Source organism: Hemitrygon akajei, chromosome 26 (assembly GCF_048418815.1).
Source record: "Hemitrygon akajei chromosome 26, sHemAka1.3, whole genome shotgun sequence".
NCBI classification, from domain to species: Eukaryota; Metazoa; Chordata; class Chondrichthyes; order Myliobatiformes; family Dasyatidae; genus Hemitrygon; species Hemitrygon akajei.
Window position 1 is genome coordinate 24,362,788 of NC_133149.1, and position 144,179 is coordinate 24,506,966.

At 40.4% G+C, this 144,179-nt stretch overlaps 1 protein-coding gene across 2 annotated transcripts; it reads left to right on the plus strand.

Annotated features, from left to right (window-relative positions):
• Window positions 1–6,721: 6,721 nt before the first annotated feature.
• Window positions 6,722–59,034, plus strand: LOC140716819 (uncharacterized). Of its 2 annotated transcripts, none has more exons than XM_073029740.1 (9): window positions 6,722–7,401; window positions 9,052–9,122; window positions 25,859–25,948; window positions 27,499–27,579; window positions 35,252–35,770; window positions 36,825–37,035; window positions 38,004–38,248; window positions 44,845–44,948; window positions 57,613–59,034. In XM_073029740.1, the coding sequence occupies exons 1-9, from the start codon at window positions 7,248–7,250 to the stop codon at window positions 58,172–58,174; spliced, it is 2,037 nt and encodes a 678-aa protein (XP_072885841.1). In that variant the 5' UTR covers window positions 6,722–7,247; the 3' UTR covers window positions 58,175–59,034. The 2 variants fall into 2 exon arrangements, with proteins under 2 accessions (XP_072885841.1, XP_072885842.1); XM_073029741.1 differs by having other exon boundaries at window positions 38,007–38,248.
• Window positions 59,035–144,179: the final 85,145 nt, after the last annotated feature.

Below are 144,179 nucleotides of genomic sequence, written 5' to 3' on the forward strand. Positions count from 1 at the left end.
TTTTCCATAGATGTTGCCTAGCCTGCTGAGTTCCTCCAGCAACCTGTGTGTAATGATTTCCAGACCCTTCATCAGGACTGGAGAAAAAAGATGAGAAATCAGTGCAAGAAGGTGGGGGAGGAGGGGAGAAAGAAGCACAAGGTGGTAGGTGAAACTGGGAGATGGGGAGTGGTGTAATAAAGAGATGGGAAGTTGATTGGTGAAAGAGATAAAGAGCTGGAGAGAAAGGAAAGGGGGAGGAGCACAGAGGGAGGTGATGGGCAGGTAAGGAGATAAGGTGAGAGAGGGAATGGGAAAATGGTGAAAGATCACTTGGAGTATTGTGAGCAGTTTTGGGCCCCTTATCAAAGAAAGAATATGCTGACCTTGGAGAAGGTTTGAAGGAGGTTCACAAAAATGATTTCAGGAATGAAAGGCTTATCATACGAGGAGCTTTTGATGGCTTTAGCCTGTACTCACTTGAAGTTAGAAGAATGAGAGGGGATCTCATTAAAACCTATCAAATGTTAAAAACCTTGATAGAGTAGATGTGGAGAGGATGTTTCCTATAGTGGGGCAGTCTAGGACCAGAGGGCAATACTTCAGAATAGAGGGATGTCCGTTTAGAACAGAGATGAGGAGGAATTTCTTTAGCCAGATGGTGGTGAATCTGTGGAATTTGTTGCCACAGGGAGCTGTGAAGGCCAGGTCATTGGGTATATTTAAGATGGTGCTTCATAGATTCATGATAAATTGGGGGAAAATACAGGAGAATGGGGTCGTGAAAGAAATGAATCAGCCATAATCAAATTGCAGAGCAGACTTGTTGGGCTGAATGACCTAATTCTGCTCATATGTCTTGTGGTCTAATGGTCCTACTCACACTTCCCAGTCAGACGATGGGTTAGGTGAGTTTATCAGCTGCCAATTTGCAGAGCAGGATTAAGAACCTGGCTCAAATGAGAGGTAACATGAGAAATTTATAGCTTAATGCTGACAGTACAATCTAGAGTGACAGTGCAGTGGATACAGACAGCTCACTCCACATGAACATTGACTGTCACTGACCCACAATGCACTGGCACTAAGAAAGACAATTTAGCAACAGTCTATTCAACAGAGTGTGAAGTCTGAGCTGAAAGAAAACCCTAGTGATTAAGTGCAGAATCCTCCTGAGAAGAAGCTTGGCTGAAGCGAGCAGGTGTTGAATTCTGAAGAAAAGTCATGTTGCATTGAGGCAAGAAATACAGTGAAGCAGCACTGCAGTGAATGTGGGTGAGGGGCTCCAATGAGAGGGGTTAATATTAATGAAAGGTATTGCTTCAGAGACGTAAATCACATGCTTAAGGTACTCTTCCACTGTGATGGAATTGTAATGATTTAACTTTCTCTTACCTGTTCTATCCAATAATATGATACACAATCCCTTCCAAAAGCCCTTGGTTTGAATAGTAGAAAATAAAGACTGTGTATATTTATCTTCTGTGTCTCTTTCATGGCTAATCAACATGTGAAGTTAATTTTGTGCCATGAAGACAGTGAAATTCTTGGGCAGAAATTTTGACTCCAGAAAATGCTTCTAGAAATACGCATGAGAGGAAAGGAAAAAAAACAAACAAGTTAATAAGCTTGTCAAAGGATTGGAACAAGGTGATGTATCTTACAGGAAAACTGCTCAGTGTTTCCAGCCATTGAAGGAAAATACATCATGAAAGTCCAAATCAAAGGCATCATTTCAACAATAGCTCGGCAATTTCGAATAATGGGCAATTCACAATCTTGAGGGAAGGCAGTTCACAGGAGGAGGCTATAATCTGTTTGAACACCATGAGATCACTTCACAACATTCTTAAAACACATTTAAAACTCACAGCGGATTTCTACCTTATAAAAGATTTCCAAATTACAAACCATTTGTAAAGCAAAGGATTTCCAAAGCATAGGTATAACTTTTATAAGTTAAAAAGGCATACCAACAATGCAGACAAACCAGGTGTCTGTTGCAGAAATGGAAGGGAGAGGAATGGATTCCAGTTCACCCCGTGTTTCTATCATGCTTCTTGATGCTTCTGGATCATTCCAAATAATCCCGGACTGCTCTCTACTTTTATATTATTTTATACTATTTGCCACCTGGGTGACTTCGCACATATGTGATTTTTTTCAGATACCTTTCAACACAAGAGGTCTAAAAGCTTCTGGAGACAGATCCCAGATATCCACAGCTAATGCTGTGAAGCTGACTCTTGAAAACACAAGCAATCCAACTATTAGCAGATCAGCTATTAATATGCTAAATGCTAATATCGATGTGGTCTGCTGCAAGCTTCCTTGAACTAAACAACTTAGCCAGCATTGTCTAGTTTGATACAAGCCCAATGAACATACCCATTTCCTTATGCTGCACCTGTTGAGCAGTTAGCCTAGGTGCTGTGGGACCAGCAAGTCTGTAGTATAGACAGTGCTTGTTTGCAAAGCTTTTTTTTAAACTTCAGACTGATTGTTGTTTGCCATTTACATTAAGAACTAAAGACTGGCTCCTGTTTATGACAAGAAGCTAAATAAAGAATACTGGTTGAAAGTTTAACTTACTCTAAAACAACACTTCAATCATTGCCAGTGTCAGCCGCTGAGTTTGGAAAGCTAAGCTTGCCATAATGGGGGCATTGTGAGTGGACCCAAATGCAAGGCACAGACACTATACTACCAGGAACAGGACTAGGCACAAGAAGGAAGCAGGGGAGGTGAGGAAGAAAGGACGCTGGACATGACACGGGCCCTGGATGAGACAAGGACTCTGGGCCTGGGCTAGGACCTGACTAGGATAAGGAACCAGGACATGGAACTGGGAACTAGGAGCCTGGGCTTGGACTCTGAGCCAGAGACTGGACAAGGACCCAGAACCTGGGTCTTGACTCGGCTTGGACTCCAGAACCAGGTGAGGACGAGGCTACAGGACGAGGAGAGGCACAGGACGGGACAAAGGAACCTCAGCACAGGACGAGGGAATCCCAGCACCAGGCTGGGCAAGGTACTCCTGTGCTGGGCGAGGCACATGGACATGACGAGAACCCAGAGCCTTGGTCGAGGGAGAGACAACAGGACTGGACATGAGACTCCTGGACAAGGGAACCCCAGCACAGGACAAGGGAATCCCAGCACTGGCTGGGCAAGGTACTTCTGTGCTGGGCGAGGCACAGATGAGAACCCAGAGCCTTGGTCGAGGAAGAGAGAGGAACATGGAACACTGAGCCGGGACCCCTCCTTGGGTACAGGACGTAGGGCTGGGACTCATAACACAGAGCAGGGACCCCTCCTTGGGTACAGGACATAGGGCCGGGACTCATTACACAGAACGCTGAACACGACGAGACAGTTCCCAATGCTAGGTAGTGGCAAAATGGCCAGACCTATCTAACATGGAGAGACACTTCCAAACAGGGGGAGGGGAAAGGGGTTAGGACAGGAACAATCCAGCAGCTGGAGGCTGAATCCTGAAGCTATTTATGAAGCCAGACCAAACAAGAATCAGCTGCCTCAACAGAAACTGGGGAAACCCAGAAAACCTGGAATGAGGAACTGGACTGGACCGCGAACCAGAATGCAGATTTCATGGACCGGACCATGACAAAGCTTGGCAAAAAAGAAAAGAGACCTCCCAGCCCAGGACAGTGAATATCCATTATAAAACATCCGTGTCACTGCAAGATTTCAGAAGCACAGTCACTGTATGATTCTATTCAGTTTGAGCTGCTGCAGTAAGTAATATTGATTGGATCTTGATACAAGTGGAGAAGCTGAAACTGCCTGAGTTCTGGGGAAGAACTCAGTGTACACAAAGGCAAGAGATTCTAAAGATGCTGGAAATCTGGAGCAACTCACACAAAACACTAGAAGAACTCAGCAAGTTAGGCAGATGAAGGTCTCAGCCAGGAATGTTAACTGTTCATTTCCCTTCGTTGATGCTGCCTAACTCACTGAGTTCTTCCAGCATATTGCGGGAGTTGCTTTCAGAACTGCCTAAAGAATAGAATCAAGGGTGGAGTGAGTTGAACGCTTTAGGGGTGACTGTATTGTGATACCAAGACAGTTCCAAAGTTCTTACTAATGGAAAATCAATACAGTGTAGTCAGGGTACTATTGAACAAACTGAGAACAGACACATTGGGTTGAAAACTAGAAAGGTACAGTTAGAGGAGACTACTTTGTTTCTTCAAATGTGACAGCAGAGAGGAGAAAAGGTTTGGTGTCTTCAGTAAATCCGTAATGACGAAGAGGCTACCTGAAGAGTTAACTCGGTTTCTTCACAGAAGCTGCTTGACCTGTTGAATGTTCTCAAATTTCCCCCTTTTATTTTGGATTTTCACTTTCAAATACCGCATTGATTGATCCTTGATGCATTATTAGTCAAATGAGATGGCATTGTTTGGTATTCTCCACCCAAGTTATCATATGCAAAACGGGTAATGATAGAACTACCAAGCAGATCAGACAGTCTCTGTGGAGAGCTAAACAGGATAAACATTCCTGTTCCTAGGATTGAACATAACCAATAGCTTGTCCAGGCCAAGAAAGCTTATCAGTACCTGTACTTCCTCAGGAGCTCTGCACGTGACCGAGAAACTGCAGAGAGTTGTGGATACAGCTCAGAAAAAGCCTTCTCTCCATCGATTCTATCTATGCTTTTGGCTGCCTCAGTAAAGCAGTCAGCATAATCAAAGACCCCCCCCCCCCCCCCCCCCGACGCACTCTCTCTCCTCTCCTACTGGGCAGAAGGGCAGAAGATATAAAAACCTGAAAGTACACATCACCAGGCTCAAGGGCATCCATCCAGCTGTTATAAGACTGTTAAATCATGCCCCAGCGTAATAAGATGCCTCACAATCTTGGTAAAGGAATTAAAGAGAATCCACAATTGTCATGATATGATGCCTCACAATCAACAGCGTTATGATCTTGCACCTTATTGTTTAACTGCACTGCACTTTTTCTGTAGTTGTTACATATTAGAAACATAGAAAACCTACAGCACAATACAGGCCCTTCGGCCCACAAAGCTGTGCTGAACGTGTCCTTACCTAAGAAATTACCTAGGGTTACCCATAGCCCTCTATTTTTCTGAGCTCCATGTACCTGTCCAGGATTCTCTTAAAAGACTCTATCATATCCGCCTCCACCACCATTGCTGGCAGCCCATTCCATGCACTCACCACTCTCTGCGTAAAAAACTTACTCCTGACATCTCCTCAAAACCTACTTTCAAGCACCTTAAAACTGTGTCCTCTCGTGTTAGCCATTTCAGCCCTGGGAAAAAGCCTCTGACTATCCACACGATCAATGCCTCTCATCATCTTGTACACCTCTATCAGTTCATCTCTCATCCTCCGTCGCTCCAAGGAAAAAAGGCCGAGTTCACTCATCCTGTTCTCATAAGGCATGCTCCCAAATCCAGGCAACATCCTTGTAAGTCGCCTCTGCACCCTTTCTATGAACATTGTTATTTTTTTCACCTTGTATGACCTCAATGCACTAAATAATGATTTAATCTGAATGAACAGTGTACAAGACAAACTTTCCTCTGTTTTTAGTGTCATAGAGTCATAGTCATAGAACACCTTAGCACAGAAGGAGGCCCTTTGGCTCATCTAGTCTGCCTAGTCCCATCGACTTGCTCCCAGATCATACCCCTCCATACCCCTCCAATCCATATACCTATCCATGTTTCTTTTATATGTTGAAATTGACCCTGCATCCACCACCACAGAAAGGTGACAGTAACTTAAGTAACTACTTGTTACAACAGTGGTGTGCAGAAGAGTATCTTGGAACATACAACACATCGAACTTTGAAGTCAATGGGCTATAGCAGCAGTAGACCTCAAGCATACACTCAGTGACCATTTTATTAGGTACAGAAGGTAACTAATAATGTGGCCACTGAGTGTATATAGCACGTGAGTAATTCTTAAGGTACACTACTTTCTCTTATTTCCAACATCACATCATGACAATTGTGGATTCTCTTTAATTCCTTTACCAAAAGAAGGAGTCCAGGAAATTAAGATAGCATGGTATCACAGCAGCTATACAAGCCAATTAATGTGGGGGTAGGTAGTGGATGAATGGAGGTGGGTGGGAATGGATGCCTATGAGCATGTGATAGAAGATTACAAGGAAGTAATTCAGGTAGTAAGACTGTTGATGATGCTCTGAGAGCTTGTATTGACTCATGGTCTGAATATTCTTCTGCATTATAAGAAATAAGATAACAATTGTCACAAATTTCCTCTTATCTCTCCAAAATATGTATTGAGTTTTAAATAATGGCATTCCATTTAAGCTATCACCTATTTCTTCTTTCCTCTCATGGAAGTTAGAAAAAAAGTATTTACAGCACAGGTTAGAACACTTTGTATAATTACTTTCCACATGTGCGAAGTTTACATGTCGGCTTAGTCTAGAGTTCTAGTTGCCTACCTAACTAAAGAAATTCTATTGATTACAAATCTATGCTTAAATTGCACGGTTATGTTGATGACATTTAAGAACCTCTTATATTTAATGTGACGATCGCGGTAATATTCCGACAGGATTCGATAAGTTTCGGCATAACTGTGGTGGAGACCTGTGTTGTGTTCTTATTACCACGTTGCTTCTATTTTGACCTCTGCGCTTTCCGTAGGTCAGTTTATTTACGAAGGGATGTTTCCAGGCAACAGTTCCAAAAATTTGGTAACTGAGCAACCTAACCAAGGAATAGGTGGACGGTGGCGAACTAAACAGCAAGGAGCCTGCTCCGAGATTAGGCGGAGGAAGAGGGAGAGACTGGGATCGGGAGAAATCTGAGACGAGGATAATAACTTTGAGGTATATTGGAGAAACTAAGGACAGGGAAAAGAAAACTCCTGGAAGTGCGAGTGGAGATTCGTACGACGAGAAGCGGGAGAACCTGAGATGGGGAGAGGAAACATCTGAGCCTGAGGGAGAAGACCTGGGATAGAGAGGGGAAGGTTTGGGAGAGAGATAGAAAGAGTAAGACAGAAATAGAGAGAACGAGAGACAGATAGAGAAAGAAGAAAGAAAGTAAGATCTGGTGTATCAGAGGGAGAGGAATCTGTGAATGGAATAAGGATCAAACCTGTTGAAAGAGATAACAGAAAAGGCCGGAAGGGGTTGTGTGGGATAAGGAACACAGGAAAGAGAGAGTCAAAGTTCCTAATTAGCAGAAGGTGGGAAATCATATATTAATCTCAGGAGGTGGTAACAGCATGTCAGTGCCATTTTCCAACACCACCCTCCGAATTCCCCGTGGCTTTGGGACTTTGTTGGAGGGGCTGTCCAGAGAAGTGCTGAGAGAACAGCCACGAGACATCATAGAGTTTGCTGCCGAATACTTTGAGGATCTGCTGAAAATCAGGACGGGTAACTCCATTTATTGCCATGCTTAAACTGTCTACCGTACATTGCCCTCCAATCTCTTAATGCCTCCAATTCAAACATCTTTGCTTTTGCATTATAATACCACAATGTCTCTAGCTCTATAGTTTGCTAGGATTGCTGTCTGCTCCAACTTTAGCCTCTTGTATATTCTTTACTGCTGCTGACTTCAACTATTCTCACCCCTAAATTCTGGGATTTGCTCCTTCTCAACATTAAAAAATGAATATGAGACGACTACCTACCTGTTGAAGTGCAGCAAGGTGTTGGAGTTAAAAACAAGGCAGCGAAGCATGTATCTCTTTGGAAGGGAGGGAGAGCAGATAGTTAAATTAAAAATAGGCAAAGAGTTGAATGTTCTGGACTGAATGTTAACTTTAATATGGCTGGTTGCATTAATGCTTTCTAAGCTTTTTAAATGAGTGTCTGGAGTTTTATGTTGATAAGGCAAAGCAATAGATAAAAAGTGTTTCATGCCTTTCCCATAAAGTCTCACAGCACGTCAAGGAAGACTCCCTTGGCTGATGAATCATAAGATATAGGTGGAGAATAAGGCCATTTGGCCTGCTGAGTCTTCTCCACCATTCAATCATGGCTGAATGGATGCCTTCCCATGTTGAAAACACATTCAAGAGGATTGAGGGTGGAAAGACCATAGCCTATGTTCTGGATGACAGACTTAAATGTGTACAGCAAAGACTGACACCAACACCGATCAATTTATTGAGCCCCGTACATAGCTATCAGATTGGGTCTATGGCAAGTGGTGAATGCAATAAACTCACTTGACCTAATCCTCATCAGTCTTATCTGTTGCAGATACATCTTCCATGACAGTGTTAGTGGATTTTCCTACAGAGACATTTTCCATTACAAGTTCACAGAATATGAACATCACCAACAGTTTATTCCTACAAGTACATTCCGACTTGTCTCTGACCTGAATCAACCACATTGTTGAATCTGGAGGCACACGTAGATCAGATTAGGTAAAGATGGCAGATTTCTTAGTGAATCATAGGGATTTTTTTTATATGACAGCCTATTAATTTCCTGTTCCTCATTTCCCCCAAGTGTATCAGATCAATGCTACCTTACCCCATCACATCCATTTGTGAATCCCTGACTGAATGAACTGTTCATGGATAAATGTGCAAGAACAAGGCTTTGATTTGAAGATGGAGGGAGAAGTTCCAAAAATATCTCCATCTCCATCAGACAACATACTGGTCACAATTCCAAAGACATACTGCAGAATTAACAGTGCCTTTAACTAATCTACTGTATACTAGTACGGTGTAACAGTGCTGGCATCTACCCAACAAATGCAGTAGTTAGTCACAACGTGCAACTTGCATATTACAACATGATACATAAATATTCATATATACATTGTAAAGGTTAACTAAATATTAATCTTACATTTGCAATTACACACTTTGTACTAAAACTTGTGAAATGAAAAGGTTGCATGATTAAAAAGTAAAATTTTTGTCAGCACCAAAAATACTGAAAAGGTTAAATTTGCCATACTAGTTTCAAATGAATTCACTGCATAACACTTATTTCCATATTTATTATTGGAACATGTTTCTATTTTCTCTCCTCTCTTCTACTGCCTGCTGTTCAATTCAGATTCTGGTATAGACCCTGCAGATTGGGCAGCACAGTTAGAGGATCGATTCTACAACAACCATGTGTTCAAGGTAAGTGTTTGCAATTAGTGACAATTTATTCCTTAAGTTCCCAAATATGTGAAATTCAATTTAAGATATTAGAGATTCATATATGATGCACTTACTTTTAAAGTGGTTTAGTAACTCCTGCCAGACAGTTGAACATTATGGGAAAATGGCAATACAATGCTTCAGAATCAGAATCAGGTTTATTATCACCGGCATTTAACATGAAATTTGTTAACTGAGCAACAGCAGTTCAATGCAATACATAATATAAAAGGAAAAAATAATAATAAATAAATAAGTAAATCAATTACAGTATACGTATATTGAATAGATTAAAAATCGTGCAAAAATAGAATTACTGTATATTTTAAAAAGTGAGGTTGTTCAAGGGTTCAATGTCCATTTAGGAATTGGGTGGCAGAGGGGAAGAAGCTGTTCCAAATCGCTGACTGTGTGCCTTCAGGCTTCAGTACCTCCTACCTGATGGTAACAGTGAGAAAAGGGCATGCCCTGGGTGCTGGAGGTCGTTAATAATGGATGCTGCCTTTCTGAGACACTGTTCCCTGAAGATGTCCTGGGTACTTTGTAGGCCAGTACTCAAGATGGAGCTGACTAGATTTACAACCCTTTGCAGCTTATTTTGGTCCTGTGCAGTAGCCCCTCTAGACCAGTCAGCGATGCAGCCTGTCAGAATGCTCTCCATGTTCCATCTATAGAAGTTTTTGAGTGTATATGTTGACATGCCAAACCTCTTCAAACTCCTAATAAAGTATAGCTGCTGTTTTGCCTTCTTTATAACTGCATCGATATGTTGGGAATGTTGGGACATTCCTGAGGTGCACCAGTGTTGATCGTCAGTGAGGAGGAGATGTTATCACCAATCCGCACAGATTGTGGTCTTCTTGTTAGGAAGTCAAGAATCCAATTGCAGAGGGAGGTACAGAGGCCCAGGTTCTGCAACTTCTCAATCAGGATTGTGGGAATGATGGTATTAAATGCTGAGCTATAATTGATGAACAGCATCCTGAGTGTTTGTGTTGTCCAGGTGGTCGAAAGCCTTGTGAAGAGCCATTGAGATTGCATCTGCCATTGACCTATTGTGGCGATAGGCAAACTGCAGTGGGTCCAGGTCCTTGCTGAGGCAGGAGTTGTGTCTAGTCATGACCAACCTCTCAAAGCATTTCATCACTGTAGATGCAAGTGCCATTGGGCGATGGTCATTATTAAGGAAGCTAAGGTTTTGATCTTAGGCACTGGTATAATTGTTGCCTTTTTGAAGCAAGAGGGAACTTCCACCCATAGCAGTGAGAGGTTGAAATGTCCATGAATACTCCCGCTAGTTAGTTGGCACAGGTTTTCAGAGCCTTACCCGATACTCCATCTGGACCTTCAGCCTTGCGAGGGTTCTCTCTCTTTAAAGACAGCCTAACATCAGCCTCTGAGACATTGATCACAGCGTCTTCAGGTGCAGGAGGGATCTTCACAGCTGTAGTTGTGTTCTCCTTTTCAAAGCAGGCATAGAAGGCGTAGAGTTCATCTGGTAGTGAAGCATCCCTGCCATTCATGCTACTGTATTGGGTTTCGCTTTGTAGAAAGTAATGTCTTGCAAACCCTGCCAGGGTTGTCATACATCCGATGTCGTCTCCAACCTAATTCAAAATTGTCTCTTCGCCCTTGAAAAAGCCCTCCGCAACTCATACCTGCTTTTCTGGTATAGGCCTGGGTTGCCCGACTTGAATGCCACAGATCTAGCCTTCAGCAGACGACATACCCCCTGGTTCATCCACAGCTTTTGGTTTGGGAATGTACAGCAAGTCTTTGTAGGCACACACTCATCCACACAGTTTTAATGAAGTCGGTAACAACTGCAGCATACTTATTCAGATTTGAAGATGAATCCCTGAATATAGTCCAGTCCACTGATTCAAAGCAGTCCTGTAGGCGCTCCTGTCCTTCCCCTGTCCTTGGTCCTCACTACTGGTGCTGCAGTCTTCAGTCTCTGCCTATACTCAGGGAGTAGAAGTACAGTCAGGTGATCAGACTTCCCGAAGTGATGGCATGGAATAGCATGGTAGGCATTCTTGATGGTGGTGTAGCAATGGTTCGGTGTGTTGTTTCCTCTATAATTGCAAGTGATCTGTTGATAGTAGTTGCTTAGTAATTTTTTCAGACTGGCCTGGTTCAATCCAAAGACTTAATCATTGTCTGTAAAATTATTGTGGGTTCATCAAAACAGAGAAAATACCTTTCTTGCAGGAGAATCAAAGACTAAGGTCTTCAAAGGCCTTTTTAGAGCCCTTGCTATTTTTTTTGTCTGCTAGTTTACTCAAAGCCACCTGCAAATTTATTTAATTATCTAATAACAGTTCTAATACCACAAATATTATATCCATGTATTCATATATGTTGGGCTGCATGGTTGTAAGTCAGACTGAAGTGGATAATCAGGTAATTGATTAGACTACCTGGTTCCTGAACTGACAAACTATCAACTTTGTTGTAGCCTTTCTTAATTTCCATTTTGGGATGGCAGCCTGCTTGAACAGTTCCAGAGAGTTGACCCACCACAACAGTTCTCCATAACTGGCTAGTTGACCTTGTATCATATTGAGCACCTGCTTGTTTTCAAGGTTTGTGTCTCTCAGTTTCCCATATTATCCTCATATATTTTCTTATGATAGAGAATCCTTTGAGCCCGTTCCATCAATGCCATTTCTCTCCTCTTTTCTTAGTCACCTATTCTTTCTCAACACACCAGTCCCATTGAGTGGCACATTGCTGCTCCAGCTAGTGCAGATGACTCACAGCTCCAGTGGCCTAGGTCTGATCCTGCTTGTGCCTTAAATGTGGAGTTTGCATGTGCACCCTGTGACTGTGTGGATTTTCTCTTAAGGCCTAGAATTCTGCCACATCCTGCTCTGCTACTAGTCTCAAGTTTCAATGTCGTAGAAAGTCAGATTCACCTCCTCCTTACTTCCTGATCATTTCAAACTTCCAAGTGTGGGCATGCATGCACTGAAGTCCAAGAGGAGCTAAGCTTGAGAGGCTGACAGACATTTGAACATAGCCCAGTGCTTATTTATGTGCCGATGTAAGGACTATAGGCAGCAATACTATTTGAAGGAACAGCTCTTCCTGTATCAGCTCAGTGAGCCTCATAACTTCTGTGACCCAGTGTTCCATTCTGACCTCTGGTGCTGTCTAAGTGGAGACTGTTCAGATATTGCTTCACTTAGATGTGGGCATCTTCATTATCCGAAGAATCATGAATAGTGATGAATATTGTGCAATCATCTAGGCACATCCCTACTTTTGACCACATGCCTGTAGGTAGATCATTGATGAAGCATCTGAAGATGGTTGGGCCTAGCACAGTACCCTTCAGAGTTGTTCCTTTTGGCTGAGATGACTGAATTCCAACCATCACAACCAACTTACTTTGTACTTTGCATACAGCAGCGGATTTCCCCCCCGATTCTAATTGACTCCAATTTAGCCAGAGCTCCTTGATGTCATTCTCAATCGAATGCTGTCAAGGATAGTTTCTCTCACTTCACCTCCGGAGTTCAGCTCTTTTGTCTATGTTTGTACTAAGGATGTAATGAGGTGAGCAGTTGGCTGATTTTGGCAGAACCCAAATTGAGCTTCAGTGAGTAGATTACTGCTAAGTAAGTGCAGCTTAATAGCAGTATCATTTATTCCCTCCATCATTTTGATGATAATTGAGAGTAGACTCATTGGCAGCGTTGGATTTGAACTGCTTGTTTTGGACAGGTAGTTTCCCAGATTTTTGGACGGATATCAGTGTACTACAATACCTTAGCCAAGGGTGCAGCAAGTTCTGGGCTCAGGGCTCAAGTCTAAAGCCCCTTGCCTGAATGTCATTGAGGTACAGTCTTTGCTGTATCCAAAAACTTTAGCTGTTTTGTTTTGTGGGGGGGTTTACATGGAGTGAAACAAATTAGTTGAAGACGAGCATCTCTAATGCCTGGACCACTGGAGGAGAAACTCTTCCTATTCCAACTCTGCATTGGAATGGAGTGTTTTAGTCCATAAGTCAATGCAAGGGTCCTAAATGTGCCCATGTGATGATACATTGAATGTTAATTTAGTTGAGACAGCATCCAATTTGAAAGAAATATGCTAATGGCAGCAAATCATAAAGCACAAAAGCTTCTGCAGATGCTGGAAATCCAGATTAACGTACACAAAATGCTGAAGGAACTCAGCAGTTCAGGCAGCATCCATGGAAAGAAAGCATCTATGAAAAGGCAGAAAGAGTCGATGTCTCAGCACAAAATGTCAACTATTTATTCCTTTGCATAGGTGCTACCTGACCTGCTGAGTTCCTCCAGTATTTTGTGTGCGCTAATACCAGACAAGGAGATAAATGATTTTGAGTTAAAAATAGCATGTGGTAATAAAGGTATTTGTATTTGAGAATGTTATTAACACCTTGTTGTATCTACCCAATTCTCCATTGCTAATTTTCTTGAATTTATCTCTTTTGTTGGTTTTATTAGTCTCTATTTTATGTAAACCACTGATGGTAACTTAAAAATCTAAAACTATATTTGTTATTTTTTATATTTTGTTGCTATTACTTCTCCACTGCATGTTTCATAATTTTTATAAGATTTGGTACAAAAAACTTCCCATTTTTGGATGCATTGCCAAGGATTCAGACCACTAGATAGTACAATGCAGGAAACTTCAAGAGCTGCCATATGACTTAAACAGAAGTAAAGAAAATTGAAGATTCTTTTTCTCTCAAGTGGAAGGGTTCAAACTGGCACAAGGGAACATTGCATGGATTGTGTCCTTGATGTTACATGCAATGAGACAAAAGAGACATTCAAGAGCATTCCAAATTCTCGCTCCCGCCCAAGGGAAGAGCCATCTACAGTGACTATTTTCTGTGAAACTAACGGAGCTCCATCCAAATGTGACTAAAAATAGAACGCGTGGTAAATTAGAATAAACTAGCTCTTTCTAGCATTTTTCCCCAAAGATTTTCATCCAAATACACACGCCAAAAGTATATTCAAAGTTTTTGAAATGCTTATATTTACCCTGCCTCATAGAGATTGCAATATAGAATGGAATTTGAACCTTTAATCTGACTTAATTTGTAACATCCTCTTATCTGTAATGAGACATATTTCTGTAATGAGACCTATAATTGTGTGTTGGTTCATATCATCATTCATGATCAATTCACAAGTGACTCAATTCCTTGCAAAATAAGATGGCTTGTCACAGAAGGAAACACCAGCCTGGAGGAAGGGTCCAAAATAAGAACCAATTCATTCTTTTGAGGCAAATATTAACATCCTTACCCATGAGAGCGTCAGAGAGACTGGGGAGAATAAAACCATAAGCTTCCTCTATCTCCCTTTTTCGTTGCCTTTTCCTGTTACCATACGGTATTGTGCAGGTGCACATATACTTGTAATTACTTCACAAATTATGATACAACACAGTCAAAATTGGAAGGTGTTATGAGATTCCAAATTACAACACGTTTCTTTTTAAGCGTAGAAGAGCATCTTGAAAGTATTTCCTAAGCAAGTCAGCATCACACCACTCTGTCTTGTACTTACCAATGTACAGCACTGTGCAAATGTCTTAGGAGCATGTAAAACATCCTGTAAAGCAAAGGTGCTTTCAAAATTAATGAGATGAAAAAATTCTAAATAACAAAAAACGCTATAGAGAACAGTAATAATTAAAAAAAAACTAAATCAAGACAATAGTTGGTGTGACAACCCTTTGCCTTTAAAACTGCAAAAACTGCATCAGTTCTCTTGGGGACACTGTCATGCAGTTTTCTAAGAAAATTGGCTGGTGGGTTGTTCCAAGTATCTTCAAGAACTTACCACAGTTCTTCTGCAGACTTTGGCTGCCGTGCTTCCTTCTGTCTCTCCAAGTAATCCAGACAGCCTTGATGATGCTGGGGTCAGGGCTCTGTAGAGGCCGTACCATCCATTGCAGAACTCCTTGTTCTTTTTTTTCGCCGAAGATAGATCTTTATGACTGTAGAGGATTTTGGCTAATTGGGGTCAGGTAAATATCTTTGCGAGATTTTAGAATTGTGTGTCTGTATTGCTTAATGCCTGGATCAGCAGAAACTCATTGTGTTGCTACTGCTGTAGACATAAGACTACATGATGTTGCCCTTAGCCTACAGCTGTACACTACGAGGCGATGTTTTTCCCTCTAGCTTCCTTAGAACAATACCAAATATGGAAATGTTGAAAAATCCATACCCGTTAGACTTAGCTTTTTTAAAAAATTTTTTTTATTAGTTTTTCAAAACATTTTACAAAATTAAAAACCCCAAATCCCAATGAGGAGCATTAATACAGAGCAAGGTTAAGCATACAATATCAATATGCTACAGAGGAAGAGAATTTAACAAAAAAGCACCTAAATTAAAGACAAGTGAGCTTAGTGTCCTCCCCAAACCCCACAACACAAGAAAAAAAAACAACAATTCCAGACCAACCACCACACAATATAGAGAGTATAAGTCCGGACAGTCAAACTCCCAGACTGTGAATACGCTTAGCAACAGAGGATAATAATGCCTACTACCAGAAAAGAAAGGGAGCTGAAAGCAAGGGACCGAAAAGAAAAAAAAAACCCTAGTCAAGAGGAAGGTTATGAAAGTACTCGATAAAAGGCCCCCAGATCTTATGGAACTTTAAATCCGAATTGAGAACTGAATAATGAACGAATATGAGTTTCTTGGAGGAAAGCAATGTCAGCTTTGAGTTGTTTAATATGTGAGAATACCTTCCTCCTTTTAACAGGGTGGTTCAGTCCCTTTACATTCCAGCTCACAAATTTAAGTGCACTAGCCATTATCAATTACTAATGCATAAAAGGCAGCAGGCATATAAAAAATCAAGCGGTACAATAGCAGTCTGGGAGCAGAGATGTAAACATAGATTCGTAAGGTCAAAATATAAACATGTCCTAACCAATAAAGAAATGTTGGAACTGGAAAATCCACCCCATCCACACAACCCAAAACTAGACGGCTACCAAAACAAGTAGCTAGCTCTACCAAAGAAATTAACCCAAATACAACTTCCAGATGTGTCATTGACAGCAGTTCCGTATAAATGCTATAACAAACAGTAACTAGTTTATGCACTAGGAAACATAACTACAGATTAGAACACCTTCTGCCGAGATATACAACTTAATACAGAGAAAATCGGAAGAAAACCAAAACTAATCTACCCGCGAAATATTATAGAAGGATAAAGTAAGAGAAAGGGAAAAAAAAGGTAAGAAGGAAAAAGAAAAAAAAGAGGAAGGGGAAAATTGTAAATTCAAGACGAGTATTTATCAACCGTTTACCGAGAAGGGAGAAAAAAACATTCAGAGAATGGAAAAAAAAGGGGGTGAAGAAAAGAAAAAGATAAAATAAATAAGTATTTAAAACAGAGGAAAAATAAATCAGCAGTTGAACTGTGAACCGACAAACAGGGAGGCCTTCACTAAAGACTTCAAACCTCCAAAACAAGTTAGATTTAGTTGTAGAACTCTGTAGGTAAAGTTATACAGAGGTGAAAATAGATTACACACACACCAAATCCCGGGAGAGATTGTCAACAGCCTTTAGAGTTTCAGTGAATAATGTCTGAGTGATTCAAGTGAATTCCGAGTCCAGAGAAAGTAATTTTACTACGAGGAGTACTTATCCACCATTTTAGGAAGTCCGATCAGATTCCGAAGATGACTGGATAGCCGGAAGACTTGCCACAAACGCTTCGGCTTCCCTCGCTGATTTGAACCACTTGAATTCCCCGGTATTAAACTTGATTCTTAGGTCAGCAAGATTACGAAAGGAAGGTTTGAAACCACGATCAAAAAGCACTTTCATTACGCCTTTATACTCAGCGCGCATCTTTAAAGTCTGGGGTGCAAAATCTTCCACAAAGCAAATGGTTGTATCCTGGAAAGAAAAAGAGCCTCTGCAACGTGCCTCCACAATCAGACTATGTTTTACCTGGTATTGATGGAAACACAAGATTACTGGTCACGGGCGGGTGCCCAGAATTCTGGGAGGTACATTAACTCTGTGTGCCCGTTCGAGCTCGGGCGGGTTTGGAAGCAGATCCTTCCCGAATATCTCACAGAGAAACTCGGCGAAAAACTTCACGGTTGACCCCTTCTCAGTTGCCTCTGGTAATCCCAGAATTCTGATGTTGCAGCGTCTGCTGCGATTTTCGAGGTCCACCATTTTGGAAAGAAGTTTATTAGATTTTTCCTCTAAGCTGGAACAGAGAGTCTCCAAGTATCGAACCCGACTTTCTAAAGCTTCAGAAGTCGAATCGATGCGAGATAAGTGTTCAGCATGTTTGTCCACTTTATCGTTGATCCGATCCAGTTTGTCTTCTAGCTGTTTGAAAGCGGTTTTAATTTCCTTTAAGATTTCGTCTCGGAGATTTGCAAGCGCCTCCATCGTCACGCCCGACGAAGTCGTAGTTTCTTTTCTCCCGGATTTAGAACTCTTGCTAGACATTGTAGGTTAGATATATTCACAGGCAAGTAAGAGATACCGAAATAATTCCTATCTAAGCTTTATAAAATGGAGACATTTAGTGCAAAGGTAGCGACAGTAACGGAACAAAAGTTCGGAGCAGCTAAGCAATCGTCATCTTACCGGAAGTCAGACTTAGCTTTAAAGGGGGGTGCATGTACTGATTGTAAATGGAGTAATTGCTCTCTGGAGGGATAGCTCCCCATGTCATGAAAGTTGAGTCTCCTAATGAATACCTTGGTCTGAATCTTGTGTGGAAACGGAAATTCTCCAGCAATGACCTTGGCTCTATGTTTGGGTCTTTGTCCTGCTACAAAATGAAATTGGGACTGATCAGATGTCTCCCTGATGGTATTACGTGATGGATGAGAATCAGCATTGAGGATTCCATTAATTCTGACCAGCTCAACTCCATTTGCCGAAATGCAGCCCCAAACCTGCAGGGAATCTCCACCATGCTTCACTGTTGGCTACAGACACTCATTCACGTAGCACTCTCCAGCTCTTTTCCGAACAAACAGCCTCCTGCTTGAGCCAAAAATTTCAAATTTTGACTCGTCAGCCCAGAGCACTTGTTGCCATCGTTCATCACCCTAGTCCTTGTGTTTTTATGCGTATGTGAGTCTCTTGGTTTTGTTTCCACTTCAGAGGAATGGCTTTTTGGCAGCAACTCTTCCATGAAGATCAGACTTCTCCAGGCAGAAGAGGGGTGTACTTGGGTTCCAGTGGTTTCTGTGAGTTCAAAGCTGATAGCAATGCTGGACTTTGAAGGGATATCAATTTGATGTATCTCTCATCTGCTGCACTCAGTTTCTGTGGCCAAACACTGTGTTTTTGGTCCTCAGCCTTGCCTGTTCCTTTGTGTTTCTTCAGAAGAGCTTGAACAGCACATTTTGAAACTCTCATCTACTGGAAAATTTCTGCTTGGAAAATCTTGCTGATGCAGGATGACCACTTTGTGACTTTTTGCTGTGCTCACTTTTGCCATGGTGTGAGAATGAATGTTTTGAAGGTTAAACTGTCACATCAGCCACACCCTCACCTTTTAGTTTGGTTGTCCTTCACCCAGTTTGATTCCTTCTACACCCATTTCTCTTTCAGTTAATCAGTGTAGTTCATTCAACTCATTATGTCGTTGATCATTAGCATCCTGTTTGTTATATACCTATAAAGAAATCAAGTTCTAATTTGAAAAGCATATTACTTGATATGCTACTTCCTTTAACAAAATACAAAAAATTCTTTGTAACATTTGTTTTTGGAAAATGAGTGTTTAGAAATTAAAATTTGCTCTTTTCTACTGACACACTAATGCAGAAGACAAAAAAAATCTAAAATAAAATTTATGTAAAAATCTAGGGTGCCTAAGACTTTTGCACAGTACTGTACATGATCACCAATACAATATGTGCACACTGAACAATCCAGTTGGTAATGTTGCATTGTACTACAGTGAATTGCATTTCCCTGAAAAGGACCAGTGAATGGTAGTACCTGAGGAAGAACAGCAAATTGCTTCCTGAATGTCCAACTGAGGATAATCAATACCAAATCTGTCATCTTCAACGAAGTGTTGAAATAGGACAGCCATGATTTGTCACTATAATTTAATAGAGTAGTGGATGAAATTTTTCAATAGTACATCAGTTAACTGACACTGGCTAGAACATTGCTCAGTATTGTAGATGATTCCTATCTTATTCTTGATAGAGATGGATGTGTACACCATTGACCTACCATTAACAGTGCCAACGCCATTGTAAGATTTAGCCAAAAGTCCTTGCAAAAAGTGACACAGTTTCCCAAATCTGTAAAGGCAGTGTTCTACCATCATTTCTAGCTAGCTGTGCCTGGATCTACAATGAAAGTCAGTGACTTTACAATAGTTCACGGTACTGAGCACAGATGCCATCTTTCATTGAGGCATCCTGCCCAGCTATACAAACTAAAAAAAGCTGAACCAAAATGAGTGCAGGTGGAAATGGTCAGTTTTAAAATAAACAGAAAAAAATGTGTGATTGATCTCAAACATGAGAAAATCTGCATACCCTGGAAATTCAAGCAAAGCAACACAAAATGCTGGAGGAACTCAGCAGGCCAGGCAGCCTCTAAGGAAAAGAGTGGAGTTGACATTTCGGACTGAGAGCCTTCATCAGGACCTGATGAAGGGTCTTGGTCCGAAATGTCAAATGTACTCTTTTCCATAGATCAGAATCAGATTGAGGTTTATTATCACCAGCATGTGTTGTGAAATTTGTTAACAGCAGCAACAGTTCAATGCAATATATAATATAGAAGAAGAGGTAAAAAATAAAATAATAATAATAATAAATATAAGTAAATCAATTACAGTATACATATATTGAATAGATTAAAAATCATGCAAAAAACCCAGAAATAATATATATTAAAAAAGTGAGGGATTGTTCATGGGTTCAATGTCCATTTAGGGATCAGATGGCAGAGGGGAAGAAGCTGTTCCTGAATCGCTGACTGTGTGCCTTCAGGCTTCTGTACCTCCTACCTGATGGTAACAGTGAGAAAAGGGCATGACCTGGGTGCTGGAGGTCCTTAATAATGGATGCTGCCTTTCTAAGACACCGCCCCTTGAAGATGTCCTGGGTACTTTGTAGGCTAATACCCAAGATAGAGCTGACTAAAATTACAACCCTCTGCAGCTTCTTTCAGTCCTGTGCAGAAGCGACCCCCCCCCACCCCCACATATCAAACAGTAATGCAGCCTGTCAGAATGCTCTCCATGGTACATCTATAGATGTTTTTGAGTGTATTTGTTGACATACCAAATCTCTTCAAGCTCCTAATAAAGTATAGTCACTGTCTTGCCTTCTTTATAACTGCATCGATATGTTGGGACCAGGTTAGATCCTCAGAGATCTTGACACCCAGGAACTTGAAACTGCTCACTCTATCCGCTTCTGATCCCTCTATGAGGATTGGTATTCGTTTTATCCTTCCTGAAGTCCACAATCAGCCCTTTCGTCTTACTGACGTTGAGTGCCAGGTTGTTGCTGTGACACTATTCCACTAGTTGGCATATCTCATTCCTGTACGCCCCTCTGGTCACCACCTGAGATTCTACCAACAATGGTTGCATCATCAGCAAATTTATAGATGGTATTTGAGCTATGGCTAGTCACACAGTCATGTGTATATAGAGAATAGCGCAGTGGGCTACACACACACCCCTGAGGTGCACTAGTGTTGATCATCAGCGAGGAGGAGATATTATCACCAATCCGCACAAATTGTGGTCTTCCAGTTAAGAAGTCGAGGATCCAATTGCAGATGGAGGTACAGAGGCCCAGGTTCTGTAACTTCTCAAATTAGATTGTGGGAATGATGGTGTTGAATGCTGAGGTATAGTCGATGAACAGCATCCTGTTTGTATTCTCCAGGTGGTCTAAGGCCATGTGAAGAGCCATTGAGATTGCACCTGCTGTTGACCTGTTGTGGCGATAGGCAAATTGCAGTGGGTCCAGGTCCTTGCTGGGGCAGGAGTTCAGTCTAGTCATGACCAACCTGTCAAAGCATTTCATCACGCTATGTGAGTGCTACTGGGTGATAGTCATTAAGGCATGCTACCTGGCCTGCTGAGTTTCTCCAGCATATTGTTTGTGAAGATTGACCTCAAGTTGGAAATTTAATATTAAGACTTGCTGAGTGCAATGAGCCAGGTAGAAGATGAGATGCTGTTCCTGAGGCACTCATTGTAACTGTACAAGAGGTCACAGGCGGAATGGGCGGGGTTCTTCCAGGTGAAGCAGCGATTCACTTGCACTTCTTCCATTCAGTGTTCATAATGGCCTCCTCTACACTGAAGAAACCAAACATGCATCAGGCAGTTGCTTTATGGAGTGACTACCCATGCTTAGATCTTGAGCTTTTGCAGCCTGTCACTTTAATTCATCACTTCACTCCCAATTAGACATGCCAAGCATGTTCTACAATCTAACTACTATATCATATTTCACAGATAAAGGAGGTTAGTTTGACTTACCTGCCCCTGAATTATCACACTCACCTGTCAGAGATATTTGCTTTATTCCACCTGTCCGCTCCCCACCTACTCTGTCTCAAAGTAACTTGTTTTCTCTCTTTCCCAGTCCCGATGTACTGCCCTGGACCTGAAACATTAATTGATTTTCTTTCCACAGATGCTGCCTGATCTGCTGAGAGTTTACCTCGTTTTCTGTTTTTATTTCAGGTTTCTAGCATCTTTTAACATTTTCATTTAGATAAGATTTTGCATTTGAGATTAGTTCAGCTATAATTTTCCACATAATAATGACCAGCCAAAGGTACAACCAGTGATAAGTATGCGTATTTAAGAGCCAGGTATTGCATCCAGATTAAACAGTAGGAAAAAGTTGATGAATGCTTATGCATAATGGTACATTATATATATTATATACATGGTGCATTATGCTTGCACCATGTAACTCCTATCTCGGGTTTTGGCAATTAATGATTTTTCCTCACTACATAGCTTTAAGCAATCCCATGGCATTGTCTGGAAATCTTAGTGCTTCTTAATGCCCACAAAATTTGAGCATAACTTTACAAGAATGAGATGTAAAAGTACAGGTATGCCTAGAGGGCTCAGTTATTATGTCCTTATTAATCTTGAAATTGCATTGAAGCATTATGATCCAGGAAGAATTTCTGTAGTGTAAAGTCAAAGGCCTTAAATGTGATTAACATTGGCATCAGTCTATGGTAGGACTATTGTTCAGAGCAGGGTGTCTTTCACAGAACATTTTCTCCATTGTAATATGGAATGTTAAACTGCAGTTCCAGTCAAACATTACAGTGGCACCCTGCTGCTTAAGGGACCTGTTTGGTTTGTAGCTCGTAATTCCTATTTGCTTTGGTTGAAATTGTTTTTAATGATGGTTCATTCTCCACCATTTGTAGGAGGTTCCTTATTATGTTTTCAATTTTGATTACAAGATCTGGATGCTGAGTGCCTACAGATTTGAATCTCAATTCATTTTTCTCATCTGATCCCCCCAATCCAGATTGCACAGTACCCCTGCACAGAGTGAGACAAGCAGAAATGTCACAAAAAATAAAAATTCTGAAATTGAAAAGGTTTATCAGACTTCCCTCTGCAATGTGGATCTCACCATGTGCAGAATCATTGGCGTAAACTGCATCCTAACACTCTGTGTGCCAACATAGGGTGTGTTGGGTAATTCTACCAGCCTGGTCTATGCACACCTGATACAGCACTAAAATAAAATAATAACTATCATTTAATTTTAGCGAATTTGATTTGCAGTTGATTTAATTAATTTGTAATATGAAGCTCCAATGATTTTCATACCAAACTTGTTTAGAAAGATAAACTTAAAATGACTGCAATTGGGTAGTAGAAATCATGGAATGCATAATAGATTTACTGTAGATACATTACCTAACTCTGAAGTGTAAAAATAATTAAATTACACATTTCATGGCAAAGCATTTTAATTTATTGATCTAATTGTGTAGCAAATGCAATTACAAGAAGGAATCATATAATTCCATTTAAGAATACTAAAACAGAGAGATCTGGCAAAATAAATTTGGCAGGACCAGTTTGGATAGTGATTGAGCAACTATAGGGGACATTTGGCTTTTGAATAAGAGCATTGATTACTGAACTGATAAACTTCTAAAAACTTCTAACCTGGTTCGATCTCAGGTGATCTGTTGCACACAAGTTAAATGTAATGAATGATTCAAGACCTTGAAGGTACAGAAGGTTTAGCAAGGTAATATCTGCTGGGGAGAGGGGCATTATTTACGTGGAGAAATTGAAGAAGATGGTATTGTTCGTCTTCAGGCAAAATAATTTGGGGAAAACTATATAGAATTAGCTGTCCTTGACAGCTAATGGAAGATGTGATAGAATGCAGAGATTTTTGGTATGTGTCAGGAGAAGCTAGTGGGGTATGAATAGAGAGCCCTTTACCAGAGCAGTCTGAAAACTGTCCTGAAGTAGCAGAGGCAGAGGCAGCATTTGATTTGAATATGACGAGTCAATCATAGGGCCATTTGTGTAGTGCCGCAAGAAATTGTATGTCCTTATGTATGCACTTATAGTCAATGAATACACCCTGATCAGTTGACAGTAACTTCTTTAAGTTAAGTCAGGTTTGAAATCTGAATTAGAAAATGACCACACACACACACACACACACACACACACACACACACACACACACACACACACACACACACACACACACACACACACACACACACACACACACACACACACACACACACACACACACACACACGTCTCACCTACCCTTCTCACTATTTGCACATATTGCCACCAAGTCAAGCATGGTCTAAATGACCTAAATACATAGCAAGATGTTCTCTAACATAGTTCCCTTCCTCTTGCAGGAGAATCTGTCACACATTTTTCACTATGAGCACAAAATTAACTGGAGACAAGAATGACCCAGATACCAAAACCCCTGGAGATCAGGGTTCTAGGCAATACTGCAGCAGCTTTCAGAGAGTTTGTGGATAGCAATGACACTAGCACTATTGAAGCTGAAAGCATGTTTGTGCATGATCCTCAAGAACACATTTCCCGTTATTGTATGCTCTCTTCCAATTAACAAGCTGTATTTAGAATAAGCTTTCCTTCTTGTTTACCTCCTTTCTTCTGACCTAACAATACTCCTGTGTTTTCCTTTTTTTTAGACACCCAGAAATCTGCTGTCTGACCAGTAGGTGGTTATAGAACAGAAAATGAGTAGAAATTAGGTGTGGGAGGAACTGAGAAATGGGTTCAGTCCTGGAAGTGGGGTTGAGTAAGTGGAGGATCTGATGTCTGAACCATGACACCAACAGAGGGAAGCTATGCTTGAAATCGAAGCAAAAGACACAAAATGAAGGAGGAACTCTGCAAGCCAGGCTGCATTTATGGAGAAAAGTATAGTCAATATTTTGGGCCAAGATCCTTCATCAGGACATGGTCCCGCACCAAAACATCGACTATACTCTTTTCCATAGATGCTGCCTGGCCTGCTGAGTTCCTCCAGCAATTTTTGTGCGTTGATCCTGGAGAAGCCATTTTTGAGATCTCATTGTAGGAGATGATGGAAAATTATGTAAAGTAGTCCCAGTCATGCTACCTCACAAATAATGGTGTCATGACAATTAACTTACCAACTGTTTGGGTTTGCTGAGGCTTAAGAAACCCAGCTTCTGAGGAAGGGTCCCTGAGCTGAATATTAATCAGTTTAGCTTTTCACAGATGTTGCTTGACTGATCAATTTTATTTTTCAATAGATTTGTTCTTGTTTCAGACTCTAGCATCAGCACTTCTATTTACAGTATTTCCCTGAAATCCAATTTTTCTTGGTGTGAAAGTTAATTGAATTGGTTCCATCCCGATTAGAATGGTTAAATTGCAAGGCCATCTCCTGGGATTGGGCTGCTTTATCCTCCCCCTGTGTTGTCCAGGAAAACCCAGAATTAGCAGGCTGGTTTCACATTTTGCTTAGCATTAATCTTGTTTGCCCACATCTAATCTCATGCATTTATCCATATTAAAATTCTCCATCTCAGAATATAGTTTGCATTTTAGAGTTTTCAAACAACTCAATTCATTAGAAATCAAGGTAATGCAGTATAAATAAGGAGAGAGAAGGGAGTGGGTATGCAGTGTTACCTAAGAACGACTTGAAAGTACAACAAATCTTCCCACAAAGCAAATGACATTATTGTAGTAGCTAAAATGTTAAATGTTAGTTTTTCCAAGAAAGGATAATACATCTTTTATACAGCTGATTAAGTTCAAGGCCCATGGGAGCACCTAAATTAGCCATTATAATACTTATATATGCAGTAGTTGGAGGTACCATCCTACGGATGCTGTAAATAATGTAGTGTTGGATTCTACCTCAAATGCATCCATAGATTTGGAGAAAATAAAAGGTTTATGAACCCTTAAAGCTAACCTTCTATCCTTCATTAAATATAATGTGTTTTGAGATGTTTTTGAACAATGCGATAAGTCTTTGTGTAGACTCAACTTATTCTTACTTTCTTAAAGCTGTAAGTAATAATTAACACTGACTTAATCAGACAGATTGTAATGAATTGTTCTTCAGAAAACATAACTGATTTGTTAGCTATATAATCAGAATAATTATCCACTTTCTTTTCGCAGGAAAAACAAACACCCAAACCTGAAAATGAACCAAAATCTGCCCCGGTGCCAGCTGCCACAGTGCATCAGGAGAAAGGTGAAGGCGTTTTGGTAGGTGACCCAGGTTCAATTATCTGTATTCATAAGAGAACACTTCTTAATTCTATTTTCAGATGTTAGGATAAAGGTAAATAAAACCCACTGGAAAGCAAAAAAAAGACTATAGATGCTGGGAACTGTAAATAAAAAATATGCTGTAAATACTGAGCAGGTCAGGCAGCATCTGTGGAAAGAAACACAAACTTTTTCATCTTTCCATTAGAATGCTTCTAACCTGTTGAGTGCGTCCAGCATTTACTGTTTCTAAGTGAAAGCCATTATTAATTTAGTTAATAGATGTTAACAAAATCTAAATTGCAGTCTTTCAGTTCCCAGTATCATAAGTGAAAGATCACAGTGTGGATCTCAGCCCACAATGAGCTGACTATTAACTACAGGAGGAGGAAGCTGGAGGTCCATGAGTCAGTCCTCATCAGGGGACCAAGGTGGAGAGTGTTATCATTAAAGAGCACAGCATAGGAAAGCAGCATCAATCATCAAAGACCCTCACCATGCTCTCTTCTTGTTGCTGCAATCAGGAAGGAGGTACAGGACACTCAAGTCCCATGCCATCAGGTTCAGGAACAGTTATTACCCCTCAACCATCAGGCTCCTGAACCAGAGTGGATAACTTCACTCACCCCAACAAAGAACTCATTCCACAGCCTATGGGCTTACTTTCAAGGACTCTACAACTTGAGTTCTCAATATTTATTATTTATTATTATTTTGTTTTTTTTACTTTTTTGTATTTGCAAAATTTGTTTTCTTTTGCATATTGATTGTCTATCTTTGTGTGCAGTTTTTCATTGATTCCATTGTGTTTCTTTGTATTTACTGTGAATCTCAGGGTAGTATATAGTGATTTATATGTACTTTGATAATAATTTTACTTTGAACTGGGGAACAGTAAAGAGGTAGACATTAGATAATGCCAAATTTGAGGATATGCAAACTTGAAGTATAAAGAAGAAATGTGAGAGATATATTGGGTGTTGGAGTTTGAATAATAATGATGCAGGGAGGTAGGAATGATATAGTAGGAAGCACAAGGGATAGGCATTCAGAAGAGGAGATGATTAATGAGTGATGTAATTGGATGTTGAGATTGATCAATGGTATACTGCAGGGATCAGTGTTAGGAGCTCTATTGGTCATGATATAAATTACCGGTAATGACTTGGATGAAAATGTAGATGAGTAAGTTAGTAAGTTTGCAGATGATGCAAAGTTTTAAATATACACTAAAAATGAACCTGTGATCTCTCGATCTGTGTACCTCATCATGACCTGTGCACTTTATTTGTCGAGCAGTGCTGCAGTTTCTGTGTAACTGTATACTATATTCTGCCTTCTATTTTGTTATCCTTTTGTACTACCTTAATGTACTTACTGTATGTATCGAATGATCTGTCTGGTTGGCATACAAAGCAGAAGCATTTCATCATATCTTATTGCGTGACAATGATAAACCAATTACCAGTTAGGCTACGTGAAAGATGATCTATATATGCAACTTTTTGTTATTATATTACTAATTATTACCCTCTCGTTTTATACAGGACCAGGCACAGCATGTCAAGGGACTACGAAAAATATGCATAAAGAAGCCAGACCAACAAACCGTTTCCATGATGCAACAGGTAAAGGACAAAGTTTACAAAGCAAGAAGAATATATACAGCTCTTTCAATGAACTTTAATGAAAAATAATATTAGACTTGCCTATATTAGATTTGATCAGATATTATTGGGCTGATCATTTGCAAATCTACAGCAGGTAAGCCCTCAATTGAGTTATTGAATGGAAACCGTAGTGCGACCAGAGTGCTGGACTGTGACTCTACGAAGTACAACAGGGCAAAGCAAACCCAAATGCTCTCAGGCTGGGAAATCTACTACTCCATCTCTATCAAGTCAACAAGATGGATCTAAAACAGAATCAATGAATGAGAGAAATCAATGGCTAGGTGAAGGTTAAGTCATGCTTTCTCCTAGGTGTGTTTGTGTTTGTGTGCATATGTGTGCCTGTTTAGACAGCTAACTTAAAATTCTTCTAATTATTTTATACAGAGACACAAAGTACTACAGCACAGAAACAGGTCCTTTGGCCCATCCAGTACGTACCAGCCTGATCCTCTGTCCAGTCACATCTACCCGTATCCTAAACATAGCCCTCTATGCCCCTCTCATCCATGTACCTATCCAAATTTCTCTTAAATATCACAATTTACCTCATATCTACCACTTTCAATGATGGCTTGTTCCACATTTGCACCACTCCATGAGTGAAGAAGACCCCCTCAAATTCCTCTTAAATATTTCACGTTTTGCTTTAAAACTATGACCTCTCGTTCTCGTCTCAATCAACCTGAGGGGAAAAAGCCTGCAAGTCTTTACCCTTTCTAAAACCCTCATAATTTTGTATACCTCTTTGAGATCTCCCCTCATTCTCCTCCACTCCAGATGTTTAGCATTCTTTTAAAAAAAACACCTCTTGAGTGATTTTGAATGTGTCAATGTCAAAGGTTCATGATGGTGACAGCTTTGTCAGTAAGAAGAATGGGATTAAAGGCTGATTTATACCTGTGTGTCACATCTACACCATAGGTACCGCGTACCCTATGCTGTAGGGTGACGTGCACCTCCCCAGAAAAGTTACTCACGCGTCACGGCAACGCAGACTGCAACAACTGTGATTGGTCCACTTGGTAGCATCGCATTTCCTCCTACACATTTCCAGTTGCTTCTTCTCTGCCATGTCTGTACATCGATGCGAACTAATGAACCAAATCATCAAATCTACCTGCTGACATGCAAAAATGTTTGAAATGCATTGCCTCGTCCATGTCTCTCATGAAGAAACTCAACACAGTGGCATAGAAACCCAACCGCCAACTAGTGTTTTGGCACACACCAACGCATGCTCGCTATGGTGTAGAGCCCATGCAGAAGTGAAAATCAGGGCTATGGCGTAGCCCATATGCACAAGTATAAATCAACCTTTCGGCTTGCTTGCTGTCTAAGTCATTGTGTTTGCATAGCCATCCACTAGTGCTGTGAGGGGACCTGGGCTTCCCTGGGCCATGATTTAAGAATAGGAACTACAGAGGAATAAAGAGATTTGGGAATTCAAGAACATAAATGTTCTGACCTGAAATATGGATTTTTAAAATCAGAAATGCTGCTTGGCTGGCTGAATTCATCCAGCTTTTCTGTTTCTGTTATGTAAATTATCTACTCGTAAACTGATAGTAAAAACAACTAGAAAGCAAATGGAATGTCAGCCTTTATTTTAAAGAAGTCAGCGTGTAAAAGGGAAGAAGTGGGCTTCAGTTATGCAGAGCCCCTATTGAGCTGCGGCTGGAATATTGTCTTTAGGCCACAGCACCTCAGGCCTTAGAATGACACATATTCATCAGCATGAAATAAGCCCTTAGAGGTTAATACAGTTCAGTGCTAAAGCAGGTAAATAGAGTTGGAAGTGCAGACCATAATCTAATTGAACTGTGGATTTGGCATGAGCAGGATAATGGTAATTTCCTTTCCCTGTGCTAATAGAAACAGAACAAAGAGTAGGGTGTGTCACCTTCTGTAACTTCAAGACATTAAGCTAACTCAAAGGAAGATACGGGAGTCTGAAATGTGGGTCTAACTTCATATGTACTGTAAGTGAGGTGCGCACGTATCACGTGATAGTGTGATGTATGCAATTTGCAAATGAATTTTTGAATATTTAAATGAAGAATGCTTAATCACACACACACACACACACACACACACACACACACACACACACACACACACACACACACACACACACACACACACACACACACACACACACACACACACACACACACACACACACACACACACACACACTAATAAACACTCCTCCCTGCTTAGCTATGAGCTCCAACTCAATACAGTCGGCCCTCCTTATCCGCGGATTCCGTATGCGCAGATTCAACCAACCGCAGATCGGGAAAACTCGGAAGTTCTCTCTCCAGCACTCGTTGCTTGAGCATGTACAGACTATTTTCTTGTCATTATTCCCTAAACAATATAGTAGGGCCTTCCACATGCTCCATTAAAATTGTTCCGATCGTTGACTGACTGTAGCCTAACGCTTTTCCAATGACCGATGGCTTTATTACTTCCACCTTATTTTCAATCGCGATCGTGATTATTTTCGTGAACAGAAACACTGCGGATTCAGAGCTGCATTTACATGGTATTAGGTATTATAAGCAATCTAGAAATGATTTAAAAGTACAGGCAGTCCCTGGGTTAGGAATGAGTTCCATTCCTGAGTCCGTCTTTAAGTCGGATTTGAAGTCGGAATAGATACATCCTGTACTATTTAGCGTCAGTTAGTCAAACGTTTTTCTTAGTATATAGTACATATTTTACCTTTCTATGCATATAAAACACTTAAGAAACATACGTATTTCAATAATTTAACTACTGCATTGCTTAGTAATAATTGTAGCTTTCATTGGGGCAGGGCCTTTCACATGCTCCATTAAAATTGTTCCGATCGTTGACCAACTGCAGCCTAACGCTTTTCCAATGACCGATGGCGTTTCACCTCTTTCCGATCACTTTATTACTTCCACCTTATTTTCAATCGCGATCGTGATTATTTTTGTGAACAGAAACTCTGCGGATTCAGAGCTGCACCGCCAGGTCCTAATGTCCACTTCACGGAAACATGTTAAATAAAGTCCGGGGTTCTGCTGGGTCCTAAAGGCCACTGCACTGCGATTGGTTAAATAAGGGACGAGCATCCGCGAATTTTGGTATCCGCGGTGTGGGGAGTCTTGGAACCTATCCCCCGCGGATAAGGAGGGCTGACTGTATAGAGAATGCATCTCAACTATATACACAGTATATTATATAATACAACTACCATATACAGACATCCACAACATCGTAAATTTAAATTTGTCCAATTGAGGCCTAAAGATTTAATTGCTGTGGGAGTTTTCTTACTCTTGTGGGGTGATGTATTTCTTGACAAGGGGGATTCCTCTGCTTGCCAAGTGAGACTAGTGGTTGTGAAACGATCTCAGGTTCTGGGGCCTCCTCCGTGGTGATTGTAGGAGTTGGCTCTAAGACTGCAGGAAGTCGTTCTGATAGCTCTGGGCACCTTTCTTTCCTTCCTTTTTCTTCTTCTAGCTTGTGCATCTTGATCTTGGGAAGGTCCATTTAGTTCATTGGAGTATTCTCTTATTCTCATTGATGCAGTTATAAAGAAGGCAAGACACAAACTATACTCCTTTAGGAGTTTGAAGGGATTTGGTATTTCAACAAATACACTCAAAAACTTCTATAGATGTACTGTGGAGAACATTCTGACAGGCTGCATCACTGTCTGGTATGGGGGGGGGGGCGGTGCGCTACTACACAGGACTGAAAGAAGCTGCAGAGGATTGTAAATTTAGTCGGCTCCATCTTGGGTATTAGCCTACAAAGTACCCAGGACATATTCAAGGAGCAGTGTCTCAGAAAGGCAGCGTCCATTATTAAGGACGTCCAGTACCCAGGGCATGCCCTTTTCTCACTGTTACCATCAGGTAGGAGGTACAGAAGCCTGAAGCCACACACTCAGCGATTCAGGGATAGCTTCTTCCCCTCTTCCATCTGATTCCTAAATGGACATTGAACCCTTGAACACCACCTCACTATTTTAATATATATTTCTGTTTTTTGCATGATTTTAAATGTTCAATATACGTATACTGTAATTGATTTATTTATTATTATTTTTATTTTATTTTCTTTCTTCTGTATTATGTATTGATTTGAACTGCTGCTGCTAAATTAACAAATTTCATGATATATGCCGGTGATAATAAACCTGATTCTGATTAATCTGTCTATTGCTCCCTTTACGATCTGATCTCTCCTCTTGGTTTCTGCATCCACAACATCATGTGATGAATCCTCTGCTTTCATATCTCCATTGACTCCTTTCTTTTTGGCCTTCCATTCCTCCAGCTGGGCTTTGGTCTTTGCATCTACTTTTACAAGCAGCTTTTTGTCTTCCACTTGAAATTCATGCGATAACCTTAGTACACGTAGAGCAGATCCTGGTTCCTTATACTCACAAAAGCCGAATGCTTGCAACTTTCCTGAAGCTCCTTGAACTCTTTTCTAACTTAAAACCAAGCCACATTTCACAAGTAAGTGCCTAATTAACATATCAGAGGCCTACAAATACTTTTGTAGTTGGGCTATTTCGTCACTTTCAATATTCCTCTGAGCAGCACAGCCCTTCCTCGGTCCAATATGCTTTCTAACAGAGGTTGGCACCAACACCTGTTTGCCCTCTGTTTGACAATAGTTCATGGTGTACGGCATGGAGACAGTTGTAGCATCCTCCAGTTCCTTTCTTTTCACTTTCAGTTGACTCTATTGCTGCGGATGTGGCATACAAATTGTAGATAAATCTCCTATCAAGTTGTAGTTGTCTCAGCCAATCATGGGGTCACAATGCTGGTCCTTCTGTTTTAACCACATACAACTTCAATGTGGCTTGTTGGTTGTTGCATTTTACTGTTACAAATTTCATTCCCACAGGAGTTATCTTTTCTCCAGTATAAGTTCTTAGTTGGATATCTGAAGGCTCCAGTTTAGAATCTTTGAAATGCCGCTCAAACTCATTTTTGTGGAATGACTGAAACTGTTAAACCAGTGTCCAAATCCATTTTAATTAATATGCCGTTCACTTCTGGCATAAGCCATGTTGCTGATCTAGTGTTAATTTTTACACTGTAAATCTTAAGGCTACACAGTCCTGTGTCACCTTCATCATTATCAGATTTTTCATCAGCAGTGTGCAGATTAGTACTCTTTTTGAAACTGCAATTTGACTTTTGAACTTTTTCTCTTCCTTGTGTAGTCCATTTATTTTTGTCTTTTCAACATGCTGTTTGTATGTGTCCTATTTTGTTGAAGTTTCTGCAAGTTTTGCTTTTAAATCTGCAATTATTTGGTGTATGTGATCCCCTGTCACAACGGTAGCACAATTTGTTTGGCCAGGTGGGCCTCATCTATATGCTGCAATTTTATTCACACTCACTTTCACTCTTGACTGCAATTTAATTTCATCTCTATCTGTTGTTTCCATTGAAACAGTGATTTCAACTGTCTTTTAAATGTAAGTTGTGCTTCAGTTAGGAGCCATTTTTGAATGCTCTCTTGTGAGATTCCACAAACTGAACGATCTCTCAGTACGTCATTAAGCCTATCATTGAACTGACAATCCTTCAATTCAGTCACGTACACTGAAATGGACTCCCTGTAGCGGTGTGCTACACGCAGCGCTGCAATAATGACACGGAGTCGGTGAGCTGCAGTTACAAAAGAGGTTTATTCAAACTTCACGGCCTTGCTTTAAAGCCTTCTTGATCCCGCCCTCCCCGGGATTCACAGTCCCGTCCCACGTGCGGGCTTTTCCCCTTGCTGGTGAAACAGGCTTGGCGCCCTCTTTGGGACCTGCCTCAATGCCGGCGCGCGCCTCTTTGTGAGCCGGTTCGAGTGCGCTGGGAAGTGGGTCGCCACATCCCCTTCTTTTTGATTCTGCTTATGAAACCTAAATTGTTCTGTAATCACCAATAGCTTTGGTTCTAAATATTCCTGCATCAGTTTGACAATATTAGCAAAGCTGATTTCGTATGGTTTGGTTAGAGCAGTTAAACTTCGAAACAAACTGTATGCCTTCAAACCCAATGCACTCAGCAAAATTGGTACTCATTTCTCATTGGCTATTTCATTTGCTTCAAAATATTGTTCAATTAGCTCAGTATACATGAGCCTGTTCTCCGTTGTGTAATCAAACTCATCAATCTTCCTGATGTTGCCAGCCATTTCTGATTTTGTTTTATGATTATTCATACCTGGTACTCACTCTTCATGAACCATTGGATTCTTCTGTTTTCTGCCTTTTAAAAAAAACATGATCATGTCTTTCCTTCCGAAGAACCCGTGTGGCACTGCTTTTTAAAAGAACTTGGCAGTCTTTGCAGGTGCTGCACTGTGTTTTTACTCAATGTTCCTCATTGCAATTCAACAGGTTGGTAGTCGTATCGGGTTTGTATTAAAAATACCTTGTCACCAATGTTATGTTTTGTAACTTCAAAACATTAAATTAAATAAAAGGAAGACATGGGAGTCCAAATGCGAGTTTAACTTTGTATTTACTGTAAGAGAGGCATGTGCTTCTCACGAGGTTGTGTGATGACATATGCACTTTATGTATTTATACATATATTTGCAGTGAATTATTTAAATAAACACAAATGCTTAATTGAACTATATATATATATATATACATACACACACATGCGCGAGGGGTGATTGATAAGTTCGTGGCCTACGGTAGAAGGAGATGAGTTATACAGCTCTTGTTACAGTTCAACTCTTTGAGTGATTATGCAGAAAGTTTGAAGATAATAACTCACCTTCTACCTTAGGCCACAAACATATCAATCACCCCTGATGAGTTATTAACTTCAAACTTTCTGCACAATCACTCAAAGAGTTGAACTGCATGTGCATGTAACGAGAGCTGTATAACTCATCTCCTTCTACCTTTGGCCACAAACTTATCAATCACCCCCGCTGTGGACACTTTCTGGAGGTCCAAGTTCCGTATGCTCCACAACCGCTGGACTAAGTGTGTAAATGTGGGAGGGAGTATGTTGAAAAATAAATGTGCTAGGTTTTCTAAAATTGACTCCTTCTACCTAGGCCATGAACTTATCAATCACCCCGTGTGTGTGTGTGTGTGTGTGTGTGTGTGTGTGTGTGTGTATGTGTGTGACACACACAAGGTTACTCAGATATTACTGAAAATAACAAATACACAACAGTGTGTGCCTCTAATTTGCTGTCAGGGTGGTGGTGGAGTCAGTGGAGGCAGTTGAGAGGCTCTTAGGTAGGCACACTAATATGCTGAGAATGGAGGGTATGGACCATGTGCAGGCAGAAAGGATTAAGTCTCATTAGCTTAACTAGTTTAACATAATATTGTGGGCTGAAAGCTTAGTTCTTGTTATGTATTTTTTATGTCCCATGTGCTACGTACAGTAAATGTTAGGAGTAAGGTTTCTAATTTTATTTCCCATTGCATATAAGTAATTATTTTCCCCAGTGAAGCTATAGTTGTTTATAAAATCAGACTAACAGAAGTCCAGATAAGTGTTATATCATTGCTAAGAGGTGGAGTTCATCTGGTAGCTAAGTAAATTTTATAAGGAAAATAAATTGTACAGGACTGGAATTAATAAGTGACTTGTTTTTGTAGGATGAGGAATGGCTCTCAAAGCAGCCAGCAGTAAGTGGATTGACTGATAAAACAACTTCAAGACTTATAGAACCCAAGGAAGAACCATTGGAAGAGAAATCCCAAGTGTTGACAGGAGCAGCTCTAGAGCAAGGTCCTTTGGATGACACAGTCTCAAAGGCACCAGTGGAAGCCACAATGGAAGATACTACTTCGCAGATAACAGGAGAAGGTACAGAAGTAGGTTTGTTAGAAGGTGCCCCTACTCAGGTGACTGGTGGTACTCCAACAGCAAGTTCTTTGGCGATGACTGACATTCAAGAAATCTCAGCAACGTCAGAACAAGGACAAATGGAAGGCACTGCATCTGGAGTTATTGCAGCAACACTAGAGAAAATTCACCAGAAAATCTCTGCCTCCTCAATGATGTTAGCACCATCAGAAACAGTGTCTGAGGAAAATACAGCTCCTCAAATGATTACAACAGTGTCAGCAGATGGCCAAGAAGAGAACATTCAGTCCATCGACGAACTACCTATGGTAAGTAACAGTTTAGTTTACCATTCAAGCAATGATTATATTCTTTTACAAGCCTTCTTTCAATTTCTAAGATTTTGAGCTAGTAATTTATTGAGGCATCACATAATTATGATGGAATTGAAAATTACATTAATTTGTTACAGAGCCATTTTGTACATTTCTGAGAACATTGTTAGTCCTTGGGAAATTTCTCTCTTTTTTAGACCATAAAGAGCATGAGACGCAGGAGCAGAATTATGCCTTTCGTATCCCTCTCAACCCCATTCTCTTGTCTTGTCCCCATAACCATTGATACTCTTACTAATGTCTTGGTTTCCACAGCTGTCTGTGGCAATGAATTCCATAGATTCACCGCTCTCTGGCTAAAGAAATTCCTCCTCATATCTGTTCTAACCGGATGTTGTTTTATTCTGAGGCTGTGCCCTCTTGTCATAGATTCCCCTAGTATAGGAAACATCTTCTCCACATCCACACTAGGTAAGCTTTTCAATATTCGATAAGATTCAATAAGATCAGCCCCTCGTTCTGAACTCAGCGAGAACAATCCCAAAGCCATCAAACGCTCCTCATGCGTTAAGCATTAATGATCCTGGAATCATTCTTGTGAACCTTCTCTGGGCACTCTTTAGGAATTTTCCTCTGTGCATTTTTTTCTGTCTGGCATAAAACTTCTAGGTGACATCAATGTAACAAAGTCCATCTGCAATATGCTTTTCAACCTCAACCATTTAGAGTGACAGTTCTTAGTTATTCACAGAATAACCAGCTTCTCTTTCCCTGAACTTATACTATATAAGCAGCACTAGAATTGCATTCTTTGTCTGAAGTGAGTCTGCAGTCTTTTACAAATTTGTATAAGACGGATTTCAGTGCTCTGACAGCTTTACCTATGAAGATCTGGGTAACAGGCACTGTTAGCTTCCAGACCTCAATATGTTCTATGTACAGTAGTCATATCATTGCTAAGAAATGGAGTTGACCTGATAGCTAAGTAATTTTTATAAGGAAAATAAATTGTACAAGGTTGGAAGTAATAAATGACTTGTTTTTGTAGGATGAGGAATGGCTCTCAAAGCAGCCATGGGTAAGTGGATTGGCTGATAAAACAACTCCAAGACTTATAGAACCTAAGGAAGAACCATTGGAAGAGAAATCCCAAGTGTTGACAGGAGCAGCTCTAGAACAAGATCCTTTGGATGACACAGTCTCAAAGACACCAGTGGAAGCCATGATGGAAGATACTACTTTACAGCTAACAGGAGCAGGTACAGAAAGAGGCTTGTTAGTAGGCACTAATTCTGAGGTGATTATAGTTGTTCCAATATAACTCGGAGTCCTGCCATGTGCAGAAGTTCGCTGATGACACGGCCATAGTGGGGTGTGTCAGGAATGGACAGGAGGAGGAGTATAGGAAACTGATACAGGACTTTGTGATATGGTGCAACTCAAACTACCTGCGTCTCAATATCACCAAGACCAAGGAGATGGTGGTAGACTTTAGGAGATCTAGGCCTCATATGGAGCCAGTGATCATTAATGGAGAATGTGTGGAGCAGGTTAAGACCTACAAGTATCTGGGAGTACAGTTAGACGAGAAGCTAGACTGGACTGCCAACACAGATGCCTTGTGCAGGAAGGCACAGAGTCGACTGTACTTCCTTAGAAGGTTGGCGTCATTCAATGTCTGTAGTGAGATGCTGAACATGTTCTATAGGTCAGTTGTGGAGAGCGCCCTCTTCTTTGTGGTGGCGTGTTGGGGAGGAAGCATTAAGAAGAGGGACGCCTCACGTCTTAATAAGCTGGTAAGGAAGGCGGGCTCTGTCGTGGGCAAAGTACTGGAGAGTTTAACATCGGTAGCTGAGCGAAGGGCGCTGAGTAGGCTACGGTCAATTATGGAAAACTCTGAACATCCTCTACATAGCACCATCCAGAGACAGAGAAGCAGTTTCAGCGACAGGTTACTATCGATGCAATGCTCCTCAGACAGGATGAAGAGGTCAATACTCCCCAATGCCATTAGGCTTTACAATTCAACCGCCAGGACTTAAGAACTTTTTAAAAGCTATTATTAATGCTTTTTGAGATAGTGATTTAGATGCATATCATATTTTTTTACTGAGTTAAGTATTGTATGTAATTAGTTTTGCTACAACAAGTGTATGGGACATTGGAAAAAAAGTTGAATTTCCCCATGGGGATGAATAAAGTATCTATCTATCTATCTATCAAACAGCAGGTTCTTTGGAGGTGACTGACACTCAAGTAATCTCAACAACATCAGAAGGACAATTGGAAGGCACTGCATCTGAAGTTATTGCAGCAACACCAGAAGCAGCTATTTTCAAAAAATCTGCCTCTTTAATGATGTCAGCACCATCAGAAGCAGTGTCCAAGGAAGATATAGCTTCTCAAATAATTATAACAGCATCAGCAGATGGCCAAGAAGAGAAAATTCAGTCCACTGATGAACTACCTTGGGTAAGTAGCAGTTTAGTTTACTATTCAAACAATGATTATATTATTTTTCAGACGTTCTTTTTGTTTCAAAGATTCTGAGCTAGAAATTTATTGAGGCGATGCATGCAAGTATAGGCCCAGAGCCATCAAACGCACTTCATGCGTTAAGCCTTTCAATCTTGGTAACAGAGGAGGACGTCACCTCCTCTGGACCCTCTTCAGGAGATTACCTCTGTATATTTTTTTTTCTGGCATAAAACTTCCAGGTGACATCAATGTAGCAAAGTCAATCTGCAATGAGATTCTCAACCTCAAACATTTAGAGTGACAGTTCTTAGTTATTGATAGAATAACCAGCTTCTCTTAATACTGTTTTCCTGAACTTGTACTGTATAAAAGGTACTCAAGTTGCATTCTTTGTCTGGAATGAGTCTGCAGTCTTTTACTAACTTGTATGAGACCTGTTTCAGTGCCTTGGCTTCTTTATCCATTAAGATCTGGATCACAGTCACTCCTCGCTTCCTAGCCTCTGTATTATTCCTGATGCCAGTGGTCTTTGTCACATTTAGTTTTGCTGCTCATTGTTGCATTGTGCAAGTATTGGTTTATTATGATCACATATGATAACATGCTGTTCAGACAGATCATGCCATAAATATTTGCACTGAGGTAGCAAAAAGAGAACAGATTCCAGAATATAATGCTGCAGTTACAGAGAAAGTGCAATGCAGGTAGACAAATAAAATGTAAAGGTTATGACAAGGTTTACTACCATCAAGGTACAGGAGCCTGAATGCAACACACAACATTTTAGCAATAGCTTCTTCCCCTCCGCCAACAGACCATGGACCCATGAACGCTACCTCACTTTTTGCTCTCTTGTTGCACTACTAATATATTTTCTTCTATTTCTTATTGTAACTTATAGTTTTTTTATGTATTGCACTCTACTGCTGCTGTAAGACAACAAATTTTATGGCCTCTGTCAGTGATAATAAACCTGATTCTGATTCTGAGGTAGATTGGAAGAAAAAAACATTCAAGAGTTCCTCTTTCAGCATATGAGAGGTCCGTTCAAGAGTTTGATGACAGTGCAATAGCAGCTGTCCTTGAGTCTGGTGGTATGTGTGTTATCCCTGGATGAGAAACTCTTTCCTAAAACAAAAGACTTGCAGTTTTGTCTGGAAGGCAGCAGTTCACACAAGTTGAATACAAATCATGCATATCAAAAGACAATGTTGGAAGATCAATCTAAAAATGTTTTCACTGTCAAGGTACATCAGACTTTTTTGTATTCAGTGGATTCCGGTTAATTGGGCCTTCGATTAATTGGGTAAGCCGTTATTTGGGACAACTCTTAAAGAACAAAAGCTAATTGATAAAATAGTCAGGATTCCCTTTATTTGGGAAACTATTTTGCTTAATTGCTGGACAGGAGTCCATTACTGAACAGTTTCTAACTAGCATCAGAGGCGCGCATTTGTGTGGCTGTTAGGACACTTCACCGTGAACAGTGTGAACAGTTTTTAAATAGTGTCAGTTGCATGTGTTTGCGTTCAAAAAGTAGTGAATTTTGTCACTGATAGTTGGTAAGAAATAAGCATTAAGACAAATAAGAACTGTTTTGCTTACTGCGGTTTCAAACTTTGAAGCTTGGAGGTGCCAGAAAATGAAACAATTTAATTACTTAAACAAGTTTGGAACTACGAAGAATTTGAAAGCATCAACAGTCATCTTGAATGTTCCAATGAAAATGAAGTTTTTGGAGGATACAGTTGTCAAAAGTTGTATGAAGGCAGTTGATTATCTGTAGTAGGTGTCTGTGCTGATTTCATTCATTTATAGTCAATCAAAAGACCATGGCAGTGTAGTTCCTCTGTCGGTAACTATTAGGAACTAGTGCATAGTTTTATAGTACTATAGTATAAGAACATAATAAATAGGAGCCGGAGTAGACCACCTGGCCCTTGGAGCCTGCTCTGCTATTCAATAAGATAATGGTTGATCTGACCATAGAATTATCTCCACCTACTTGCCTTTCCTCCATAATCCTTAATTCCTCTACTCTGCAAAAGTCTATCCAACCTTATCCTAAATATATTTATTGAGGTAGCCTCCACTGCTTCATTGGGCAAAGAATTCCCCAGTTTCATCACTCTTTGAGAAAAACAGTTCCTCCTCATCTCCGTCCTAAACTTACTCCCCCGAACCTTGAGTCTATGTTCCTTAATTCTAATCTCACCTACCAGTGGAAACAACTTTCCTGCCTCTATCTTATCCCTTTCATAATTTTCTATGTTTCTATAAGATCTCCTCTCATTCTTCTGAATTCCAGTGAGTACAGTCCCAGGTGACTCAATCTCTCCTCATAGTCTAAACCCCTCATCTCTGGAACCAACCTGGTAAACCTCCTTTGCATGCCTCCAAAGCTAGTGTATCCTTCCTCAAGTAAGGAGACCAGAACTGCATGCAGTATTCCAGATGTGGCCTCACCGGTATCCTATACAGTTGCAGCATAACCTCCCTGCTCTTAAATTCAATTTCTCTAGCAATGAAGGCCAACATTCATTCCAATTGCCTTCTTGATAGCCTGCTGCACCTGCAAACCAACATTTTGTGATTCATACAAGGCACTCCCAAGTCCTTCTGTGCAGCAGCATGCTGCAATATTTTACCATTCAAATGATAATCTGATCTTCCACTTTTCCTTCCAAAGTGGATGACCTCACATTTACCAACATTGTACTCCATCTGCCAGATCCTTGCCCACTCACTTAACCTATCTACATCTCCCTGCAGATTCTCTGTATCCTCTGCACAATTTGCTTTTCCTCTCAATTTAGTGTCATCAGCAAACTTTGATACACTACACTCGGTCCCCTCTTCCAGATTGTTAATGTATATCGTGAACGGTTGAAGGCCCTGTGACACACCGTTCACCACTGATTGCCAACTAGAGAAACACCCATGTATCCCAACTCTCTTCTTTCTATTGGTTAATCAATCATATATCCATGCTAATACATTACCCCCAACTCTATGCGTCCTCATCTTGTGGATAAGTCTTTTATGTGGCACCTTATTGAACGCCTTCTGGGAATCTTAGTAAATAATGTCCATCTGTTCCCCTCTATCCACTGCGCTCATTATATCCTCAACAAACTCCAGGAATTTTGTCAACCAGGACCTGCCTTTGCTGAATCCATGCTGCTTCTGCCTGATGGATCCATTTCTTTCCAGATGCCTCACTATTTCTTCTTTAATGATAGCTTCAAGCATTTTCCCAATTATAGGAGTTAAACTAACTGGCCTATAGTTATCTGCCTTTTGCCTACATCCTTTTTTGAACAGTGGTGTGACATTCACCTTCTTCCAATCCACCGGGACCTGCCAGAGTCCAGAGAATTTTAGTAAATTATCACCAAAGCCTTTACTATAACCTCTGCCATTTTTTTTCAGTACCCTGGGATGCATTCCATCAGGATCCAGGGACTTGTATAACTTTAAGCCCACAAGTTTGTTCAACGCTACCTCTTTAGTGATAGCTATTCTATTGAGGTTCTCAGTCCCAATGCGTTCATATCATCTTTCTTCAGCATGTTAAACCTCTCCTCCACCATGAAGACTGACACAAAATAGTCATTCAAAGTCTCGGCCATTTCCTCATTACCCAATATCAATTCCCCCTTCTCGTCCTCCAAGGGACCTACATTCACTTTAGCCACCCTTTTCGGCTTTATATACTTATAAAAGCTTTTACTATCGGTTGTTATAGTTTGTGCTTGTTTATTTTGATAATCTATCTTCCCTTTTTATTGCTTGCTTTGTGGTTCTTTGTTGCTTTTTGAAGTTTTACCAATCTTCCAGTTTCCCACTACTCTTGGAGACTTTGTATGCACGAACTTTTAGTTTGATGCCTTCCTTTATTTCCTTAGTTATCCAAGGCTGGTTCTCCCCACCCTTACTGTTCTTGCTTTTAACTGGAATATACTTTTGTTGAGCACTGTGAAAAATCTTTTTGAAAGTCTTCCACTGTTCCTTAACCATCCCACCATATAGCCTGTGTTCCCAGTCTACCCTATCCAACTCCTCCCTCATCCCATTGTATTCTCCCTTGTTTAGGCATAATACACTGGTTTTAGTTCAAATTATTGCACCCTCCATTTGAATGAGAAACTCAATCACACTGTGATCACTCTTTCCAAGAGAATCCCCAATGACTAGATTGCTAATTTTATCTGTCTCATTGCATAGGACCAGATCTAAGACAACACGTTCCCTTGTAGGTTCAGTAACATGCTGTTCAAGAAAGCTATCACATATGCAAACTCTGAAGTCCTCCTCAATTCTGCCTCGACCAACTTGATTCACCCAATCTATGTGCAAGTTAAAGTCCCCCACTCACGATAACTGCTGTTTCATTCTTACATGCCTCAGATATCTCTTGGTTTATTGCCTGTGTCACAATAATGTTATTATTCAGTAGTCTATAGACAATTCCCACCTGTAATTTTTTCCCCCCTTTTGTATTCCTAATCTCTACCAAGACGGACTCAACATTCTGCTCCTTAGTTCTTATATCATTTCTCACTATCGCCCTGATATCATCTTCAATTAAGAGCTCTACCCCACCTCCCCTACCTTCCTGCCTATCTTTCCATATTATCTGATGTCCTTGGACATTTAATTCCCAATCCTCTCCACCCTGCAACCACATTTCTGTAATGGACAGTAAATCGTACCTGTTTATACTGCCACAAGTTCACTGGTCTTGTTTCAAATACATTGAATACTATAATATATACTATATATATATATATATATATATATATATATATAATACAATACTATAATAATACTAGTAATATAAGTAGTGTTCTAATTTGTTCTACATTTTATTTAAATATATACTTTGTTACTCAGTTGGACAATAGTTTGTCTTTTTTATACCTTTTTAACTATTTTCATGAAACTTCATCTAATTAGGGCAGCCACTTAATTGTGCTGAAATGTACTGGTCCTGATGTGTCCCAATTAACTGGAATCCACTGTATAATAAAGTACCATTTGGAGTTTTGTCTGCACCTGCTATCTTTCTAAGAATTATGGAGGAATTTATTGCAGGATATTCCCAGGGTTACTGCAGATCTTGATGTTATCCTGTTTATGGGAGCCTTATGAAATGTGGAGGAAATGTTGTACAGACTGGTAAAGGCCGGCTAATATCTAAAGAGAAGTATGTGTACTTTCTTGGTGAATGAAGTACAGTACTTTGGTGGATACATAATGTTCAATAGAGATTAATAGACATTGACTTTGCTCCTGTCCTCACTAATGTAACTGGGCTAAATATCTAGGATTGTTGAATTATTATCAATTCTTGCCAAGGTAATAGTGCATTTAGCTTTGTCACTCTAAATGAAGCTGGACTGTGTTGTGTATTTAACATTTCAGTAGTATTTGAGTAATATTGTAAATATATTGTTTGATTAAGCATTCTTGTTTGTTTAAATAATTCATTATGGTTATATGTAAAAAAATAAGTGAATTGCATGCGTTATGACGCTACCAAGTGATGCATGCTGGCCTCACTTAAAGTAAACACAAAATTAGATACATTATTCTGGACTCCCTTGTTTTTATTTAGATTAGTGTTTTATGTTTTGGAGTTACAAAGCATAACAGACTGAAGTTTAAGCAACAGATTGTATAAAGAAGGTTCAGCCATCTTATTAAGAGTGCAGTTGGTCCATTAATGAATATGACTTTGCTATTTGCACAGATCATAAATCCCAATTTTTCTATTCCCAAAATGAAACCAGTGTCTCAGATAATATTCCCCACAAAATCGAGATGATTTTGACACAGAGAGCGCATGAATATGCTATTGTTTTTAAAGATGGAAAATACCATTGAAATACAGGTGTTCTGAGTTGCCTTCCAGTGCCAGGGAAATTAACTGCTCATGAGTGAATTCAGGGTTAAGTGTTGATGATGAATCATCTGAAATTTCACCTGTGAGGACCGTGCAAATCAGACAACAAATCAGGAAACAACTACAAATCCTGGACTGCCTCAAGCAGAGGTCAGGTAGTTTATCTGAGAGTAGAGATCTCCAGCATATTTGGAAGATTTTGTTAAAAAATTATGAATTGGCCTTGGGGTCAGAGTAGGTGATCAGAGAATTTCATTATATATATCTTGATTTCCTCCAAGCATTGTGTTTTTGTCAGCACTATTTGTCTCACTATTAAAGCACTATTTTATAGTTGGGCAGATAACATTTTGGATGATTTGTGTAAGGGCTGTATTCAGAGACATGTCCACCCACCAGGTTTCAAGAAATCAAATAAACTTCTTCATGAAAGAAACTCAGCCTTCATCTCTTGTAGCAAGTTAAGATACGGCATAGAAAAACTGTAATGAATTCAAATAGTATAATAAAAGAGAATTTTACTCCAAAACCTGACATTGCTCTTTTGTGAAGCTCACATTTGAACTTCTCACACCTTATGTGACTTTTACAACAATGTTAGAATTGGCCTATAACACTGTTGTAATGCAGGGTAAAGAAAATCAATTAATCAATGTATAATTTGTACACTTTTTAATTTCAGAACCCAAGTAAAAATGAAGATCATGCTGCAGCTGTCATACAGTCAGTATACAGAGGATACAGTACAAGGAAGAAACTGAAAGAAAATGCATCAAGTTATCCTGAGTGAGTTCTGTAATACTCTGGCTCAGCAGAGAAACAAGAAGTTCATATAATCTCATGTTTCTATTGCTGGAGCCTGCAGTATTTTGATTTCACTGCCATTATTGAAAAAGCACTCCTTATTTTGTGTTGTGCCAATATTTCAAACACTGCACTAGAGCTATTTAAAATATCTACTTTTGTTATGGCTTTATTTTACAGGTGGAGCAGAGATATTTTGAAATTTTTTTTATAGTACTTTGACAATTAAATGTACTTTTATTTAAAATAATAAAATAAAACTTATTGCATTCCTTTAGCAAGTATTCTTCTAACAAAGCATTCTGTTTACATTGAATAAACTGAATATAGAAAAAGGCTTTTGGAATTTAAAGAATGAATTTAAAACACACAAGTATGGAGCTATCGGTAATAACCAGTTATATTAATTTCTCAGAAAATTAGGGAGTTTTAATTCTCTGCATGATCTCACATGCTGGGACAAACCAGCTGTATGGTACAAAATTCCTTTCAAGATGCTTTTACATATATATTGTTCACATATAGTTCATATTAGGAGATTGTAACCCCTATATCATGACTTGGTAACTATTCATTTCATCGAAATTCACAATATGCTGGGAAAAAAACCTTTCATAATAATGTCAGCAAGTGGGGGATGGTCACTGAAGATTGCACAGTGTTCAATTCCTTCTGCATCTCCTCAGCAAATGTAACAGTTCATGTCTCATGCAACACAACCTGGACAACAATTAGATGTGGGTTAATGAGGGCCAATTAGCATTTGCACCACAGAATTATCAAGCAGTTCCCACCTCCAACAGGAGAGAGTCTTGACATTCAAAGGCACACTAACATTGGCAAGTCCCCATCATCAACACCTTGGTGTTACCATTGATTAGAAACTCATCTGTGCTAGCCACATGAATATTGTGGCTACAAAGTGTGGGTATCGTGAGGCAAATGACTTACTTCCTGACACCCAAAATTTTTTACCATCTCTAAGACCTAAGTCAGGATGGTTAACTTTGAAGAAACTCAACACCATCCAGGACAAAGCAAGGTGATTGACTGGAACTGAATCCACAACCCAAAACTTTTAGCTATTAGCTATCAACATGCCATGGCTACCCCAGCAGCTTCTCACACCTGTGATTACTGCCCTCAAAAAGGATGAGCTCAACAGGTAAATAAGAGCATCATCTGATATAGATTACCCTCTAAGTCACAGATTATCATGGTCCAGAGACATATTACCATCCTTTATTAAGAATGATCTATATCATGGAACTTCCTACCCAGGAAAGACACGGAGACTGCAGCAGTTTTACAAAGTAGCTCACCAGTACCTTCTCAAAGACAGTTGGGGTTAGGTAATAAATGCTAACTTTACCAGCAATGTCCCGATCCCGAAAAGCAAATAGCAAAAAAAATAGGTCAAACTGAATGAATCTCCTCTTTCTCAGTACAAATATTTGTTTAGTCAAGAACAAATTGAGCAAAATAAGATAGAGCAGGTTTTAAGCTTCATATGTTTAGTATTCTTTCTGTGTGACATGGATTCCTGAAAGACTTGGCTTTGCATTCAGTTTGAATATAGAACATACACTGTTTTCCAGTTTGTTCTGTGCCAATATTACCAGTTATTATCACTGTATTAATTATTACCAGTTTCAATTTCTGGAAGAAAAAGTGGTATGCAGTATCTGTCTCAGCTGACAGGGTAATTTTTTTACCTAAGGAATTTGAGAGGGTCCTCCATATCTACAGTAAAAATCTGATAATCTAACTTGGGCCTTTTGTCCTGATGAAAGGTCTCAGCCCAAAACGTCGACAGCGCTTCTCCCTATAGATGCTGCCTGGCCTGCTGTGTTCCACCAGCATTTTGTGTGTGTTGTTGGGCCTTTAGTGATGCTCAACTAGCAGATTTTCTGGGCATACAAATATCATTCCTATTCATACCCTAACAATTTTAAATTGATTATTTTTAGATGTTACTCAACATTATAACGACTAATGTTCAGCGGGTAAGTTCAGGTGTAGTGTTGGAACCAGGGCCCTGGTGATTGGAAAGAAAGTGTGTGAACAAAGAAGTGGTGAGTGAAAATGGAGGTCCTTAAGTGGAACTCCCATGAATGGGAAGAGAGCTTACGAACCAGGGCTTTGATAAGTTAGATGGGAGTGTGACATACTTTGGCCAGTGACCCTGGTGCTGAACCATTGGGCTTTTCAAATCATTAGATAGTGAATTATCAGAGTTTTACTGTTTGTGCAGAACTGACATAAGCAGTTTTCCTCATCAGTCCTCTTAGTGTATGATAACCTGCTGTCTTGCTTTACAGGATCAGAATTAGGTTTAATATCACTGGCATATGTCATGAAGTTTGCAGCAGTACATTACAATGAATAATAATAAGAAAAACTATACATTATAATAAGAAGTATATATATAAAAATTAAATAAATAGTACAAAAAGAGAGGAAAAGTTTAGTGAGGCAGTAATTCATGAACTTATTGTCCATTCAGAAATCTGATGGCCGAGGGGAAGAAGCTGTTCTTGATTGTGTGTTTTAGGCTCCTGTACCACCTCCTTGATGGAAGCAATGAGAAGAGAGTATGTCCTGGGTGATAGGGTCCTTAATGATGAATGTCATCTTTTGAAGGTGTCCTTGATGCTGGGGAGGCTAGTGCTCATGATGGAGCTGGCTGAGTTTACAATTTTCTGCAGCTTTTTCCAATCCTGTGCAGTGGCTCCTCTATACCAGAGTGTGATGCAGCCAGTTAGAATACTCTCCAGGGGACAACTGTGGAAATTTATGAGAGTCTTTGGTGACACACCAAGTCTCCTCAAACTCTGAATGAAAGGCACTGTTGTGCCTTCTTTGTAATTGCATCAATATGTTGGGCCCAGGATAGATCTTCAGAGATGTTGACACCCAGGAACTTCTGACTGCTCACCCTTTCCACTGCTGACCCCTCAATGAGGACTTGTGTGTGCTGCCTTGACTTCACCTTCTTGAAGTCCACAATCAATTCCTTGTTCTTACTGATGTTGAGAGCAAGGTTGCGACACCAGTCAACCATCTCATCTGCCTTTCTCCTATACGCCTCCTCATCACCATCTGAAATTCTGCCAACAATAGTTGTGTCATCAGCAAATTTATAGGTGGCGTTTGAGCTGTGCCTAGCCACACCACCATGGGAGTATAGAGAGTACAGCCGCAGGCTAAGCATGTATCCTTGAAGTGTGCCAGTGTTGATTGTCAGTGAGGAGGAGATGTTATTTCTGATCCACACAGACTGTTGTCTCCCAGTGAGGAAGTCAAGGATCCAGTTGCAGAGGGAGTTACAGAGGCCCAGGTTTTGGAGCTTGTTGATTAGGCTGAGGGTACGATTGTGTTGAACACTGAGCTGTAATCAATAAACAGCAGCCTGATGTAGGTATTACTATTGCCCAGGTGAACCAAAGCCGAGTAGAGAGCCAGTGAGATTGCATCTGCTGTAGACCTATTGTGGTGATAGGCAATATGTAGCGCATTCAGGTCCTTGCTTAGGCAGGAGTTGATTCTAGCCACAACCAACCTCTCAAGGCACTTCATCACAGTAGATATGAGTGCCATAGGATGATTTGTGAGGCAGCTCACTCTGTTCTTCTTGGGCACTAGTAAGATTGTCACCCTTCTGAAGTAGGTATGAACCTCCAGCTGCAGGAGTAAGAGACTGAAGATGTCCTTGAACACTCTTGCCAATTGGTTGGCACGGGTTTTCAGAGCCCAGCCTGTGCACTCTAAATTACTGGCCTGGTGTCAATGACATAAAATTTAATCACACAGTATGGCAGTGGGATTGGAGCGAGAGTTTAACCAATGAGATATTAAAGTTAATGGTCATGAGCTGCATCATATTCATAATTTTTAAATATTAATTTTACTGATAAGGTCTTTAGGGAGTGAAGTTACAGACCCATTTTACTCTGAAGGACACAGTGAGAACTGAAAGAACTATCGTCACAATAGATGAAGGCTGATGAAGCATGCATATTGTGAGCTTATCTAAAAATTTGTATGCAGTAGCTGGGGAGAATGTAAATCCAACCTTGCACATGCTGTGAATGGGACTCATAGAGCCCATTCTTTTTGAACATAGACTCTTATGGCCATTCCCATGTCAATGTTTATGTAACAAATATGAAAGACTGCAAATGCTGGAATCTGGAGCAAAAAACAAACTGCTGGAGGAAATTAGCGGGCCGAACAGCATCAGTGGTGATAAAGGAAATGTCACCAGGTCCTTTCCCACTACACTTGTTGCTCAACCTACTGAGTTCCTTCTGCAGTTATTTTTTTATTAATAAACTTCAAGGTTCAATTTCCATTGCAGCACAGGCACAAATTTCCTAATGCATAAATGCTGACCTGAATTTCTGACTTCTTGGGCCAAATAACACCGTGAAGACCCTATGATACTCTGCTGAGGACAAAAGTGGTAATCTTTTTCACCTTAAATTTAACGTTACTTACCGACCACACATATGTATGCTGCATGGAATAATTACTTATTTACTAAAGATTTTTATTCTTCTCACTTTGAAATGTTGCTATAACTACCCAAGTCTAGGCCCTGGACAAGTTTTTGCTAAGAACAGTGACTTGCTAAGGTCACTGCTAAGAACACTGTCTCCTGAAAGGTATGACTACTTACTCCCCATCAGAACGTAAAGAAACCACTTACCAGCACGTTATTCCGCTGGCCCTTGTTTATAGCTATGAGACTTTGCATGAGGTTTATTTTGTTAGCAAGTCTATTATGCGCTATTTTATCAAATGCCGTTTGCAAATCCACATATATACAGTATCACCTGCATGATGCTCTCTCCAGTGCTTTATCAAAGAACTCAATCAGGCCTCCTACATGCAGCCACAAGTGAGGTCGTTTGATAACAATAATCCTTGCATTCATAATGGCTTATTCTATTAAAATGACTAGCAACATTTCCATTAATTAATTATTATTAAATTGACTGGCATGGAGAAAAGAGGAAACACAGCTTGGTGCAGTCACACAATCTAGTTTGTTTAACATAAGGAACGTTAGTATTGTATGTTTAGGAAAAAAAGATATGCTTGTAAAATTTAAAAAAAGTATGTTGCTGCAATATTATTTTCTGGCAGGCTGATGAAAATATGCACATTAGTCAACAGAAATTGACATAGAGTGCTATGCAAGTGAGCATGCTTTAAAACTTAGATTTAAAAATACATCCAAAATGATGTAGAGAACAATTCAATCTTTTAAATTAATGTTTTTTTAATCTAGACCACAGATTTTTGCATAAATCCATTTCTCTCAAAAGTCAGTTTATTCCAATGGGTAGAGGAAAGAATTGCATTCATAACAAATTCCAATGTCCTGCATCTTTTACTGGTCCCAATGAAATCTTTTTGAAATGCACTTAAAGGCCATCATTGGTTTCCAAAGTGTTCCTTCTTCTTTCCTTACATTGAGGCTCATGAGCACATTCCTAAACATTCTGGTTTATAGTTAATTTCTCCCAAAATTATAAGAGATGCACATGCTTTAGAATTATGTCCAAGGGAGCAATCATTCAGTGATGGAGGTCACTACCTTGTTATTTATATGGGGTGCTTTTGTTTCTTCCCAGAAGGTAAGTTTACTACCTGTGGGTACATATTCTGATTAAGAAAATGTATAGTTTTTCAATTTAAAAGGAAATTATTATGAGCTTAATTCCTTGCATGTGCATATTTAAATACAAAGATCAATAGATTCCTACAAATTTGTATTTATTTATTTTGTAAGATTTTTCAAACATTGTTAAGTTGTCATTATGATGACTAAGACTTTAGTTTGAATTAACAGTGCTATTAAAACAAAATGAACCAGGTATCACTACTTTGAACCACATAGTGCCAACTATTTATGAAAGAAGCAGTGCAATCTTAATGAAAGATGAAATTTTAGAGAAAATCAGGGAACGAATTTTAGAGAAAATTCATTAAATTACACAAAGTTCATAGTTTTTATTTTGGGTCATCAGTATAATTGATACACAACTCATAGATAACCCTGGACTTACCCAGCGGCACTCACTGCACATAACACATGCCTAAATGCCATTTACTTAGTTTGCAGTTGCCAATGTGTGACTGGTGCTGTTTATAAGCACACTTTCACAGTTAATTCTCTCTGGCTCCCCATCTTTTTAGTTTCTTCAATAAGAATAATGCTTTCATGCTTGTGAACCCTCTGCAACTCATACATCTACCAACTCACTTCTCCTACAGCCACAACCACTGCATCATGAACACTCCATAAGTCTTCTCAGTCCACTAATACCATCCTTTGGGTGCTCAGCTTACCCTCAACTAACAAGCCTATCTAACTTCTCCACCCCTGCCCAGCTTACCCTCAAAAACATCTCTTAGCTGAACCCTTTTGATAAGCACAATTCTTAATACACACACACACACACACACCTCTCACCTTTACCACACCTCTTATGAGCCCCCAACACCTGGGGCCACCTTCCATACAACCTCTACTTATTCTATCTCAGGGAAGAAGTTGATTGTGCAATGTCTTTTCAGGGATCATCTGCACATCTGTTATCAAATGCTATGTCAACATCTTATTATAGACTGCCGTTAAATGCTCCATTGTTGAGCAGCATTTCAATAAGTCTCATAACAAACAACAAATAACTCAGAGTGAATCAATCATAAACAAATTTATTTTACTTGCTGCAGGGAAGACCATCACCGCACAAGAGCTGGTGATAGCTTCAAAAAAGCAGACAGCATAGTTAGTGCTTTATACACAAGTGTGGTTACCTGTGCCTCAATTCAAGGACAAGGTGTATTCTGTTTGTCTGCTTAATTAGTGCATTTGGTATTCTTCCAGTAACACATCTATTGGTCTGCAGTTTGCAAAGGTATCAGGTTCCACTGGCATAATGTTGCACAAATGCTATTAGCAAAGCACTCTGGTACATCCGGGTTCTATTTTGTTACTACAAATAAAGTACATTTCCAGAACATCCACTTTTGGTTCCTTCCTCTGGAGAGCTGAAAGCTAAGGAAAAGGTCAATGGATTAATAGCTTAAATAGTTTATTCAGCGTAGCTCTGGCTTTTCACTTTAGAAGCCTGTCAGTTGTGAAGTGATGAGATAGAAATACAAAATTAATATTGTACTCAAACATTTCATTATTTAAATTTGATTAATTAAAGAGTATTGACAACTATGTAAGTAATGAGATGTTTAGATCAGATTTTAAGCTAAAGGCCTGTGCAGTGAATTCTGACTCCCTGCAAACTTTGCAACGGATGTTGGATGATCACATCTTTCGTTGCATCTATAAATAGGTAAAATAACAGCAATATGTTATAATCAACATTCATGCTTGTACTAATTTCCTATTACCTTATTCAATAGAAGAGACTTTCTTTTTTTCTAAATTTCCATTGGCTTTTTTTTACTCCCTTTTGACTCTCCTAAGAGATTATATTTGTTTGATGGCTAGCAACTATTTTTGTACAAGGTCATAACTCTATAAATACACTGGGCACATATTATATGTGATGAGAAGTCTGCCACTACAATCCTTTTCAGCAGGGAGAACCTCAAGTTTAGACCACACCTCCTATCCTGTTGGTTGAAAAGCAATGCCATTGTTCCAATTGATTCTTTGTCAATCTTTACTGAAAATACTTCTTTTAATTGCTAATCCTGAGTATTATAATCTGATTGCACCACAGATCATTTTACTTTTAGCATAAGTTTACTATTAGAGTGAACTTCTGAAGTAGAAGCACATATCATATACTTGATTTGTTATTTGCGTCTCAGAACATCTTATATTTATGTTAATCCAAAACCATCAATCATTCTGTAAATATGTGTGGGTTCAATAGCTAATGCTTCAGGAATATATGAGCCCTTTTGACTTCAATATTGTTGTCATCATTTGACATTATTGCAAAGGATGCTGCAATTTTGGGTAGTATGAGTGATGCACAAAACCAATGAAAAAGGATTTGCTAATCATTTTCAGCCTAGAAATTGAAAACATATCTGCCCTATCCCATGTTATTGAAAACCTCATTTTTGTGGCGATTTGATAATATTAAAAAAATCATTATTTTTTGGGCAGTTTCAGCAGATTATTACACATCATAGTGTTCCAGACATTTTGATAAATAGTCACATTCCTCTTTGTTTTTTGAAGCAAATTCTGTTTTCTATATTTTTCTTCTACATATTACAGAATTCCATAATCAAGAACACAAATTAGAGAGCTATGACTGGCAGGTTACATCTGTGAGGTTCAGTTTATACACAACACAAAAATTCAAAGAAAATTGGTAGGTGTGAAATAAACCATTAAAACATGGAAGATGTTTGCTAGAAAAGTGCATTCTATTTTACTAAAGTTTGCTAATTGTAACTTGTGCTGAATTTTAGTTAATACTCCATGCTGTAGTATAGATGATGATTAAACATCTCATTTAGGCCCTTGATAAGACCAGCAAGAGAAGGCAATGAAGAAGGATGAACACTGGAATCACTGCTCAGCGCAGAGACATATTCAGAACATAGACCAAGAAATGGGTGTTCATGTTTAGGATGTTGTAAAATGCAGTGAGAGGAGAGCAGCTCATGGTTGAGCCCTAGAATTAGACAGCAAGTTGTTTCTTCATCCCACTATATTTTTGAGCATGGAATACAAATAGGTAAGGTTCTATTACATTTCATAGCATTTAGCTTAGTAACTGTTTTCTAGTATAAATGTTGTTTCTTTGACTAAAACCTTCTATTTTACAGAATTATGATGGGCAAATAATTATATGTCTATAACATCAATTTTGCCGCTTCAAGAATCCCAGACTTAGCCAGAGAACTGGGGATGTGCTGAGATCTGACTTGGGCAGATCCTGTAGATATCAGGGTAATACAGAAAATCTCAGTGGAGATGGATCATTGAATGCAGGGACGTGGAGGGAAGGAGTCGCCCTATCAGTGTAATAGTTCAGAGATCCCACCAGCCCCAATGGTGCAGCAAGGAACTCACTTTCTTGGGAAGCAGACAGTTGGTAGGAGGTTGGCTCAATGATTGTATGTCACCCTGTTAATAGAGTCACTTTCTCACTGGAAATAAAGATTAATACTGGATTGAAAGGTTAATCATATGAGGAGAGTTTGATGGCTCTGGGACTGTACTCACAGGAATTCAGAAGAATGGGGGGAGGATCTTATTGAAACCTACTAATTGTTGAAAGGCCTCAATAGAGTGGATGTTTCCAATAGCGGGGTGTCTAAGACCGAAGGACACAGCCTCAGAATAGAAGAATGTCCATTTAAAACAAAGACGAGGAATTTCTTTAGTCAGAGAGTGGTGAATCTGTGGAATTCTTTGCCACAGGTGGCTGTGGGGACCAAGTCATTAGGTATATTTAAGGCAGAGGTTGATAGATTCTTGAGGGCGGGGAACATCATAAAGGACTCCTCCCATCCTGCGCACGGACTGTTTGATCTGCTTCCGTCTGGTAGGCGCTTCAGATCCCTCCAGACTAAGACTAATAGGCACTGGAGAAGTTTTTTCCCTACTGCGGTCACTTTGCTGAACAGTTAACTGCTGGCTAACTATTACTTGGATTGCACTACCTGTATGTGTAATCTATATTTTCATTTATTTTTATCATTATTATTGTTATGAGCAGAGAGACAACATCTGCCGGAAGTAAATTCCTTGTATGTGCATAGGTACTTGGCGATTAAAGTCTGATTCTGATTCTGATTCTGATTCTGATTAGTCAGGACATGAAGGGTTATGGGGAGAAGGCAGGAGACTGGGGCTGAGAGGGAAATAGATCAGTCATGATGAAATGGCGGAGTAGACTTGGTGGGCCAAATGGCCTAATTCTGCTCCTATATCTTGTAGTCTGATGGTCCAATACTGGCTATTACTCCCACTTGATGCTCACTGTATAGACAGTTAATGTTCACTGAAACAATTGTGTGTAGATTCCATTGCTGGCAAGTTCCTCTTGTTGTCATCTCTGCCATTTTGTCATAATTGCCAAACTGCAGATTTGCAATTTGTATAATTATGATTCCAGATTTCACAAATTGGATTACAAAGTATTTTAATCAATAAATTAAGTTATCTCTATCTTATCAAATTAGCCACATAAGTTACATCTTAATGTCAATATCTTACTGTCAATACATAGAACTGATGTGAAGATATTTTTCTATAATTTGATTATATTTAAACAACAGGAGCGCAATAATAAAATTGTCTCTTTATAGAAAAGCTATGAAAGCAATGAAGGTAAGTGAAAAGGTCCATTCCATTACGAGTTTTAATATTGGTTCTTCATTATGACTCAATCTTATATGCAACCCAAGCAATGAAGAAAAATCCTTCAGAGTAAATCATCTCACTCTGCTTTCCTTCTGAGTCACATGTGCCTTTGACACCCAAAGTACAGCTCAGTTGTCTCTTTATTTTGAGTTAGTTACTGTTTCTTTACCTGATTATTCATATTTCATCTATCAAGAAAATCTCTTTCACTCTTGGAATTAATATGTTGTAGAAGTTTTCAAGAACTGCAGTCATGTGATTACTTTTAAAGAGATCAACATGTGTCTAAATTGACTTCAGTTTACACAGGTACAAGGCTTATACTGAAGTGTATGCTATCAGTTTTGTAAATTGATTACAGTTTTGGTCTCCAAATTTGAGGAAGGACATTCTTGCTATTGAGGGAGTGCAGCGTAGGTTTACGAGGTTAATTCCCGGGATGGCGGACTGTCATATGTTGAAAGATTGGAGCGACTGGGCTTGTATACACTGGAATTTAGAAGGATGAGAGGGGATCGGATTGAAACATATAAGATTATTAAGGGATTGGACACGCTAGAGGCAGGAAACATGTTCCAGATGTTGGGGGAGTCCAGAACCAGAGGACACAGTTTAAGAATAAGGGGTAGGCCATTTAGAACGGAGTTCAGGAAAAACTTTTTCACCCAGAGAGTTGTGGATCTATGGAATGCTCTGCCTCAGAAGGCAGTAGGGGGCAATTCTCTGGATGCTTTCAAGAAAGAGTTAGATAGAGCTCTTAAAGATAGTGCAGTCAAGGGATATGGGGAGAAGGCAGGAACAGGGTACTGATTGTGGATGATCAACCATGATCACATTGAATGGCGATGGTGGCTCAAAGGGCCGAATGGTCTACTCCTGTTCCTATTGTTTATCTAAATCACTGTAGTAAACAGTATTCTAATTACTATGCTTTCCTTTTGCCAGTGCAGTTAATAAATTGTTCAGATTCAACAATTCTTAATATTAATATTAAAAATAGGTTATTGATTTTAATGTTTTCAGTTACCCAATTACCTTAGACTTTACTACTCCCCTTCACTGTTATTAAGCATTAAGACCATCAAGCTAAATTAATTTTGATTCACTTTGCTAAATTATACTTCCCTTCATTGTGTTTGAGATCATTTGTATGAATTGCAGGTTCACTTGTTTTGATTATTATCGAGTCATAAAAAGTACAGCACAGAAACAGGCCCTTCAGCCCATCTAGTCTGTGGCAAACTGTTTAAGCAGGTTACTCTCATCGAACTGCACCCAGACCATCGCCCTTCATACCCCTGTCATCCATGTACCTATCTAAACTTCTCTTAAACATTGAAATTGAGGTTGCATGCACCGCTTGCGCTGGCAGCTCATTCCACACTCTCACGACCCTCTGAGTAAAGAAGTTTCCCCTCATGTTCCCCTTAATCTTTTCACTTTTCATCTTTAACCCATGACCTCCAGTTGTAGTCCCACCCAACCTTAGTGGAAAAAGCCTGCTTGCATTTACCCACTCTATACCCCTCATAATTTTGGATACCTCCATCAAATCTTCTCTCAATCTTCTATGTTGCAAGGAATAGGTCCTCTGGTCCCAGCAACATTCTTGTAAATTTTCTCTGCACTCTTTCAACCTTATTTATGTCTTTCCTGTAGACAAGTGACCAAAACCCCACACAATACTCACATTAGGCCTCACCAATGTCTTACATAGCTTCAACATAACATCCCATCTCCTGTACTCAATACTTTCATTTGTGCTACATTTTGATATAATGAAACTTAATTTAGTTAATACAGTAGTTTTTTGAAATTTAGCTTTGTCAAAGTAAGAAGTATATAATAAAGGAAACACATTCCATTTGATACTTCACTATCTTGGACCCATGTACAGGTTGACTTGGTTTAGTTTAAATTCTTTCCACTCTTCTGTCAGTGTTGCAGAACCAAGCTCAAATACTACATTTTTTACTTTCCATTTTTGCCATATTATGGTCTGTCTAACTGAGATCAATTAGGGGTTATTTTATCATCCATCTCAATGAAAAAAACAGACAAACTGTCTGAGTAAGATAGATTAGGGGCTATTTTTCATTTATTTCAATGAAGAACGAGACAAACCATACAAATCAATTCAAAAGGGTCTCTACAAATGAGCTAAAGGTGACTTCTGATGTAACTAAAATTGAGTGATTTTGAATGTAAAGTCATACTCTTAACACAAAAATGGATGGAATAGGATGTTAGAGTGAGCTTAAAGATTTCTTTCTTTTTCAGAACTGATGATGACTTATTTACAGAAGCGTGTCCAAGACCAAATGGAATAAGAAACAGCTCAGGAGAGGAGCTGGCATTTTCTGAAGGGGAAAATATAAATTTTGAAAATGCTTTGGCGATGACTGGTGAGAAAACAAAGAGCAGAATGGGAGTCGATGGTCTCCACACAACAGCTAAGAATGGCATTGCAGAGATAAGCATTTGTGCTGCAGAGCTTGGCTCCCCATTGGTGAAAGAAAACATTAATACTGATGCAGACATTTGTGGGGCAGAACTGCAGTCAGTCATGAAAGAAGACAATAAATCTGAGGTGGCTGGATACAATATCTGTGGAACTGAGTTGGATCAGAAAGATTTCTCTGAGGCTCCATCTAGTAGCACTGTGAATGTTGACATCTCTGGCACTGAACTGGGCTTTCTAGTAGGAAAGGATGCTGGTCGAGAAGATAACAAGAGCAATGAGACTGATATTAAACCCCAGGATGAACCTGCTGTTAAAGTTACAGAAGAAGCACCACACCAGCAGGAAGTCAGTGGAGTGCTGAATGCTAGGGAAGATTAGGTAGGTGTCAATCAGGAACATAGTTGTCAGAGACTTGACACAAAGGTTAATGACAATCCATTCACAGAAGAAAGTCAGAGTGCTGAGAGAGGTAGCATAACTACTCAAAAATAGTTAAATAACTATTCAAATTCCATAGTCCATTTGTGAGGGCATGTACAACTTAGAAATATATGGGCTATCTTTAAGAAAAACACAAAATATTTGATAAGTACAATTAATATCTGCAGATGGCATGATGATGCAGTAGGTGGTGCTGCTGCTGCATTGCTCTAGGAGCCTGGGTTTGCCTCCAATATTTGGATTTGCTTGCAGGGAGTTTCCATGTTCCATGTTCTCCCTGTTTGGACTGGGCTTCCTAATGCGTGTTCTGGTTTTCTCCCACAGCCAGCGATGGTGCTGGTAAGTTGCAAATTATACCTAGTGCAGACAAAATACCATGCTCTTGTGAATCTTTCCAAGAACTTCTATCTTATCTCTCTAATCATTACCCAAAGCCTTTTTACCACTAGTCCAATTGTTTCCTTTGACTGATTATGACCTCCTCCTACTCCCTACCCATCCCTCAAGATCCCGATTCCTCCCAATCCCTCCCCCAACCCCTTGTACCTTGTTGATTCTTGATTCAGTTCTAATCCAATCAAAACCTACAGGTTGATTGAGCTGCCTACCTTTTGTCTTCCTGCACATACTCCACTATGATACATAACTAGATCCTTATTGGATTGGAGCAGATACTAATCGACAATGAATCATGACCACTAACACTTCTATAATTCAAAACAAGCTTGATCTATTCCTTGAGCAAACACGAGGAAATCTGCAGATGCTGGAAATTCAAACAACAACACACACAAAATGCTGGTAGAACACAGCAGGCTAGGCAGCATCTATAGGGAGAAGCGCTGTCGATGTTTCGGGCCGAGACAGCGCTTCTCCCTATAGATGCTGTCTAGCCTGGTGTGTTCTACCAGCATTTTGTGTGTGTTGATCTATTCCTTTCTTGTTTCTCTGTTTGTGTAACTCGTTGGTGTGAAGTCATAGCATAGGCTGCCTATGTAGCTCATAAATTATTGGAAATAATTTGGAAAATATGTAGCTCAGATGGTTGAAGATGGCTTGACTGCTGCAAGAACGTAGAATTTCAGTTGCACACTAGCCAATGGCAATGTTGAGAGCACTTTGCAGACCAAAAGAATGGGCCAAGCTAATAGACAAGCCTGATGTGGTCTACAAAATTCAATGCAGGGACTCCAGCAAATATTATGTCAGCCAAACTGGAAGAAAACTATCTACAAGAATCCATGAACATCAACTGGCTGTAAAACGGCATGACTAACTCTCTCTAGTCTCTACCCATGAAGATCGAGAGAGATACAAATTTGACTGGGCATCAATGAAAGACAAGGTGCAAACAAACACACAGCATGCAAAGGAATTCCAGAAGCATGGTTTTCCGTGAACAATTCTGCAAACAAGCATGTAGATCTCGATCCTATTTATGAGCTGACGCAGGCAGAATTCCAGACCACAATGCACTAAGTTTGCCACACAACCAATCAGCGACAACATTTCCTCCCCACATCACAATTGTTTCCGAAATGGTGACCAATCATCTGGTTGATAAGTATATAAAGGCCAATCATTCAGAAGACACAACACAATTGACAGCGCACTGATAATGTCTCTTTGTGTAGTGATAAAACATTTGCAAGCAAATTGCCAAGATCTGAGAACAACTCAATCATCATCAATTATTATTCGACTGATGACAGTTACAGAACAATAATCTTGCACATTCACAGACAATATATAATAAAGATGTAACACATCTTAGTGTTATATTGTTGAGTTTACAGTGTTCCCAAAATTTGCTTTACAGCTCTGATTTCAGAGTCAGTCAATATCCTATTCACTGATCGAAACATTCGGTAACCCTATGCTGGTGAAAGATGGGTATGAAAACAAAAGAAAAAGTATTTGATGTAGAGAATCATAAACAGTGCAGAACGAACTGGAGATGAGTCTGTACATATTTTGTGAGGATGGAGAGCGTGAAGTGGGGTGTATACTAAGAATTTGGCACAACCCCAGTCTCCACCACCACGACCAGAATAGCCTTTGTGTCAATATTGCTGAAGGCAAAAATTTAGTCTAGTTATTAAGGGAACATGGAGACAAGCTCTAGGCTGATCGTCAAGCACCCATTTACTCAAATTATACATTGATCCTATGTTATTCTTCCCATTGTTAATAATCAACTGTTACTACGCTCAACTACTGATGCACTAAGGTCTATTTACAGTGGCTAATTAAGTGAGCAACTTTGAATGTCAGAGGGAACTGGAGCACCCATGGAGTCACAGAAAGAATGTGTAAACAACACAAAGAGGAACAGAGGTCATAACTGAACCTGGGTTGCTGGAGATGCGAACACCTATCTGTGCTACTGAGTCATGCCAGTTCAATCCCAAATGATTATAAAGTGCACATATTAAATTATGTGCACATAATGCAACATTTATAGGAAACAGAAGGAAACACATCTAGTCTTCAGACCTGCTGTGTGATTTCATGCACTAGTTAAAATCCCAAGGTGAGATGTTTATTCTTTAGATGACAGCAGCTCATTTTGCACCAAGCATGCTCAATCCTTGCATGGCAGCTTTAATTCTGCTTCTCAATGCAACAAGAGTTAGGAATATTTCCTTTTAATTCAACCATTTTAATTGCTTCAATGTACACATCTTGTATGTATCACTAAAATAGGCTGAAATCTGCAGGCTACTTGATTGGATAACAGCCCCAAGCAGGTAGCTAATCATTATTATCCTTGTGAAATGTTATTCCTTGCTTTGTTCTCTCAAACCTTTTGCAGGCAGCAAACAAAACTACAAACCATTCTAATAAAATTATACTTCTTCTAGACTGCAATCACTTCAATTGGCAGCCTGACATTTCCCTTTGGGGTTGTGTCGTCTGTACGACCTGGCCATATCCTGAATGATTCAGTGAACTGTTGTGAATTCAGGTGTGGTGTGATGGCCAATGCTGGAGCAGACTTGGGGCTGGACTGAAACTTTGGGCCAGATTGAAGTGCGAGGGCCCAGGCCTGAGAGTGGAAAACAAATCTATGTTTAGCCAATTTAAGTGACAAACCAAATTGAAAAGATCAAGACATCGAGGCTAAGGGCAAAAGATAAATCAGTGTTTAGATCATTACTCTGAGAGGCTTTATTTGCCTCAGCGCTAAACTGGCTCCATGGCTGTGGCCTGCAGCCATCAGGCTCCTGGACTGGGTGAAGCACTGAACTGGCTCTGTGGCTGTGGACTCACTTTTGGGGACTCTGCAGTTCATGAGTTTATTTATTTTATAGAGTAAGAAATAAAAAAGTAGCGAGGCAGTGTTCATGGGTTCACTGTCCATTCTGAAATTGGATGGCGGAGGGAAAGAAACCGTTCCTGAATCGTTGAATGTGTGCCTTTAGACTTCCGCATCGCCTTCCTGATTGCAGTAATGAGAACAAGGCATGTCCTGGGTGATGGGGGTCCTTAATGATGGATGCCGCCTTTTTGAGGCATCGCTCTTTGAAGATGTCTTGGATACTATGGAGGCTAGTGCCCACGATGGAGCTGACTAATTTTATAACTCTACAGCTTACTTCAATCCTGTGCAGAAGCACAACCCCTCCCCCCATACCAGATAGTGATGCAGCCAGTTGGAATGCTCTCCATCTGTAGAAATTTGTGAATGTTTCTGGTGACATACCAATTCTCCTCAAACTTCTAATGAAATAAAGTGGGCATTGAGCAGAACAGATGCTCTTGGAGGTGGGTAAATATTTGATCAACCAGAATAGTTAGGGTTTGGAGTGTCCAGAGCTTAAAGTTATTAGAAGTCTACAAAAAATGAAGAATAATTTATGCAAAAATTTTTGTTGTGTTTTACTGATTTAGCTTGCAATTAATTTGCTGATATTGTGGTTACTTCTCTGTTTCTTGCTGAATATGTAATAATCATTTTATATATTGATTAAAAATCAAATGGTGGAAGTTGACTTTAAGTAATTTACATTTTCTCTGTTTTCCCTTTATGTGTCTTCACTGTTCGTGCACCTGCTTGCTGTAAGTGAGAACTAATTTTTAATCTTAGTTGAGCCCTATTTTAATTTGTGTCATAAGGCCAGCTGTGAAAAAAAACTAATTCAAATTCAAAACTTCACAGGATAGAACTGCCTTGGATGAGTTCTGTGAAGTGACACCATAAACAAAACTTAACATAACTGAGACAGGAAGCCATGTGGAGCAGTGAGCCATCCAAGCACTCCGTTCATGTAAAGAGGGGATGTGCAAGATTTATATACATCTTTGAAAAAGAGAAGCCGATGCTCTCATGGGTGATGGAATATTTCATTAGCTAGATTGGTACTGGAATTAGCTTTTCCTGGTGGTTCACTGTGTATATGATTCAGAGGAACTGATGAAAAAAACATAGTGGTTTGCATAACAGCAAAGGACATGCAGAACTTGATGACCTCTACAGGTGATTTAAAAGCACAATAGTTTTTGCCTCAGTGCCCTGGGCTGGTGAGCAATAGTCAGGCATTTGTTACAAGTACAGTCCACACACTAAAGTGAATGAGAATGGTGCAGATGTATTGGACTACTAATTGCTTTGGTTTTGGGAAACCAGTTGCAAACAAGGCTCACTGCTGGTGAATGTGGTCCTTAGGGTGGAATATGGTTGGGTGGATGGGTTGAGAACATTTGTAGGACCCAGTTAATCAGCATTAGGAGTGATGACAAGCCAGTTGTTGTGGGTTTGGGATTGGAAGCATAGAACGTAGAACATTACAGCACCATACAGGCCCTTTGGTCTCAATGTTATGCTGACCTTTTAACCTACTCTAAAATCAATTTAATCATTCCATCCTACATAGCCTTCCAGTTTTCTATCATCCATGTGCCTATCTAAGAGTTTCTTAAATGCCCCTAATATATTTGCCTCTGCCACCACCCTTGGCATGGTGTTATGTATCCTCACAACTCGGTGTAGAAGAACCTTTCTCTGATATCCCCCCAATATTTTCCTCCATTCACTGTAAAATTATGCCACCTTGTATTAACCATTTCTGCCCTGTGAAAAAATCTCTGGCTATCCACACGACATATGCCTCTTGTCATCTTGTACATGACTAATCAAGTTACCTCTCATCCTCCTTCACTTGAAAGAGAAGGAAGCAGAGTGTGAAAACTTATTGGGTTGGAAAGTGGAAGAAATCTGAGATCATGAGATTGTTTGGGGAGTGATCATGGGGGGTGGGGGGGATTGTGGAAGATAAGTGGGTATTGGGGGAAGGACTGGTTTAAATGATCAAGGGTTCAAAGATTAATTTAAATAATTATATATTTCTGTGCTTGCTGCTGCAGTTTTAAGACCATTTTGTCTCAGGACTGTCAGGCCACAAGCATGCTGAGGATAAAATAGTCCAACTTACCCAACAAGAGAAGATTTACCTGAGGAATGATGCCACCTAAGTAGATCGTCTCAGGATCACAGGAGTGAATTACACCTGATCAAATTTTCTGAGTGACACAAGTTAGGACTTTTTGAATAACAGAGTTTGAACTGAGGTCAATCAGTGAATGGGAGTGTGAGAAGAAGAGGTGACTTCACACAGGTCCGTGATGGAAGATTAAAAAAGTAGCGCTTGGCAGCAGTTTTTGGAGTTTGGACTGTGGCAAACGGAGCAGCCATTGTTGGAGTAGACCAATGTTAGAGTGAGGAGGCTTTGGCTCATCAGGCTTAGGCAAGATTAGGCTTGGGTGAGGTAGGTATCTGGGAAGCTTCTTCTTTATTATTCTTAATTCCTTGTCTGTTAGGGCGTAGTTAGAGGAGTGAGAATGTTCTTTGTGTAAGATGTGGGAATTCTGGGAAAACTACAGCCTCCCAGATAACCACGTCTGAAGATCCTCAGGGGACATCTTAATGAACTGGAGCTGCAGCTCGATGATATTCAGCTTATACAAGAGACTGAGGACATGATAGATAGAAATTACAGGGAGGTAGTCACGCCTAGGTTGCAGGAGGCAGGAAACTGGGTGACTGTCAGGAGGAGGATGGGAAATGGGCAGCCAGTGCAGAGTACCCTTGTTCTCTTCAATAATAAGGATACCTCTTTGGTTACCATTGAGGGGGACAACATACCAGGGGAGAGCTGCAGTGACTGGGTCTCTGACACTGAGCCTGGTGCCGTGGCTCAGAAGAGAAGAGAGGTGAAGAGGACTGCAGTAGTGATAGGAAATTCCATACTTAGAGAAATAGAGATGGGATTCTGTGGATGTGATAGAGACATCAAAATGATATGTTGCCTCCCAAGTGCCAGTGTCAGGGATGTCTTGGATTAGATCCATGGCATTCTTAGGGAGAAGGGTGAGTAGCCAGAAGTCTTGGTACATGTTGGCATCAATGACCATAGGTAGGAAAGGTGAGGAGGTCCTGAAGAGAGATTGAGGGAGCTAGATAGAAAGCTGAAAAGCTGGACCGCCAGGGTAGTAATCTTTGGATTGCTGCCTGTGCCATGTGTTAGTGAGGGTAAGAATAGGAGCATTTGGCAGATAAATGCATGGCTGAGGAACTGGTGCAGGGGACAGGGATTCAGATTTCTGTATCATTGGGATCCCTTCTGGGGAAGATAGGACCTGTACAAAAGGGATAGGTTATACCAGAACCCAAAGGTGCCCAATATTCTTGTGGGCAGGCTTGCTAGAGCTGTTCGAGAAGTTTTAAACAAATTTGGCTGGATGATGGGAACCGGAGTGGTAGGGCTGAGAATGGGGCAGTTGCTTTACAAACAGTGGCAGTGTGTAGTGAGATTTCCAACAAGAACAGGCTGATGACTGGGCAAAATTGCAGTCAGTAGGATGAGTTGCAATGTAAAAGGGGGATGAAAACAGGACTGAGGGTCATATTTGAATGCACACAGTATAGAGAATAAGGTAAATGAACTTGTAGCACAATCTTGTTGCTGGCAGGTATGATATTGTGGGTATCACTGAGCCATGGCCATGGTTATGAGGAGATTATAGCTGAGAACTTCACATCCAAGGATACACGTTACATCAAAAGGACAGGCAAGTAGTCAGAGAGGGGTGGGGTAGCTCTGTTGGTAAAAAATGAAATCAAATCCTTAGATAGAGGTGATACAGTATCAGAAGGCATAGAATCCTTGTGGGTAGAGCTAAGAAAATAGAAGGGTAAAAAGAGCCTGATGGGATTAAGTACAGGCCTCCAGTGGCCAGGATGTGGGCTTCAAGTTATAACCTTATAAGAGATAGAAAAGGCTCATCAAAAGGGTGATGTTATGATAGGAGGGACTTCAATATGCAGGTAAATTGGGGAAATTAGGTTGGTGATGAATCCCTAGAGAGAAATTTTGTAGAATGCCTGCAAGGTGGCTTTTCAGAGCAGCTTGTGGTTGAGCCTACTAGGGGATCAGCTGTTTTTGATTGGGTGCTGTGCAATGAACCAGAATTGACAAGCTTAACATAAAGGAACCCTTAGGAGGCAGTGATAATAATATGATAGAATTCACTGCCCATTTTGAGTGGGAGAAGCTAAAGTCAGATGTATCATTATTACAGTTTAGTAAGGGGAATTACGGAGGCATGAGAGAGGAGTTGACCAAAGTTGATTGAAAGGGGACACTAGCAGGGATAAAGGCAAAGCAGCAAGGGCTGGAATTTCTGGGAGCAATTTAGAAGGTGCAGGATAGATACGTTGCAAAGAAGAAGTAGTATTCTAAAGGCAGGGTGGTGCAACAGTGGCTAACAAGGGAAGACAAAGGCAACATAAAAGCCAAAGAACGGACATATATCGTATAACAGTGTAAAAATTAGTGGGAAGTTAGAGGATTGGGAACCTTTTTAAAGCCACCACTTATTAAAAAGTAATAAAGAGAGAAAAGATGGAGTACAAAGGTAAGCCAGCCAATAATATTAATGAAGAGTCCAAAAGTTTTTTTCAGATAAATAAAGAGTAAGAGAGAGGTGAGAATAGATAATGGACTGCTGGAAAATGATGCTGGAGAGATAGTAATGAGGGACAAGGAAATGGCTGATGAACTGAGTAAGTATTTTATACCAGTCTTCACTGTGGAAGACTCTAGCAGTATGCCACGAGTTCAAGAATGTCAGAGAGCAGAAGTGAGTAAAGTTGCTATTACTAGGGAGAAGGTGCTTGAGAAACTAAAAAGTCTGAAGATAGATAAATCACCTGGACCAGATGGTCTACACCCCAGGGTTCTGAGAGAGATTATGGAGGCATTAGTAATTATCTTTCAAGAATCAATGGATTCTGGCATAGTTCCAGAGGACTGGAAGATTACAAATGTCACTGCATTCTTCAAGAAGGGAGAGAGGTAGAAGAAAGGAAATTATAGGCCTGTTAGTCTGACCTCAGTGGTTGGGAAGATGTTGGCGTTGATTGCTAAGGATGTGGTTTTGCGGTACTTGAAGTCACATGATAAAATAGGCCGTAGTCAGCATGGTTTCCTTAAGGGAAAATCTTGCCTGACAAATCTGTTGGAATTCATTGAACAAGCTGGATAGACAAAGGAGAATCAGTGACTGTTGTTACTTAGACTTTCAGGAGGCCTTTGACAAGGTGCCACGCATGAGGCTGCTTAACAAGGTAAGAATCCATGATATTACAGGAAAGATACTAGCATGGATAGAGCTTTAGCTGATTGGCAGGAGGCAAAGAGTGGGAATAAAGGGAGTCTTTTCTGGTTGGTAGCTGGTGACTTCAGGTGTTCCGTAGGGGTCAGTGTTAGGACCGATTCTTTTTACATTATACGTCATTGATTTGGATGATGGAATTGATGGCTTTGTGGCCAGGTTTACAGATAACATGAAGAAAAGTGGAGAAGCAAGTAATGTTGAGGAAGCAATGAGGCTGCAAAAGGATTTAGACAGATTAGGAGAATGAGCAAAGAAGTAGCAGATGGAATAGATACAGTGTAGGGAAGTATATGGTTATTCATTTTGGTAGAAGAAATAAAAGTGTAAGCTATGTTCTAAATGGAGATAAAATACAAAAATAAACTGAGGTGCAAACAGACTTGGGAGTCCTCATGCAAGATTCCCTAAAGGTTACCTTGCAGGTTGAGTCGATGGTGAGGAAGGCAAATGCAATGTTAGCATTCATTTTGAGAGGACCAGAATATAAAAGGAATGATGTGATGTTGAGGCTTTATAAGGCCTCACTTGGAGTATTGTGAGCAGGTTTGGGTCCCCTGTCTAGGAAAGAGTGTGCTGACATTGGAGAGGATTCAGAGGAGGTTCACGAGAATGATTTCAGGAATAAAAGAGCTACCACATGAAGACCAATTGATGGCTCTGAGCCTGTACTCACTGGAATTCAGATGAATGAGGGAGGATTTCATTGAAACCTATTGAAAGTTGAAAGGCCTCAATAGAGTGAATGTGGACAGGATGTTTCCAAAAGTGGGAGGGATTATGACCAGAGAGCACAGACTCAGAATAGAGGGGCATCCTATTAGAATAGAGATGAGGAGGAATTTCTTCTGCCAGGGAGTAGTGAATCTGTGGAATTTGTTGCTACAGGCAGCTGTGCAGGCCAGGTCATTGGGTATATTTAAGGCAGATGTTAATAGGCTCTGGATTGGTCAGGGCATGAAGGGTTACAGGGAGAAGGCAGGAAATTGGGGCTGAGAGAGAAATGGATCATCCATGAATGAATAGTGGAGCAGACTCGATGGGACAAATGGCCTAATTCTGCTCTTTTATCTTATGGTCTTATGATTATAAAAATGGTCAGGTAATAATTATTGTTCTGTTGTACTCCAAGCAAAAAAGATCAGATGATGCAGGTTTTGCTCAGCTGTGATGGTCACTTAGCCTGAATGGGCTGAAAACTGTCTTTGTCCAGAAACAAATGTAAGTGAATGCTGCCAATTGGCACATCCCATGCTGAGGGATATGATCAAGCTTGGTGCACCAATACGAGTATTTTGCAGAAAATCTGCTACTGGATGTAAAGGGGCAGCATCTGGTGGAGGATCTCCTCAAGCAATGAAAGGGTGAGTTGTCCCAGGAGGTCACAGGAGTGGCAGTGGTGCTATGACTAAAAAATACTAACCCTACTGAATGTATTGACCAAATTACACTGAGAATGTAAAATATTTAGCACTGTTATTGTTATAAATAAAGTTATTTTTGAAATCATAAAAAACACATGGAGAAAAGCCAATTAGGTGAGTCTCTGATTGCTGCTAGAGTTCACCAAGTTGATGTCATCAGGAGATAATGGCTGAAAAATAGATGTATTAATTATGTTTTACATTCATGGTAATTATTCCTCATTTTTTTACATGTGCCCCCAGGATGTCAGAAGTGAGAGAAAATAAAAAAGAAGTAGACTCTGAAAAATATCCTTTATAACTCTAGTCAGTGCAGCTGTGTTGCAAATGATTAGAAGATTGCCGAAGTTATTCTGAATTTCATTGTTATGTTGAATTCTAAATAGGGACACATTTAGCCTTAAATCCTTGACTCACTATGCTGAAATTGGGTTAGAAAATTAAGACACCTACTCTCAGCCGTCCATAGTCTCCCCCTGAGAATGAGAAAAATTACATAGCATCTTCCGTGAATCATATGCGAAGACAACACTGACTATGACTAATTTTGATTCCTGTGCAGACAAATTAGCGACTTGCCTAATTTATAGAGAATTGTACCCTATCAATACCAATCCAAAATTCCTGTACATAGACCTGGAGATACAGTTACAGCACAAAAAAGAGAAAAAAATGCCAAATAAACTGAAGTATTATTTAGTTGCCAAGATCAAACTCCTGTGTGCCATGTGGTCAAAAAAAAAGAATCTGGTTGGATCTGCCTTCAATTGTTTTCTTCATGTGTCAGAATCCTTGTGACAGAGAAATATTGAAAGTATTTTCATGTGCTCACAAGTTATGTCAAGGACAACCAAAAATATTGGTTTGTTACCCAACCGCATAGACATTCACGCTAACTGTCATTCAATTCACCCCTGCATCACCCAACATTTTCGCCTGACCATTGATGTTCTAACCCTATATCTCTAACACAATGGTTAAATTTCCAAATGAAAAATAATGAAAATGTCCTTCATCACCTCCACATGAGTCAAAAGTAGGAGGCCACCTGCACAGTTGGGTGGAGAGGAAACCTCTTTGATATAGTTCCTCCAAGATTGGAGGAAGCTAGATACACAGGACTGCAGATACTCAAATCTGGAGCAACAAACAATTACTGTAATAACTCAACAGGTTGAGCAGCATTTGTGGAAGGAAGGAAATTGTAGATGTTTCAACTTTCAGGACTGAGAGTGGAGAGGCAAGGTGGCCAGTTACAAAAAGGGGAATGGAGTGGTGAAGCAGGAGTTAAAAGTGATTGGTGGACTGTGGAGGGGTGTAAGATGACAAGCAGGTTGTACTAGGTATGAGAGGAGAGGAAGGGTGGGGTTGGGAGACAGAGGCGGGTTAATGATAGAGGCAGACAAAAAAAGAGAAAAAAATTGAAATGTTGATGGAGCAAGGTGGGGGGACATGAGTGTAAAGACTGGAGACAGCTGCTGGAAGGTGATAAGCAGGAATGGAAAGAGTTACCAGTGCTGGACTCTGGTAAGTAGATGAGGTGACAATGGGAATCATAAGGGGAGAGGTGAATGGCAGATAGAAACAAAACTACATAGAACATAGAATAGTACAGCACAGTACAGGCCCTTCAGCCCACAATGTTGTGCTGACCCTTAAACCCTGCCTTCCATATATCCCTCCACCTTAAATTCCTCCATATACCTGTCTAGAAGTCTCTTAAATTTCACTAGTGTATCTGCCTCCACCACAGACTCAGGCAGTGCATTCCACATACATAGGAAAGGGATTGGGCTTAGATCCTGTGGGTGAACTGTGCATGTGTGTTTTGAGTGTTGGGAATCAGATGTGTGGTGATTGGATGTGAATCTATATATTTGGACTACTTCAAGGAACTCAGATGAGAACCAAATGGGGCTGTTTCCATATCTACACTGAAGTGAATGCACAGCACAATGATTGAATACTGCTGGGGCTGCCTGATTAAATGCAGGGGTTGACAATTATAGAGGGATCCATCTCTGCTCTTGCAAGTGGTTATGAGGTACTTGTACACTATACCTCTGCTCTGTTGGCCATGTGCCCATTTTCTTTCAAAGGCTCACTAATGATATCTTTAGGCAGTCTCTTGGGATGGATTATGACATCCACTCCAGTTTTGTAGAGTCTGAGATGGCTGATGATGCCACTGTAGGTAACACAGACACTTCCACACATGAGGAAGTGAAGGTTAATGGACAGGTGGTTTGAGAGGGAATTCACACCTTCTACCATTTTCACATAGCCCCTGTGCGCTCCCAGTGCAGGATCTTGAGGTTCTTAATTATTCTGAATGCTCCTTCTCAACTTTGAGTAGTCTTTGGGCCAGGCGTTCTGAGAAATTGATGGAGATGTTCTATTTCTTCAAGGGGCTTTGAGCAGATCCTTGAATCTATCCCTTTCTTTGTCAGGTAAATCCTTCCCATGCCAAGAGTTGGGAACTGAATATTGTTTCTGGAGTCCAGTGTTGGGTATGTGAACATTATGGCCAGCCTAACATAGCCAACAGAGTCTGGAATGCTTACAGTAGGCATCTCAAGTTACTGGAAAAAAGATATTGCACATGTTTAGGTGACTTCTGCTAAGGAAATAAAGGTCACACAATGTCTTTCATCTTCTATTGATGTTGAGCTCTCTTCTCCGATAGGGGAACCATTTGAAGACCCCCTCTGTTCCCAAAAGCAGTGTGTGTGTGGGAGGGGTGGGGTGACAAGTTGCTCCATTTTACTCCTCCAACTCGTCTGTTACATGGAACAGCCGAGATTTTGGGAGTACAATATACCCAGTGCAGCCACTGGGATGACCCTTGAGGGCAACAGAGTCTCATCTTGAGGAGACTCGCAGCATTTTCCACCAGTATTCCAAGTTCTTATACCTCCACTCCGCTGGCATGATTATAGTGCAAACTGGCATGAAAACAGAGGGCTGACTTTGTAGCAAAGAATCCAGCCATTAGAGTAATGCTGGCTACTGCAAATATTTAACACTAAACTTCTTCAGGAAGAAAGAATCTTGGGAGCTGCAGTCAACACTGTTAATCAGGGCAGAGGCAGATACTTTACAGGGTTAAGAGTAGCTTGTAGATAGACACGATAGTCTTCCTAGCATAATATGATTGAAATTCGTTTGTAACTTACTGAGAGCCATGCAGAAAAGAATCAGTCTGATTTTCCCAATTTGAATAATAGCATCTCCAGCCTAATTACAAAACAATTTTCAGTGCTTGTGAATGTTTCCTTTGTCAGTGAAGAATGTTCACTCGGGACAAGGTAGAAAGCAACGAGGTGGAAAATTAAGTCAATATAAACAAACATAATTATAATTTTGAAGTCATCTTGGGAAGCATGATTTTCTCCAACAGGAAATTCTTCTCATGATCTATGAGCAGCTGGATGCTTAGGAAGTGAAAATTCTTTTGGTTCAGAAAAAGATCATACTAGATCATATGATACAGAAATGGTGAGTAGGGAGTTTGTGATCTCTCTGATGTTGTGATGAACAGTAAATGGAGACATTTGACCTCAATCTGCTGTTATCAGTCTGGAATGGCTTCTTAGCCAGGGAGGTTGACCTTAAGCACAGTCTAGGCACTAAAGCAGGGCAGAAAGCTGACCCATAGAATTTTACATAACTCACTGATCACTGACTTTGATTAGCCAAGCCTGTTCGTTGGACGGACGATGTGGTATCTTGGAAGACACTTTGGGAGTGGGTTCATGCAATACACATGTCTGTCTGCTGCTCTAAGGTTCCCAACCTTCCCTGCCCATGTTGAAGCCATAAGCAGTGCTCTCACTGAACTAAATACTGCAAAAGGCACCTCTTGCAATTGGTGAGCACAAATTCTGGCCCTTAGATGATGCTTGAGGAATCTGCAGCCACTTCTAGAGCTGCACTGTGAAGTCTCCCAATGTTTGCAGAATTTTCCTTTAAATCATAGTATAACAGGAACATAGCATGCTGTATTCTTCATTCTGTCTGGACTGTTCTGTGACAGTCATTAGGTGTAGTTCTGAGCTTCAGTAACATGCGGAATAGCAGCAATAGATTGAGGCCAAATATATTTACTCACTGCAGCATCTGAGAGGTCACTAAGACTCCATCCTGACAAAAAAACAGTCTCACCCTCTTTTTATCTCAGTAATGAGGAAGTGGTATGTCTGACATTGGGAGTTGCTAGCTCAGGTGGCTTCTCATGACTTTTGGGCAACCATTAATGACTCTCATTGTCTGATGATTGGCTTCATTAAGTACAAGTCTAACATTTGGAAAAAGTCAGAAAAATAGGTGAATGGAAATACCTGGTTCAATTTTATGATTGATGCTCTTTCAATAGGAAAGGTTGTTAACGAAGTTTCCTTTGGGTAACATCAAAACTGGGTCACTGCTAGGTAATCGAATTTCAGGGCTCTAATGGTTGTTTTACAAATGTTGAAGTGAAATAAATATTGACCAAGATTCCAGCTATAACTCCCCTGCCTTTCTTCAAGGTCATAGGGTCTTATAGATTGAACTGTGACAGCAGTTAGTTTTCTATCTCAAAGACAACATCTCTAATAGTGCAGCATTGGAATAGTACTGCTCATGCTGTCAACCAAAATTCTTTAGCTCACTTCTGAAGAGAGTGACATAAATCTGGAGCTTGTTGACATACAAGCAAAGAATATTGAGTCACAGCAGAACTATGGAAGTTGTTAATAACTTTGCACCATGGTTTCTGCATCAGACAAGATCCTGAAGTGTTTGATGGCAAGACAAAGAATAATTTTGTGCTCTAGGGTGGCAAATGGTTTGCAAGGCCAGTGCTGACATTACAGGAGGCAGCCAGAAGGTGGAGTCTTGGAGCAGCTTCAATTAGTTTAATGAAACTTCCTGAAATCTTAATTGCTTAATTGTAGAGTTGATAATAATATGTCAAAAAATACATTGAGATCTATGTATTCCCATTAGTTAATTTTGAAATGGTTGGAACAAAAAGACTTTCAACTGGTATCAGTTAATTGAATTGGTTTTACTTTCTATGGATTTACTGTTTTCAGTGTGGGTTGGGCTATAATATAAATGGGACAGTATAAATGCTAAATTTTATAGACCAGCCATATCTACAGACAACATTATGACTGATAACCTCTTTCTCTGATTATCTTTTTATGTAATTAATTAAGGATGAATATCGAGCAGGATGCCAGACAACTCCCCAATGTTGTCAAATTTATATTTTGGGATCTTAAAACTAGCACTTATGACAATATAGCACTGTTCGTCAGTAGTTTGTTAAGCTGTGTTGCTTGCTCAAGTTTAATGTAAAAATGTAACACACAACCTGTATCAGTTGAACCAAGTTGCTGTGATCTGCTGGGTTTATTCATCGCCAATGCCTCAGAAAACTCTGTTTTTCTTGCAATGCCACTTTGAAAGTAGAACAAGCTAACTGTCCCACTTTCCAAGCCGTTATCTAGGGCAGTCACATGTAATCATTCATGAAGACCTGAAGTGTACTGGTTTATAGCAAATAGAATACAATGCTTTAGTTTAGGGGTGCATTGCAGCATTGTTGCAAATATGTTTATTGCAGTTCACTCATTATCAGGGAATGCATATTGATTTTATATTCATGTATTCAGACCTACCTTAGATGCTTTCTAAAAGAAGAAGCCAAAAATAACATCATCAATCAACTCCCAAACCTAATGGCACAAGGCAGAGACAGCTACATCACAGGGTTAACAGCAGCTTATTATATAAACATGAAAGCGAGTCTTGCTGGTGTAATGTGGTTGAAATTAGTCTGCTGCTGACTTGGGAAACAGGTGGAGAGGAACCCACTTGCAATACCACATCTCAAATAACAACATCTCCATCCTAATTACAGAATAATTTTCAGTGCTTGGCTAGAATTATTGCCAGTGATGAAGATGCACTTAGGTCAAGGTGGAAAGTAAAGAGTTGGAAAATTAAGTCAGTAGAAATAAACATCAGAATCAGAATTAGGTTTAATATCACTGGCATATGTCGTGAAATTTGTTGTCTGTTAACTTTTCGGCAGCAGTACAATGCAATATATGATAATATGATATATATAAAATACTGCAAATTACAGTAAATATATGTATATTAAATAGTTAAATTAAATAAGTAATTCAAAAACAGAAATAAAATGTAATGAAGTAGCTTTCATGAGTTCAATGTCCATTCAAAAATCAGATGGAAGAGAGGAAGAAGCTGTTCCTGATTTGCTGAGTGTATGCCTTCAGGGTTCTGTACTTTCTTCCTGATAGTAACAGTGGGAAGAGGGCATATCCTGGGTGGTGGGGGTCCTTAATGATGGACACCACTGTTTTGAGGCATCGCTCCTTGAAGATGTCTTGGATATTATAGAAGCAAGTACCCATGATGGAGCTGACTAATTTCACAATTCTCTACAGCTTACTTCAGTCCTGTGCAGTACCCAGCCCACCACACCAGACAGTGATTGCAGCAAGTCAGAATGCTCTCCACAGTACTTCTGTAGAAATTTTCGAGTGTTTTAGGTGACATACTTAATTTACCTCACATAATTATAATTTTAAAAGATATTGTATATCACATTAAGACTCATATTTGCTGTAGTGTTGATTAGTAGGTCACAGCTGGTAGACAAAGTTTCTCCACTGTCCTCATAAGTTGGAAGTGAAGGTTAGTCAGATCATTGTGTCCGCTAGATGTTTGCTGTAGGAAATCCAAAAGTAACACCCACTAAACTGATCTCTCTCCACAGTCCTGTTTCTATTTCAAATATTTACGTAAATCTCTTAAAAGATTTGTCCTCAGTCATCACTGAGGTGAAGGTGTTTCAGACTCCAAGCACTCTCTTGAGCAAAGAGATTTCTAATGAAGCAGACAGATTTGGAGTAATCTTGTCAATGTTTGGGATGTAGGAGATAAAATATAAAGTAAAAGTGATGGTAATGAGATGTGATATTGCAAATGGATGCATTGTCTTCAGATTTAAACTATATACTGCATATTAACAAATCAGCTGACAAAATAACAAGAATTGTACTTGAAGGGTTGTTTATTTTATTTATTTATGTACAGATACAGCATGGAACAGTCCCTTTCAGCCCAACAAACTGAAGCTCCCAGGAACCCACCTATTTAACACCAGCCCAATCACAGGACAATTTACAATGACCCATTAAGCTACTAACTGGTACATCTTTGGACTATGGGAGGAAACCAGAGCACCCAGAGGAAACCTATGCGATTAAGGGGAGAACATATAAAGGGGAGACAGTGCTGGAATTGAATTCCAAACTCTAGAATGTCCCGAGCTGGAATAGTGTCCCGTTAACTGCTATGGCACCAGTGTGTTGTGCTTTCATAAAGCTGACCGGTAAGCAAGCCGTTTTGGATGGCCATTAAGAATCAACAGTAATGCTGTAAATCTGGAATCATATGTATGCCTAACTAGATAATGGCTCCGGATTTCCTTTCTTTAAGGAACTAGTGAACCAGATGGATTCCAGTAGTTTCAGAGTTTCCTTTACTTTCTGATAGCTATGAAAAGCATTTAATTGATTGAATTTTAAATTCTCCAGCCATTGCAGTGAGATGATGCCAGAAGTTGCACCAATTCATAAACACAAGAGATTCTGCAGATTCTGGAGGTCTTGACCAAGATCTTGATCTTGACACACAAGATGCTGGGGGCTCTCATCAAGTCAGGCAGCACCTATGGAATGAAGCAAACAGTCGACACTTTGGGCCAAGTTCTGGAAGTTGCATCAAGTTCTGTTCCATTCAGAGCCCTTCAGAAAATGACTTATGCATGCCGGAATAAATGCCCTAGATAACGCAGGTTGGTAAGTGGCAAATAATATTCATGTTAAACAACTGCCAAGCAATGGCCATTCACAACAAGCCCAACTACCTGCCATTTACTTCCAATCAACTTACAGGAAGTAAATGGCATGGGGCGACATAGTAACGCAATTGTTAGTGTATTGTTTTACAGCACCAGCTTTCACCAATCAGAGTTCAGTCCCATGGTTACCTGTAAGAAGTTTGTATGTTCTCCCTGTGACTGTGTGGGTTTCCTCCAGGTACTTCAATTTCCACCCTCATTTTAAAGACATACAGTTAGGGTTATTGAGTTTTAGCAATGCTATGTTGCTGTTAGAAGCAAGGTGACACTTGCAGTATATCTTCGCTGATTTGGTTTGATGCAAATGATGCATTTCACTAACAAGAGAGAATTTGCAGATGCTGGAAATCCAAGCAAAACACACAAAATGCTGGAGGCACTCAGCAGCCCAGGCAGCATCTATGGGAAAAAGTACAGTTGACATTTTGGGCTAAGACTGGAGAAAAAAAGCTGAGGAGTAGATTAAAAGGTGGGGGAAGGGAGAAAGAAACACTAGGTGATAGGTAAAACCGAGAGAAGGAGGGGTGAAGTAAAGAGCTGGGAAGTTGACTGATCAAGGAGATACAGAGCTGGAGAATGGGGAATCTGATAGAAGAGGACAGAAGAAAGAAAAGGGGGTGGAGCACTAGAGGGAGGCAAGGGGCGGGCAAGGAGATAATGTGAGCAAGGGAAAAGGGGATGGGGAATGGTGAAGGAAGGGGGGGTTGCATTACTGTAAATTCAAGAAATTGATGTTCATGCCATCAGGTTGAAGGCTACCCAAATGGAATATAAGGTGTTGTTCCTCCAACCTAAGTGTGGCCTCATCACGACAGTAGAGGAGACCATGGATAGACATAGACATATCGGAATAGAAATGGGAAGTGGGATTAAAATGGGTGGCCACTGGGAGATCCCGCTTTTCCTGGCGGTCGGGGCATAGGTGCTTGGCGAAGCGGTGTCACAATCTAGGTCAGGCCTCACTGATTATACAGGAGGCCATTTCACTGTATGTTTTGATGTACATGGGACAAATAAAACTAATCTTTATTTTTTAATAATTAATCACTGATGAGAATCTCAACTGGACCAACCAGATAAAAAGTCTACAAGATCAGGTTAGAGGAAGATATCCTATGGTGAATCTTTCACCTCGATGCCCCAAGACCTTTCCACCTGAGCACAAATTTGAGGTGTGATAGAATTCTCTCCATTAGCTAGATGAATAAACATTCAATAACACTCAGGAAGTTTGATGCTATCCCAAACGAAGCAAATCACTTGATTGGTGCATGATTTATTGCCCTAAACATTTATTTCCTCTACCTATGATTGAAATATATACAACCTAAAAATGTAATACCATTGATCACACATTATGTCATTTTGGAAATATATCATCATCCCTTCATCACTCCTGGATTACCCTGCCCATTAACACTGTAAGAGCACCTTCATCTAACTTACTAATTGTGTGATAAAAATGTGGATTTCATTAGGCTCGCCTTTAATTTGGAGAGAGTCGAGTTAAAGGAAAACTTGTTAACTGCAAAGACAAGTTATCCATGCAAAGGAGAAAGTGCAGTGGGACAGTTCAACCCTCCATATTGGCTATTATATCTTATTCATTTATTACAATTTGTCCTATCTGCTCATCTGTTTTCTTACAAATGCATTTTGCAACCCGACATTGAGTTTTTAACTTTCTCTACTTTGATCTTAGTTGTTGTTCCATCTTAACCCCATTGCCACACTGCATTATCACCGTGCCCTGTCTTTTTACTTTTTCAAACATTCACCTTCTATGAACCCTCCCTCGTTACTTCATACAATTCCATCTTCTATTTACTGCCATAGTTATTCAGTTCACATTAGAATACTGGTCCCAACACAATTCAGAAGAAATTCATCCCAATGGAACATCTCCCTCTTTCCCCAGTGTTTAACTGGTGAGCATGAATTGAAAGCTTTTTCTCCCATATCACTCATTGAAACTGATTGATCTTCTGCCAATTTTCATGTGGCTCACAACATAAACTGCAGATAATTACATTTGCAGTTCTGCTTGATAATTGAAACTAACACTTCCTCTGTAGAACTTCTTTCTTAGCTAATTTTCATGAGGATGATGACTACAGTATTTTCCCCTTTCCCATCAAATTATTTTCCCTGTGATGCTATATTTTACTTGACAGCTGTGCTGCGATTGACTGGGAACCAATTTATTGACCTTGACATTTACAAAGGCTGTTGAGACAGCAAAGCACCATGTATTTAGAAGATTTAGTGAAATTAGGTCAACAAGTGACTCTATATTCACAGAGAACTGAGTGAACCATTTGCACAAATGTTCTATAAATCACACCAAAATGTATTGGCCTAACTAACCAAGGAACTAATCACAATATGTTCCACTGGGATTAGGCACTCTTCAAATAACAGTCACTGGTAGAATGATAGTTCTTTTTGTCACCTGTCAGATGATCTCTTCTCCTTGTATTGACCTCAACTGTTAGATATCAACATCATTAAGTTGAATCAGAACACAGAATCCTCAGGAGTGTGGATATCGTAGGTAATATTAGACTTCCATATTCCTGTCTTTGAACTCACTTCCTGCATGAGCAGGGCAGGTATCCCAATGCACCTTCCAATATGTGTTCTTATGTCAACAGCGCAAAAACTAGATTTGCCTAAAATCTACACTGCTTCAGTTCTGATGAGAGGTCATCAAACTGAATCAACAATTCAGCTCAATAGATACCATGAAGCTGAGAGAAAAAGCAGAATCATTTTCTGAGGCAATTTAAATTGACAACAGGAAAGAGAGCTTCTCAGTCTGGAAATTCACTAGGCAATGAAGCAATGGAGTTATACAGAATTCATACTATGAACTGTAACATCAGCCAAAAGGTAGATCAACAGCCAGAATATTGGCATCTGATTTGATACTTCCAAGACTTTGTCAGTCTTTGTTTGTGTGCATTTTTTCATTGATTCTATTGTATTTCTTTGTTTTGTTGTGAATGCCTTCAAGAAAATGATTCTTTGTATAGTATATGGTGACTTATACATAATCTGATAGTACATTTACTTTGAAACTTTGAACCTTTGAACCCACAAGTCCAAACTCTTTTGCAAATTCAGTCAGATACCATTGACAAAAAATACCAATAACCTGGAATCTTACTGTCATTCAGGGCAAATGAAGTGAATGGTACAACACAATGGAAAGTGAGTACAACTTTTTATCATTGTACTAGGTTATGATGACAACTTTAATGGGAAGGGTCCTGCTGAGACAACTCAATGAGTACTTGAAGGATGTGTTCAGCATTGCTTCTTCAAATTTGCACCTTGACACATTGCTGTCAGGGTACGATATGCTCCAAAGCAGGTATAATGTACAGCAGTACATCAGATCAGACTAATTCTGTATGTTCTAAAGTCAGGTTGAGCAGAAACAAAAGACTGGAACAAAATGATATGTTCTTCGAAACCAACCAGAGTGAGTGGAGAATAGCCATAGTGTGGGTGTGAGACTATGTGAAGAGTGCAAATTCACACTAGGTCAACAAATGATGAACAACCTCTATGATCCATTTTGTAATAAATGTATGCCAAGCCAAGTTAGCTGAGTTAATGTACAACTGAATACCAACACGTTCGACCATCAAAATACACAAATGCACTTACAGTATGTCTTGGTAAACCACTTCAGCCTGTTCTTGTCCACAAAATGTATCACTTCCTTCCTTAACTCTGTTTTCTTTCTCTCCTTGTCCAGTCCTTTCTCAGTTGCATTTGTGAGGCCTGTGGTGCCCTCCACTACTTTGGCCATTTTCTCATCTAATCATGCTCATGGAGAAATCCAATCCCATCCTGCATCTATCCTTCGATTTGCTCAACACAGAACCCCTTCACCTCCACTCTCCTTTGCCTGGCTGAACACATGTTCATGTTGAAAAAACACCTTCAACTCCATTGACTTTCTTTGAGCAATGAGAACATATATCAGTTCAAGTTTCCTTTGTGAGATATTTGGAATAGACCTTGTTTCAGTTCTGCCTATGCCCCTCTCTCCCCTTTATTTCTGATGTGTTGATGATTGAATTGATGCTGTTTCCTCCGCTCACGGAGAACTCAAAAGTTTCAGTGTCTGACTGCAATTTTTCACCCTATTCATGGTATATCTTTATGGTTCCTCACTCTTTTTTGACATCCCTAAGTCCATTGCAGAGCACCAATGCAACCCCATAGACTCACACAACTGTTCAACTCCATCTCCTCTCAACTGTGTCTTCCATTCTATTCTCTTAGTTTCTGTGGCTCGGCTATGTCTATTTTGTTAGTGATTCCATCCACATCAATGTTATTGACGAGTCTTTCTTTCTTCTTGACCTTGGTTTCCCTTTATCATGATTGACAAGGCTCTCAACTGCTTTTGTTTGATTTCCTGTTTTTCATCACTCACTGTCTCTCTTCCCTCCCAGAACAAGGTTTGGCTTTCCTTTCTATTATTCTATTACACATATCTTCTGTATTCAGTGTGGGCCAGTTCTTTGAATTTTGCCACATTGAAGAAGGTACAACAATTGGACATATCTCCCCCTCTTTCACCTTTTGACATCTCAAAGGAACCCCTTCCATTACAATTGGTTCCTTCTTCTGCCTCAATCAACACCTGCTCCTCTCCTCACAGCTCCTTTTAGTGTAAACAGAGAAGATGCAACATTTGCTATTTTAACTCTTCATTTCAAACCATCTAGAGACACACTCTTTCCAGGTAAAAAAGCAATTCACTTTTATATCTTATACTTATATTTCTAGTTCTTATGTTCTTATGTACTCAATGCTCATAATATGGTCACTTGAATAATGGAAAACTCAAATGGTTTGGTTAACTGTTTTGTAGAATACCGCTGTTAAATTTAGAAGAGTGACCTTGAGCGTCCAGTTGCTTCACACTTTAATTCTTCATTCTCCCCCTCTCTGACGCCTCCATCTTCAACTTCCCACACTACTCCAAAGAAGCTCAACAAACAGTAATCTCTAAATGCCACATTACAGCCCTCAAGAAGTAACACTAGGATGAATAATATTAGAAAACCAACTCTGATGGAGAATTATTAACTTAAAACTTTAAGAGTTTCTTTCTCCAAAATGCAACCTGACCTTTGGAGTATTTACAGGATTTTCTGATTTTATTTCATAATAAAATTTTCCAGAATCTGCATAATTTTGCTTCTATAGTATCCCACAGTTCCAACATGTCTTTTTCTTTATTTCTTAGGCTGTGGGGGATCTCATAATAGTCTATAAAATAATGAGAGAGATATGCAGATAGAGGTAGATAGGCAGAATCTTTGTCCCAGGAGCTAGAGGATATGTCATTAGGGTATGAGTGGGAAGGCTTAAAGGAGATGTGGCTGCCAGGGCAGTGGTGGAAGCAGGTACAGGAGAGGCATTTAAGAAGTAATCAGAAGCCTTAATATGCAGAGTGGAGGTATATCAATTATGAGCAGATTTAATTTAATTCAACATTGTGTTTAATACAGCCATTTTAGACTTCAGGGCTTGTTCCTGTGCTATACTTTCTATGTTCAAGGTTCTCCTTCTCTGCTTTCATTCAGTTTCTGTTTACTTCATCTTGACATTAATCATCTGCAATTAACAAGCCTTCACCACTCTCTCGCTTCATCTCCATCCTTTCACAGACATTATTTTCATGCCTTCCAACCCTCTCTATTTTAACACGAATAAAAAACTTTGATTTTTAACATATTTCAGTTCAGACCAAACACCATTGATTTGAAGTGTTAACTCCATTTTCTTCTTTCCAAGTAGTCTGACCTATAGACATGTTCCATTATTCTCTGTTTTATTTCAGATTTCTAGCATCTGCAGAATTTTGCTTTTCAGTTATCCCGTGGATTCAAGTTTTTGCAGATGATTTTTTTTTGTTGGCCATAATGAACCAGATTTGATTAGGGAGCTTAAGGTAAAGGAACCCTTAGGAAGCAGTTCTGGAGGACTGGAAAATTGCAAATGCCACTCCACTCTTTGAGAAGGGAGGGGGCAGAAGAAATGAAATTATAGGCCAGTTAGCCTGACTTCAGAGGTTGGGAAGATATTAAAGTCCATTATTAAAAATTTGGTTTTGTGGTACCTGGAGGCACATGAAAAAAAAACAGGCCAAAGTCAGCATAGTTCCCTTCAGGGGAAATATTGCCTAACAAACCTGTTGGAATTCTTTAAGGAAATAACAAGCAAGATAGACAAGGAGAGTCAGTGGATGTTGTTTACTTGGATTTTCAGAAGACGTTTGTCAAGGCACCACACTTGAGACTGCCTAACATGATAAGAGCACCTGGTATTACAGGAAAGATACTAGCATGAATATATGATTGGCTGACCAGCAGGAAACAAAGAGTGGGAATAAAGGGGGCCTTTTCTAGTTGGCTGCCACTCACTAGAGGTGTTCCACAGGGGTCAGCTTTGGGACTACTTCTTTTCACGTTATGTGTCAATGATTTGGATGATAGAATTCACACAAAATGCTAGAAAAACTCAGAAGGCCAGGCATCATCTATGGAAAACAGTACAGTCACCATTTTGGGCCGACACCCTTTATCGGGACTGGAGAGGAATCAGAGTAAGAAGAGGGGGAGGGGAGGAAGAAACACAAAGTCAGGGAGCATTAGTAGAAGGAAAAACAGTTAACTTTTCAAGTTGAATATTTGGAAGGAGGGAAAACAAGTTGGTTTTAAGTTACAGAGACAATAGTGGAGGGATGAATAGTGCAAACAGAATATCGCTTGATATGGTGTGGTTAAATATTGAACCACTTAGTTTTGCCTGACTTGAGTCTGGTGCTATTTTCAGAAAGCACCAAATCAGAGCAAGTCAAATGTAGAAGCAGAACGTTTTGTTCAAACCTAGAAATTAGCAATGCACAAGCTGACAAAACACCAAATGTGGGGCAAAGGTCCGGGAGACTTCAAGAACAATGTATTAACTAGAACAGGGGTTCCCAACCTGGGGTCCACTGACCCCTCGGTTAATGGTAAGCGTCCATAGCATAAAACAGTTGGAAACCCCTGGACTAGATTTATTAAACATGAATACCAATGTTACTTGTATCTCATCCTTGCTTTAAAACAAAAAGAAAGAATCAGACACATACCCACTTTTCTCTCTGTATCTCTGTGTTGATTTTATGATCCTACATGTCTGGAGAGTCTTGTAGTGTACCTGCTTTACTAGAACATAATATTGTCACAAATCGGATCATTTGGTCTTCTCTAACAGATTAAGCACTTGATGTGCAAAATAAGTTTGTGCCTTTAGAAATCAAGTATGATCCATTTTGGATTATGTATCTCAGTGCATTCACAGAGACGCAGAAATATGAGGACAATCAGGCTTGACCTGTTTGGCTAAATGACAGATTTCTATGCTGTATATTCTGTGTGACCTTCAAGTAATAAGCATCACCTTAACCTGATACAAATTCACTCAGGGAAGTTAGCCAAACTTCAAATTCACAAATAAATTGCAGGTGATAACTTGATGCTTTATTTTCGTGACAAACTGAGAGAGGTTTCTAAAGAAAGAGGCACATTGCCATGAGTAATTCTTCCTTGACACCTCTGCCTGCCACTCTGGGACTATACATGCGTCATGGAAGGTACGGCTTCGCTCATCCAGTTCCCTGAGCAGCTCATTGAGAACACTGAGTGCACTTAACCTCTAGTCAATTCGAATTCATCCTGTAAAATTGTTATACTAAAGTTCCACTGTCAAACCTGTTCCTCAAGCTAGTGATCATACATTGATATTTAATACAATAATCGATGGATTTGGTTACCAGCAATCAAATACACAGCATCACAGCCAATGGATGGCAAGTATCCTTTGTGCCTATTTTACCATGATACAAACATATTGGATGATGTATTTTCACTATTTGCATACCATTACATAACTTTATTTTATATGGATGATTCTCTGTTGCTAAATTTTCTGCAAAAATTTTGGGAGTGATGGGGCAGATAAATGATTTTTCAATGTCAGTCTGCTTAAAGTGCAGAAGTAACTGCAGCCCAAATCTCTCTCAATCCCTCCATTGTCTCAGCTGATACTCGACACTAAAAAAATTCCACTCGATAAACAATGACAAGACCGCAGTTATTATTTTTGCCTTCCACCATTAACTCTTTCCCTAAACCACCAAATCCTGTTCTCTTCCTTGATCACTTCCTAAGGTGGAAATACAGTACTGTGCAAAAGTATTAAGCACATATCGATTAAGCACTGTACTGTAGTAATTTTATGCATTGCACTGTACTGTTCCTGGAAAAAAAGACAAATTTTATATAATATGCGAGTGATGATAAATCTGATTCTGATATGGGTCTCTATTGTGGACTGAGAGGGGGAAGGGGGCAGGGAGAGGGGTATCATGGTTTGGAAAAGGTGAAGGGAGAGCGGATGGAGTGGGAAGCACCAGAAAGACATTCTATAATGATCAATAAACTAATTGTTTGGAATCAAATGACCTTGCCTGGTGTTTCAGGGCTGGGTGTGTCTGCACCCTCCCACTCCCTGCCCCCGGTACTCCCTCTCTGCCACCTGTCCCACACCCCTCCCATGGCACTCCACCCTCACCATTTTCAACATCTTTTACTGCCATCAGAATTACAAACTCGCTCTCCAATCCACATTGATAAATAAAATACTGTGCAGAAGTCTTGGGCACCCTACCTATATATATGTGCCCAAGGCTTTTGCACAGTAGTGTAAATAGCTTGTAACTGTTGACTCTGTGCTCTTCTTCCAAACTCGTGTTCCTCTCTATGGTGAAGACTGTTTCCCAGCTCCATGGTGAAAGCCACCCTCCCAACGTCTGTGAACCTTGCCCAAATCCTTCTGATTGCTAATCTCTCATTCTGACCTGAACCCTACCAACTATCAATCCTCCACCCCAAAAAATGTCTTTAAACTGGTTACTCAAGCAACTTGCTCTCTCCTCCATACCCCACCAGTCAAACCCTTTGAAGACCAGGTCCAGCCTTTTCTGCCAAGATCCCTCCTGTGCTTTCTATCAACTATATCACCCACCCCAATCCCTCTAACAACTTCTCTGATCTTTTCATGAATTTTCCTCCACCATTGTACCAACTTCTCTTGATGCCTCCAGATCCAACCCATCCATCAACTTCTCCCAGACTCCTTCACCAATCCTCTTTCCTCAATTCCTCCACCAACATCCTCCTGATCCTCCTTCTCTAACCCCTCTACCAATCTCTGCAACCCTTCCACAAACCTCTCGCTCACTTCTGTACTACATCTCTGCCGACCTTTCTTTGACCTTTCCAGTAACTTCCCTAACACCTACCATTCCAATTCTTGAGATTCCCTTCCCAATCCAAGCGTGAATGTTATCCTTCTGTTGCTAGACTAACACCGCAACTCCAGACCTCTCATCCCCAAGTCCTTCACTTCCTTTATCAGATCCAGACTGGGAATCTACTTCTGAACTCCAAACAGCCTGCTTTCCCTTATGTTTTGTATGTGACAGAAAGGTTTTTTAGTATGTTTATTTAACAGATCAATTTAGAATACACTTGTTGCAAGGGGGTAGAGGTTACGCTCACAACATTTAAGAAACATCTGGATGAGCACTGGAATTGCCAAGGCATAGGAGGTTATGGACTAAGTGCTGGTAAATAAGAGTATAGATACATGGGTACTCAATGGTCACATAGAGAGTGAGGTCTTTGGTTGTATGCTGTATGACTATTACAATGAAACTGACAAAGCCTTTGACCTCAAAAGCTGTTCAGTGAAGTGAAAATGGCAAGGAAAATTATGAAAGTGGTTAACAAGACCTGAAGAAGGGTCTCGGCCTGAAATGTCATCTGTCTATTTATTTGCGTAGATGTTACCTGACCTGCTGAGTTCTTCCAGCATTTTGTGTGTGTCCTTTGGATTTTCAGCATCTGCAGACTTTCTTGTGTTCACACATCATTCTGGGTTTTATCAACCGAAGGTATACTCGCTGGGCATTAATTAATAAAACGTTGGTCTGGCCTCAATTCCTATTGCCTTGTTTTTATGAAGATGTGAGAGCATTAGAGAGGATCTAACAAAGGTTTGCAAAATTGGATGGGGTGGGGAGAATGAGGGACCACAGTTGAAAGGATAGATTTCAGAGACAGACCAGGATTTAAAAAAATAAGATTTGAGAGAAGCATAGAAAATGATAAGGGGTTCTAATATTGTAGGCCATTCCTTTCAGTGGAAGAGTCAAGAACTGGAACCCTGGTAAAATACAAAGAGGAAAATGTTTTATTTCACAACATGTGGTGGAATCTGGAAAATACTGCCTGCAAATGAGGAGGAGATGGGTTCTAATGTTGCCTTCAGGATAGAGTTAGATAAAAATACAGCAAACAAATATTTTTGAGGTTACTGAGTGATTAAAATAGAAAATTGCTCTGGAGGAGTGTCAGGATGGACTAAATTGTCTACTCCTATTGCTGTAACCATTCTACGATTTCACTCACTTGAACAATGTGTTCAATAGACTATCATTGATAGGTTAGCATGATCAGAAGAACACTATTCAGTTGATGAACAGACACGTTATTTTAATTTTCCCTCTCAAATGGACTGTCCAGCTGCATACTGTACGTAAGATTGTTCAACGAGTATCACACATTTCATGAACTGGAATCATGGTATACAAAGGTCAATTCTCCACTTGGACCTGCTCTGTGTCAGCTATCTAGTTCATGCCATGATGTCACCTTCATCCACAGTAATTTAGATTCCTTCTCTTCATGAGTCACAGGACAACATGGTCAAAGAAATTGGTGTCTTGCTTAACTAAGTCTGCAAGAGTAACTTGAGGACCCTGTCCCAACTTTAGGTGAGTTTTAGGCATTTGTTGTAAGTCTTAAAGGGCCTCATTTGGTTTCACTTGCCATGCATAAGATGCTTTTATTAAATAAGCAGTGTTCAAAAAAGTATGCAGTATCTTCCAATTGATCAAGGAATTCCAACACAAATAGAGTTTCAGTGCTTTATCTTCAACAGACTTCAATGAAACTTTTAATTAATCATGGTAAATTACTGCTTTGGGAGCAGTAAAATGAAAATGATTTTTCTCCATCAAAACAAGACTAATTCTCTTTGGCTTTTAATTCCCTTTGCTAAAAATTAAAACCAGAGGTTTATCTGAACACCACCTTGCCAGTTTTCTGTCACTATTTTTCATCAGTCTGGGCAAACTGAGCACATCCTGTCATATGGGGGAAGGAGATGGAACCATTTCAATTCTGGGAGAAAGCATGGCTTCAGTGATATTTTGCAGCTAAATCAGGAGCAGCCAACTAACTCAGCTTTTAAGTCCTTTGTTGTGACATCAAAAGGGAGCGCTAAGAGTATGCGTGGATAATTTCTTGGAATCTATGCTCCTATCTACCTGTAATAGGCCCAGTGGTAGAAGCAGGTACTTTTCTGATCCACCCTTCTTGAAAATCTCAGAAGATCTTACATTAATTTATCCCAATCTTTGGTTCCCTTTATTGGCATGGCGAAGAACTTCTCTGAATTTAGCCTATTCAGCACAAGGAAGCTGCTTTCTACAACATTCAGAATCAGGATCAGGTTTATTATCACTGGCATGTGTCGTGAAATTTGTTAACTTAGCAGCAGCAGTTCAATGCAAAAAAGAGAAAAGAGAAAAAGAATTAAAAAACAGAAAAATAATTAAAAAATAAATAAATTACAGTATATGTATATTGAATAGATTAAAAATTGTGCAAAACCAAAAATAATATATATTTAAAAAGTGAGGTACGGTTCAAGATTTCAATGTCCATTTAGGAACCGTATGGCAGAGGAGAAGAAGCTGTCCCTGAATTGCTGACTGTGTGCCTTCAGGCTTCTGTACCTCCTACCTGATGGCAACAGTGAGAAAAGGGCATGCCCTGGGTACTGGAGTTCCTTAATGATGGACACTGCCTTTATGAGACACCGCTCCTTGAAGATGTCCTGGGTGCTTTGTAGGCTAATACCCAAGATGGAGCTGACTAAATTTACAACCCTCTTCAGTTTCTTTCGTGCTGTGCAGAAGCCCCCCCCCCCCCCCCCATACCTTTGACCTCAAAAGCTGTTCAGTGAAGTGAAAATGGCAAGGAAAATTATGAAAGTGGTTAACAAGACCTGAAGAAGGGTCTTGGCCCGAAATGTCATCTGTCTATTCATTTGCATAGATGTTACCTGACCTGCTGAGTTCTTCCAGCATTTTGTGTGTGTCCTTTGGATTTTCAGCATCTGCAGACTTTCTTGTGTTCACACATCATTCTGGGTTTTATCAGCAGAAGGTATACTCGCTGGGCATTAATTAATAAAACGTTGGTCTGGCCTCAATTCCTATTGCCTCATTTTTATGAAGATGTGAGAGCATTAGAGAGGATCTAACAAAGGCTTGCAAAAATGGATGGGGTGGGGGGAATGAGGGACCACAGTTGAAAGGATAGATTTCAGAGACCAAGATTTTAAAAAAAATAAGATCTGAGAGAAGCATAGAAAATGATAAGGGGTTCCAATATTGTAGGCCATTCCTTTCAGTGGAAGAGTCAAGAACTGTCTTGCCTTCTTCATAATTGCATCGATATGTTGGGACCAGGTTAGGTCCTCAGAGATATTGACACCCAGGAACTTGAAACTGCTCACTCTATCCACTTCTGATCCCTCTATGAGGATTGGTATGTGTTCCTTCATTTTATCATTCCTGAAGTCCACAATCAGCCCTTTCGTCTTACTGACGTTGAGTGCAAGGCTGTTGCTGTGACACCACTCCACTAGTTGGCATATCTCACTCTGCACGCCCTCTCATCTCCATCTGAGATTCTACCAACAATGGTTGTATCGTCAGCAAATCTATAGATGGTATTTGAGCTCTGCTGAGCCACACAGTCATGTGTATATAGAGAGTAGAGCAGTGGGCAGACATCCCTGAGGTGTGCCAGTGTTGATTGTCAGTGAGGAGGAGATGTTATCACCAATCCGTACAGATTGTGGTCTTCCGGTTAGGAAGTCGAGGATCCAATTGCAGAGGGAGGTATAGAAGCCCAGGTTCTGCAACTTCTCAATCAGGATTGTGGGGATGATGGTGTTAAATGCTGAGCTATAGTCGATGAACAGCATCCTGACATCAATGTTGTCAGGTGATCTAAGGCCATTTGAAGAGCTATTGAGATTGCATCTGCTGTTGACCTGTAGTGAAAATAGGCAAATTGCAGTGGATCAATGTCCTTGCTCAGACAGAACTTAAGTCTCCAACCTCTCAAAGCATTTCATCACTGTAGGCACTGGTATAATTGTTGCCTTTTTGGAGCAAGTGGGAACTTCCACCTGTAGCAGTGAGAGGTTGAAAATGTTCTTGAATACTTCTGCCAGTTGGTTGGCACAGGTTTTCAGAGCTTTGCCAGGTACTCTATTGGGACCTTCCATCTTGCGAGGGTTCACTCTCCTTAAAGACAGCCTAACATTGGCCTCTGAGACAGAGATCACAGGGTCATCAGGGGCAGCAGGAATCTTCACAGCTGTAGTTGTGTTCTCCCTTTCAAAGCCGGCATGGAAGGCGTTGAGTTCATCTGGTAGTGAAGCATCACTGCCATTCATACTACTATATTGGGTTTCGCTTTGTAGGAAGTAAGGTTTTGCAAACCCTACCGGAGCTGTCGTGCATCCGATGTCGCCTCCAACCTTGTTCAAAATTGTCTCTTCACCCTTGAAATAGCCCTTTGCAAATCATACCTGGTTTTTCTGGTACAGGCCTGGGTTGCCAGACTTGAATGCCACAGATCTAGCTTTCAGCAGACGGTATACCTCCTTGTGCATCTTTTGTTTTGGGAGTGTACACACACTCACCCATGCAAGTTTTAATGAAGTTGGTAACAACTGCAGCATACTCATCCAGATCTAAGATGAATCCCTGAATAAGGTCCAGTCCACTGATTCAAAGCAGTCCTGTAAGTGCCATTCACCACCATTCAGGACCCCAAACAATCCTCCCAGGTGAGGTCATCTGCAAGTCTGCCAGATTTATCTATTGCATTACATATTGGTGGACCACTTTTTTGAGCACCTTCGTAACAGCCATAATCTCCCAGCGGCCACCAATTTCAATTCAACTTTCATTCCCATAACAACATGTCTGTCCATGGCCTCCTCTACAATCACAATAAGTTCAAACTCAGGTTGGAGGAGCAACACCTCATATTCTGTCTGGGTAGCCTCCAAACTGATAGCATGAATATCGATATCTCTAACTTCCAGTAATCACACCTCTCCTTTCCTGGCCCTCTTTATCCATTCCCCATTCTAGTTACCCTCTCATCCCTTCTCTTCTCCTCTGCTACGTTCATGACCTGCCCAGTATCTCCTCCTGGTTCTCCACCTGCACACTTAATTCCAAGATCTACAGTCCTCTCCTATTAGATTCCATCTTCTTCAGCTCATTTCCTCTTCTAGCTATCCCACTTCCCAGCTTCTCACAACATCTCCTACCCCACCCACCCAGCTTCCTCCTCACCTGGTCTCACCTATCACCTGCCAGCTTGTACTCCCTCCCTCACACCTCATCTTTGTATCCTGGATTCTTCCCATTTCCTTTCCAGTCTGAATGAAGAGTCTTGCCCGAAACATTGACTGCTTATTCCCCTTCATTAATGTTTTCTGAACTGTTGAGCTCCTCCAGCATTTTGTGTGTGTTACACAGAAAATGTGTCTGTTCCACAGCTGGATTCTAACACTTTCACAGGTAGTAACTGTTAATTTACTTACTTTCATAATGTGGTAGCAGGTATCTTACGATGTCTTTGATAACATTTTGGTATCACCATTTTGATTGGGTTCATTAAAATGGATACAAAACTGAAGTAATTATTCATTCACAAAAAAAGAAAACTGTAGCTCTTGTGAATATTTTATGAAATCAAATATTTCAAAATGTTTAAATTTGCCGACTATTTTTGCAAACAAGTGCAAATGTACTCTTAAGTGAGAAGTGTGAAGATGAGGAATGATGTTACAAATATATATACGTAATGTATTCATGTAAAATCACACAGCCATGGAAAAAACGAATGCAGAAACAGGCCATTTATATCCTGCGTCAACGAACAAGCACCTACTTACATAAATCACACACTAATCCCATTTTATCCTCCTCATATTCCTGTTAGGGTGTATTCTGGAGTTATGGTACATAGCAATTACAGTACTAATTTCAACAGCAACCAGTCTACATAACTGAACGTGGATTGTAGATTGAGTATAAAATGCACCCAGAACAATAGTGTTTTTGCAGCTGCAGACAGGGATCGATAACAAACAAAGAAACACTCCATTTGACCTGAGATACCTGCATATGCATGAATGCAGCCTAGAGTCAATGGGTATCTGGAGTGTTGATGTGAAGGTGGAGATGTTTGAAAATTATATGTAATTCAAGGGAAGCATTGTAGATACATTGTAACTATAGAATTGTCCTGCTGTTACTTTTGACCTTTAGCATATAAAATGTCATGCAATATTGGATCGGGGAACCTCTTTCAAGAATATTTCCAGAATGATGCCTGCTTGTGTGCTGAATAAAGACTTCAATATCACCAACTTCAGTTTCTCTACCAGCAACTCCCTCCTCCCCCTCTCCTTCTTCCCAGGTTCTAACACTTACACAAGAGGCAGAATTCAATGTCCAATTAACCCAACAATCTGCAAGTCCTTAGGATGTTGGAGGAAGATGGAACATCAGGAACAAGCCCATGTGGACATGAGGAGAACACACAAAGTCCACACAAACTGTACCCAAGCTCAGGACAGGACCTGGGTCACTGGAGCTATGAGAAATCAGTGAGGAATGTCACATCTTATGAGTGAAGGAGGCTGAAGGTGACCTGATAGAAGCATATCAAATTTATAAAGGTCATAGGGGAGAAAAAAATATTGTCCTATGGTAGTGAAGATTATAAGGTGAGAGAAAGAAGCTTTAAAGAGTATTTGAGGAGAAGATGGATTTCTTTTTGTACTGATATCTGAAACATGTTACCATAGAAAATGATGGGATCAAACACAATTACGATTAAGAGACATTTAAAAAGACACTTAAATTGGCAGGGCAGAGAATACAGACCTATTGCTGGCAAATGGGATTAGTGTAGAGGAGAAAAATTATCAGAATGTACGTGGTGGCTGAAGGGCCTGTTTATTTGGCTCAGTGACTATGATGACTAAAGTAGCTCTACTAGCTGCATGGAGTGAGTTATATATTTTATCTGTGTTTGTGCACACTCCCTCATATAAATTGTACCCAATTATGCCTTTGTTCTGTTACTATGAGTAAACTATTCTATTAATATCAGAATGTCCTAATTTTCCTTCTTAGCCCCATACGGCGAGCAACACACAAATGTCACAGTTCGCTGTCTAACTGTTAGCTCGGGAATATGTATTGATGCCAGGTTCATGTAGCAGAGACTGACTGGATCTTTTTAGGACTGATCATTAGAATGACTCATGCTGCAATATATATGAATTTATTAATGATACATTAGATTTTAATGACCATATACAGTACATTATTGCAGATGTGAGGTATTACTGAGCTAGATATGCTGATCCTCACTGCTGTTATTAACTTAATACTGTCTGGAATGTAAGCCACTTGGTGAGATAATTAAAGGCAAGACTTTTGCTATATTTCCAATTCTGAATTTATTCTTGGCTTGCAGTGCTCCCTCATAAACTGAAAGGCGAGGAACATCAAGCTCCCAGTGACAAGCAGCACGATCTGCAGCAGACTAAAGCTGGGTTTGGCGGCTGACCTGGTGCAAAGCTCAAACAGAAGAGAGCAAAAAGAGGGCGTGAATGGAAACTGAGCATTTTACCCAGCTTTGTGACTGAATTGATGAAGTACTATGTGAATTGTTTTCTAACATTTGCAAATATGGATTTCATCTGTTTGATCTTTTTAAGGAATAGAACATAGAACAGAGAACAGCACAGCACAGGAAGAGGCTTTCAGTCCACGGGGTTGTACTGAGCACATTAAATTAGTAATTAAATGCCTAATTAGAACATAGAGCTTAGAACAGAACAGCACAGGTACAGGCCCTTCGGCCTGCAACATTGTGCTAGACCAATTAATTTAGTAATAAAAATGGCTAGCTAAACTAATCTCTTCTGTCTACACAATGTTGATATCCTTCCATTTTCCTCATGTTTATGTGCCTGTCTAATTGCCTCTCAAAAGTCTCTAATTAAACCAGTCCCTTTTGCCTACATATTCATATCCATATAACTCTCTGCCTATTTATGTGTCTATTTAATCGCCTTTTAATTGCTTCTGCCACCATATTCCATACTCCTGCCACTCACAGTGTAAAATAGCTGAAGAGGTGAACCTCCAGCAGTTCCAGAGTAATTGCCAAAGATTGGTGAGGAAGGAGATTTCATAATTCTCAACAACAAAGCACGGGGCTCAATGGTGTCTGATTTTGAAAATACATTGAATAAGGCAACATTTCTCCACGACCATAAAAAATTCCACAAAACTGAACATGTTTTATTTCCTAATTTATAATCATTAGCTGCTGTAGCAGACGCACTGACACTCATGTTTTATGCATTGCATGCCATCGCGGTCTTATCCACTTAACTGTGCATGAATTTCAGCGAGTTTTTGTTTTTATTTTAAGGTTGCTATTTCACAATATTTGCATAGCTCAAGCACATGAACCTCAGTTAAAATGAAGGATTAATTCCCATCTTATTAGTTCAATTTCTTTGACTCTGACTAGAATCTGAATTGCTTTGCTACTTAGCTATTCCTGTCTGCTCTTTATGTATTTATGATTTTTCTCGAAACTTGGCCACTGATCAGAAGGTAAATTGTGAAACAACTGCCACTTCCTGTGTGTGCATGAGTAGATAATTTATGACAGAGGGCTGAGGACACATATTAGTGGGCACTATGAGTGTTTTGCCAATCATTAGTTTAACACGCATATAAACAGCCCATCTGGATGTGTGCCTGACAGCCAGCAGTTGAAAGCACCTGGTTCAGACTTGAATTAGCATTGATCATACTCTAGCTTTCATTTACTGGCACTTCTCCACCGATTGTTAATTAAAGTGTCGCGAAACTTGCGGTAACCAAATGACACTGTTATTACATGCGATCCCAGGTGATTTTAACCATTGCTTTGAAGATCACAGCTGCAGTCGCATTTCCTTTAAATTGAAAATGGCAAACCAGCGAGTGGCCCTGCAAAGTCCTGCCCTAGCCGACATTTTCCTTTCAAAAACTACATGCTAAATTCACAAAATAGAAGTAGAATAAGCAAAAGTAGCACGACTCATCCATGACAACACTCATGAAGGAAAGATGAATTAAACTGTAGATTCATACAACACAACAGGACAATCATGCTTGTACCTTCTCTTGCAAAGTGGTATCCAATCAGTCCCCTCTCTTGTCCTTTCAAAATAGCTCTCTGTTTATTTTTTCTCTTCAGGAATATATTGGCTTGCAATTCGAAAGTTCCTATTGAATCTGCTTGCGTACTGTTGCCTTATACATATTCCAGCAATTTTTAAAATTCCATCCCCTTTTCATTGTTTAACTAATTATTTTCGGAAAGCGTAAGACAAGGAAGCACTCTCCAGTCCTCATAGAGAGTTCAGAAGTGGAAAGAGTGAGTGATTTCAGGTTCCTGGGTGGTCAGTATCTCCGAGGATCTGTCTTTGGCCCAACATATCGATGCAGCTACAAAGAAGACATGGCAGTGGCCATATTTTGTTAGGAGTTTGAAGAGATTTGGTATGTCCTCAAAGGCACTCACAAATTTCTACAGATGTACCATGGAGAGCCTTCTAACTGGCTGCATCACCATCTGGTATGGGGGGTGGGATGTGGCGGGGGCTACTGCACAAGCTGCAGAAAGTTGTGAACTCAGTCAGCTCCATTATGGGTCCTAGCTCCTGTAGCATCCAGGACGTATTCAAGGAGTGATGCCTCAAAAAGATGGCATCCGTCAATAAGGAGCCCCATCACCCAGGACATGCCCACTTCTCAATGCTACTATCAGGAAGGAGGTACAGGAGCCCGAAGGCACACACTCATCGATTCCGTAACGGTTCCTTCCCCTCTGCCATCCGATTTCTGAATGGACATTAAACCCAATAACACTACCTCACTACTTTTTAGCACTTTTGCACTACTTATTTAACTATTTTATATATGGATATACTGTAATTCACAGTTTTTTTTATTATTATCCATTGTATTGCACTGCAGCCACAAAAACAACTAATTTCACGACATATGCTGGTGATATTAAACCTGATTCTGATTTAACTGGTAGGTTTCAATTATTAACTTGCTTGTCATTGAAAATATTCTCATGTTTATTTTATGCAAATCCTTCATAATTATGAACCCCCTCCAATTTCCCCTTGACCATTTCCACTTTAGCAATAAAATCACAACTGCTCTAGGTTTTCTTCAACACATCAGTCTTTCAAGTCTATTTTCATTCCAGTGAATCTCTCTGCATCCTGTCCTGGTCTTTGTGTACCAGAAGTTTTTGGAGGTTTCTCGACTTTCAGTTTTCAAGATTTCTGTTAAATTTTGGAGGATGCCAAACATTGTGACAGCAACAATCCAAAAAAATAATTTGCTGTATATTAAGGAGATAGCGTACATTAGCTCCAAGTTATAACAAAGAGCTTTCAATTGGAAACATGTTCCTCCTCCATTAGATGCTACCTAACGTGCTGAGTGTTCCTGGCATTTTCCGTTTTTATTTAGGATATCTTCAGCCGTTGATCATCTCTGGAGGCACATTCCAATTTAATCAATATCTGAAATGTCAAGCAGCTCACTGTTCACATGGCCTTTACTCACAGCTGACACTGAACAAAATTAACTTGTCATCTTTAAGTTATTTAAAAAGATTTTCAAGATGCTGTATAATGGTGGAATCTGGAGTTCATCATAGAGACAAAAAAATTAGGAAGCACTGACAAAATAAGAAACAGGAGCACACTGTTCCTCATGAGACTGTAGTATGGATAGGATTTAAAACTATTATTTACTCATACCCAGACTAATCTGATGCCTTTAAGATTAATTGGAGCATAAGATATAGGAGCAGAATTAGGCCATTCGACCCATCTGATCTGCCATTTCAAGATGGCTGATCCATATCCCTCTCCACTCCATTCACCTGCCTTCTCCCCATAATCTTTCATGCCCTGACTCATCAAGAACCTCCCAAGCTCCACCTTAAATGCACCCAGTAACCTCACCTTCACAGCCACCCGTAGCAACTAATTCCACGGATTCACCACCTTCTGACTAAAGAAATACTTCTTCGTCTCTGTTCTAAATGGACGTCCCTCTAAATTGAGGCTCTAAATTAAGGAGTTTAACCCAGAACAAATGTCAAGTGTTGAATCTTGGCAGGTCAAATGGAAAGAGACTGTTGAGCACAAGATCCTTAACAGTGTTGTTGAGCAGAGGTATCTTGGGACTAAGTTCAAAGCTCCCTGAAAGTAGCTACCGAGGTTGATAGGGTGGTTAAGAAGGCATATGGCAGGTTTGTCTTTATTAGATAAGGCATTGAGTTTAAAGATCAGGAAAGTATGTTGCAGCTTTATAAAATTCTAGTTAGACTACATCTGGAGAATTTCCTACAGTTCTGGTCACCCCATTATAAGAAGGATGTTAAGGTGCAGAAGAGGTTAATCAGGTGCTGCCTAGATTAGAGGGCATGTGCTATAACGAGCGTTTGGACAAACTTGGGTTGGTTTTTCTGGAGCGGCGCAGGCTGAGGGGAGATTTGATAGCGGTTTATAAGATTATTAAAGGTGTAGATAGAGTAGACAGACAATATCTTTTTCCCAGGGTTGACATGTCTAATACCAGAGAGTATGCATTTAAGGTGAGAGGGAATAATTTCAAAGGACATATGAGGGGCAAGTGTTTTTTTACACAAAGAGTGGTGGTTGCCTGGAATGCACTGTCTGGGGTGGTGGTAGAGGCAGATATATTGGAGAACTTTAAGAGATGTTTAGATAGGCACATGAATGTGTGGAAAATGGAAGGATATAGACATTGTGTAAGCAGAGGGGATTAGTGTAATTGCCCATTTGATAATTAATTTAATTCATTCAGCACAACATTGTGGGCCAAAGGGCCTATTACTGTGCTGTACTGTTCCATGCTTGGTGTAATAAAAAAAAACCTTTTTTCAAGCTGTCAATTTATAGCTAATCATAAACTTGGTCTCAGTGGCTCCTAATAGCAGCCAAGTTTTTTAGCTCTACAAAAAAACTATCTGAAAGGGCGATGAGTGAATGGCTCATATTTTCTGATTTTGTTACAGATAGCAAAGCAACTTTGTGTTAACAATGGCAAGGAAGACGCAGTGCTAACTCTGTCGCTGTTTGTCTGGACGTCTCACCAGTGGCCAATGTTATGATGAGTTGGTTCCAATTATATTTAGCTTGTGCTACCTAAAGCTCACCCACACGACTGAGAAACGAGCAATTTATTCCACTGCGGTCCTATTGTTCAATCAGTGGATTGCAAGAGGCTGCACAGCCAGTTCCATCTTTTCATGACCATTCCCACCATCAAGGACACCTTCAAGAGGCGATGCTTCCAGCAGGTGGCATCCATCATTAAAGATGCTCACTTTCCAGGACTGAGGAGGATGTACAGGAGCCTGAAGACCCACACTCAATCTGTTTAAGAACTGTTTCTTGTACTCTGCCATCGGATTTCTTAATGTTCGGATTCTGCAGTGAAATGAGTCATTTGTTTAACAATCAACACAGCCCGCACTTATTGTAACTTGTAACTTGTTACTTATAACTTTCAGTAAGTTTTATACTTTGCACTGTACTGCTGCTTCAAAACAGCAATTTCCACGACAGATTTCAGAACGTACAGAACATTGATATGCTTTCTACACACACACAGATTCTCTATATTTCTGTTTCTCTCTATCTCTCTCTCTCACACACACACACACACACACACTTCATACTACAGAAAGCTTCAAGCTTCACACATGCTCACTCTCGCTCATTCACTCATTGGCAATTGATCAGCCATCACAGCCAAAGCACACAGATTGCTTGTCACTCTGTGAGTTGCTTCCTCTCTCTCATGTTAAAATTTAATAGATACCCCTGCATGACCTAACACCCCAGCTGAAGAAAAAGGAGACTGCCTTTATAACAGCAACTATTGTTGAGGCCATGTCAAGCAATAGGGCCAAATCTTAACAAACTGCTTCTTGTATTCCAATTTTCCATAATCCCATAATCATTACAAGCGCTGTGTGGTATAAGAGTTTTATCCCTGCCTCTGCATTCTCATATCATTATCCTAACCTTGACTATTTTCATCTCAGACACTGAAGAATCTGACCAGGCAATGAAGGATCAACAAAAATATAATGATGGCACAGTAGATATCCCCATAGGCACCACAAAGTGTCATGGTCTTCCTGCAAAGTGATACATTTACACATGTTTTCATGGGCTGTTCGATCTTTAGGACCTCATTATATATATGGTCCAAACCTTTCTACTACTATTTATTCTCTATTAGAGGCGGGAGAGAATTGTGTGGAGAGATATAGAATGCATGGGATTGTTTTGATCAGAGTGAAGAAGGTTATGATTTTTAAATGTTGTTGATTGAGGAAGAGAGAACAAATTTAATCAAGATTCTCCAAAGTGCCAAGTTCAACCTCATAGCAACACTAAACCTACATCTCCCTTTGAACGATCATTGTGATTTAACAATCCCTTAAAGAGTAAGCATTAGTGAACTACAAGAGAAACTACAGATTCTCTCGTGAAATGTGATCACAGTCAACCCAATTCTCAGAATAAAACTGGACATGCTGGAGTACTCTGCAGGTCAAGAAGTATCGAAAGAGAGAGAGAAGCAGAGTTCATGTTGCAGGTCAATAGTCTTTCATCAAGATGGCATCCTTTTAATCTAAATTGTTAACTCTCTTTGTTTTTCCATAGATGCTGTCTAACCTGCTGAGTGTCTCCTGTTTATTGTTGTTTTTCATTTCTGAGTCTGGCATCTGCAGGTTTTTAATTTTGCTTTGTAGTTTACTTCCATACACACCCACTCTCGGCTTTCCGCAGGGATCGCTCCCTACGCGACTCCCTTGTCTTCCCCTCCCCCCCACTCTTGGCTTTCCGCAGGGATCGCTCCCTACACAACTCCCTTGTCCATTCATCCCCCCCATCCCTCCCCACGGACCTCCCTCCAGGCACTCATCCCTGCAAACGGAAGAAGTGCTACACCTGCCCCCACTCTTCTTCCCTCACCACCATCCTAGGCCCTAGACAGTCCTTTCAGGTGAGGCACCGCTTCACCTGTGAGTCAGCTGGGGTGATATACTGTATCCGGTGCTCCCGATGTGGCCATTTATACATTGGGGAGACCCGCCGCAGACTGGGAGACCGTTTCGCCGAACACCGGTGCTCAGTCCTCCAGCAGTGGTGGGATCTCCCTGTGGCCACACACTTCAATTCCACAGACCACTCCCACTCCGATATGTCTGTCCATGGCCTCCTCTACCGTCAAGATAAGGCCACACGCAGGTCGATGGAGCAATACCTTATCTCCCGCCTAGGTAGCCTCCTACCTGTTGGCATGAACATCCAACTCACAGACCTCCGTTGATACCCCTGCCCCACCACTTACCCCATCCCTATCTATAATTTTAGTCTGGTTCTCTTTCTCTCTCTTTTCCCCCCTCACTATAATCTCCCCCCAGCCCTACCTTTCTTTCTCTTTTATTTTCCATAATTCTCCACCTTCCCCCTAGCCCATTTCCCTTCAGCCTATCACTTCCCAGCTCTCTACTTTATCCCTCCCCCCACTTCTTATCCCCCCTCGACCATCCCATCACTCCTAATGAAGTGTTTTGGCTTGAAACGTCGTCACTACCTCCTCCCATAGATGCTGTCTGGCCTGCCGAGTTCTGCCAGCATTTTGTGTTTTTAAGTGCGATCAGAATCAGGTTTATTATCACCAGCATATGTCATGAAATTTATTAACTTAGCAGCAGCACTACAATGCAATACATGATAATATAGAAAAAAAGTAAATCAACTACAGTAAGTATATATATGTGTATTAAATAGTTAAATTAAAATAGTAGTGCATAAACAAAATAATAAAAAAAGATGAGGTATAGTTCATGGGTTCAATGTTCATTTAGGAATCATATGGCAGAGGGGAAGAAGCTGTTCCTGAATCGCTGAATGTGTCTTCAGGCTTTTGTACCTCCTTCCTGACGGTAATAATGAGAGGAGGGCATGTCCTGAATGATGGGGTCTTTTATAATGGATGCCACTTCCTGAGGCACCGCTCCTTGAAGATGCCTTGGATACTATGGAGGCTAATACCCAAGATGAAGCTAACTAATTTCTGCCCCTTCTTTCTATCCTGTGCAGTAGCCCCTCCACCCATTCCAGACAGTGACACACTGCTCTCCGTGCTACATCTGTAGAAGTTTTCAAGTGTTTTATGAGACAAACCCAATCTCCTCAAACTCTGAATGAAATATAGCTGTTGTCATTGATAAGAATCAATGGGTGAGCACAGATTGGGTTAAGATGTGATTGCCTTTCACACTGAACAATGTAATTGACCCACACTATCAAGACATCCACTAACAACATCTGTATTCTATGGCCAAATCTCCACCACCTATTGGTAAAGTGGCTATGTAATTTACACAGCTTTCAGCCCATACAAAGCGACATTATTGGCCATTCACTTCAGGAAGTGGGGCACATGCTCCTGACTGTATCAACAGGTTGAAAGGGTTGAGAATATCAAGTTCCTAGGAAGGAAAATCACCATTACCGTGTCCTGATCCAAGCATAACATGCCTACAACTCCATAACCTTAACTCGTACATCTTCTGGAATGTGGAAGGAAACTGGAGCACCTGGATGAAACCCACATGGTCATGGGAAAAACATATAAAGTCCTTATAGAAAGCGGCTAATTACTATCCCCAACATACCCTTGGTTAACCCAGTTGTATCCTGTCAGTGACACCACCCTCTTTCACCCTCCTTTTACATTTCTTTTGTCTCCTTTTCAGTTCTCAGGAAGGATCCCCATCCTGAAAGCCAAAAGCTAAATTGCAGATTCTCCAGTCTGTGTCAAACTGATTGCCAACAAAGGACATTAAGAAGTGATTTCCCAAGGGATTTAGAAGTCAAAATTTGGATTCAGAATATTACACAACAATATGAAAAGCTATGTTTAACAGAAATCTCTTCCATCAAGGTGATATTACAGCTAAATAGGTAGTTTGATTCAAAAACAAGGTAAAGCACATCTCAGAACTAACTTTTGGATATACAGCATTTATTTGCATTTAGGCAAGTATCCAAAGCGTTGTTCAAAGTTCAAACAAAATTTATTTCAAAGTGCATATATGTCACCATATACAACCTTGAGATTCACTTTCTTGCAGGCATACACAATAAATGTAATAACCATAATAGAATCAATAAAGATCACGCCAACTGGGTGTACAACCAGTGTGCAAAAGACAACTTTCTGTGCAAATGAAAAATGAAAGAGAAAAAGAAATAATATTAAATAAGTACTAAATGTTGAGAATGTGAGATGAAGAGTCCTTGAAAGTGAGTCCATAGGTTGTGGGAACAATTCAGTGAGGGGTAAACGAAGTTGAGTTAAATTATCCCCTCTTGGTTCAAGAGCCTGACGGCTGAGGGGTAATAACGGTTCCTGAACCTGGTGGTTTGTGTCCTGAGGCTCCTGTACTTTCACTGTGATTCATGGCCAACTAATTAGCATCGTTTTATACATGGAAATATAGCAGGTAATTTGCAATCATTACAAAACCCCTCCCAATGAGTCAAACTGTCACATTGGACAGTTAAGACAGAACATAATTCATGCTTTTTAAATTTATGTTATCCAAAAATGGTGATGATGGAATGAGAAACAGAGAGAATGTTGGAAATCCTAATACTGGGTCTCGAGCTGAAACATCAACTGTTCCTTTTCTCTCAGAGGAGCTGCCTGACCCATTGAGTTCCTGCAGATGTTTGTTCATTGCCCCCGATTCTGCCATCTTTACTCTCTTGTTTGTCTATGAAGAAAACTCACCAGGTTAGGTGGCATCTGCAGAGAGTGAAACAGAGTTAATGGTTCAGGTTGCAATTTCCTTTAATCCGATAATATGGATTGGCTCAATTATATAACATACTGCAGTTATAAATACCAGGAGAAATTTTTGCTTTTTTGAGATGGATGCAAAATATCAACTCCAAAAAAAACCAGCAAGAGTTGCATTGATAAACTATCTTAAAAGGGGATTAAACTAATTAAGTTTTCCTGGGAATATTATGACTTCAGGGATGATGAATGAGTCTTGTATTATACGCAGATTTGTGAAACCAGATTAAGTTTGCTGGAGTTCCAACTAATGATCTCTGTGGGCTGGAGAATTTTCACACAACCTAATTCCCCCATTGTATGTCTTCCTCTGTGTGAGTTTGCTTCCCTCAGAAGTCTGAATAAGATGCATCATGTATATTCATCCTTGATATTTCAGTGACTCTATTAGTTTAAAATATTTTGGCAACACTGCAGGCAATCTGAAAACTTTTTCTAATAACTCCTGGCTCAGATAGAGAATAAAAGGCATCTGTCTAACTTTCACAGATGAGGAACTTCCCAAAATGCATTACAGTGGATTTAGTGTTTGCAGTGTTGTGACTGTTGTTGGACATCAGCTAAGTGAGAGATCTCAAGGATGCCCATATCACCTGCTCCATAGCAAGTCTTCATGATTTTTGCACTGACCATTGCCTAATTTACATCAACTGCTTCTCAAACAAAGGCACTAACAAAAATACAGATACACGTCAAGCACTAGCGGTGTGCCACTGGGATCAGTGATGGGTCCGTATCTTGTCATCTATATCAAAGATCTGGATGATACTGTGGTTAACTAGATCATCAATCTTAAGGATGATACCAAGATTAGGGGTGTAGTGGACAGCGAGGAAGACTATCAAAGCTTGCTGCGGTATCTGAACCAGCTGGAAAAAGGGGCTGAAAACAGGCAGATGTAATTTAATGCAGCCAAGTGCGAGGTGTTACACTTCAATAGAACCAACCAGGGTCGGTCTTACACAGTGAATGGTAGGGCACTGAGGAGTGAGGTAGAACAAAGGGATCTGAACATAGGTCCATAATTCATTGAAAGTGGAATTACAGGTTGATAGGGTCATAAAGAAAGCTTTTGGCATATTGGCCTTCATAAATCAAAGCACTGAATACAGGAGATGGGATGTTATGTTGAAGTTGTATAAGACATTGGTGAGGCTTAATTTGGAGTACTGTATGCAGCTTTGGTCACCAACCTACAGGAAAGGTATAAATAAGTTTGAAAGAGCACAAGGTTGATAAAGGTATACACAGTTATAGGGGTATAGATAGGGTAAATGCAAGCAGGCTTTTGTCACTGAGGTTAGGTGGGACTACAACTAGAGGTCATGGGTTAGGGTGAAAGGTGAAACATTTAAGGGAACATAAGGGGAAACTTCTTCACTCAGAGGGTTGTGAGAGTGTGGAATGAGCTGCCAGTGCAAGTGGTGCATGGATGGTAGGAATATGGAGGGCTATGGTCCCGGTGCAGATCGATGGGAGAAAGCGATTTAAATGGCTCAGCATGGACTAGATGGGCTAAAGGGCCTGTTTCTGTGCTGTAGTTTTCTATGACTCTATATTATAGGGGTCAAGGGCTTTACAAAGGGGCCTGTTCTCAATAAGTTCTTCTAAGACTATTATCTTCTAAACAACAGTCATTCAGAGACCATAGGACATAGGAGCAGATTTAGGCCATTCAGCTCATTGAGTTTGACACCTAGTCTATCTAGGTATCACTTGTGACAAAACCTTTGGTTTCTCTATGAGAAAACACTGGAACTGATTTAATGAGGAATGACCAGAAGGTCAAATTAAAGATTCCATTCCCTGGAATGGAAATCCCATCATGCCTCAAATGGAAATAAAGGGTCCATAAGCAGCAGAACATTTTGTGACTTAAAACAAATGGTCAGTGAAAGAGTAGAGGAAGTCAAGATATGCATCAATTGTGATGAGAGTCCTTGATGAGGATGGTTTGGACCCAAGTGCTGAGGTATCTGAAGCAAGGTTTGAAACACTCTGTCAAACTGGATCTGAGCACAAAACAAACACTAGGGAATATCACTATTAGGCTTACAATTGAGTGCCAAACCACAGTTCAGGGGTTCCATAAGTACTCAATTCCTGGTGCTTGAAATGTGATTACCAAGTAGCAAGACTGTCCTGAACCCTTAAAGGGGCCACATCAGCTGTCTGTACTCCGGGGAATTTGAGCGTCTAAATCTTGGAAGCAGGCATGGTTGGGGGCATCTCATAACACCAATAACTGCAATGTATGGATTCTACAACACTCTGAAGAGATCTACATCTTAACTACTCCACTGAGAAGCAAGAGTGGAGTGCATTTGATCCAAGGCAACAGGCAGTTGGTACCAGTTCCTCAGCTAAGGCTCTGGTTTTGACATAACTGCCCTTAAATCCATTTCACAGTAAACTCTGCAGTTCCATCTTGCTGCCAATCCAAGTGATTAAGAAAGTGAAGAGGCTTCAAAAACAACAAGATCTCAGGAGCAGGTAATACCTTTGCTGAAATAATTCAGCTTGGTAGGGTGGAACATTAATTTACAGCTTCACCTCCTGTATCTGGGAACAGGCTGATATGTCAGGGACTACAGAGATGCCTACCTAATTACGACCATCGTCAAGAAATTAAATAAATTGAATTGCAATAACTATGATGGAATCTTCCTGTTGTCCACCACAGGGAATGACCCTTAATGTGCTCCACAAGAGTTTTGACCCAAGTGCAGTGTGTGTCCATCCCAGCCCGATGACATGATCTTCACTGTTCAACAACACTAACAAGAATGCAGGGGACAGCTTCATCTTGTTAGACTAACTAAAGCTTTTCACTCCTTCAGCTGAAAGGAGCTGTGGAGAATTTTTCACATGTTTGTCAGCCTGCAAGAATTCAGTTCCAATCAATGCCTGTTGGACAATGACTGGGATGTTATAATTCAAGGTAATGGATCCACACAGGCCCAATCAGAGTATTCAATGGGTCCAAGCACAACTATGTCAGTGTTTTTTTGTCCATTGTTCTCTGCTGGGGTGGAGCTAATCTATAGGATGAGTGAGAGACTATCCAGATTGAAGATCACTGCAATCTCGGACATTGAGCTGCAGTGAAGGCTTACATAAATGTAAATGTGGAGACTGAGCTCAAAGTCATTGTTGAGTTGTTCATTGGAGAATATGAGAAAATGGGGCTTACAGCAAGGATTCAAAAACAAACGTCCTCTACTAATCTGCCATCAGCTGCCCAACATCAGCCCTGACAATGAAGATCCACAAGGAGTTCCTAGGAAATGTGCTCCGCTCTCTATATCTCAGTACCCTCCTTTCTAGAAGGCAAACTTTGGTGGTGATTTCACTACCACCTCCAGTTTGTCTGTCCCAGGATTGCAGCATGTGAAGATCAAGACTTCATATTACTCATTATTAATATTATTTCATTTTCTAAAGGTCCTCTTGATGATGGATTTCAATGTTTTGCTGACATCGGATGCGTGGTAAACTATCTGTAGTTTTACATTTTCTCTCTACCTCCTTTCTCAAATAATAATATTACCTAATGCCTCCCTTTACTCCCCTCTTTCTAGAAAGTCCACCACATTATCTTTATAACAGTCCTTTTAAAACAATTACATTAATTTCTCCAGTCCTTCTTATTGGTGAATACTTTGAGTTCTTTTTCATTCAGCTCTCAATTCTGCAATATTTCCAGTATATTTATTACCTTTTTCATGATGCAAATGATCAATTTAACATTTCAGTCAGTTCTTTATCGCTTTGCCATGTCTTTGCTTCTAAGGCATCCATATTTACTTAGCTCTTACAATTAAAGCCCATTCTAAACACAGAAGCCTGTAACATGGTTTGAACCAACTTTTGTTCACATATCAGTCGAATGTTGGCTGACTTTTGCTAATTCAGTGCCTCATTTTTGAAATTGCCATCCTCCTTTTTAAAATGGAGAATCAAATTCTCTCATTACAGTGACCTTGCCCCTAAACTACCTCCTTTATTCCCTGCCTCCAATGTATTTAATCCAGAATACAAAATTAACCCTATATCTGTTTAATGAGCGGATAACTTAGGGAGCCAACCAGTTCAGGTGCGTGTGCTTTCAAGAATAGGGGAGGGTTCCAATGACCATTTTACAATTAAGACCATTAAACAGGATAACTATTTTTAGAACATAGAACACAGAAATCAACAGCACATTACAGGCCCTTTGGCTCACAATGTTGTACCGACCATGCAAGCTGCTCTAGAAACTGCCTGGAATTTCCCTACTGCATAGCCCTCTATTTTACTAAGCTCCATGTACCTATCTAAGATTCTCTTAAGAGACCTTATGGTATCTGCCACTACCACCATCACTGGCAGTACATTTCACACACTCATTTTTGATCTAACCTATTGTCTGGGAAGCCTAAGAATTGGAAAATCTCCTGCCAGGTTTGCCTTCATTACATTGGAGATATCTACTTCATATATTCACTTTGGGATATCACAAATAAAAGTTGCTGCTTAAATGCAAGTCTACTCTTTCTTTATTACCTCAAGCTATGTTTCAATTCTTTAGAATCAATCTGATGAGAAGTATATTAGCTCCTTGCTTGGACAGTGTAACATTGAGCAATGGATATGTTCGGCCCACAAAGCTGTGCCAAACATGTACTTACTTTAGAAATTACCTAAGGTTACCCATAGCTCTCTATGTTTCTAAGCTCCATGTACCTATCCAGGAGTCTCTTAAAAGACCCTATCGTATCCACCTTCACCACCGTTGCCGGCAGCCCATTCCATGCACTCACCACTCTGCGTAAAAAACTCAACCCCTGACATCTCCTCTGTACCTACTTCCAAGCACCTTAAAACTATGCCCTCTCATGCTAGCCATTTCAGCCCTGGGAAAAAGCCTCTGACTATCCACACAATCAATGCCTCTCATCATCTTATACACCTGAGAATTCTAAATAATCCTGAGAATTTTATGTCAAAGGAATTGGGATTAAAATTATAATTGTTAGTCAGTAATCAGTTTAAAATTGCCCATGTTACCAAGAAACAGTGAAATATTTTGTTTTCAATGTCATCCACACAGATCATTTCAAAACATAAGTACATTGAGGTTGCACAAATGGAAAACAATAACAGAATTCAGTGACAGCTCCAGCTATGCTTCAGTGCAGCCAGGCAATAAGGTGCAAGGACCATGGTGAGGTACAAAGTGAGGTCAAGAATTCATCTTTATCATTCAAACGGTCATTTCAAGGGTTCTATAACAGTGGGATAGAAGCTGTCCTTGAGCCTGGTTGTGTGCGTTTCCAAGCTTTTATGTTCTTTGTCCAATGGAAAGAGGGGGAAAAGGGAATATCCAGGATGGGAGGGGTCTTGGCTTCAAGTTATCTGCTTTCCCAAGTGGGAAATATAGATTGAGTCTATGGAGGAGAGGCTGACTGCAGCTTGTGTTTACGGCTCTATGCAATTTCTTGTGGTCACCATGACTGTCTATTGACTTTTACAATCCAGATTTCACAAAGTGGATCATCACATTGTGATTCATCTCATCTTTTATCTTCTTTCAATTCTATTGGTAGTGCATTGCCCTAAAGATGATATCTCACTTCTTGCTAATTGCTTTCTAAATCTGAAAATTTGTTATGTTGCAATATCCAGATTTTAAACCTCTACTCTACAGATCAAATACATAAAAGTAAAACAGCTAGATGCCGAGGGACTGCTTCCCTTTGAAGCAAAGGGATTGCAGTTGATGGCGGTCTGATAGTTCATCAGGTAAAATGGCAGCATGGTACAGGATGCCATCGCAGTGAGATTGATCCTTTTACTTACAGACATTAAGCACCTCATTTCAACTGACTTCACAAACAACCAACAATCACAACAGAGACATCAGGTATTTGAATATAAGCAGTGATGCTTATCAAGGTATTAAGAAATTACAGATTGAAGCAAACTAAGTATTGTGGGTTCAGGTTTCAATTGATGATTGCTCCTTTCATTTTATTGTTTATTGCTCTGCTCACTTCCAGATGCAGACAAAAAAATTGTAATATACATCCACCTGTGATCTGAAAAGCTCAACTGAAGAATAATAAATAATTCATTGAAACTAGTAACTGTTACCAATAAGGAAGAATAAATCAGTGAAAATTGAATTTATTCTGTCAAGTTCAGGAGGGGTACACACACTAATATAAAAATAAATTCCCACCACAGTGGGAGAGTTCCTCGTCATAGTTCCTTGGGGGAAGCAGGGAACTAGCCAGTGTAAATGATCAGAGTTTAATTTTACTTGGGGCTTCAGAGGGCATACTGCCGGAGTGATTTGGAGTGTGTAAGCGTGGTGGTGTTAAGCATCAGGAGAACATTGTCTATCTACAGTAGGTTATTGAGCCATGCTGTGCTGTATCCGTAGGAATAAGAAGGTAAAGTGTTCAGTTCAGTTTTCTCTATTATATTGTTAAAAAATACACTCTAAAAGGTAGAGTGCATTGGAGTAAAAAGCAACTTATTGGAATGCGGCTAAACTTCTTCATTCTTAGAGGGCATCTGTATTTGAGGAAGCTGGTAATGTTAGGAGTGTGTTCAGTCTCAGTTTCTTTCTTTTAAGAGATGTTTCCACTGGATGCCTTAACTGCTTTTCTCACGATCTGTGCAGGTATTGGGATGAGGTCAGTATGATCTGATGCTGAATGAAAATGGTCTCTAGGGGATCCAAGTACAATTTTAGCAACTGCTAGGAAATTGTTAATAATTGCCAGTGGAAGAATATTATGACGCACGATTCATGCTTTCCTCCTCAAAATGTCACATGTAACAAAATCATGTAGAGTATTTTTAAAGCTATATATGGTACAACAGAGCAATATTTCTGAAGCACACCAATAAGATGAAGTATGTGAGGTACGGTTTAATTAAGACTCGCTGCTCTTTAGTCCTCTGAGAATGTCAAAATTCACTTCAGTTTATAAGCTCTGCTGCATTGTTAAAAAAAGAAATATGGGGAATTAGTATACAGAATGTTCAAAATCCTTACTGATTATGTCAATTGATACCTTTCTTTTTCAGACTTCTAAGGCTTATGTTCAGCTATTATTGAAGTAAAAATTTTTCAGTTCAGAATTTTTGTTTTGAATTACTCAATAAAAATCTAGACTATGATTTATACAAAGATTCAAAGTAAATTTATGATCAAAATACATATATGTCACCAGATACTACCTTGAGGTTCATCTTCTTGCGGGTACTTATGAGAAAATAAAGGCATATAATATATGGAAAATTATACTTAACAAAAGCTGACAAGCATCCAATGTGCAAAGGTGGACAGATCATGTCAATAATAAATAAGAAAATCAATAAATAGTACTGAGCTGTAGGTTCCTTGAAAGTGTGTCTATAGGTTGTGGGGTCAATTCAGCATTGTGGTGAGTGAAGTTATCCCCATTGGTTCAGGAGGCTGATGGCTGTAGGGTAATAACTGTTCCTGAACCTGGTGGTGTGGGACTTAAGGCTCCTGTATTTCCTTCCTGATGGCAGCAGTGAGAAGAGAGTACGGTCTGGATGGTGGGTGGGGGGTGGTGGTGTGGTCCTTGATGAAAAATGATGCTTTCTTGTGGCATTGCTCCTTGTCTATGTGCTCAATACTGGGGAGGGCTTTAAAACACGGAAGTGTACCCTTTGGTTCACAGGATCCCTTTCAAACATGGTGTACCCATCCATATGCATTCGACTCTCATTCCATGTCCTTCTCCCCACATTCCCATCAACCACCACCCTTGCCGAGGAAACCAATAAACTACAGTGTATGATCTAAAATCTGCAATGGACATTTACCCTACAGTCTGCATTGTGTTTGGGATGTGGGAGGAAAGCAGAGGAAGCATATCGAAGCGACCAAGTCACAGGGAGAATGTGCAAACTCCACACTGACAGCACCAGAAGATAAGATTGAACACAGGCCACTGGAGTTGGGAGGCTGCAGCTCGGCTAACTGCATCAGTGTGATGTCTCTGTCAGACAGCAGATCCTTGATCTAACTTATTGATTGTGGGGCTCCTTAGCTATCATCCATTTATTTAGCTATTTTGCACGCATCCCATCCTCTGTTGCATCTCCAACAATTTGTCTCTTCATTGTTAGGAATAGCAGGTGCTATTTCCAGTATGTTCTCCTATATTCTTCACTGAATAATGGTTGTTCCCCTGGACTGCTAGAGTGAGGAATGTGCTGGGCCATTGGTTTACAGACTGCAGTGGAACGTAGTTCTGCTGTTGATGATGGTTCCAATGGATGGTCATCTTGAACTAGATCTGGATTCAGCATGGTGCAACTCAAAATAATGGAGGTCTCTACAGCATGAAGGCAGGGCTTGAAACTTGTGATTCAGTCAGTGTTTGATGACATTGAGATATATGAGATATAAGTGTAGTAGATTTAGTCATTATCAAGGTGTTTACATTTATCTGGATAACATTGTTAATGGACTACATACAGTTCAAGCAGAATAACTCTGATTACATTGGGCAGAGAAGGCTCATCGTCATTTTTTTTTAACAATCAATAATGTATCTTCAAATACACTGCCTAACTTACTTGCATAACATATGGCATTACATTCTTTGGTATCCACTTTCTTGTTAGCAAGTCACCTATGTCCTGGCACCTGAGCAAGATTATCCCAGACCAGTATTCTCATGGCTCTGAGGCAAGTGGGATTACTTGTCTTTGTCTGGAGTAACCTTGTTCAAAGCTATGCATTGAAACATGCTCTATCTTGTGACACTTGCAATGCCAGACCCTCTTAGAAAACATGAAAACTTGTGGCTCCTATAATATCCCTGGTAGGGTCTCCCATATCCATTGCAGTCTTTCTGTCTTTAGTATTCTGTATCCAGATCCAGTTTTACCTATCATATGTACTTCAAAACATGCAGTGAAATGTGTCATTTGTGTTAACAACCAACACAACCCAAGGGTGTGCTGGGGGCAGCCCCCAAGTGTCGTTAACATATCTTGCCCACAGTGTTCAGCAGATCAATACAAGCAGCAACAGAAACGTCAAGACAATTACAGCAAACAAGTCCATTTACCATGATCTACTGGATTCCCACTAAGACCATTGGCATCAATCGCTGAGCTAAGGGATGAAGAAGAAGCCCATATTGTCATTGCCATTTCAGCGAGCTTGCTCCCTGCGTTCACTGCAGCTTTCTGGTTTGGGTGAAATATTTCACAATTTTCAAGCACAGTCGATTGTTCTGCACAACCCACTGAGACGTTAAACCTGACATGCCAAGTCGGTTCAGAAGAATGTAAGAACATGTGAAAGTGAAGCAGGAATAGGCCATTCAGCCCCTCATACTTTCCTCATACCTTTCAATAATATCATGGTTGAGCTTCTCCTTCAGCATTATTTCCTGGTATTAATCGCAAATGCCTTATTTTCTTAATGGCTGAAAATCAATTGATCCCAGTCTTGAATAAGTATCAGAACCTCCACGGTTCTTTTGGGTAATCAATTCCTCAATATTTATTACCCTATGAGTGAAGAAATTCCTTTGGGAATTTGTCCTGAATGGCTGTCTAGCCAGGGGAAATATAGCCTTCTACCTAGCTGGTCAAGCCTTGTTAGAATGTTTCATATTTAAGTAACACTCTTTTAAATCCTGATTGCCTGCTTAATTTCTCCACATTGGACAATTCCCCATCCCAGAAGTTAATCCAATGAACTTCAGAATCAGAACTAGACTCATGTTTATTATTTCTTATGACATGGAATTTGTTGATTTGCTGCAGCAGTACAGTGCAAAGACATAGATTTGCTATTGATGATAAAGATGAATAAATGGTGTAAAACAGGAATAATGAATGCTGTTCATGGGTCCATTCAGAAGTCTGATGGTGGTGGGGAAGATGATGCTTCTGAATTAGTGAGTGTGTGTTTTCAGACTCCTGTACCTCCTCCCTGATGGTGGTACATGTTCCAGATGGTGAGGGTCCTTAGCAATGCCTCTTGAAGATGTTCTCAATTGTGGGGAGGGTTGATCCTATGAAGGAGTTGGTTGGCTACAACCCTCTTAACCTCTTGTGATTCTGAGCATTGGAGCCTCCACACCAGAGTGTGATGCAACCAGTCAGAAAGCTTTCCAATGAAAATTTAATGAAGTTTGTAAATACCTTGTGGCAAACCAAGTCTCCACAAACTCCTGCAATGTGTTAGGCCATGGATAGACCTTCTGAAATGATGTCGCAGTCAGCTTGAAGTTGCTCACCCTTTCCACTGCTGAATCCTCGATGAGCACTGCTGTGTGTTCTCCCAGCTTCCCCTTCCTGAAGTCCACAGTCAGTTCTTTGGTGTTGCTGATAATGAGTGCAAAGTTGTTGTTGCAACACCGCTCATGTAGCTGATTTGTCTTATGCTTCCTTGTCGCCATATAAGATTCTACCAACAAGAGGGATGTCATCGATGAATTTATAGATGGCGATTGAGCTGTGCTTAGCCACGTAGTCATAAGTGTAGAGAGAGCAGAGCAGTGAGCTTAGCATGCATTCTTGAGATGTGCTTGTGTTGATTATCAGTGAGGAGATTTTATTACTGATCATACTGACTGTGGTCTCCCAATGAGGAAGACAGTAATCCAGTTGTAGAGCAAAATACAGAGGCCCAGGTTTAGCTGCTTGGTTATCAGTACTGAGGGGATGATGGCATTGAACAGCAAGCTGTAGTTGATAAACAAGAGCTTTTAATCTATGGCAAGTACTTGTTTAAGTCAGGAGATTCAAGATATTGTGAATATTGCTGATATTGTGAACGTAACACTGGAATATTTAGAACTGAAACTATTGTTGATTGCAGAATGCTTTAGATTTCATAAGCGGATAAAAGAACGGGAGACCATTTCTGCATACTTGGCTGAATTGAAGTAATTCAGCATTGTCAGTTCAGTGACAGGCTTAATGATACACCAACAGATTGCTTAGTTTGTGGAATCTTAAAAGAAATCATTCAAAATTGGCTCCTAAATGAAGCACAACTCACATTTAAAAGAGCAGATGAAATTGCTATGTCCAAGGAAACAGCAGCTAGAGATGCGATTCAGTCGCAGTCAGGAATGAAAGTGAGCATGAATAAAATTGCAACATCTAAACAGAAACCTGCCTGGTTGAATAAATTGTGTTACCATAGTGGCAGCAGCTCACATGACCAATGCAGGTTTAAAGGTGAAGCTTGCAGAAAATGCAACAAAAAGCATGTTGGCCAGACAAAAATAAATTAGATTAGATTAAATTAGATTCATCTTTATTGTCATTGTGCTGAGTACAGATACAAAGCCAATGAAATGCAGTTAGCATCTAACCAGAAATGCAAAGAATAGTGTTATTTGCAAAATAAATGGACTGCACAGGGAAGAGAAAAAGATGAAAAGTCAAACCACAGTTTCAAAGAGAGCACTAATCTGCATGCTGTTGATAAAAAATCTGATAATAATGAGAGTGACACAGGACTGGGTAGCTTTGAGACCTACATTGTGAAAACTAACAAGGGACAATCAATATGGTTTACACCAGAAGTGTATGGCAAATTAATTAAAATGGAATTGGACACTGGCTCAACAGAGTCATTCCACAAAATGAATTTGAATGGCATTTGCAAGATACTGAACTGAAGCCTGCAGATATCTATTTATGATCTTATACTGGAGAAAAAGATCACTTCTGTGGGAAGGACATACATAACAGTGAAATACAGTAACCAAAAAGCCACATTGGACTTTTATGTGGTAAGAACAGTAGGTCCAGCATTGTAGGCCTGGCTGAGACAACTACAGCTTGACTGGAGATCCAACCACAATTTGCATGCCATATGCCCTGCAATAGAGTTAACTAAAAGTGAATTAAGAAAGGTACTGGATGATGCCACAGCAGTGTTCAAGGATGGCACTGGAAAACTCAAACATATCCAGGGTAAAATATTTTTAAATGAAAATGCCACATCTAAGTTTTACAAGTTGTCCAGTTCCTTATACCACCTGTGATAAAGCAGCCAGTGAGCCAGATCACATGGAGGCTGAAGGAATTTTTTCCATGATTGAGTGTGTAAAGGGGGGTTTCTTCTTTTTCTTTGTTACTGTGTATGTAATCAAAATGGCTTCTTTGTTTTGTTAAAAGTAGGAATGCTTCTTTGTTGTGAGAGAGTACTGGAAGCTTGTTTGGGTTAAAATTTACTGATAATGAGAATTGTATTCCTTTGTAAACCAATTGGGATTAATGTTGTTCTTTCTTCTGAGTCTGTAAGCTATTGTTGGCGGGCTTTTGGGGAGATAGGCGTGAGGGGGTTAGAGAGAGAGGATACAATGCTGTAAACTGGGCGAGGAACGGACCCCAAGCGGGGGTCCGAGGCCAGGAGGTACCCTGAGGAGAGTAGATGAAGATAGATGTGCTTGGTTGACCACTTCGGGTGGTCCTGAGCTGTGAGTCGAGGAGTTCGGAGGGGATCGAATAGTAGCCAGAAGAGTTCAGTAATTGAGCTCCAACGGTTGTGCACAAAGTGGTTTGGACTTTGATAAGTTTGGCTCCTTTTCTTTATTTTCTTTTCCTTCATGTATACTGTATTGTTATTAATTACTTAGTTATAGTAATCTTTATAAACTGTAATCATTTAATCGCATATGGTGTACTGTTTGTTCTTTGGCGAGGCGGGGACATCACACAGCATCCACACCAGCTGATTACCCAGTTTGGCGGGGCCGAAGGCTGCTCCCCCTAGATGAGAACGAGCTGAGCGAGTCTGAGGCGACCCAGGGGGGTTACAAGTGGAACCCATGGACAATGCCAGTTGTCCCAGTAGCCAGGAAAGATGGGACTGTCAGGTTCTGTGACTATTTTAAGGTCATAATCAGTCCATTACTGAAAATAGATCAAATCCCTCTGGCCACGATAGACGATATCTTTGCAAACCTTTCTGGAGGAAAACACTTCATCAAAGTGAACTTAGCTGAGACCTACCTACTGATGGAGATGGAAGAAGAGTCCAAAGTTTTTCACACCATCAACGCGCACAAAGGGCTTTATTACCCTAATAGTCTTATTTTTGCAATAGCATCTGCACCTTCACTCTGAAGAAAGCAATAGACCAGGTACTGTAAGGTTACCCAGGCACTAAGTGTTAATTAGTTGACATCATTGTTACCGGTGAGGATTACAAGGAACATCTCTAGAATCTCAAGACATTATTAAAAATATTATAAGATTATGGGCTCAGAGCACAGTGCAACAAGCGTGAATTCTTTAAACCAAGCATCACTTACTGTGGCCACACCATTGACACAAAAGTTTTACACAATCGTGCCGAGAAGATTCCAGGATTGGTGGATGCCCCAATGCCAAAGGAATTGGTTCCTGCTAAACCTGGCTACAGCGGAGGTACAAATGCAGAGGTGGGCGCTGTTTCTTGGATGATGCAATTACAAGATTGAATTCAAGATGACAACCAATCATGGAAATCAGATTCAGATTCAGATTCAGTTTATTGTCATTTAGAAACCACAAGTGCAATGCAGTTAAAAAATGAGACAACGTTCCCCCAGAATGATATCACAAAAGCATATGACAAAACAGACTACACCAGAAAATCCACATAACGTTTGGCAATCCCCAATCCAGAGTCCAGAGAGGCTGCTGCGTATTAATATCGCGCTACCATCTAGCGCGTTCCCCGGAAAGGAGCTCCAAATCCACCAGACAAAAACAAGACCAAAAACTAAAGCTACAAGACCTGCACAAAACCACATAGTTACAACAGTGCAAACAGGAGGAGGAGTATAGGAAACTGATACAGGACTTTGTGATATGGTGCAACTCAAACTACCTGCGTCTCAATATCACCAAGACCAAGGAGATGGTGGTGGACTTTAGGAGATCTAGGCCTCATATGGAGCCAGTGATCATTAATGGAGAATGTGTGGAGCAGGTTAAGACCTACAAGTATCTGGGAGTACAGTTAGACGAGAAGCTAGACTGGACTGCCAACACAGATGCCTTGTGCAGGAAGGCACAGAGTCGACTGTACTTCCTAAGAAGGTTGGCGTCATTCAATGTCTGTAGTGAGATGCTGAAGATGTTCTATAGGTCAGTTGTGGAGAGCGCCCTCTTCTTTGTGGTGGCGTGTTGGGGAGGAAGTATTAAGAAGAGGGACGCCTCACGTCTTAATAAGCTGGTAAGGAAGGCGGGCTCTGTCGTGGGCAAAGTACTGGAGGGTTTAACATCGGTAGCTGAGCGAAGGGCGCTGAGTAGGCTACGGTCAATTATGGATAACTCTGAACATCCTCTACATAGCACCATCCAGAGACAGAGAAGCAGTTTCAGCGACAGGTTACTATCGATGCAATGCTCCTCAGACAGGATGAAGAGGTCAATACTCCCCAATGCCATTAGGCTTTACAATTCTACTGCCAGGACTTAAGAACTTTTTAAAAGCTATTATTAATGCTTTTTGAGATAGTGATTTAGATGTATATCATATTTTTTACTGAGTTAAGTATTGTATGTAATTAGTTTTGCTACAACAAGTGTATGGGACATTGGAAAAAAGTTGAATTTCCCCATGGGGATGAATAAAGTATCTATCTATCTATCTATCTATCTTCTATCTATCTATCTATCTATCTACAATAGCATAATTGATAAAAAAACAGACCATGGGCACAGTAAAAATAGTCCAAAGATGTTAAAGGACTATAAGTTCAAAAGAAATCACCACACAGTTCCACAAGTCCCCAGGGTCCCGACAGACTCACCATCCCACGCCGGCGGCAGAAGGGAATACCCCCGCTATGGACTTCCACGGTGCCACCCGACTCAGCCTCGCAGACGCAGCGCACACCGAAAGCGACCTAACCACAGCGGACTCCGAGTCAGTCGAACCTCCGAGCCGACGACCATCCCCTCCAGCACAGCTTCTCCGAGCACCATCCTCTGCCGAGCGTATTAAGACAGCCCCGCCAACGGCCATCGGCAACATGACCCCGAGGACTGGGGGCCTGTTCTTCCCAGCAGAGACGTGGACCTCACAGCAGCAGCAGCAATGAAGAAGGTCTTCCTGGAGATTTCCAGATGTTCCTCCATGCTCCCATGTCCGTTTTCAATCGATTATGATTGCGCACAGCACCCCGCTTCACAAATAACAGATAATCAGCTCTGGAGTGGCCGCTGCAAGCTGCGTCGCGCCGCCATGATGTGCAAATGCTGATGGAGTGTCCAGTTTACCCTTGGAAAGGAAGTACCTGAAACCATTTCCTGTTGATTTTTACAAGTTTCTAAATGCTCTAATTTCCCACTAAATTTGGCTCTATTATATATCTTCTCTTTTGCTTTCATGTTGGCTTTGACTTCTCTTGTTAGCTACGGCTGCTTTATCCTGACTTCAGAATACTTCTTCTTTTTGATGTATCTATCCTGTGCCTTCCAAATTGCTCCCAGAAAGTCCAGTCATTGCTGCTGTGCCATCATCCTCGCTACTGTCCCCTTCCAATTAACTTTGGCCATCTCCTCTCTCAAGCCTCTGTAATTTTCTTTACTCAACACACCTCACTTAATATTTTCCCACTCAAACTGCAGGACAAATTCAATTATATTATGATCACTGCTCCTCAGGGTTCCTTTACCTTAAATCAAATCTGGTTCATTGCACAACACCCAGCCCAAAAAAGCTGGTCCCCTAGTGGGCTCAACCACAAGTTGCTCTATAAAGCTATCTTGTAGACATTCTACAAATTCTCTCTCTTGGGATCCATCACTAACCTGATTTTCCCAATCTACCAGCATATTGAAATCCCCTGTGAAGATTGTAACATTGACCTTTTTACATGCCTTTTCTATCTTCCATTGCAATTTGTAGCCCACATCCTGGCTACTGTTTGAAGGCATGTATATAATTCCCATCAGAGTCTTTTTACCCTTACAGCTTCTTCAATCTACCCAAGAGTATCCTACATCTTCTGATCCTACGTCACCTCTTTCTAAGGTTTGATTTCATTTTTTATCAGCAGAGCTACCCCACCCCCTCTACCTACCTGTCTGTCCTTTCAATATAAACTGTATCCTTGAATGTTAAGTTCCCAACGATAATCTTTCAGCCATAACTCAGTAATGCCCACAAAGGCATACCTGCTAATATCTAACTGCATTACAAGATCATTTACCTTATTCTATATACTGTGTAAATTCAAATATAACACAATCATTTCTGTGTCCGTTACCCTTTCGATTTTGTCTCTCTTTACACTGCAACTCATCCCACTGACTGCAATTTTGCCCTATAATTTGCCTGTCTTTTTTGACAGTCTCATATATGCAGTATACACAATTGAACCTGAAAATTATTGGAAGCTATTTTAAGGGAATGAATATATGAATATTTGGATAGATATAGACTGATTGGAGCTAGTCAGTGTGGCTTCGTGAGTGGTAGGTTGAGGCTAACCAATCTTATAGAGATTTTTGAGGAGGTTACCAGGAAAATTGATGAAGGTAAGGCAGTGGATGTTGTCTACAAGGCCGTTGACAATGTCCCACATTGGAGGTAGGACAGGAAGGTTTAATCGCTTAGCATTGAAGATGAGGTAGCAAATTGGATTAGATATTGGCTTTGTGGGAGAAGCCAGAGAGTGTAGTAGATGGTTGCCTCTCTGACTGGAGCCCTAGTGGAGATCTGCTGGGATCAGTGCTGGGTCCATTGTTGTTTGTCATCTATATCAATGATCTGGATGAAAATGTGGTTAACTGGATCAGCAAATATGTGGATGACATCAAGATAGGAGGTGCAATGGACAGTGAGGAAGACTATCAGAGCAGCTGGTAAAATGGAAGATGGAATTTAATGCAGACAAGTGCGAGGTGTTGCACTTCAGTAGGACCAACCAGGGTAGGTCTTACACAGTGAACGGTAGGGTACTGAGGAGTGCAGTAGAACAAAGGGATCTGGGAAAACAGACCCATAATTCATTTAAATTGGCATCACGGTTAGGTAGGGTCGTAAAGAAAGATTTTGGCACATTGGCTTTCATAAATCAAAGTATTGACTACAGGAGATGCGATGTTGTGTTGAAGTTGTATAAGACTTGATTGGTATACCTATTATGCCATTTTTGTTGTCTCTTCATTGCTGTTTCCATAGCAATTTTTTTGACCCGTCAGGGTTATTAGCCCTGAGCTAAACTGGTGGACCACTCTTAGTCTGTACTCTACCCTTTGACCTGTATGGCATGGGTGACCCTACCAAGAACCAAAGCGGAAAGCCCTGATTCAAGCCTACATAGCTCTCCAGGTCATTGAGGCACACAGGCCTTCAAACACTACAAAGCTGTGGTCCTCTTGGAGGATAAGACATTGGTGAGGCCTAATTTGGAGTACTGAGTGCAGTTTTGATCACCTACCTACAGGAAAGATGTAAACAATGTTGAAATAGTACAGAGAAAATTTACCAGGATGTTGACAGGACAGGTGAGCCTGTGCTATAAGGAAAGATTGGATAGGTTGAGACTTTTTTCCTTGGAATGTAGAAGATTGAGGGTAGATTTGATAGAGGTATACAAAATCAGGAGGTGTATAGATAGGGAAAATGCAAGCAAGCTTTTCCCACTAAGGTTGGGTGGGACTACAACTCGAGGTCATGGGTTAAGGATGAAAGGTGAAAAATTTAAGGGGAACATGAGGGGAAACTTCTTCACTGAGAGGATCGTGAGAGTGTGGCATGAGTTACCAGTGCAGCTGGTGCCTGTGAGATCAATTTCAATGTTTAAGAGAAGTTTGGATAGGTACATAGATGGCAGGGGTATGGAGGGCTATGTTCTGGTGCAGGTCGATGGGAGTAGGCAGTTTAAATGGTTTGGCACAGACTAGATGGACCAAAGGGCCTGTTTCTGTGCTGTACTTTTCTATGACTCTATGACTCCATTCATCACTAAGGATCCTTCCCATCTGGAACAGGCCTCCTTTCCATTACCACAATTAGGAAGAAGGTGCAGGAGCTTGATCCATACTCAATGATTCAGAAGCAACCTCTTTCTCATCAGATTTCGAAATGTCTATGTGCCGATGAACACTAGCCCGTTATTCCTTCCGTTTGCGCTATTTATTGATTTTCATAATTTATGGCATTTTTTGTCTTTGCACTGCACTGCTGCTACAAAACAACAAACTTCATGTTGTATAAGTCGAAGATCTGATTCTGATTCTGATCTTTCTGCTCGAATAAACAAAGACACTAAGATTTGGATTAAGGAGATTCAACAATAACCATGCCCACATTCTAGGTTATTGTTAGCTTCTTGACAGCTTGTTTTTCTGATTAAAATAGAAATTATTGATTTATTAAAGCATTAATTGGAATAATAGTTTAAACATAACGGCAAAACCATTCAGCTTCAGTGACATTAGTGTACCAGAGGAGCTAGATAGTTTCTGTTGAAATTATAATACTAAGATACTTTAAGATACAGTAATAAGACCATCATGGGGGTATCAACGCCATAGCATTAGTTGTCTTTACTTCACTGGATATAAATTTAGTCTTTAATGGATTGATAACATTTCATCTGGATGTGAACATCTTGATCAGGATGGGCCAGTTTCACCTGCAACAGTCAAAGGAATGCAAACTATTATGGTCAGAAGTTGTAAAAATATTTAAGTCAAATTGATGTAAAAATTTTCCTCTGCCTCTTCTATTGTCTCCTTACAAAAATAGCCAAAATATATATAGAGTCCAGCTTTTATAACATCTGTTCTTATATTTGACTGTTGTTTTGCAAATTCTATTAAACAAATCATGTAGTTACAGGATGGAGGTCCTTATAAAATGTACACTGGAGCTGGAAGGAAACACAGAAAATGTTTTTCATTTTAATGCCTCTTTAATATTGAGATATTATAGGAACTCTACAGCACGGTGATCAGAACAGCTATTGAAAAGTTTACATTTTACGCAGTATCTGAAAGCCAGCATTTTTTCGTTGGCTAGTCAGCAAACAAAAAATGCTGACTTTCAGTTTCTGCAGTTTTAACTGTCTTAAAAAGTGTTAGAGAAACTAATTATATGTACCAAAATCATGTAACACAGCAACTGCTTTGTTCAGGTTTAACAGACGGTATTACTTCAAACACGTAACGTACTAAACTATCTTAATGTTACTGGGCAAATGGTGGGATATTGTCTGAGAGAATGACTGCTGCCTAATTTACTGAACAACTGGTTCAATTAATGTGATTTTATCAATTTGTAGCCAGAGATTCATACACTAAAAATGTATGACACAGAGAACTGAATTTACAACCCTGTATGTTGTTCTACTGCATTTAAATGACACATTTGAGAAAGCGAGGCCTGCACTTGTTGAAGAGTGAGAGAGAGCAAGGGACAGAAGGAGAAGGTGCCAACACATATGGTAGGACATAGCCTGTGGAAGGAAAACTGTGAAAAAGGAGGCCTGGAGAACAGAAAAGTTGTCTCCCCGTTGGGGAATTGAACTCTCGTCTCAAATGTAACAGGAAAACCTACCCTAGCAATCCTAGTAAGTGTTAATGGAATTCTGTTGGTGCAGGGAAAGGGAATTTGTTCTCTCTCATTCCCCAGTGGAATCTAGTAGAATCAAGCATTTATCTTCTTGTATGAGTCCACCTTTTCTGCCAGAACCTCTTGCACCTTCTGATGGTCACTTCCCCTTTCCAGCACTGAGGCCTCCATTCTGAGTCGCCATTAGTATGCCTAATGATTGAGTTAGAGGAATAGGCAGTCTTGGACATTGAGGATACTTTTATTTGAAGACTGAGTGCTCAAGTCAATACTCCATTGGTTTGCCTCAAGGACTCTTCCATGGCAAGGGAAAACAATAGCACACAGAAATAAGATGAAGGTAAAATATAAAATATTGACTTACAAGGGGTGATTGATAAGTTCGTGACCTAAGGTAGAAGGAGTCAATTTTAGAAAACCTAGCACATTCATTTTTTTTAACATAGTCCTTTCCTACATGTACACACTTAGTCCAGCGGTTGTGGAGCATACAGATCCCTTCTTTGTAGAAGTGGTCCACAGCAGGGATGATTGATAAGTTTGTGCCCCAAAGGTAGAAGGAGATGAGATATTAAGTTCAAACTTTCTGCATTTTCACTCAAAGAGTTGAACTGCATGTGCATGTAACGAGAGCGTCTTGGACCTCCAGGTGGTCCACAGCTGGGGTGATTGATAAGTTCGTGGCCTGAGTTAGAAGGACATGAGTTATACAGCTCTCGTTACATGAACATGCAGTTCACCTCTTTGAGTGAAAATACAGAAAGTTTGAAGTTAATAATTCATCTTCTTCTATCTTAGGCCACAAACTTATCAATCACCCCATGCTGTGGACCATTTCTGGAGGTGCAAGATGCCGACTTCTACAAAGAAGGGATCTGTATGCTCCATGACCACTGGACTAAGTGTGTAAATGTAGGAAAAATAAATGTGCTAGGTTTTCTAAAATTGAATCCTTCTACCTTAGGCTACGAACTTATCAATCACCCCTCGTATTTCTATAGTCATTCACCTTTAATGTTGTATCCATCACATATTGTTAAGATCTATCAATTTTCTCAAAATGGAGCTGAATTCTTAACATGCTATTTGCCTACTGGACCCCTGAAGCTATTGTTTGTGTGTCATTAGGTACGTATTGCCTTACAATTGTACATTTGATAACATATACTCACAATGCGCATTTTCAAAAGTTGATTCAACATTTTGCCTGTGGCTCTTTTTGAGTTGATAAAGGTGAATACTAGAGGAAGCATCTCAAAACATCTCTTTTAGTGATGCTATTTCTCTGGAAGATTATGAAGCATTTCTCAAGTATGTTTAAAATGCTTTAGATGTTTCATATCCAGCTTTTGCATTGCTGTCCAAAGACTCACTTCCATGAATGTGTTCACCTACAAACAGCACAAGTAAAGGTGTTTTTCTCGAATTAGCACAGACTACCTCATCATTTTAAATATCTGTCCAATGCAACCTGCATTCAATCCTGTCAAGAATGTCAGCATTGCATTATAAGACCATAAGACCTAGTAGCAGAATTAGGCCTTTCAGCTCATCAAGGCCACTCCACCATTCCATCATGGATGATTTATTACCCCTCACAACCCCATTCTCCTGCCTTCTCCCTGTAACTTTTGATGCACTGATTAATCAAGAACCTATCAACCTTCACCTTAAATATACCCAACGACTTGGCCTCCACAGCCATCCATGGCAATGAATTCCACAGATTCACCACTCTCTGGCTAAAGAAATTCTTCTTCATCTCCATTCTAAAAGGAAGCCCCTCTATTCTGAGGCTGTGTCCTCTGGTCCTAGACACACTCACCATAGGAAACATCCTCTCCACATCCACTCTATCCAGGCCTTTCAATATTTGATAGGTTTCAATGAGATCAGCCTATCATTCTTTTAAATTCCAGTGAGTACAGGCCCAGAGCAATTAAACACTCCTCATCTGTTAACCTTTTAATTCCTGGGAACATACTGATGAACAACCTCTGAACGTCTCCAATGCTAGCACATCCTTTCTTAGATAAGAGGCCCAAAACTGCTCACAGTACTCCAAGTGAGATCTGACTAGTGCTTTATAAAGCCTCAGCATTACATCTTTGTTTTACATTCTAGTCCTCTCGAAATGAACGCTAACATTGCATTTGTCTTCCTTAACACTGACTCAACCTGCAAGTTAACCTTCAGGGAATCCTGCATGAGGACTCTTTTCACCTCTGATTTTTGCATTTTCTTTCCATTTAGAAAATAGTCTATGCCTTTTATTCCTTCTACCAAAGTGCATGACCATACTCTTCCCTATACTATATTCCATCTGCCACTTCTTTGCTAATAACCCCAATCTGTCTAAGTCCTGATGCAGACTCCCTGCTTCCTCAACACTACTTGCCCTTCCACCTATCTTTGTTTCATCTGCTAACATGGCCTCAAAGACATCAGTTCTGCCACCCAAATCATTGACATACAGTACTCTGCAAAAGTCTTAGGCATAGACAGTATATATAGCTAGTATGCTTCAGACTTTTACATAGTACTGTATTTATCAATGTGGAGTGGAGAAGAAGTTTGTCCAGTGTGAGGAAAGGATATTGGGAATGGCGAGGTGTGGAACAGGTAGCAGAGAAGGAGTGCCAGGTGCAAAGGGTGGCACGAGGGCAGACACACCCAGCCCTGAGACACCAGGCAAGGTCATTTGATTCCAAACAACAGTTGGTTTATTGATCATTACAGAATGTCTCTTGGTGCTTTCTGCTCCTTCCTCTCTTCCTTCCCCTTTTCCCAACTATAACTCCCCTCTCCCTGTCCCCTTCCAACTGCTAGTCCACAATAGAGACACATATCAGAGTCGGGTTTAACATCACTCACATATGTCATGAAATTTGCTTTTTTTGTGGGAGTAGTACAGTGCAATATATAAAATTACTGCACTACTGTGCAAGGTGAAAAGAGGTGGGCCCAATGCCTGCGGCACCCTACTAGTTACCGGCAGCCAACCAGGAAAGGCCCTTTTATTCCCAATCTTTGCCTCCTGCCAGTCAGCCAATCTTCTATCAATTTTAGTACATTTCCTGTAATACCATGGGCTCTTATTTTCTTAAGCAGCCTCATGTGTGGCACCTTGTCAAAGGACTTCTGAAAATCCAAATAAACAATACCCACTGACTGTCCTTTTTCTGTTCTGTCTGTTAACTCCACAAAGAATTCCAACAGATTTGTCAAGCAAGATATCCTCTTCAGAAAACTATGCTGACTTTGGCCTTTTTTATCATGTGCCTCCAAGTATCCCCAAACCTCATCCTTAATAATAGACTCCAACATATTTCTAAACGTTGAAGTCAGGCTAGCTGGCCTATAATTTCCTTTCTTTTTCCTTCCTTCCTTCTTAAAGAATGGAGTGACATTTGCAATTTTCCAGTCCTCAGGAACCATTCCAGAATGTAGTGATTCTTGAAAGGTCATTATTAATGCCTCCACAACCTGTTCAGCCACCTCTTTCAGAACCCTGGGGTGTAGTCCATCTGGTCCAGGTGACTTATCTACCTTCAGACCTTACAGATTCCCAAGCACCTTCTCCCCAGTAATAGCAATGACGCTCAATTCTGCTTCCTGACTCTCTTGCATTTCTGGCATTCTGCTGGTGTCTTCCACAGTGAAGACTGACGCAATATACTTATTAACTTCCTCTGCCATTTCTTTGTCCCCCATTGCTACCTCTCTAGCATCATTTTCCAGCCATCCGAAGACAGATGCAAAATACTTATTCAGTTCATCTACCATTTACTTGTCTCCCATTACTACCTCTCCAATGTCATTTTCCAGTGGTCAAGTAACTACTCTTGCTTCTCTTTTATTGTTTGTACTGTATATATGAAAAAAATGTTTTGTATCCTTTTTGATATTGTTGACTAACATACCTTCATATTTCATCTTTCCCCCCCTTATGGCTTTTTCAGTTACCCCCTGTTGATTTTTAAAAGCTTCCCATCCTCTAACCTCCCACTAATTTTTGCTATGTTATATTCTCTCTCTTCAGCTTTTATGTTGGCTTTGACTTCCCTTGTCAGCACCATCTCCCTAGTAATAGCAAAGACACTCAATTCTGCTTCCTGACACTCTTGCATTTCTGGCATTCTGCTAGTGTCTTCCTCAGTGAAGACTGACACAAAATACTTAATAATTTCCTCCACCATTTCTTCGTCCCCCATTACTATCTCTCCATTGTCATTTTCCTGCCATCTGATATTCACTTTAGCCTCTCTTTTACCCTTTATGTATCTGATAAACCTTTTTGTATCCTTTTTTATATTAGTGGCTAGTTTACCTTCGTATTTCATCTTTTCTCTCTTTATGGCTTTTTTAGTTGCCTTCTGTAAGTTTTAAAAGTTTCCCAATCCACTAACATCCCACTAATTTTTGCTATATTATATGTTCCCCCTTTTGTTTTTATGCTGTCTTTGACTTCCTTTGTCAGCCATGGTTGCCTGATCCTCTCTTTCAAATACTTATTCTTCTTTGGGATGTATCTTTCCTGCACTTTCTGAATTTTCCCCAGAAACACCAGCCTTTGCCGTCTGCTGTCATCCCTGCTAGTGACCTCTTCCATTCAACTTTGGCCACCTCCTGTCTCATGCCTCTATAACTTCTTCATTGTAATATTGATATATCAGATTTTAGCTTCTCCTTCTCAAACTACAGGGTGAATTCTATCATATTATGATCCCTGCCTCCTCAGGGTTCCTTTATCTTAAGATTCCTAATCAAATCTGGGTCATTACATAACACCCAATCCAGAATTCCCATTCCCCTTGGGGCTCAACCAGACGCCACTCTAAAATGTCATATCATGGGCATTCTACAAATTCCTTCTCTTGGGATCCAGCACCAAGTGGATTTTCCTAAACTACCTGCATATTGAGTCTCCCATGGTTATCGTAACAGTACCCTTTTTGCATGCCTTTTCTGTCTCCCATTGTAATTTATATCCCACAGCCTGGCCACTGTTTAGAGGCCTGAATACAACTCCCATCAAGGTCTTTTTACCCTTACAGTTTCTTAACTCTACCACAAAATTTCTACATCTTCCGATCCTCTGTTACCTCTTTCTAAGGATTTGATTTAATTTTTACCAGTAGAACCCTCCACACCCTCTGCCTATTTGCCTGTCCTTTCAATACAATGTGTATCCTTGGATGTTAAGTTCCCAACTATGACCTTCCTTCAGCCGTGACTCGGGCATGCCCACAATCTCTAACTGAGCTACAAGATCACCTACCTTATTCTGTATACTGCATGCATTTAAATATAACACCTTCAGTTCTATATTCATCACCTTTCTGATTTTGGCCCCCTGTTACACTTTAACTCATCCCACTGACTGCAATTTTACCTTATCATCTGCCTGTCCTTCCTCACAGTCTCATTACACACTCTATGAATGTTCATTACACAAATAAACAGGATTTGATAAGCGATCTTGCAGTAAAGGAGCCATTAGGAGGTAGTGATCATAATATGATAAGTTTTTATCTGCAATTTGAGAAGGATAAGGGCAGCTCGGAGGTGTCAGTGTTGCAGTTGAACAGGGGAAGCTATGGAGCCATGAGGGAGGAGCTGGCCAAAGTTGACTGGACGGATAGCCTAGCAGAAAAGACAGTGGAACAGCAATGGCAGGTATTCTTGGGAATAATGCACAAGGTGCAAAATCAGTTCATCCCCCAGAGAAGGAAGGATTCAAAGGGGGGAAAGGGGCCACAGTGGTTGACAAAGGAAGTCAGAGATTGCATAGCATTAAAAAAAAGGAAGTATGACAGAGCTAAGGTGAGTGGGAGGACAGATGATTGGGAAATTTTTAAGGAACAACAGAACTTAACTAAAAAGACAATATGGGGAAAAAAATGAGGTACGAACGCAAGCTAGCCAGGAATATAAAGGAAGATAACAAAAGCTTTTTTAGGTATGTGAAGAGAAAGAAGATGGCGGTGCAGGCTCGAAGGGCCAAATGGTCTACTTCTGCACCTATTGTCTATTGTCTATCTACTTCCCCATCTTCAGCCCTAACACTCTGGTTTCCATCCCCCTGCCAAATTAGCTCAAACCCTCTCCAACAGCTCTACCAAACCTGCCCGCAAGGATTTTGCTCCCTCTTGGGTTCAGGTATAACCTGTCATTTTTGTGCAGGTTATATCTTCCCCAGAAGAGATCCCAATGATCCAGAGAACTGAAACAGTGCCCGCCACGCATTCATCTGCCGGATCATCCTATTCTCACCCTCACTGGCACGTGGCACAGGCAACAATGAAGAGATTACTACCTTGGAGGCTTTGCTTTTCAGCTTTTTACCTAACTTCTTATATTCTTCCTATAGGACCTCTTCCCTTTTTGTACCTATGACGTTGGTCCCACGACTTCCGGCTGTTCACACACCCACTTTAGAATGCCACAGACCCAATCCGAGACATCCCTGACCCTGGCACCTGGTAGGCAACATACCAGCCATGTGTCTCTTTCATGTCCACAGAATCTGTTTTCTGCTCCTCTAATTATGGAATCCCCTATCACTGCTGTCCTCCCCTCCCCCAACCTTCCTTTCTAAGCCACAGAGCTAGACTCAGTGCCAGAAACCCATTGATTTATAATCTAGAAAACAAACTGAGCCTTTATAACTCTTGGTACTGTGTAGAAACATCTGACTGCAAAAAATGAGTAGTCTTCTTTTAAAGCAACCTTGACTGCTTGGGTGGCAGGGACTTGGGCACTATGGTGTATGCTGTTACTCATTTATGGCCTGGGAGAATGACTGGATGCATTGTCAACAGGACATCTTTTGGGAGGGACATTAGACTCTCACAGATGCCATGGCATCATTTTAAAGAACACAAGGCAATTCTCCTGGTGATTGGGCAACATTAATCTCTCAGCCAACTTCACCACTGGCCAAAGACCTAATTATTATCTCATTTATGTCATTGGGAATTTAATGTGCAACTGCTTTGTCTCATCACAATATTTGACAAATTTGCCATTAGAAGTCCTGAGGCTAAGAAAACTGTTAAATAAGTTCAGGTCTTTCTTTTATTTGTATATTTTCTGTTGTTCCTTGATTGCAGCTTTAATTCCAGAAAGCTTCTTTGAAAGTGTGCATCTTCTTGATAAAATACTGCTTGGTCATCAAAATTGCTTTTTCCCATGAGAGGAGAAGATCCTAATAAAGCCATAGAGTTAAAGAACACAGAAACAAGCCATTCGGTCCACTCATTCCATGTTGGCCACTAATCTCAATGTTATTTTTCTTTTTCACTACAATCGGGCTGCTTTTCCACCTTTTGAAATGTCCAATGGTGGACAACTTTCTAATGCATTCTTCATAGTGTGTTAATTAAACCAAATGATTACAATGTCTACTGGTTTGTTCCTTGCTGCTAGATCCCTGCCACCTCGCACTGCTGACTTCATGCCTCCTAAACAGTGGACCTTATAAATGACTTGTCTTTAATTTGTGCTTAATAAACTCTCATCAAACAATAACTGTTTGATGCAGGATATGCATTAAACATGATTAGTCATCCAAAAATTTCATCAGAGTGTAGATAACTGCAAATTACTGATAACTTGCATAAACTTAACAAAGTGATTACCTTCCATGCACACTAGCCTGTTTTTATATAGTATCTTGCATTTGCAAAAAATCCCAAGATATGTCATGGGAGGATTGTTCAGAAAAAATGTTGGCACTGGGCAATGTAGAAGGATATTTGGGTGGATGCCTCAAAGCTTGCAAACACCGGGTTTTAAGGAGCATTTTACAAGAGTAAAGAAAGTTTGAGAGAAAGGATTTTAGGAGTAGATTTCAAAGTTTATTATCTTGGAAGCTTCAGGTATAACTATGAAAGATGAATAACTATGAAATACGAGCTAATTAAATGGAGTGATAATCAAACTGTCAAAACCGGATGAGCAGATTCAAATTATTTTGTCATATACAACAGGGTGCAATAAAATTCCTAGGCAACACATACAAAATGCTAGAGGAACTCAACAGGTTAGGCAGTATCTATGGAAATGAATAAATAGTCGATGTCTCATTTGAACCTGTTGAGCTCCTCCAGTGCTTTGTGTGCGTTGCTGAATATTTCCAGCATCTGCAGAATTTCTTCTGTTTGCAATAAAATTTGTTCCTTACTTGTAGCTCAGAGAGTAAACAATGGGTACAACAATAAACACAGCAATAATCCAAAACAGCAGAATAGTGCATAGGTACAGTAAAACTAGGAGAGGAAATAGACCTGAGGAGAGTTCAGAGACTATATAGGACACACTGCTGACAGTGTTGTTGAGGACCTCAGGTAACAGATGACAGAGTTGGATAATTTGGGGAAAGAACAATGAAAAGGAGTAGGAATGATGGGGTACTGTTAATAGGAGAAGCACAACAATGAGAGGCAAGTATCAATCAGAGGGTGCAACAATAAGCAGGGAGCACCAATGAGAGGGCAGCACCAATAAGAGTAGTATCAAAAGAGAAGGGAGCTCCGTTCAGAGGGCAGCACCAATGAGATGGAAACACTAACAAGCAGGATGTTAATAGGATGATTACCAATAGAATTAGTAGTAATGTGGGGGGGGGGGGGCAATAATAAGGACATTAAAAATGAGGAGTAATGATTGGGACATGGTAGTAGGGGTGGGAGAAACATGGAAGGAGAAAGCAGAAGTGGTGAGAGTAGCAACAGGTGAATAATGATAGCAAGGGTAATAACCATGAAGAGCAACAACAAAAGGGGAAAGAGACGGTGGGGGTAGTAATGAAGAGGCAGTAATGTAGAAAAGCTGGAGGTAGAGACAATCGAGAAACAGACAGTGATTGAACACCAATGGGGAGGCAACAATGAGGTGTAATGGTGATAGAATTTAGCAGTACTGGGGGAACAGGTGAGGGGGGAGCAGTGACTGAGAAGAGGACAATTAAAAATGTAAGAGAACAGTGATGGGGGGGTTTGGTTGGTTGTTAAGTGGGGTAGAGAATGGCAGTGGGGCAATTAACAATAGGTTGCCAGGAAAGGGAAGATAGGTGATGGGAGAAGCAATGTTGGCTTGGGTAAAAAGGGAAATTGTGATTGAAAATGGCAGTAATGGGGTAATTGGCAGTTAGGAGAACCAGCAATGATGGGTGCTTTTAATGATAAGTCCTGCTCCACCCATCTGATGCTTAGTGGGTGTCCCTGGGTTTTGATTTCCAGAACACAGTGACCCAATCATAACATGGCATTCTTAACCATGCATCACTGCCATTGTTTGCAAATGTAAACTAACACAAAACCTGTTGCTTTGATGGATAAATGACATTTATATTCTGTCCTAACCTGATATATCCTGTGACTGGAATTAACATGCCTTGCCTGACATAATGGCCCTTTGAATAGTGCTTGATGTAAACTGATTGTATTAACCAATTTTCATACTTCTTTACATCATGGGAGGCCATTCTGGTCTATTGAGTCTATGCTAGCTCACAGAGAAAACCCATTTCCCTCTTTTTTTTCCTATTACCTATTCTCCCCACCTTCCTATCAACTCCCATCAATTCAATTCTAGGCTATCTAGTTACTCTGGTAACAAGTTCTGCTAAAGTCAGTGCTGCTCTCTAAAGTGTACAAACTGGTGCATGGAATATATTAATAGACTCTGATGGATTATTCATGCCTTTGGAAAAAGAATATATAGAGCCCATCCTGCAGGAAACTGTGCAAAGGTCAAATTATTTGGTTAATTAGGATGCATGTGGCTATTGACATTCTAATTCAATCATTTGATAACATAGAATTACTCTCATTAAGTATACTCCTGCTGAAAGGGAACTGCTGTGCTGAGTGGTCATATTTGAACCAGGCCATCATTGTTCTGCTGTCAGCAGTATATTCAAAGCAACAGGCAGAAATAAACAAAAATATATAATTTCACAGTACAAAGAATAAAGAGCAGTAACATTGCAATCTTAATTGAACTCACAGACAAAATTTTATATATAAGATTATCTAGAAGAGCATTTAAGATTTATGAAAATAGTTCCTTTTTAGTTATACATTTTATATGCCTTTAAACTAAAAGGATGGAAATTATTTTTGATCCAGTAGCTATGCTTCAAAAGTTGGATTTCAGCTACGGAAAAACAATTCCACAGGGGGTTTTACTTCGTCTCCCGTGAAGCCATCTTTGATGAAGTATTTAGTTACATTGTATCAAAAGGGAAATTCTAAGTTCCATAGGATTTATAGCTTTCAGGGATTCTTTAGAACTCAAGTGTGTCACACTGCACTTGTGGAACTCGTATTTATTGGGGTAACTTTTGCTCGGTCCTTTGGATTTCGCCTAGACCAAGTAATTGCGATTGGTGCTCAGATCCAGGGTGATTTCACGAGTGAGTCAGAATTTGGAATTCCCCTGACAACAGCAACAATCAAGTGTTAACTATGACTTCTGATCCCTGAAATCTTTGTGGAAACCTTTGTGACTTACTACATAGTAATTTGTGTGGTTCATTTGTGCTTTCTATTTTATGATAATAAATTAGACTTAAGTTATTTTGTTGTGCTTGTACACTCATTATCACATCTCCTGGCTACTTGAAATGTTTGAGTCTAATCAACCCAGCCTGTTACACTGAGACAGATCCTTCTACCCACTAGGTCCATACAGGCCATCAAGTATTTCTACTCATCTCATTACCTTCTATACTTTGGCTATTCTAGTGCTCACTAAGATAGTTATGAGAGTCTCTGACTCCAAAGTTAATATATTCTAGATCCTAGATACCTTCTGGGTGAAAATGTTCTTCCACAGATCCCCCTCTAAACTGTTTACCTCTTACCCTAAACCTTGCTGTCTAGTTTTAGATACCCCTGTTATCGCAATCTACTTCAGCTAACTCATACCTCATTCCATCTTGTTTCCTTTGTTTAGATTTAGACAAGGCTTCTGATTTAATGAAATACTTTCAATTTTATCTATAATTCTGTCATATTATGATCACTTTTCCCATATTAAGGTTCCATAACTATCATTATTAATTCACCTCTTTTCATTGCATAAGACTAGATCTGAAACTGACTACTCCTCCATATACTGATCCATGCAATCCATGATTTTTCCTTCAGGTTGTTACTGATATTTTAGTTGACCCAGTTTGCACATGGATTAAGGTCCCCATAATCACTACATTATACATTACAATCTCTTGTAATCTCCTGATTTATTTCATGGCCTATATAACCAATACTGCTTGGAGACCAATAGACAGCAGCCTTTAGTATTTTCTGCCCCTTGCAGTTTCTTAGCTTCACCTAAACTGATTTTCTGAGCTATGACCCATTTTCATTACAGCCTTTATTATCAGGCTTCCGCTCGTCCTTTACAATTTTGATTATCTTCTCTAAAAGTTAAATATCCCAGAATATTTAACTCACAGTCTTGTCAGTTTCCAACCATGTCTCCATAATGGCTTATTTCCATCTGTGCCAGTAGTTTAAGTCTTTCATTACACACAAATGTTACAAGCATTCAATTAAAGACGTTTAACATTTTTACCTACTCTGAATCCAAAAGGAGGTTTACTCTTAAGACCAGAAACATAGGAGCACAATTAGGCCATTTGGCACATCGAGCCTGTTCCACAATTTCATCATGGCTCATTTATTATCCATCCCAACCCCATTCTTCTGCCTTCTCTCCATAAGGGGGTTTCTTATTGGTGTAAGGGGGTTTCTTCTTTTTCTTTGTTACTGCGTATGTTAATCAAAATGGCTTCTTTGTTTTGTTAAAAGTAGGAATGCTTCTTTGTTATGATAAGTGCTTTCTCTCGCAGCTTGTTTGTGTTTAGAGTTGCTGATAACGGGGATTGTATTCATTTGCTAACCAATTGGGATTAATGTTATTCGCTCTTCTGGGTCTGTTAAGCTATTGTTGGCGGGCATTTGGGGAGGTGGCATGAGGGGGCGAGAGAGAGAGGACGCGATGCTGTAAGCTGGGTGAAGGAACGGACCCCGAGTGGGGGTCCGTGGCCAGGGTTTTCGGCGAGGAGAGGAGACGAAAACAGACGTGCCGGGGGTGTCCTTCCTGAGCTGCGAGTCGAGGAGTTCGGAGGGGATCAAATGGTGGCCAGAAGACTTCATTAATTGAGCTCCAACAGTTGTGCATGAAGTGGTTTGGACTTTGATAAGTTTTGGCGCATTTTCGTTATTTTCTTTTCCTTCATATATACTGTATCGTTATTAATCACATAGTTCTAGTAAGATTTATAAAGTGTAGTCATTTAATCACATATGGCATACTGTCTGTTAATTGACGGGGTGGGGACATCACACAGCATCCACAGAAGCTGATTACCCAGTTTGGTGGGGCTGAAGGCTGCTCCCCCTAGATGGAAGCGAGCTGAGTGAGCCTAAGGCGTGCCAGGGGGCTACACTTTGATGCCCTGACTACTCAAAAGCCTATCAATCTCTGCTTTAAATATACTCAATGACTTGGCCTCCACAGCTGCCCATGGCAACACTTTCCACAGAATCATTACCCCCGGTTCAAGAAGTTCCTCCTCATCTCCATTCTGAGGCTGTGCCCACTGGTCCTGAAATTAACCACTATAGGAAACCCTCTCCATATCCTTATCTTAGCCTTCAATGAGATTCAATGAGATCCTCCCCATCCCCCCTCATTCTTCTAAACTCCAGTGAGTACAGGTCCAGAGCCATCAAATGCTCCTCATATGTTAACCCTTTCATTCTCATGAGAATCTAGTTTTACATTCACTGTCCCTTCCTGATAGACTCTAGTTATCATTGTTTATTTTGTTACCTTACATTATTGCCTTCTCCTTTCTCTTACTTACTTCCATCTCTCTACTACTTAGCTTAGGTTGAAAACCTTGTTTTTATCCATTTCATTGGAGCATCCTTTCTACCCCAAGTTTCCACTCGAGTTTATTTGCACATCGCTAAATGAAAATGCAATGAACTAGGGCAGTCGCATAAAAGTATTGAACAAAATGATTTTGAACAATACTCCTTGATATATTTGAGAGTTGCAACCTGTGATGTTGGAGAGTTGAACTTAGCCTTTTTTCTATTAAAATAAATAATTTAATCAAGGTGCTTAGACCACCAGATGAGACTCGTGCAATAAGAGGGTGTAGTTTAGCATGACACTATTACAGCTTGGGGCATTAGAGTTTGGGGTTCAATTATAAAGTCATCTGTAAGGAGCGCGTATGTCCTCCCCATGGAATGCATGGGTTTTCTCTGGGTCCTCCAGTTTCCTCCCACAGTCCAAAAGTTGGTCGTTGTAAATAGTCCTGTGATTAGGCTAGGATTAAATCAAGGGTTCCTGGGAGGCATGGCTCGAAGGGCTGGAAAAGCCTATTCCATGCTGTGTCTCAATAAATTAATAATCAGAAATTACTTAAATAATACCCAACCCCTTGTTAGTTATATACATGAGTAGTGCTTAGTTTCATAAGAAATTAGAGCAAAAAATATAATCAAAAACATTTTTTGTGTTCTAATTAAACGCCTGTGAAATTGGAAATGCACATTGATGTAATTTGTTTGGAGAATGTGGCTATTTTTTGGATGGAGCTGACTTCTTGATCAATACTTTTAAACAACCATGTATGATAATGAAAATGTGAGAGATACAATGCAGTCTGTGCTTTTCTGTGATCTTTTCCACAGATGTTGATCATTTCTGGGTGAACCTCCAGGAAAATGCGAAGGTAACCAAGGGTGAATTCCAGGCCACTGATTGTAAAATTTGTAAATGGTTAGGCAATAGAGGCAACTTCTGTGCAGTGCCATGAGCCTCATGTTTGCTTTCTGGGTTTGTGGGACCACACCTAGACTGCAGGGCAAGGAGCACTACTACATTTACAGTTAACAGAGATTGAGCCACCATTGGCTGCTTTGTGATGTCAATCCATCAATAACCTTGTGATAACTTAACCCCTTCTGCCTTGATGGTCAACCTGTCAGGAAATGTAGAGGAGGCTTGACCCAAAAGCAGAGCTGATTTAGCAGTTAATGATATTTTACTAATAAACTGCAAATGAACAAACCTTGACGGGCCACAAAACAAGAGAGGAAAGATACTTAAAACAAGGCAACAAGGTAACTTAAAGCAAGGAACAACTGATTGAGGCTGGCTGATCTGTATGAGTGAATAAGGATTGTGGATGAACACTGGGTTTAAATATGCTGCAGGTGATAAGATGGAAGAAGAATGACAGGTGACTCCTGTTAGCTGGGTGAAGACTGGAAGGTGCCTGTCTATGCAGACCTGACTGTTGAATGGATACCAGATTCTGGTGCTGAGTCCAGATCAGGAAAGGCTGGGTGTTTCCCATCAGCCAATGTCTCCATTGCTCCAAGGCCCATTTGATGGAGAGTAACTTCCTGTCTCCTACTCCATAACGGTGCTGTGTAGAATTGATCTTGTGCGAGAAGAAGACAGAAGGGTGTGTCTTTGCATTTTGCAGGGCCAGATTGATGAGGCTTTTGAGGTTGGTGGGCTTCTCCCAGGTAGACACCTCGCCTTTCAAATGCTTCGAGAGACCATAATGGTAATGGGCCCACAGCGCTTCTGCATTCCAGCTGCCCTCAGCCATGAGGATCCTAAATTTCACAGTGTAATCCAACACCAATCCACTGCCTCTCAGTCACTTCCCAGATGGTCAAAACCCCAGTGCATCTCAGCAGCAAAATCTTCACTTTGGTTAAAAATGGGGGTTTTATTATCCCAGTTAATGGCAGTTTAGGTCAGAGCTCACCCAGTTAAGAGAGAAATGACAAAGACAATTTTGGCTCCGTCCATAACATACAGACATGGCTGCGGCTTGAAGTGTAGGATGCACTGGGACAGGAAGTTGCAGGATCAGGTTGGGGATTCATCGAAGTGTTCTGGCACCAGAATCCAGGTTTCCAAGGGAGGAGGGTGACTAGCGCAGGGTTACTGTATTGAGGCAGAGAGTTGTTTGAGAGTTGCAAGCAGATGGTCAATGCTTTCCTATTGCTTAAGGATCATGAGCTCCTGTCAATGGATTACTTACTTTAGACAACCATACTCTGTAAAGTACTCTGCTGGGTCAATTTTTAGTTGACTCATCCTGTCAGGAAATGTATAGGAGGCTTGACCCAAAAGCAGAGTAGCAGAGATGATTTAGCACTGAGTGATAACTACAATAATAAACTGTAAAATAATAAGGTACTTAGCACGGCAAGACAGCAGGGTAACTAAAGCTTGGCATAACTGGTTCGTATGCATAAATCAGGATTGTGGATGAGAACTGGGTTTAAATAGGCTGCAGGTGAATTTCTGGAAACGAGTGGCTGGTGACTCCTGTTAGCTGTGTGGAGACTGGGAGGTGCCTTCCTGTGCAGGTATGACAGAATCAGCTGATGGCTTCTGATAAATCAATAATTTGTGTTGGTTTTGATTGTATTTGCATGAGTCCTGTGGTATTTCTATGATAATTACTACTTTAAACATTTTATAAGTTCAGTCTCCAGATTCAGCAAGTTTATTTTTTTATTGAGATACAGCATGGAATAGACCCTACCAGCCCTTCGAGCTGCACTGCCCAGCAATCTCTGACTTAACCCTGGCATAATCACGGGACAACTTACAATGATCAATTAACCTACAGTACATCATTGGACTGTGGGAGGAAACCGGAACACCCAGAGGAAACATATGCAGCCATGGAAAGAACATACAAACTCCTTACAGATAGTAGTGGGAAATAAACCCAGATTTCTGGTACTGTAAAGCATTGTGCTAACCACTATGCTACCATGCTGCCTTTCAAAGGAATGGAGAGCTTATAGGTAAAACGTACACATAGTGAACTGTGGAGTGGCTTAACTTAACCAGCAAGCTCAGGGGATTTTCAACTCATGTGGTATCTCATGATCTGACTGACTACTCTGTTATTACTGGAAGTAGGCTGTCATATATGGGTTCATTGTAACTGCATTAGCTGTATGTTATAATGGGGAAAAAAATCACAGCACTGCAGATATCTGAAAGCAAAATTCAGAACAAAATAGTTGCGATCTAAAGAACAGATGGAAAGACCCAGGAGGTCCAGTAACAAGCTGATAACCACAATCACATCACATATGCTTTCCTCAACACTGTGAAGACCATCTATGAAGCCTACGGCCAAGGCCACACCCTGCTGACAGTAGAGAATGGAGGAAAGTTTATCATGTTCAGAGGGGTAATTGGTGCACTCTGAAAGAAACACTTTAAGAACTCAACTCTGATAATGCCCTTGACTCAAATCTTTTTGGATAGATAACGTGAACAGCCAATATCTTTACTTCAAGATTGGGGAGTCCAAAATTAGAGGGCGTAGGTTTAAATTGAGCGAAGAAAGATTTGTCATCAAAGATTCTCACCACCCAGACCATGCTCTTTTCTCGCTGTTGCCATCAGGTAGAAGGTATAAGTGCCTCAGGATTCGCACCACCAGGTTCAAGAAAAGTTACTACCCTTCAACCATCAGACTCTTGAACAAAAGGGGGATAACAACTCTCATCTATTAAGATGCTCCCATGACCAATGATCTCACTTTGAGGATTCTTTACCTTGTTATTCCATGCTCTAATTACTTATTGCTGTTTATTTATATATATTTGCATTTGCACAGTTTGTTTTCTTCTGTGCTCTACTTGCTCTTTTATTGATCCTGTTTATAGTTACTGTTCTATAGATTTGCTGAGTATGCTTGCAAGAAAAAAGAATCTCAGGGTTGTATGCAGTAGCGAGTTGGGTCAAAGTGACAGTTTCTACAATGGGAGCTCAATGGCTTACTAGCTCCATGGCTTTATGACAGCATCTCATAGCATAGAAGGCAACAGACCAAGTGCCAGTAAATAGGATTAGCATGGATGGCTATTTAGCAGCTTGCATGGAGATGGTGAGTCATAGAGTCCATTTCTGCACTGTGTGACTCTACAACATTATGACACTTTTGTGACAATCAGCAAATTTTATGACAATCAGCCTGAAAAAGACAGAAGTTTTGTTTCAACTGGCTCCTGGCTCAAGCTAAGAAGAACCAACTGTCCTCATTGATGACACTCGTCTCAATGCTGTCAACAAGTTTTGCTACCTGGGCAGCATAATAACATTCTCAGCTTCTCTGGATGTAGAGATTGAGTCAAGAACCAGAAAAGCCTGCTTTGCCTTTGGTCAGCTGAAAGATCGAGTTTGGTCACAGAACATCAGGTTGGCCACCAAGTGCAAGGTGTACAGGGCCGTTGTCATATCAGCCTTGTTATACGGATATGAGACGCGGTGCCCATATCAGAGTCACTAATGCCAGCCTGACCAGCTGCAGCAGCGTCACCTACTTTCTCTGATGAAGATCACCTGGTGAGACAAGGTCTCCAATACCAAGGTCCTCTCACGAGCCGGAATGCCAGCAGTTTCAACCTTGGTGATGTCAGCCCAACTGCGCTGGGCAGGACACGTTATCAGAATGCCTGACGGAAGACTGCCCATCTTGTATGGCCAACTGTCCAGTGGTTCCCGAAAATGAGGAGGCCAGCAACTACGGTACAAGGATGTTCTACACAGGAGCCTCAAGAAAGCTGACATTGCCCCATCAGCATGGGAGGATCTGGCTCAAGATCGCTCACAGTGGAGGGACGCTGTCAGAAAAGGTGTGGACGCTGCTGAGAACAAGCTGATAGGGGCAACAGAGGAAAGGCACAGGAAACGGCACAGCAGAGCTTCTGCCCCTGCTGCCCCTCCAGATCTCACCTGTCAAGTATGTAGCAAGCAGTGCCTGTCAAGGATCAGCCTGTACAGCCACTCCAGGATGCAAAAATCAAACCCCACTAACTGACTGAAAGGAACCATCATCATCCTATGGGATGGATAGCGAGAGAGAGAGAGAGGGAGAGAGAGAGAGAGAGAGAGAGAGAGAGGGAGAGAGAGAGAGAGAGAGAGAGAGAGAGAGAGAGAGAGAGAGAGAGAGAGAGAGAGAGAGAGAGAGAGAGAGAGAGAGAGAGAGAGAGAGAGAGAGAGAGAGATGGAGAAATGACAGTTTGGTCCAGTTTTGCTGTCTCACCAGAAATCTTAAGATATAAAAGCAAGTCCCCTAAAGCAGGTGGCATATGCATTGAAGTTCTAAATGTTCAGGGAAAGAAAATGTAAGCACAAATTCACCCCAGCAACACCCCAACAAAATCTCACACTTTGGATTACGAACAGTTGCTAGGCTACCTCAGAGAAGTTGTCGGAAAGACCATCTTCCTGAAAAGAGAAAAAAATCGACTTTGTGGTAATTTCATAACAGACTCCCTGATGTCTGTGCTGAAAAAATCCTTGCTTGCCAAGTTCTTCCTCAAATGTATTTTCCCAGTGATGGAGGAGCTGAGCTCTGAACTGAAATGCTGATTCCATCCATTCAAATTGACAAGTTCCTTCTTTCTTTCTTTCTTCATGGGTACAGCGTGGAACACAGTTCCTCTTGTGAGCCAACCTTAGCCGTTTTTGACTTTTTAAGCATCTCTTTTGCAAGCACAAGTTTATTGGTGAAACAGATGGTGGGGGTGCTGTGTGGTCTTGGTTGTAGTGGAGACTTAGCTTCAATTCGCAGGCTTGCCTGTTGCAGTTGTCTAGGAGAGGAGATGCCAGAGGCAGTGTAGTGCGATATTCATGCTGGGTTGGGTGCTGGTCTGTTCTGTCAATGCTTCTCTCCAGTATTTGCTCGGGGGAAGACAAGTTGGACTGTGTGTGTGCGTTCATGAATGCATTTGTCTACGGACTGCTTGTTCTTGCCGTTAACACCCATACAAAATCAATTTACAGGTCATGTCACTCATGGACTTGGCAATATATATATTTTTTTTGTGACTGTATGTTTACTTGCTATCTTATATGTGCCTTGTGATGTGCATGACTGTTGGTACTGTATTTTGCACCTTGACCCTGAAGGAACACTGTTTCATATTCATAGGCAGTCATATATGGTTGAATGATAATTAAACTTAAACTTGAACTTGAACAGGCCTTTCCAGCCCAAAAAGCCGCACTGCTCAGCAACCCGCCTATTTAACACTAGCCTAATTACAGGACAATTTACAATGACCTACTAACTGGCACATCTTCGGACTGTGGGAAGAAACTGGAACACCCAGGAGAAAACCCATGCACTTACTCACTGAGACAATATACAAACACCTTACTGACAGCGCCAGAATGGAACTCCAAACTCCTGAATGCCCTGAGCTAACCACTATGCTACCGTGATGCCCCTACTTAATGTGAAAACTTCAAGAGATGTGTTTCAACCACAACATGAGCCATATTGCAAGAATGTCTAGCAGCAGACACCCAAAACAAATACTCTGTGCAGTGCTATGGGAAATCATTACCAGGACACAGCAGGAATGCTTCAAGAAGAATGTTCTTAAAGCCTCCCTGACAAAAAGTAACATCATTAACAGCATGTAGAGATCCCTTGTCATAATTAAGTAGGTAACCTGGACAGATACTTGAATCTCCAAGACATAGGCTATGCATCAAGTGCTCGTAAACGGACAAGTATAGATAAATAATTAGAAAGAACACATGGCCAATCATTGATTCCATTGAATCCTCATTGAGATGTCAGTTATGAAAAGGTGAGCGACTTCAAGTTCCTCACCATCAACATCTTGATCATGGTCCCAACATAATGCAATCACAAAGAAGACACACTAGTGGCTCTATTTTGTTTGGAGTTTGAGGAGATTTGATATATTGCCAAAGACTCTGTCAAATTTCTATAGATGTACATATGAGGGAGATCATTCTGACTGTTTGCATCACAGTCGGGTATGGAAACTCCATTGCACAGGATTGTAAGAAACTGCAGAGGGTTGTAAACAGCCACAACCCTCCCCACCAATGAGGACATTTTCAATAGGCAATGCTCAAGAAGGCAACATCCACGGTTGAGGACCCTCTCCATCTGTGTAATGCCCTCTTCTCATTACTACAAGTGGGGAGGAGGTACAAAAGCCTGAAGATGGTTCTTCAATGATTCAGAAACAACTTCTCCCCTCCACCATCAAATTTCTGAGTAGTCCATTAACCTCTGAACTCTACCATGTTTTCTCTTATTTTTGCATTGTTTATTTATATTTTTATAATTTATAGTAAATTTTTGTCTTTGCACTGTGCTGTTGCCACAAGACAACACATTTCCTGTTATCTAAGTCAGTAATAATAAATATGATTCTGATTCTGTATGACTTTATGACTCCAGGATTCCACATGTAACACATCAAAGATCAATAATCAAGAATGAACTTTATTCGATATATACATTTACGTGTAAAGACCCCTCATCGGACTCATATGCAAATTTGGCTAGCAGCCATGGGACTCAGTGGTGAGAAGGTCAGAATGATTTGGGATTCCACCAAACAGGAACGTCATGATGTTCTGATTAAAGGAACCTTGATTTGAGTGAATGCTGTGTAAATACTGCCCATACATAATTGTCAGTCGGCAAGAGATAACCAACCATACATCACAATGAATTATACAGGAAGTATATTTACAAATTTCAGCTTTATCAAACAGTTAGTAGGAAAAGTAAAGGAAAAACAATTAAAAGAGCCTATTACAGTTAAACCAGTCCAAATGTGCACACAAATTGGAGCTCATCTTGAAATTGTCTTTTTACTCATACGCTGGACCCACGGTCTGTGTGAAAGCGCACACCACATTCTGAACTTCGCTTGAACTCCATCTCGAACAAACGGGCTCTCTCTCTGGAGTATTAGCCCTTCCTCCTTGGAGCTATTCATCTGCACAAAGCACCTTGTGCAACAGGGCCACTCCTTCCCATGGCACCCTCAGCCGTCTTCCCCCCTTGTCCTCTCTGCAGCTCCCATCAAAACAAAACCCACAAACCACCCTGTCCATCACAAATCTCATTCCGCCCAGCTATCTAGAATCTCTCACAATTCCACCATCCTGATTGGCTGACACAACATTCCTAAGTTGAACATCATAGCTCCTTATCTTTTAGCCGAAACCAAAACATTCTAAAAGCAGAGCACACTGCTTTTACAGAGCTGCTAAAATGAAATACCTACAGCATAGCAGTAGAAATCTTAGCCAGGGCATTACACTCTCCCCCCCACCAAAAATAATCATGTCCTCATGACTTTGGAACTTATTAAGCCATGATTAATAACACAGTACTCAAATGAATTTCATGATTTCAGCACCCCCAATCCATTTGTAAATGAGAGCAATATATCTCCCCATGGGAATGGATGTAACACTCTGTTTCCCAGATGCATTCTCTGCCGGCAGCCTTGTCAGGGGTTTCTTGACTCTCTGAGACCTTCTTATCTCATCTTCAGCTTCTGTGGCTCCAACCACTCATTGTGACCCTTCCTGGGTACCAGAGGGTGCCTCCCCCTGTCTATCACTTGTATCATCCGGCAGCTCATGTCCCCCTGCTTCAACCTTTGCTGGTGCTAACCGGTGAGACCTCTCTCTGAAAGCGGTGTCTCATTCACTCTAATAGTGTGGCAAGTACTCATGGAGCAACCAAAATCAGACTCGTCAGTAGAAAAGGCATCTTTGCATTCCAACACCTTCTCAGTTAAGCTCCTTTTCCATTCCTTGGGCATCGGTCAGTCACCAAAGTTGCATGACTTTGATGTCGACTTCCTCAATCCAGGATACTGTTTCTCTTCCATTTCCCCAGGAAAACCAGACATTACTATCACAGGAAAAAGAGGGACAGTCACCACCCCATGTCCGAGGGTAACTTCTGTACCTGAGGTATTCCTGGTAATCACTGTCATCCTGTTTGCGTAGACAGCTGGAGATTTCTGCAGTGCAGGTCTCACCAGCACTCCTGTAGGTAAGGGTGCCTCTTCTTCCGGATCACCAGGAGCATCCACCTGGATGGCCGA

Excerpts from the sequence above, each read along its gene's own strand:
- LOC140716819 (XM_073029740.1), top strand. The coding sequence starts at position 7,248 with ATGTCAGTGCCATTTTCCAACACCACCCTCCGAATTCCCCGTGGCTTT. Across the intron at positions 27,580-35,251 it reads CCGTTTCCATGATGCAACAG|GATGAGGAATGGCTCTCAAA; the intron begins GTAAAGGACAAA and ends TTGTTTTTGTAG. Across the intron at positions 44,949-57,612 it reads AATGCATCAAGTTATCCTGA|AACTGATGATGACTTATTTA; the intron begins GTGAGTTCTGTA and ends TTTCTTTTTCAG.